Consider the following 116,223-nt stretch of genomic DNA (forward strand, 5'->3'; position numbering starts at 1 on the left):
TTCAAAGCAGTTCTTCTTTTGATTCCTGTATCAATACATTTCTATCAAAGAATCTTTGTCCTTCCAAGTTGTATAAATAACATCGGGAATACAAAAAAGATTACAGGGGCCCTGTCTTGATGGGATAACAATATGTTTTAGGCTACACTCAATACGCAGGCTAGGTTAAGCATGAATTGAAGTCAGCTGCCTGCTTTAGACAGAATCTCAAAGCTTCACTAACTTTGTTGACACCCACTCATATATCTACAAATTTTCTATGGGGCGCAATCTGTGTTTTCCTCTGACCACATCTCCTCCTGCTTTGCAATGGGAGCAGGCTAGTAGACGAGCTGCAGTAATGGACCACATACACGCTGACAAGTATACAACATCACTAAGTTACAGTAATCCAGTCATTTCTGATTACTTCTATATATCCTTAAACATCTGTTCTCAAAACCAGTTAAAATGAATTTTAAATACAGTTTGGCATCATTCTATCATGCTCAAAATGAGAAATTATTGTGTAAATGTCTGTCTTTGCCCCCTCCACCCCCACCTTCTTCTGCAACGTGCCGAAAACTGCACGATGCTCCACAAGTAAAGCCAATTCATGCCTTTTGACATGTGACCGCTAAACTAAGACTACTTCATACAACTGACAGCAAAGCTGTGCTAGCACAAATTTTACTGGATAATATGAAACTTTGGCTATGGAAAAAATTGAGCCAGGAAGTCTGGTGAAGAATAACTAGGATTCCCCCCCATAGCCTTTTTCACAATTGAGTCATATGAATGATTGCTGAAATTCTCCTTCTTTATAACTGTCTAAGGTATGAGCTATGTACCTTGTGGCTCTCGGTCACATAAAGATGTTTACCTGATGCCCAGACTCAGAAAAATGACCTACATGACCTCCCAAGTTAGCATTCTTCAGGTAGTTTAAAGTTGCACAGTAGGTAAAAAAAAATCACTCAAGAACCCAAACCGCATTTGAGGAATTTACATTCACCACAGAAGGTGTATGCTTCAAAAAATTTATCCAAGTGCTAAGCCAGTTCCTGATACAATTTAACACAATTTACAATTTAGCCTCAGATGTTGCGTACTCCTTTGTGATATCTAAGATATGTTTTCCTCACTGGTTGCTGTCATGTACCAATGCAGCAGTGAACAGTAATTAAAATCTTGCATTAAAACTCTGTTAACCCAGATTTATGAGCTTTCAATACTCTTTGTAAAATAGTGACTGTCAGACAACTGACAGGTAAAGTTTTCCTCCTCTCTACTTTCCCCTTTTCCTCACAGCCTGTAATTATCTGGCCATACAGAACAGAAATTAAGCCATTGGCTTCAAGTGGACTAAGTCTATATGTAGATTTCTGTATGTGCAAGATTATGAACTGTATCAACACAGTTACTTAGGCATAAGTCAGTGAAAAAGTCTAATTTCTGCAAAGATGTGCATTGTTACTGTAGAACTACCTTAATATTTCTTTTATGTGAAATTAACTGTGTGTCTATGTTCATAAACTACTTCTGTACTTCATGATAGACAGTACTTCAGATGGTCTGGTTTGTTTGCTGCTCAACAGTGGAAGTGTAAGAACACTTAAAATGTTTCAGATTTGCTAGGAATAGTAGTGGTAATTTAAATGCTTACTTCTCCCATTCCCTTTTTCCTCAAAAAAAAAAAAAACCCCACCAAAAAACACCCAAAACCAACCACCACAAACTCTAAACCCTCTAAAATTTAACTTGCAGTTCTAGAGCAAACAGATTACTATTGGCCTGTAGCTACACAGAGATGCACTAGCACAAACAGAACAAATGCTGATGCTTGCATGAAGATGAATCTATCAAAAATGCCTCAGCTTATATGAGTTTGACATGAACTGCATAGATTAAAAAAACAGTTTTAATTGCTTCCACACAGCGTTTTGCATGAGTTCAATTAGCCTAATGTAACACCCAACATTAAGGTGGAATGAGAATGCACATGTGTATAGGCTAGCCAACAGAACATACGTGTTTATGGACAGGTGAAAAAAACCCAACCGACACAGGCAGAAAACTGAGAATAAATGCTAGTGTCACATGCTGCCAAGAGGGAAGAGAAACCATTTCCTCCCAGACACTCAAGCTGACTTTGAAGCTCTCAGAAGCTTATTTCTCCGCAGACTAACTGAACAGTGCCAACCCCCCCCAAAACTCACCAAGCACCCCAAGTACATATGTTTAGCGCTTTAAACTAATAAGAACGGCATTAGCAGCCCCCACTCACCACAACCTCCTGGGCCACTGCTCCAGGTCCCCCGGGCGGCAGGTGGCTGCCCTCTCTCCGGGCGCTTGAGACAAGCATGACCTCTCCTTCCTGAGCTAGCTGCTTTTGCTAAAAACGGCCAGAGGGCTTTACCCGTCTCCTAGGCCTGGCGGAGCCGAGCCCCAGCAATCCCTAACACAGGGATGTGCCACACGCCCCCCTCCCCCGCCACCACAGGGGGAAACGACAGAACTCCCGGCGCTGGCGCTTTACAGAAGGGGGAAGCGCCGCCAGGGGAGCGCGGCGACGCGGGAGGAAGGCGGCGAGAAGGGCGAGGGGGCCGAGGGGGCCGAGGGGACTGAGGGGGCCGAGGGGGCCGAGGGGACTGAGGCGCGCGCGCGCGCGCCCTCCCGCCCAGCCCACGCTCCGCGCCTCGCGCCGCTCTGCCCGCGGGGGGGCGGGGGCGGGCTGTCGGCCGCCTTCAGGGAGCCCGCTCTTCCTCCCCACACACACCGTCACGTGCTCCGGGAGCCGCAAAGCAGCGACGCTTTTGCGACAGGGTGACAGCCAAATGGTGCGACATCCGCGGCGGCCGCAGGAGCAGCAGCCGCGGCGGCCGAGCGCTGCCAGGGCCTGAGCGCCGCGCCTGGGCGGGGGAGCGCACCGCGGCCCGGCGGGGACCGCACCGCACCGCACCGCGCCCCGGCGCCCGGCGCGACCCCCATGAGAGGAGGGGGGGCGGCGGTGGCCCCTCCCGCGTCCCCCTGCCTGCCTGAGCACGGAGCGCTCCCCCCGCCCCCGATGCGCCCTTAGTCCCGGCCCCGGACCCGCCTCCCTCGCTCCCCTCCCCGCCGGCGGCGGCGGCAGCAGCGTCCAGGTGCGGACTTCAAACCCCAGCGCAATGGCGTCCAACGCGGCCGAGAGGGAGATCCTCTTCACCGAGCTGCAGGTAAGCGGCGGCGGCGGCCCCCCGGGCGCCGCCCCAGCCCCGCTCCGCTCCCCTCCCTCGCGGGGAGGATGGAGCCGCCGCCGGCCCCGCCGCGCCCCGCCGCCCCCTGCCCGCCGCTCGGAGCGGCGCGGGGCGCCCACCCCACCCCGCGGCCGGGCCGGGGAGGCGGCGGAAGCCCGTGCCCACCCCAGGCCTCTTCCCGCTGCTCTCCCCCGGGAGCGGAGGCGCCGCCGCCCGGTCACGGCCCCACCCCGCTGCCGGCCGCGACCCGCTTTTGTCTGCTCTCGGCTCCCTCCTTCCCCCCGCCGAGCGGCCGCGTCCCTCCGGCAGGGCCTGCCCCGGGCCGCGCCCCCCGCTCGGGCCGCGGCCCCGCCAGCTGGGGAGCGCCCTCCGCCAGCGCGGAGGCTGCCCGCTCTCGCCGGCGCGGTGGAGCCGCTGCGGTGGCTGGTAGCGCTCGCCCCCGCCGCCCCGGGCAGGGCGCTCGTCAGGGCCCCGGGCGGAGGGGCTCCCGGCAGCCACCCCACCGCCTGCGTCAGGGTCGAGCGAAGAGCTTTTCCCCGGTGCATTGCACCGCGCAGGAGTGGGAGCAGCTTCCTCTATGTAGGCCTTGAACTCGGAGCCTGTGAAGAGGAGAAAATGGTCCGACCAGCGTTATTTGTCACACGGCAAGGGTTCTTGTCACGACAAAAAAAAAAACAAAACAACCCCCGACGCTGTAAAAGGTCTTGAAAACTCGAGGGTTGGTTGTTGCCGTCCCTGTAGTTTGACCAGTTTCGGTCGCCTGTGCAACTGTTACTTTTCTGCTTGTCAGCTCAGGGCTAGATGCAATTCGGGAGCTTCACTTTTGTTCTCTTAAGTGTCAGCTCAACCTGCTAGCTCTTCCGCTTCCTTGTCCGGAAGAAAGCTTGCCTTTTTTTTTTTTTTTAATATATATTTTTCTTTTTTAAATATACATCACTAAATCTATGCAAGTTGTTATGGTTAACCAGGCAAAGAATGTGTCTCTGAATTTATTAGTTGGACAATTAGCCAAAGAAAGAAGTCCATAAATGGAAAGCATTGAATTTAATGCTTGAATAGAAATTAGAAAGGCATGCTTTAAAAAGGAGAAATTTTATTTCCTGAATGTTGTTAAATTCTCCTGTAATTTTAAATGTTAGCGATCTGCTCACTTGAGTAACAAAGGAAGAGAAGGCACAACAGAGATGTAGCAGTCTACTTAATATTGTAGCACATGAGATGGCTGAAGGCTAAGAATCCATCTAAAATGCTGAACTTTAATCAGTGGCTCATAAGTGTCTAGGAAGAATCGCTATGTTAATACAAACTTGATACGATGGTATATAAGCTGGTAAACCTGTTTGAAGTGGTGAGCTGTGTGAATAAGTAACTATGGTAGTGTTACAGGTAAGCTAAATGGAAGCAAAATTTCTGTAGAAGTACTGAGGGTGGGGTTCAGATTAATTTAAACAGAAATAAGTGGGGTTTTTTGTTTGGGGGGACTTTTGTTGGGGAGGGTTGGTTTTATTTATTTATTTTTCTTGGAAAATGAGACTGACAGTGATAGTAATTTAAAAAAAAAAAAAAGAAGATGGATTAGATCCTTTGGTTGCACTGTCTCTTCCATTATATGTGGCAACTTCTGTATCGATAAATACAGTTCTTTGGGCAAGACAGGAAGGTTACGAAGTTAACGTGGAAATCCCAGTAGGGTTTAAGCTTTGTAAACTGCTAACTTTTGGGTATTTTTAAGAGGAACTTCCATATCAGGAAGAGCCGCTGTAAAGGTAGTGTCTTGTTTGCAGTGGCATATGTTAGCAGTGGAATGCAAAGACATCGGTATCATTTTTCTTGGGAATTCTTCAGAGCAAATTGCTCTTCATGTACCTATGTGTAAAAGCTAGTTTAGTGGCATGTTCCCAAAGTAAAGGGAACTACACTGAAGTGTGAGATACGCCATTTCATCATGTTTCTTCAGGAGGAAACTTCCTCAATCTAAAGAACTCTAACTTAAAAAGTGCTTATATGTAAAATGGGCTTTTACTTGCATATTGCAATCTTGTGCAGAAAGATGAGGAAGTTGTAGAATGCATGGCTACAGTAAAGGTTGAAAGTGTAACGTAATTGGGTTGATCTAGATCATGAATAATGTGTGGTTTAGATGTTTTGCTAATACTCGTGAAAACCTACTGAAAACGAGGTGAACCCAGTGTTAATCCCAAGCTTGATCCTGACATGGAATCTAAAGTGAGTATCAGTCGGTGATCAATATAACACATTGCTATTGATATCGTATGTTCTGCATGCACTTGGTTATGATAGCCCTGCATACTCCAGCGTGCTGTAAGTAGTTAACTGTTAGGCTTGGATGAAGTTAATAAAAGTGGATCAGTAGTCATGATCAGTTCAATCAATTGAACTCTCCTGGCAAACTTTCACAACTACTGACTAACAGGATGTGAAGTGGGTTCTGAGAAAATATGAAAAACAACAGGGCAAAATAACAAACTGCTAAGAAGAAAGTGGTAAAACATAGATGTGGTACATGTATTTGTCTCAAAGTGTACTGGCTTTAATTAAATGGTCCTTAAATAGGCCTTAGATCGCACCTCTCACAGTGACAGTTTTATATTTTAAAAAAGTGACGCTGTATCTGATAGAGCAGTTTCTTAAAAATCTCTGCTAGCAAATATCCACTAGATATTTCTGTCCTGCTTTTTCTACAGAATATTTTCTCCATTCTTGTATATCTTACTTTAAACATTTTACAGACAGTTAATAGGATGTGGAAAGTATATCTTAGCTTCTAAGCAAGTTTTCACATAAGTTTCTTCAAGGTGAAAAATGCAACACTTATTCTTCAGTAGTTAGCAAACACATAGTACGAAATAAACTTGGCAGTAAAGAAGTCCTCTTTTTAGTTTGTTCTGTTTAGTAGCTTCACCAGCAAAATTACCTGATTACCAAAGATTGGAAGATTACATAAAGCCAGCTTACCTTTTTACCTTCTTTTATCTCCAGTACAGGTTCTTTTGTAGGAAGGGGAAGGAGCTTGGGTAGGAACCAGTGTTGCTCATGTTGTCTTCCTTTCTAAAATTTTGCTGTCCTCCTCTGGGCTTGCATCCTTTTAGAACTTTGTCCAGCAGGTAAACTAGCCTCTCCAGTGCTTGCTTGCAGGATAATTGCACAGCCTTTAACTCTTTGCTTCCTGGTGGAAGTGGCAACTCTGTTTCCTCATAAAATTAAACTTTAACTTATGATGCTCTAGGCTGTTATGCTGTTATAGGGCATCCGTGAAATAAAATCTTCTACGTTTTATATGAAAAAAGGTCTTTTTTTTTTTTTAAATCATTATAAAAAAAAAAAGAAAAGTTTTTTTGAGGTAGTGTGTATTTCCAAAGATGTGTGCTTTCTTGGCCGTGATCATAGAGGTCAGCATAGTAAGTTGATATGGCTGGGGTAACAGAAATTATTACTTAGAGTATTTAAACGAAGCTACTGTGTATGCAAAGTGATTGCACTTTTGCACTTCTAAGTGTTCTCTACCACTTGTTTTCTAGACAGTAATGTAAATGTTTTAAACTCTAGACTTTTCTCGTTAATGTTACAGGATTTATTTTAAGAAAATTTTTGGTTCACTCTAAATTGTGTTTCCAAAACAATACCTGTTTAATGCTGGAAAAAAACAGTATATTACTTGGGTTTATTTGCTTAAATGAAATTGTTTGGTCAGGATGGAGAACTTGGGCTATGCCCTAAAGTAAATAAGCATGTAACAGACCCTCGTTTGCATCAAATGGAAGTGTTAAAGGCTCTACTTTTTCAAACTCGGCCATAATACATATTTCTAAAATTACAAAACATTGGCGAAAATGTCTTTATTTCTGCATTGGTCAGAATAAAGGGATTTTTTAATGGATATTTTGTTTTAATGGAAGCCCCAGTCATGTAATTTCCTAAGTTGCTGTACCTGGGGATCTTGAAGCATAAATGTCATGACAGCATTGTGTTTAAAGGCCATTGGTAACTTTTTTTTTTAAAGTAGTGATGAACAGTACCACAACTGAAATATATGTAAATTATGCTTACACGATGGCACATCCGGTATAGTTTTTAGTTTGTTTTATTCTTCCGTTTCATATCTGGGACAAGAATATTCATAAAATTAATATGATTGAAAAATGCTCAGTATTTTGTTAGTCTGCATGATATAAATTGGACAGTTGAGTCTTAGATTACACAACTATGTTATGTATGTAAAATTAGGCACTTGCACCTCGCTGTTGGGTTAAACTACTAGACGGGACTCTGAAGACCTGCGTTTCATTCCTGGCTGCTCTGCTCTCAGCTGGGTGACATTAGGCAGATGACTTTGCTTACTCATGTCTCAATTTCCTCATCTTTAGAATAGAGGTAATGATGCTTGTTTTTTTTAGAGATAGAAAGTACTGGGTATTTATTATTAGCTGTGGTCAAGTGCCTAAGGACACCTTAAAAAGGTACAAGTAACCTAATTAATCTGTTTTGAACAGACATTGTAATTAGGCTGAACACTCAGCAGTAAGACTGCCTTCATATACTGTTCAGCTAGGACAGATTAGCCTCTGTCAAGGCCAAAATTCAAATAATTTTGAATTACTCTTGTTTCTTCAGAAAAAGAAAATGTCACATTCAAGTGAAAATATCCTGAAACTAGTCTACTGCAGTTTAGACATGAAAATGTGTGTACAGCTGCTTGGGACTTCTCAGATCCCTACAAACGCTTCCAGAACTGGTGGATTTAGGGCAGAACTTCAGGTTTTTTCCATTTGTGGATATATATTGCTCTTTAAACAGTACTCTGTTCAAAACTTGTGTTAGTAAAATATACATCCTGTTCTCAGTGGAACATAAACAGTCCTTAAAATACCTTTAGGTAGGTGCATGGGTGGGGGTTTTGGTTTTGTTTTGGTTTGGGTTTTTTTCCATCTGAATTCTATTAGTCTGCCTGTTAACATAGAAACTTGTATATGATGTAGACTTGTATACATTCGACTGAATTTTCTTTATCAGAGCAGATGTCTTTCCAAGATCCAGATCTGTTATTTTAACTCAACATAAATTATTAGTGATGGCTAGTAGAAAAGCATATTTAGTTACAGTATGTGTAATAGCTCTGCAGAAACAGTTTTATACGTTGTGAATGGTCATTCACATTCATTAAAATGTAACCTAAAATCCATAGTAGAATAACTAGATAAACATGTCCTTTACATTGGGAAACGGTGGTTTAAGGGCTTAATGATGGGGTTAAGAATCTCTTCGTCAATGTCTCAGTGCTTTGCTGAATTAGAGACTAAGACATTAAATGGCCTCTACTTAGATTCGGAGTAACAAAGCCTTACGGTGTGTTACATGCAGCGCGAGGGTCTGTCTGCTTTTTGTTTTTGCTTTTTCTAGAAATCACTTGTACAACTGGTACAAATTGGTTGATGGTAGGCTTTTTGTTTGTTTGTTTTGTTTTCTCTACCTGGATCCAGTAGGTGAATGGGTTCAGGAACGGACTGAGCTGAAGCATCTCATGAGATACTGCTCTGTAGCGTGGGCAAGGCATTTGTATGGTACTTTGAAGCTTTAATTATTAATGCTTGGTCTGCAATTCCTGGCACAAGCAATAGCTTCCTCACTAGTGTTTCCTGGGGGGGTTGTTTTATTTTTAAAGAAATTAGATTTACGTTGTAAGATCTGAGGCATGACTTCTGTTACTTTGAAATACGTTTCGGAAGTACTACATTGAAACAGAAACTAATAGTGCCATTAGTTAACAAAATGCTTTGGGCCTGTCCTTACAGTAACATTATATCTGATTAGTTTGTTTATTTGAACTGCAGCAATGTAATTGTGTCACACTGACACAAGTCTATACCATCTTTGTTACTGCCATTTTACAGTTACTGATTACTTACTGTATGACAGCTCACAGTGAATTGAACTACTTGCATGGCAGTCTGGGCATGCATCCTACGGAGCAAAGTTCTGCTCTGTGGGTTTTCTCATGGTCCTTTGTTGGGTGCTTTCCCGAACCTTCAGGAATTCTGTGTGTCAAACTAACGCAGTTTTGTGGCATCCATCAGGTTTGCCGGTGCAACTTCTGGCAGCTGGTGAGGATATGGCTGAGTTCTGTGATGAGCAGACACTAGTGCAATTGCAGGCTTATGTTCAGCTATATGGACCAGCTCTGCTGGGAATTCTGCTGCTGTTGTACTGTGGGTAATAGAAGAGACTGAAATCAAGCTATTCAGGCTAATGTAATCCATTTAACTTCACAAATAGGGTAAGTTGAGAGAGTTCATGTGATCAGTTACTATGGCTCAGTTGTGGGACCACCAGCTATGGGAAGTGGTGATCTGATTGGTTTTTAAGAGTAGACCACACCTTTTATTTTTCTTGATATTAGCTATAGATGCAGTTTCCTATACTGTGTATCAACATTATGCCCACTTTGGCTGTAGTTCCTGTTTGCTGCTACAGTGGTGTACCGACCACTTCTAGAGTGGATGCACCGTGATGGCAAAACTGGGCTCTCATCAGTGTAGTTTGTCACTTCTGCTGGGCAACCGGGGAAAAACCAGGAATATTAGGATAAGTGTATTTTGCTAGGACAACTGCATCTATACTAAAGGCCTTTGTTATTTTATTATAGATATACAGGTAGCTATCAGGTACCAAATAAGAAATGATTGACTGGGAAGGGCTGGGCTGGGCTATGAAAGGTTAATATATGCAGATTTTTCCTGTTCATTTTTTGTGCCATAAAGAAAAGTTGATACGTGGCAGGAGCCAGGGAGGGTTTGCTCTGGCCCATTATGCAGATCAGGAAAACTGGGCTATGTTGGTAGAAACCTTAATGTGGACATGACTAAATTAGTTAGCTTTTTCTGCCTCCAATTCCTGTGGATTTCTTTAAGCCTTATTTTCGTCGCTGGAGATGTATTGGTTTTTAAATGACAGAGAATTTCTGCCTTTTCTCTAAAGAAGTACAGATCAGAGAGCTTGAATCAAAAGCCTATAATATCTGTTTCAAGTCTGTAGTGTTATGTATGGTAGTCTGCTGCTGAAGCAAACTGTTTTTTCTGTTGAGGTTTTTCAAACATTTGCTATACCACAACATGGTAGCAGGGCTGATAGATTTATTTAAGTTTCCATTAAACACAAGAACATGTTAACCTGAAAATGAAAGTAGCAGAACCAGTGCCATTTCTATTGAGAAGAACCAGGGGGACAGCTTTCCACTAACTTTCCACAGTTGTTATTAGAGTGTCACAAAATACAATAGGCGGCAGATCTACAGCCAGGAGAAGGTATAATTAAGTCTGCAATACCAAGGTGCTAATAGATTGTATCAAAGTTCTGAGATAAATCACAGGAATAATGTGAGGCTCTGTCTGTTAGTGTGATAGAAACACTTGCAAGCAGATCAGGTCAGAAAGGAGAACTTCTTACGTGGATTACTACAACAATAATAGTTTTCTGAATTAGTGCTGTGCTTAAACCCAGAGAATATTGCTCAACTCTTGGAATGTAAGGGCTGATATACCTTTTTTGTTAGCTCGTAAAAGTTAATACTCAAAGCACTTAAAGATCACTATCATGTACGATTTTTTAATGAAATTTAAAAATAAAATACATGTACGTGAACTTGATAAGTACATATGTAACATCCTTCTGGATACTCACATTTCTTAGGCTATTGAAATAAATAGGTTATTAAAAGGAGTAAGAGCTAATAGTAAGTGTAATTGTTAATTACCTGATTTAGAAATAGTACTTGCAAATAATTGTGGTGCATAGCTGTTCTGAAATTATTTTTCTATCTATCTGTAATCTGTAAGTATGTATATAAACTTTTTTCATATATAAACTTCATGTAACTTTTGAGGAGAAATTGAGAGTTGATGATTAAAAGAAGCAGAAAAAAGTTCTTTTTTTCTTAAAGTCCCAAACACAAACTGGCTAATTAAACAGGAAATAATATTAATTATATGCTTTAGTATATCACTGGCGCTATAGTTGGCTTATGAACTTAGGAACTTTAACATATGTATTTTTGAAAACTGTCAAAAGGTATATTCAGTTTGGTTTTTCTGTTGCAGATCACTAAGACGCAAGGCAGGTCTGTGATGTAAATTTAGGATGGAAAAGTTCTAGTTGGTTCATTGACCACGCCATGTGCCCGTACAGACTTGAGGCTGTTGTTCAAAGACAGTGTCAGACTTTGTGAGCTGGTACTGCTGCTGAAAACGAGTATGTGCCATATTGTGTTGCTTTACATTTGCACAAACAGCTATGTGGTGAACAGATTTCGTTGTTAGTTTTGTTTTGGAGGTTTTTCCCCCCCTCCAAATTAGTTTTCAGCCAGATCAGGTTCACAATCCAGTTTGCTGTGTGGCCATATAAAGGTTTGTATTGGCATATATCAGCAAATGGTCTGGGGCAGGAACAAACTGTTAGGGGAGGATAGGACTGCTGCTTCTTTAGGGTGCTTTTATTTGCCTACAATGCTGGTTTATGCAGTAAAATGTTTATCAGATTACAGGCTGAGAGTTACTCTCATGTATGTGGTTTTGAGCTAGGGATTGTGAAAACAGTCCAATTCTGCTGCAGATGAATATACAGATAACAAACAGTCCATGCACTATGGCAATTCTTTTCTAGCTTCGCGTTCTTCAAGCAGAAGGTCTCACAATATGCTGCTTATGGCAGTAAAAACCTGCTTGTCTGAAAAAGCATTGAAAATAGAATTGTTTTGGACATCATGCATGGATGGAAGATGTAGTTTCATTTAGTTTGATGTTGAAGGTTGAGAACAGTATTAAGGTTTTGTAGCAGTACGCTAGGCTGCTGAATGTGGGGATGTGACCACCACTTTATTTGCTAGCTTTCAGAAGTTGCTTTTAAACCTTTTACGCACTCAAGGCAAGAAGCAGTTTTGAAAAACCTTGAGTCTTTTTGTTATTTCTCTAACTTAAGTGCAAGAAAAAGTGAGTATACAATTGAAACATGGGAATGAATTTTGGAGAGAAGGCAACTAACCGTGCAAATAATACTATAAAATTACTGTCCATAAAGATCATGAAGAGTGTGAGGTATTACATTTTGGTATGAATACATTTGTCAGTTATTGAATAATGCAATAACTGTAAGCCATTTGAATATTTAGTAGGAAAAAACCCCAAACAATGACAAGTTGAATGTTTGCAATGACAGAATACCTCTTAATGGTCACATGAGCATCAATTAAAGCACCACTTAGAGGACTTTGAACTACTATGAACAAGATTGATGCTGTGCCTCAGAGGTCTGGCCAAATTTGGGAGAGAAAAAGCATGAAAGTATGGTGCAGAATTAACAAATTTGAGGTAACAAAGTGATTAAATGTTTTCAAAGTTCTCATGGTGTTGAATTCATTTTCAAAATTATCAATTCTTTCTCCTTCTCCTTGTACACATTGACAAACTCTGGGTGTGTTATCTTCGTAACTCAGCTATGCCATTAAAATCTGGGACTCTATTTTTTAATTTGTGCTATTGGAGTGAAGGCTTATCTTTAGAATAAACAAGAAGAGTGTTTTTGGTGATTCCAGATGTCCCAAAGCTCTCTACTAAAAACTGGCTTATTTGTGTAACGGGGCCAAGAAACTTTATGCCAGTCCTTAGATAAATGGAAAAAACTTGTTTAGTTCTATTCTGCCTACCTTTCTTATTTCTCTTGCGCAGGAAGAGGAACGATAACCCATTTTATGATAGATTTTAGGACTTACACTGTTTACATCACTTAGGTTATTAGACATGAGATTGAAATTGCTCTTTCATCATTGTGATGATATTATCTTATCACTCAGATTTTTAAGTAACAGAAGTCCAAAAGCCTCCAAAACTATTGTTGAGAATTTGGGAGGAATGCAAATTGACTGCGGGGCCTGTTGCTTTTTACAAGCATAACATATAAAACCATCCACTGCTTTTCTACTTCATGTATTTGTTTATACGGGAAGATTTTGCAAAACAATTAAGTGGAATGTGTTTTAAGAGGATGTTCCCTTTATAGACAGTTCTGCATATGACACGACAAGATTATTTCTTCCCTAATTCTCAAACTGTGTAGGCTAAAATTATAAGACAAATGATGACAAAGAAGTGTCAGCTTTTCTTAAAAATAAAAGACAAAAGTACATTATTAACCTCTGAAGTTGTAAGGATGTATGCTGCTGACAAGCTGTCCAGAGCACATGGGGAACTACATGGGCGTAATGGGGTGGGGAGACAGAATACAGTAAATTAGATTCTAGCAAAAGATTCTAGAAGGCAGAGTCAGACTGAAGGCAGGCTTTCACAGGCTTGTATTGAGAAGTACCAAAATAAGCATACTACAGATCTACAGAACATTTTAAAATCAGCAAGGCCTTTTTGTAGGACATGTTCTAAACTTAGTGGCAGCAGTAGAAAAGTAAAAGTACTGTAAATCGTACATGCCTGACTACTAGTGTAGCATTCTTGAACTGCTGCCCATTTAGGACTCGGCAATCTCCTTTAATGGAAGCATGTTTTCTTCAATATTTGAGTTTGTTTGTTGCTTATTTATAAGCTCATATGAAGCTGGTGTTTTAGGCTGAGATTGACTGGATGTTAAAAGTTATCATTTGCAAATTATAGTATCTGTATAATTAGAGATCCTCAGGAAGATTATTTAAATTTTGTTCTTGAAACTTAACCCATTATTTAATGATTTTTCTTCAAGTTGCTAGGATTTGTGTCTTCGGTCTCTCTTCTCCTGAAGAGATAGAAACATGACATTTTGAAATTTAAAACAGATAGTACTTTAACATTAGAACAAAATTATTTGTTTCGGGTGTGGGGGGGTGGGTTTAATTGTTGTTCTCTACTTCTTTATTCATACCAGTTAGTCTGAGTCAAATTAAGTATTTGTTTGTTGGGAGAAAAATGTAATCAGTTTTAACTATTCATCTTTTTCAAGTTGTTTCAAGTATGATTCCTCATCACATAAGCCACTTCACCAAATAATATCTAAATCTGACTTTTTTTTTTTCCTTTTCATTTTGTATGTGCACTTTTCAAATAAAATTCATATCTATGGCAAAGTACATGGCATTCAGCAGCAGCAGCTAGTTTTTGTTTTGGGGGGCAAACTCCTTCCTTGAATCTGCCTTTTGTTGTAACATACTGCAAAATGCAGAAACAATTTATGGTTGTTAACTTAAATGCTTTAGAAATTGGTGTTCACCTGTATTAGGATTCTGTACAAGAGAGTGAGTGAATGCATTCTCAAGCTTTAATTAAACCAATTCTAACATTTTATAAAAAAAAAAAAGATCCTTAGAAGTTTCTTGAGTGCAGGAAGAAAAAGAACATCAGTCTGCTGTAGAATAGTATTCAGTATCATCTTCTATTTTTCAGATTAGCAGCCAGCACTAATATTAAACTGTTCTTTTTTGAAGTGTTTCTTTTTGATGGGAGTAACTCAGTGACACAGTCAGGGCAGCAGCTGCTGTGCACGTGGGAATTGGTTTCTTTAACTCCAATTTGATTCTTGAACCAGATGACCTTGGGTGTGAGAGAAAGGCAAGGGAGATGCAACTTCTGCAAGTGCTCTCCCATTTTTGTAACTCTTTCTTTTCTATAATAGACAATGCTGTTTTATGGACTCAAAAGTAACATTTCATTTCTTTAACATTTGTCTGCCTTCCCACCTGCATTTACTTGAATTAATTTACTGTCAGTTTAAGGTTTATACAGGACTTCAACTAAACAGATTTGTAAAAGTTAACTACAGGCATCCATATTCAGAATTTATTCACATACATTCTCTAAACTATGCAGTTGAATTATTTTCTTCTTTATTTCCATCTAGCATGTAATATTTTCCGCAGATTTCCTCCACTAATTTTTGTCTTGCACTTTGCTAACCGTATATGTTGAAAATGTCAGATGTTTCTGATTATTTTTATGAATTTTTCCAATGTTAGAAAATAAGCTGTCTACTGTCCTGAAGTATTTAAGTGTTTCTTTATCGCGATGAATATATTTGAAGGTTAGTACATAGTCAAGTACATGTACTGGGAATTCCTGCAAATCTGAGTTACGGCAGCAATGAGCATTTTGGTGGCATATACTGGGAATGATCCGAGATGCCACTTCCTCCCTCAGGGTTAGCAAAAGGAGAAGGGAAGGGCTGGCTGTGATTCTGGCGTCTTCAGAAAATGGGGAGAACCTGTGTCTAGGCAGAAGCATTGGCTGTACCCCAGAATGTTTATGATAATGCCAGTTCATTGCGTCCTGGCTAGTTAAAACAGTGGGAAGGGTGTGAAAAAGAAACCAGTAATGCTCAGAGAGGTCAGAGAAGCGTACAGTTGAGAGGATGCTAGCCTGAGCTAAATATAGTATCTTATATTGGAAGATGGTGTAGACAGATTGAGACTGTGCTTTATTTTTGTGTAGTTTAATTTCTTTTTTTATTATAGAGACTGCTTTTTATTTTTCTCCTGTGACTCTTGACACCTTTAATAGAATGCTGGAGAGAGCCTCAAAACAGACACATGCACACACACAAACCGCTCCCCCGCCCCCTTAAAATGCAGCTGGGAAATAGCCATGACCTCCTAAAATTTAAGTTTCTGTCAGAATACGCTGGTCCCTTTGATCAAGCAGAAGTAGTCTTCCTGCTGGTATTTTTCAGTCAAAAGTTAGTTTGTGTATTTTTGTCTCTTAAAGATGACATGCTTTAGATTAGATAGCTCATTATAGAGGAATACATAGTAGATACCCTTGGGAATGCAACAGGTTAAACTTCAACCATAAATAGCTTCTGACTGCAGTAATTTCTTTCTTTAGCTTAAAGGACTTCTTCATGAAGGTTTTGCTGAATGTCATATCTAGAGTATTTTTTGTAGCTCTTGGTTACTAATAAAGCAGAATATTCTACTTCTGTTTGACATATTTTTCATGCTACAGTTTTGATTACTAACTAAAGGTTTTTCTCAGGCTGCTAACTAAAATGCTTCTGAACTGGAATGAAGTGGAAAACTTTTAGCCTTGAAGAAGAATGTCTTGAAAGTTATGAGCATATCAAAATCAGTTATACTGGAATATTGGCAATAAATATTCCTAGAACGTTTTTTAAAATTGTAAGTGTGTGTGAAAACTACTGTGTATATATGTACTGTAAAATAGGGTGAGGCTTTTAATATTAAAAAATGGATCAATTTAGGATAAACAGAGCCTAAATACCACGTTCAAGATTCCATTCACATGATTGGTGCTGGAAAACACATAGAATGCGTGTGTAATCTTACCCACTCTGAAAAAGGAAGGGCATTGAAATCACTAATAAGTATGCCTCATAGCGGGCTTTCTGAATACTCAGCAGTATAAAGAGCAACGTGTCATTCCCCTAGTTTAATGCAGTTGTAAAGTGAGACCTTTTTGCCATTATTATGTAAACTTGGGTTTATAGCATATCCTTTAATATTTACTTTTTTAGGCACATCTGTACATGATGCATTGAAAAGCTGTTGGTTTATGCCGCTTTGTTTCTGTTATGTTACAGGTCTCATTGGTGCATTGGTTATTTGGAAACTGATGCTTCCCATTTTCAATTTAGCTGATATTGAAATTGTACTGGTAACAAGAGCTAAATGGAAGAGTCCTACAAACAGGAAACAGCTTACTTGGGAGATGGTACTGAGACTGAACATAAAGAGTAAAACTTGTTAAATAAGCATTAAGAAATCCTTCAGCTAAAAGCCTAGACTTTTATTCAACACTTCTCACTGTCAACTTCACATAAATGTCAGAGGTTCATTTTGGGTCGTAAGAAGGTAGATTCGGATTACTGTACTGCAGGTCAGTGGGGGATCAGAGCTCCTAAAAACTAAGAAAATACAGAAAGTTTTTAAAACCAAAACTTTAAGCAGATTTGTGTTTTGAAATGTAAATGTATTAAGAATTTTTTGTTGTCCACATAATCAGTAGGTGAAATTACCTGCCTCTTTTTCATTGCTATTGCATAGAAAGCAGTTAAGTCGGGAAATTTTTCCTTTTGCTTGTGTTGTAGGTTAAGACAGGCTTCTGTTTCTTCATGACTTCTCTAATACCTGGGGAATTCTTAAATAGAAAATGGACATTAAGAGACAGTGAGAAATTTCCTGCCATATTTTAAGGGTCAGAGAAAGAAGGGTTGCAAAAACACTATTCAAATGTATCACAGCATACATCAGTGATGCTCTGTAAAAGTCTCAGACAAATGGGGATGTGAAGTAATGCTTCTATAAATAACTCTGTGTTCATCCATAAACTTTTACTGGAAAGGCATGGAATGAGATGCCTGCATCTCTGCAAGGGGAATTTTGGCTGTGGCAATACTTATCCCCAATAGTGAAAAGTGATTTTTTTTTTCTACTGACCACCTGTAAAGATGAGGAAAGGATTTAAGGAGGCTTTTCCATCCTTTTACTGCTGGAGATGAAAACAGGAGCAGCATTTCCAGCTGGTTGGAGTGTAGGATGTGAACTTAACTAACTTCAGATATAATAGCCAAAACTACTGTGAAAGAGTTCTCAATCCTGGAGTATAGAGACATAGGTCCTTTGTATAAATACAAACATACATCCCTTTCCTGTAATAAGATTCAGCTACCAAGCTGGGGAACCCATAAGCTGTGGTGAAGGCACTGTTGCGCAGTCCTAGAAAGCAAAAAAATCTGGTTCCTTCACCAAGATCTAGTATTTAGCCACTTGGCCTGTTGCCTCATAAAACAGATGTTAGTATTATCTCTGATATGTATTGCTGCATTTATAATGTACAAAATAGTTGGCTGCGAAAGATGATGGCTTAATTAGAGTGGAATGTAGACTCTCAGCTCTTCCATTAGTTTTGCAATGGCTAAAAATAGCTCCTGTAAAATATAGTAAAGTTAAATGGACTAACGTATTGGTTGTCTGTGCTGAAAGCTGGAATTGCCAGAAACAAAGAGATTTTTTTCTTTCAAATCATAATTATCCATCCCAGAAATGGAGATTCTCATACATGGATCACTTTGTTGTGCTTTTCACATTAAAGAAATTAGTGTGGTGTTCTTTAACAGTGTCCTGACACTTGTATGTGTTATTGAGAAATTCCTGTTTACTAGCTGAGGATTTCTTTTACGTTATTTCAATGATTTAAGATTTTTAACCTGCACTGAAAGAATAGAGAAGTCCCAAATTGTACTGACTTGTTTTTGTAGTAAGGCATTCTAGCATTCTTCTCCTGTAGTTTAGTTAGAATGTGTAACACTTTAAGTACCACCACTTACAGATGTGGCAATAGCTGGTACTGTAATTTGTGGATGAACAGAATGGTCAATCTGTTTATCTGAGATAGGTAATTAATACCTTTTAATTAGGTAATAGTAGCTATTATCTAATTCATTTTTATCATAGTAGAAGAAAACCACCTTACAAGTGGGAGTGGACTTGTTTGTCATTAAGTATTAATAACTGGGGTTTGGGTTCCTTGGGGTTTTATTTTGGTATTTCTGCGAAGTGATTAAAACTTCTTCACAAGCAGAAGTTAAACCATGCACGTTTATATTAATGTTAACATTACAGCCACTGAAAATGTATAGTTGCAATGTTAACTTTACATTAAGGTAGCTAGATTTTTTGGATGCATGCCCAACAAACTATCACCTTTGTACAGTGTGCGTTGTGTTTGAGGAGGAGTTATCAAAGTCATGAGGCACGACTGTGACTCATGTCTGTTGACTGACCTTTTTACTTTTGAAAATCTCTTCTCCAAATTAAATATCATATCCTGTAGCTTGGATAATGTAGTAGTAGTATTTTTTCCAACATCTTCAGCTATACGTGTAATATTATTCTGCTCTGAATGTTAGACAAAATTAGGTAAATACTTTATATAAAAAAAACAATAAAAGTATTTATATTGGGGTGACATAAAACAAAATTATACGAACTTCCTGTAGCAGCAGAAATGCTTTATTTTAGGTGTTTGCTTTAACACCCACTTCAACAGATACCTTACTAGTTATATTTTATTTGGGGAAGGGGGAGAGTGTTTCTCTCTTGCGGACAGATTACTAGTTTCTGTATTACCAGTACATAGAGGCAAATTCTCCACACAATGTCTGCATGACCTTAGCTTTGTCCTAAATAGTTCTGTTTCTTCAGTAAGTTATGCTGGACTTCAGGCATTTCAGAGTGGTAAAACAACTGCTTGCACCAAACTTGAGCTTAATGTAATTACAGAGAAATCAATCAAGTCAGATTGAGACAAGTCTAGTGATAAGAATTTCTCTCAAAAAAGCCCTCGTTTTAGTCTCTAGCAGTAATTCAAAATGAGTGTATTAATTTCTAAAAGAAATAGATACTATGCATACCTATATGTAGTATTTGGCAAGAATATTAAAATATACACTTTGTTTTAAAAGTACATACTGTATATATTCAAGAAATAATTCTAGGCCATTAGGATGAAGTTGTTTATATATTTACGTGGTACAGAAAATTATAGATGTTCCTATGAAGAAAACAATAACTCCATGTTTATTTGAAAGTGTTTAAAATAACAAACAAAGAAAACCACCCCAAAACCTGAATCCCTTTCAATGCTTATTTTTGCTATCAATTTTAAAATTTAAGGTTTTTTTTTTCAAAGCAGCCTCAAACTGTCAAACACACAAAAATAGTAATTTCTGTGCTATTTACCAGTCTTCAATTTTTATTTGTGTAATGGGATCTTAAGAATTTCCTCCCAAAGCATGTCTCAAAAGACGACTGTGTTTTTCAAATTTGATTTTCCAAAATCTCAAATTTTGGAAAATTTAAAACAAGTTTGTGCATGGAGTTCTTGTGTTGGCAGTAGGAGATATGACACACAGGCATGTCCATTTTCACTGCCCAGTCCAGTACGTGAAATGTACAGCTCCAGTTCAGAATCTGTGACTAAGAGACTTCTTTTCTTAAAATATATTGTGCTGCTTTGAACTAGCTTCTCTTTCAGTTATTGAACTGCTATTTAATCCACCTGGTTTTCCTCATCTTTTAAACGGGAGTGTATGTATTTATCACGTTATGAATACATGCTATGATAATGTTACTGGAATTAGATGAGAAATACCATTTCAGTGCTTCTACTGCATGCATCTAGGTGAGGCTGCATTTTAGGGGGAATTACTTCAGTCTTCTTGGCACAGTTCTATAATACATTGTTATTGGAGATACTTCCACATGCAGTATAGTATTAACAGTTCATAAAATCTTCTTCCCTGTATCTTGAAAGAGCTCGTTTATATTTTGTGCTACTCTGTGTGGTCTGCTTGAAACCATATTAATTATGTAAAATGCAGTTTTCTTCCAAGTATGTATTCTGCTTCTTTATCTTGTTACACTAACTCAGTTGCTGTAGCACCACTGATAATGATTGGTACTTCACATGCACTTAAAAATGAGAAGCTAAATTAAAACTAAGACAGCAAGGTCTCGTAAAGAATGGAGGAGTGGCATTGTTATAGGCATAATTTCATATGCTGATTTTGTTCCTGGACACATGTAATAAAAGTTGTGACAGCAGGCCCCATTCATCGTAACGGGAATTTGTGCTGTTTCTTTAGTACATCTGAAACTAGAGAGAGTAAGGTTTGTTTCCACTGTGCTGGGTTCCGTTGGAATTTTTTGGCTGGGAGTAGGAACTTGAAGTTGCAGATAGAAGTTCGGAAACTGCTGAAGTGTCTGTACCACGCCTGTTGCCAGAATATCTAGTCGTGCTTCTGGGATGCTGTAGCCATATGCTGATCTCAGATCAGGTGCTCATTGCTTCTGCGATGCCATAGCCCCTGTCGAGTCCTCGTGATCATGAGGTGATTGTGGGGATTTTCTTTCAATGTTATATTTCTTTGCAAGCCTCCTTGCAGGTCTTTCTCCTAGCGTAAAACCTTCAGGAGCTGCTACAACGAGAAGCAGCTGAAGGCAGCATTTCTTAAAATGTTTTCCTTCCTTTCCATGGTGAGGAAATCTCTCTCTTATGCCCCTTTCTATAATTGATGTTGGCGCAGCACTGCACGGACACAACTTCCAGTTCTGTAGGCAAGCCTGTGCTGCTGTTGGAGCACCTTTTGGGGAGTGTGTGCTTTGTTTTAGTAAACGCTGGCCTAATCAGGGATTGTTTGTGCCTGGAAGGCTTGATGTTAGCAAGGAATCCCCAGGGAATTTTAATACCTGTTTAGGTGCAATGTTCTGGCTGAGGCAGGCCACACAGCTTTTCATACCGGTGCTGTAGGACTGAGTGCTGCAGCCCAGCAGCTGTCGTGTGCTTAGAAGCAAACATTCCTTCTGAAGTGTTCATCAGGGCAACAGCTCAAACTGGGAGAGAGGGGCAGAGGGGACCAGCTGATTGAGGACTGTAGGTTGGACATGACTCTCTTAAGGAACAGGGTTTTTTTATCTATTTCACCTCTTACAGATGCAGCCAGGCACTCACTGTTTGCACACAGGAATTGAACCCCATTTAATCAGTGTCCTACTTGAATTCATCCACATATAATGCAGTGCACTATGGATATTTGTGCCTTAAACAGCCTCTTGTTACAAAGCAGAGAGCTGTGACTTAGATTAAATTTAAATCCTGATTTGCGACATGTTAGCAAACTAGTGCCAAAATCTATTAAGCCTCCAAGGTTTTTTTTTGTTCTTGACGCTGGGTGAGTGCTGAGATCTTGACCACAATCACATTTGCTTCTGGGCAGGAGGAAATAGTCCATGTAGTTCCAGTAATCCAGACAGGCCGTCACATCTGGTTTTATGAATGACTTCAGGGGGGAAGGGAAGTTTGCGATTGATTAACATTGTTCTTAAAATCAAAGGCTACTGTAGTTTCAGGAATTACTATAGAGAACTTCAGGAACCTTGGCAGTTAGCTCAGAAAAACAATTTTTTTTCTTTTTTTTTTTTCCGAAAATATTATTCAGAAAATTATACTAAGAGACCTAATAGTTCCAAATCTGTACTTCCAGCTCTTCAAAATGAAATTAAAAATTAATAAACATTTAGTCTTTCTGGATTATGGTAATTTTTTACATTATACATAAGATGAAAATCCTATTTTGGTATTTGAAATGAGTATGCTTATATTAAATAGTCAAGCATTTTTTACTATACTTGTCAAACAGGTTTTCTTATTGTTTCAATAGATGATAATAGACAATTAAATGATTTCTAAAATTCAAGAGCATATAAAAATGAATGCTAATAGTTTTAGGAAAAAATACACAGAGTTTTCCTGTGAGTTTTGATATGGTCTTTTTTTTTTCTTTCCTAAAGGCAGGTTGAGTGTCTGCTAGTAGCAAGTCAATGTGAAGTGTGTATGAGTACTCATCAGCTCTTAAGCATGCTGTAGTTATACCTTTCTATAACAAGACCTACCAGAAGTCAGCAATCTGAATTCTTGCCCCATTCAATATTCTCTGTAGTGAATACATGTTATATCACAGTGCAGCTGTACTGTGCTCTTAGGAGCAAGTCTGTGGGAGCTATTAATGCCCAGGATTTTAGTGTTATCTTTTTCTTGTAAGAGGTGGCGATTTGAGAATCTCATTTTGAATTGGAAGTCATTAAGTTTACGCAACTTAAGCAGATTCTCTGATATGTTCCGCTTCATGGTACTCTCTTCTGTTCAGCAGTACCATTTCCATCGTTCAGCAATTTAGACGTTTTATTCTTAAATGGGAGTTTGGGTGGTAAATGCAGTTTGGCAAGACACCTGCTTCATTGATCATTTGGTTCAGAATTGACTTGAGGAAAAAGTGTGGTGCCCCCATGGGTTTTCATAAACAACATTACTACTCTTTCACCACATCAGCCAGAATAGACCCTGTGTATTATTAAAAGACATGCTTAGACCACTACCCATTATTTTCAGCAACTATACTTAAAACGTTTCCCAGGAGTACAGAAATTGAAGGCTGGCATCTTGAATTCATCTGTGTAAATAAATAGTCTTTGAGCCAGCAATCAAAGTGAGGTTGAGTCATTAGGCCATTGCAGTAGGAAAACTGTATATGTGGGTTCCTTTTTTTCTCTCTTTTTTTTTTTGAAAAAAAACCAGTAATATCTAATTTGTGGTCCTTGATAGTTTATTGTAGTAAACATAGCTTCAGTTTCATTACATGCTGAAATGTTTTAGAAATCTCCAGTCTGGCTCATAAATATGTATTTTCCCATTGCAAAGAAGTGTGCACCACTGCGTCTAATTGCTTTCCGTATAGCCCAGAAGCAGGTTGTTACGAGGAGCACTGGGTGCCCTTTTCTGCTGCTGGGGCAAAGAACTAGGTCACCAGCAGTCTGCTGTGGCGCAAGGGAGAAGGATGCTATGCCAAGTGGTCCAGTCCTGGGACCACCCAACAAAGACTGGCTCCTCTCTTTTAACCAGCAGTCAAAGCACTACCAGAATTAAAAAAGAAACTGAGAATCAATAACTGGCTGCCCATCCTTTTGTCTTAGATTTTAAAGCAGTGAGACCTGTTCTCTGTTTTGCCAGCAGGAGTGGTTTAGTCATTATCTGCTTCAGAACATTTTCACTCTTAAGATATTTTATGTTAAATTGTTCTGGGAGGGAGAGTAAAGGAAATGGCTGTGCAAAATCCATTGATGGTTTCTTGGCATAGAGAACGTAAATGATTTCCCCTGTCTTTGCACCCTGCCTGCTTGAGCAGTGCAAGGGAAGGGACCTGGCCTCCGCCTCCAACCGTTGTTTCTTTTGACATACTTAATTTTCAGGTTGAGGGGACAGAACACCTATGTCCTAATGAATGTGAGGCTCAACCTGGGAGGGAGTTTATCCAAATGGGGAAAACAATTTTTTGAAAGAATGTTTAGCTCTAAGAAGAGACTTGTAGTAGGTTGGCATCAAGTAAAGCGGGAATATCCTGTGGTTTAAGTCACTCCTAGAGTTTGAGTTTGGTGTTTTGGGAAGTGCTTTTCTTAAAGAAAAAATCCTACCTCGCTTCTCTTACTCAACTATTAGACGTTCTGTCCAGTTGTATCCGTGTTGGCATTATCTCCATTTTAAAATGGAATGTTGCTGAGGCTGCTCATCTCTCTGGTATGAGGATCTGTCTCAAACCTTCGTTGCATCCCAGCAGCAAAATGTGTCAGCGCAGGAGCAGAGCAACTTCGCTTGCAGAACACGCTCTTGCTCTACATTCACAGCGACCTTCGGGATCGCTGAGTGCATGGTTGCCTCCTTGGAAGTCTGTTTATTTCACAGTGACCCTGTGCCAGGTGACATGACTAGGCAACTAGGTGACAGGATACTTTTAGTTCAAAAGTATAATTAACTCTGGATGACAAGAGGTACAGGAGGAGTATCATCTGTGGCTTTTGGGGGCATTTAAAGATGAATGCCTAAATGCATAGGCAATGTGACCAGCTCCCAGTGTTAGCATCCACACTATTAAACTCTTAGCTATCTCAGAAGCAGATTGAAGACGACGACTCTGTATCCTGAAACCCTTAAGTCCAGGGACAAAGATGCTGCTGAGACTGCTCAAGCTGAGGAGAACTTTTAACTTAATTACTGGAAATTTGGAATGCAAATTACTAATGAACATGGAGATTTAATTTAATTGAAGACTTGTTAGAGACTCTATATCGGGAACAAGGGCTCCAAAAACCTGTTTATGGAAGAACATAACATCCCTTTAACAGGTGGGATGTAGGGCTTGTAGAGGGATAAAAATCTCTCCTGTAATAAAATACATTATTGTTCAATAGATAAACAATTAACTGAAGTCTCTTTGGGAAACCCTACTCAAGAATTTTTCTGAATTATTTATATTCTAATTACATTGTTCTGTTTGAGAAGTGTACATTCTTGGCATAATTTTAGCATACTTCAGGTGCTATTGGAATACGGAATAAAGGTTTTCTTTTGGTTGGGAGGTTGCTTGTTGAGTTTGGGTTGTTGTTTTTTTTACATTTACCACTTGTCTTTCTCCTGTGAACTTTGAAAAGTGTAATATCATACTTTGAAGGAGGTAGATGATGAGTTTATTTCTAGGAAGCTTGCAGAACAAGGGCAAAGGATTATGGTTTAAAAATACACACTTTTTATTTACAAACACTGTTTTGATGTTTTTAAAGGCTAAATAATAGTAGTATAGTAGTATACTAATCTTGAAGTTCTTCTTTTACATCCTAAAATTTTATGTGTTAGACAAACAGGAAAATCAAAGATCTGAATCTAATTTGGATATACTTATTAATTAAACAAATAGTTTGCTATACAGTTGCTATATGAATTTATTTTCAGTTTCAGTTGTTTCTCAAAACAAAACTCTTAGCATGTGGTCGTTGGTTTCCTTCATTATAGATATGAACCTTTGTACTAGGTGCTCATCACTATTGATTATTCTTTAAAAAAAACAATTTTGATTCTTTTTATATGCCTATATATGGAAACAATGTAATGTATTTCCCAGTACAACTATTAATAGCCTCTCTACATATGCATAATAAATTATTTATTTTAGTCTGCACTAACAGAAATGTACTTACAGGAATCACAAGTGCACTTTAAGTATAAATTTGCATTATTTTTTCCCCTTTCATTTCTTTCTTAGTTTGTCATTTCTAAATTGCTTGTTTGTTGTCTTTTTCACTGATAAACAAATTCTGTGGCAAGATGGTGATTCTGACTACTTTTAATATTTAAGAATCTTTAAGTTGCTAACTTTTTGTACTAAAAGTAGCAGCTATAGGTAGAAATGTTTTAATAAGAGGTGTTTAGAGATGATTTAGTAAACTTGTAAAATTATAGTTGAGGACTAGTAGATTGGATCTTGCTTATGGAAGGCAGTATCACTGGAATGTGCACAGGTTAAGAGTTTGACCAGCATTATCTATTGACATGGATGGCCCAGGGACAACCTTCATGATCCTCATTTCCCCAGATTCCTTCACAAACAAACAAGTCACTGTGGACTAAATCTAGAGATCATGTGTTCTGGGACCTTCTTACAGTTCATTAGCCCAATGTTGTGCTTCTTGAACTCCTTCCTGAATGTTTTCTTCTACTGTTTCCTCTGCTGTATTGTTGGTATTTCCAACAGCAAATAGTGATGACAACTAATTTTACACCCAAAAAAACCTTTCGAATTTTTAATCGTCCCTTCAGATACCTTACTGTCCACCCAAATGTTTCAGCAGTCTAGGCAATTTCTTCAGTGTGTTTAAGAAAATTTACTGGAATTTTGGTCTTTTGGGTAGTTAACGTACAGATCAGGCCACACATTTACTAAATACATCCTGATTTATGACTGGATCAGATTCTAAGTTCAGGAAAGCCCTTCTTTGATCTTCACTCACTTAGCTGTAGCTAAGACTTCTTGGGTAGGACCTAGTGTCTACTTATTGTACAGGAAGTGTTATTACGTATGTAATTACTTGTATTTGTACTTTATTGATGTAGGTTCTATAACATGCTCTTTGTACTCTTACTTCTCAATGATATGTAAACATATACTAGGCACAAACATGACCTCATATGTATACTGGAGGTCCGAAGACTTTTTATCCCCTGCTCCCTTACTACACCAACTCGTATTCATCACTGCAACATTTCTGTGTTCAGTTCAGCCTAGCTTGCCTGCACAAGAAAGTAAGATTTCTTTTATTATTATTTTTTAAAGTAAAGGCTTTATTTGAGGGATTTTAAAAAAAAAAAAAAAAAAAGGCAAATTTATTTTCTGGTAACATCTTGACAAATCTTTACAAAGATGCCAGTATTTCTTTAAAAGTTTGCAAACATCACTTTTTTTAACTTTTTTTTTTTTACAACCTTTAAAAGGTATCGTTGTAATGAGTGTATAAAAAGTCATCATAGATAATAATTGTTAGAAGTTAGTCTTATTTTCTATATCCATTTGGTCTATTAAAATATACAATTAAATCTAGAAAATTACAAATGTGAGTCATTAGCTCTGAGGCATATAACTGCCAGGCAAGCAGCCATGACAAATCCAGAAGTACTTAAATCTCTTGGTGTTAAAAATAGGCATAGTAAAGATGTCACTAAATTTAAAATAAATCTGTTGTAAAATGTAACTCCAGTTAACATGTAATGTCTTGTGAGATTGTTGCTTTAGGGCAACATGAGTGTAGACCCATGGTTAGTAAATGGTCTTACAAAGTGAGTGTTTAATATACAGAGGCCTACAGCCTAGTCATTTTAAGTGTGCAGCATGCGTTGTCAAGAAACAGTGTTTCCTGGTAGTTATATTACTGTTTTTCTTTCTAGGGGGATGCCAAAAGTCTTCTAGCCTCTGAGAATGTGAGCACTGGCCAAAAGTTGGACTTTTCAGATACAATGGTACAGCAGAAGCTGGATGAAATAAAGGACCAAATCAAGCGGGAAATAAGGAAGGAACTTAAAATCAAGGAAGGAGCGGAGAACCTCAGGAAGGTCACGACGGATAAAAAGAACTTGGCATATGTGGACAACATTTTGAAAAAATCAAATAAGAAGTTAGAAGACTTGCATCATAAGTTACAGGAGTTAAATGCACACATTGTAGTAACGGATCCAGAAGATGTTGCAGGTACCGTACGTTATTGTGAAATCAGTTTTTCCTCTGAGCTTAGATAAACTGTATCCCATTTCACTTGGAAAAAATTGCTCTAGGAATGAGCAAATCTGTAGCTGGCGAGTTTGTTACTTATGTATGCCTATTTGTTTTGATTCACAAATAAGTGTCCAGTCCCTTTGAGTTTTAAATTTTCTGGGGAGCACTGTATTTCACAGACTATTTGATGATGCTCTAAAGACCATTAACTAACTTAACATTACCAGTTCTTCACTTTCAGTTTTTACTATATTAAAATATTTTCTCAATCACTGTAATATTTCCTAATAGCTTTTCACTGTATAAAAGCAAATTTCAGTAGCTCTTCCAGTGACTTTCTTTGATTTATGCTGTAGGCATCAGCATTAGTACACCTTTTTATTCTATGGGGAAAAAAATTATACATGTGTACTTAAAAGTTTTGTTGTGTTGTTTTTTTTTTCTAACTTAAGTCTAGCTTTTAAAAACTGTTTTTCTGTTGCCATTTATCTGACTAACTTATCAAACTTTTCTTACTGTGGCAACGATTTGTTAAATCTTCAGACTTTTCCACAATGAAGCTACCATTTTAAAGACAATTTGAAATTGTTTTCACAGAATCACAGAATGGTTGTAGTTAATGGTTTTAATTAGTACTTTCTATGGCACAGCAGTGAGTCAACACTAATTTTGAATGTATTTTTTAAATATACCAGGCTTGGTATTTTAAGATGGAACGTTGTGAAAGTAAACAGTCCTTTTTCAGCTTTTTCAGCTTTGTGGAATGACTTGGGAGATATTGCCAGCCTTGGTGATTTCACATTGCACAGACTCTTCCTGGGAAAAAGTTAATAAATGTGCACAAGCCGTTGAAGGTGTTTGTGAAGTGAATGCCAAGCCTTAAGAAGCTTGGGCAGTAGAATAAAAGACTGCATCATCCTTGTGAAGAAAGGTTGGTTACAGCGAGAATTTAGGAAAATACTGGCAGGTGATGTCAGCAATTCATACTATCTGGCCCTGTGACATGCTGCAAGTGTTGAAGTGTCCACCGTGGCCTGCACAGTATGCTCTGTGCACTCTGCATTTTTTGCTTTTGATCTTCATGAGATACAAGGGGCCGGGCAGGGCGACAGCTGGAACTAGGGAGGCAAAGCAGTTGCTCCAGCATGAAATGGGAAGAAATAGAATAATGTATGGTTCATAGATAGCCACTGGGTTTTTAGTAGGCATGAAGCATTTTATTCCATATCGGCTAAGGTTTATGAAAATCCGCTTCAGTGTTGACAGTGGTGGGCTTTTAAAGGAACAGGAAGAGTGGAACAGAAAGAAAATTGTATACAAACTGTGTATAGACCAAATATAAAAATCTATGTGGACATAAATTTGTGAAGTTCATCTAGTAGTAAAATTGAAAAGTGGTTGAGCACAGAATGGTATGGTTGGAATGCCCCCTTCCAGTGTAGTGTTTTAAAACTCTATCACAATGAGTTAATGAGCAATATGGTCCTTTTGCGTGACTCAGGAAATACAGTAGACCCTAAGAAAGCATTTACTAGTTCTAAAGAGATGGTTTGGGTACAAAGATCTAAATAATGTTGTTCAGGTCCTTAGTTCACTTCTGAAAAGGCCAGCAGTGCCTATTGTTTATGTGAATAACTGTTAGCAGCCAGGCTCATCTCACCTTGTGTTCAAATACCAGAGACTTCATGAAAGGCTCAGGGGATAAAAGATCAAAGTTGATAAACTTATGTACTTCTACCTGCTTTTGATGCATGCTAAACTTCTTGGTCCTATGTTTTTAACTTTCATTCCGTTCAAAGTGTTATTGGTAGGTAGCTTTTACAGTCTTACTTAATTATCGAAATATGCAAGAAAAAACTTACTAATTCTGTTGAGATCTTCATATTCTCTGTATAGTATCACAACAAATATTCCTATACAAGACCCATTTTAACAGAATATATTGCATAATCTTCTGAAAGAAAAAAGTAGTCTTTAATTCATTTAATATCTCTTTTTAGATCGAAGATCTACAAGCACCCCCCCTCCAAAATTGGAATGCTTGAGTTTTTTATACTGTTTGCCTTGTAATTTAATTGCCTGTCTCCTTCCTCATTCATGGTCACTAATTCACAGAGGGGGGAGCACTATCAGTAAACATCTGTCTGTCTTGAGACGAATGGGTGCAAGTCATCTAGGTGATACTCTGATTTTTTAATACTGAAGTGTTAGGTTTGCCTTAAGGTATTAATGAGCTTGGCCTTTGCAAAGTAATGTTGGTAGTATAAAACTTATGACACGCCAACTGTATGCTTGTGTGTAATATTCAGCAAATACATAGACACGTAGCCCTAAAGATTACTGCCATCTGACAGAAGATACCTCTGTGGACAGATCACAGATATCTCAGTTTGGGAATTCTTGCTTTTCCTCGGGATTGACAGTGAATTTAATAACCCTTTACTGATGAATATGGGAGCTCCCCGAATAAGTGCATTGTTTGCAGAGGTTAGCTTTATTCTAAGTTATAGCTTTTCACTTCAGCTTGTGTTTGACCTTTTTCTGGTCAGTTAGTGACAAAGGATTTAAAAGAGAGAAGGAAATATATGGAAAGTTTTTAGACTGTGCAGAGCATGAATGCTGAAAATAAGGTAAAGAGGGTTCAAGAGCTGTGGGAGTCAAGGTCTGTGTTCTCCTTATGTACTTTAATATTTTTTGGGAGTGGGCCTATGTTTTTCCCTGTCTTCTAGAGTATATTTTGTAGGTTTTTGCAGGTTCTAAGTAGCAAACTCAGGACTGAGATCCATTGAGAAATAACACTGAGAGAATCATTGCCTGTAAGATGATGATTGCTTTGACCTGTCAGGCCTGAACTCTGAAGATTTTTGGACTGTTTCTGTTGACTGCTTGAAAAGTAGTTGTGGTTACTTGGAGAAGTCATTTAATCTTTCCTTGTTCCTGTATCTGAAAAGTGGGTGTGAACATATATTTGTAAAGTGCTCCAGATTTAGAGCGGAAAAGTGCCATGCAAGCTGTTGTGACTCTTACTGTTGCTTATGGTATCAAGCAGTAACTTACTTTACTTTTTTAACAAACCGCTAATTTGTACCATAACTTCTTTGTAATCAGCACAGTGTAATCAACACATGTTAAAATCATTAAATGTAACGTTAATGAATCTACTGTAGAAAAATGTGTTTTAATAATATTTCATTTCAAGCAAGTTAAGGTGTTTTGATCGTAGTTTGCCTAGAGCTGAAAGCTTTCCGTGTCCTAATGCCATAGGAAATTATTTTCACAACTATTTGAAGAATTGGTATTAAACCTTAACCAAAAAGTCCAGTTTGCCAGAAAGCTATATTACTGATTGTGAGGGTAGATTTGGCAGCGGATGTATGATTCAGAAACAAATTTTGGCATAACATAGGTTTACTTTACTTTATGGGGTTGCTGGTGAATCTAGATTTGTTTTAGAAGTGGGACTTTGTACCGGGTCTGCCCTTATCGTGCAGTGTATTAGTCATACTAGGACGTGGAGTTTTAAAATTTGTAGGTCAGCACTTAAAAGTGAAGCAGAATGGAGCAATACAAAACGAGTAGGACAAGCCTAGTGACCATTACTGCTGAAAATCTGAGAGATTAATTTTAATGTGTACCATGGGAATGATTACTTCAGTCTTAGAGATGAAGAAATTTTGTATCTTGAAAACATACTTCTGCACAGTAGCATAGATTAAATTGATATTCTTTTCAGTGTTTAAAAAGTATCAGTAGAGATTGTGGGTTTTAATATGACTCAGTGAGGTGTAAGATTGAAACAGCTTACCTACAGCAAGTCACTGATTTATTTAGGCATATAGTTGGTATGTAGGATATGTATAAATTGAGAAATTAGTGTGTTCCATAGAGCTGAAGTAAAAGTGGATAGGGAGGTGAGATCATAGAAAAAACTTTGAGGGAATTGAGGAGACTGGATAAAACATGGAGAACATGAAATCAAAAAGACAAGTTCATGCCTCTTTTTCCATTCTCCTAACTTACTTCTAAGCTATCCCCTTTACATCAAATTTGGCTGTAGGGGTCATAAAGAAAATAAATTATTTTGTTTAAGAATAGGACTAGCTGACAGGGGAGTGAGAGCAACTGTTTTGGGGATTTCTTTGTCCCTACAAATGACTAGGTTAATCAGTCAGACACCAAAGTATCCATATAAGACAGTTACTGGAAACTGGTAGAGGTAGCAACCAAATTGGTAGATTTAGACAGCAGACTCCACCTACAAGGCTCATATCCATAGGAATTTCATGGTAACTTTTGGGAACCTTAATGTGGAATAACATTATTGAAGCAATTTGAAACAATCTCCTGTCACTTGTTTAGTAGTTAAAATTAGCCATTACTGAATTGAAATTCAGTTGAACTTCAGAAGTTTCCAGGAGGTCAGTGCTGGGTGTTCTCTGAGTGCAGAATGTCCACTGCTGCCTTGAACTTACTGATGGCTTAGTTCAAGTGCTGATGCAACCATCTGACTCCCTGAGAAAAGCCCGACGATGCCTCTTTCTTCCCCCCTCCAGCAATGCCTAAACATGCATCACAGGTATTTCTGTTGGGTATGACACTGATGAGGCTAACTGCAATTAAATATCCTCAAATAAGATTAAAATGAACTATTTACCAAAGGGCACTTGCTGCTAATTGAGCAGCTTAGCAACATGCTGCAGTACCATCTGGGAACCCAAATTTGGAAAGTTACATGGGATCCTGGATTTCACACTGAGCTTACTGGAGAAATAGCATACCTAGCATCTGGGGAACAGTCCCCAAAGGAATGAGCAGCAGTCTCAGAAGAGTAGAGTTGTGTCACTACTCTAATAAATATAATTTAGACGGGAGCGCTGGTAAAAGGCAATTTAAAAGCGAGAAGTTTTTGTTGGTGAGCACTATGCAAAGACTCAAACTTGAAAAGGTTTTCAGAAGAGCAAAGGTCACGGTTAAGATAAACATTTCAGACTGAAAACTGCCATTGTCCTGATGCAATCTAGATATTTAAAAAAAAAATCACTTAAACCATCACTATTAACTTATTTTAAGTCTTATGAGTATATTTTCATGAAAACAGGATAGTGCAGGTGCTGGGGAAGCAGTACTGCAGCTCTTCCAGCAGCCTGGATGTGTGCTAACAAGCCGCATGAAACTCATTAGTGTTAAGCAACAACATTGATAGTTGTTCAGAAAAAATAACATGCTAGTTGCTTGAAATGAAGTCAAGTTCACTTGAAATACATCTCTTACTTCACTTAATATTCGCTATCAAGAAGAAAATGCCTAGGGGCACTAATCCATACCCCAGCAAAGCTCTTGCTGTCCTATACAAAGTTGGACTTGAATGCATCCAAAATGGCAAGTCTTGTACTGTCCTTATTGACCAATAAACATGGCAAACTGGAGAATCTATTATTCAGTCCCTACTTACCTACTTGAGTGAAATATCAATTTCATATGAGTACTTAACTCTTGTTTAACTTTAAGCATATACATAAATCCCATTGATTGCAATTATCTGGATTAATTTATTACTTATTTGTATTATGAAGATGACTAAATGTTTCCAGATGAGATCTGAGCCCCTCTGTATAGTGCTTTACACAAATAGATCAGAGATAACTAGCCATACCGAAGTGATTACAACCTCAGTAGACATTACAGAGAGGGAAACAGCTAATACAGATGTAGCTTGTAGTGCTGCTGCTAAGATTGTCAACACTTTCCATAATAGGACCAGTTTGTCTGGCTGATTTAAAACTTTAATCTGAATTCTTCTATAAGAAGCTGCCTCAGGCTGCGTACTGAATTGTAATAGGGTCAGGGGGGAGAAGGAGTCACTTGGAAGCCATTTCTGAAAAGCTGTTGGTACGCTTTTTTTTTTCTTAAAAAAAAAAAAAAAATCTTTGTTAAGAAACCATATTGTTCCGTGTTTGGGAGTTTAGTGAGCAGCTATTATGCCTGAAGGCAAAAAATTATTTCTTCCTAGCAATTAGTGCATGCTGCAGAAAAGTTTCCTTTGCTGCTGGTTATTAACAAAGCATGTAGTAAATCCATTTAAACTAAATAGTAGAAGGTAGTTTAGGTCCACAAGTGCAGACCAACTCTTGAGGTGACCCAGGTGAGTGATGTGGTTACACCTTCACAGTGCAGACATGCAAAGGGAGATAATAACAGCTGCCTGGGCAACCTGAACTGTGGTATCTCTAATTAGTCCTTGACTTGCAACTTGAGTATTGTTTTAATGCAAAGGAAGACTGCTTGTGTACATCCTTAAAAGCTGTGAAAACAGACTTCAGGAGCCCCACAGTCTTCCCAGGGATCATCAGAGAGCTGGGATCTTTAAGTAGTAGAGGCCTGCATCATAAATCTAAAGTTGGTAAATATTCATTTATACGATTAATTTACTTTACAAGGAGACTTGACATTGTGACTTTCAAGTTTCACGTTTGTTCTAATTTTTAATAGATTATTAGGTGAGGATTCGTTGAATGTGAAGACATAAATGAGAGGAAAGCATGTTGTTAATCTTTGTTTTATTAATAACAGATTTAAGGTAAAGCTGTTCAAGTGCAGTTTCACAGAGAAACCAAGCCAAAACATTGAGGAGAGGATGAACGACAAAACAGATGAGGAATAACACAGATTTTTTTTTCCTTTTTTTGAAACATCTGGTATTTTCTGTACTACTTTTAAGTAGTGAGGATGCAGTAAGAGGCTTGAAGTGGTTTGAAGTGAAGAATGAATTAGCAGCAGCGGAAATTAAAACTTCTCCTTACATGAAATCTGTATGTAGCCTCAGCAAAAATTGCAATTTAGGAGGAAATTACACAGCAAACTTGAAAGTGAAATATATTAAATCTCCAAAATCAGTTATCAGAAGCTTCTACAGAAGAAATATGAAATGGCAGATAAGACATCTCCTCCCCATGACACCTCATAATGAATAATTTGTAAGTTACTAGTGCAATGCCAGTGTTTTCTAATAATTGAGGATTTCAGGAACTTGATCCATCATCTAGTTTTAATGCAAGGAAAATTAATTAAAATTAGAAAAAAAAGGCTGTACTGTTGGTATTGGGTAAATAATATCTTCCAGGAGACCAACCAATGTCATTTGCCCATAGAGAAGGTATTCTCTCAGTTGTTAAGGTAGAAGAAATCAACAACAAAAAAAACATTATTACAGTGGACATAATTTATCCTCTTTTACAAAAAGTTTGAAAGAGAAGCCATTGCGACTGTTAGGGAAGATAGTTAGCTAGAAGGACAGTTATGTTGGAAATAGGTAGGAGCTAGGAAATAGTCCAGTGGCCACTTATTTTCAGTTCGTTAACAGTTCATGTTGCAAAAGCTGAAATATTGAACCAGTGATTAATTGACTTTTCTGGAAGAGGATAGAAAAGTTAAGGAGTTTGACTATATAATTTGATTGATAAAATTAACTTGCATTTCTTTAAACTAATCCAGCGAGATGGAGATCTAAGCACAGTAACATTGTCAAACGAAAAAGCTTTATCCTTCCCACAGATCACAGTTGTTCAATAACTTGTCTGCCTATATATCCAATTATCCCAGGATTCTGTTATGATTCCAGAGCAAGAATCATTCAGCTTACGACTAAGGAAAAGGCTCATTTTATCTATTCTTAATTTTGATATAAACTGCATCTGCAGTGTTCGCACTAGAATCGATGAGGATCTACTTAATATCTGTATTTAGACCATGCTCATTAGTATTTAATATTACTGTCCAAGTTTGTTTTTAAAACGCTTAGATTTAAAATCAGGAGTGTAAGAAAGCTTAATGGAAAACTGCATTTTTAATTGACTCAAGACATTCCAGAAGAAATAAATCTCCTTTGAAACGAAAATAGACCTAGCTGCAAACCTGCCTATTTTGCCACTCCCGGAAGTGATTCATGTGAATTAGGACGTGTGTAGGAGTCACTAGGCTTTCGTGAGGCTTTTCGTGTTAAGGCGCATTTGCAGTGCTGTTGCAAAGTAGCTCTGGACAGGAGGGTCGGTCTTAATACTTAGGTATAATGTTCCTGCTTAACAGAATAGAAAAGTTTAGGGTGTTTTGTGGGGGAGGGGGTTCGTTTTTGTTTTTTGTGGAGTTTGTTTTTTTCTTCTTTTTTTTTTTTTCTGCACACATTACATCTTACCTTTAATTCACAGATTGTCCTAGGACTCCTGATACTCCAAATAGCGATCCTCGTTTTTCTACTAACAACAGATTGATGGCCTTAAAGAAGCAATTGGATATAGAACTGAAGGTAAAACAGGGAGCAGAAAATATGATACAGATGTACTCCAATGGTTCTTCAAAGGTAAGGCTTTGGAATGCTTAAAGAACATTAAATTATTCTGGTTTTTCATATTTCTGTGGTGTGAATGTACAAGGTATAAACAGTATGCAATTTCAGTGTTTTTAGTTTGGGGTATATTTTTGTTAAGTAGTTATGTCAAATCTGCTACAAATTTCTATACCATTTTTTGTTGTGGTTTGATACCCACTCAAGTGATTGTTTTATCAGTTTGTCCACATGCAGTTCAACCTGAATAACAAATCCGGCTTACTAAATTTAGTACGTCTAGTAATCTTTGATCATGTGTGATTCACTTAGCAGCAAAGCTTGGTATGGCACTGACTGGTATCTGATGCTTTTCCTAGCTCCACTTAAAAAAAAAAAATCCATTACTTTAAAGTTGTAATGTGCATGATAATTATGCAGAAGGCAGCATTGCCAAGTATGCTGCTGAAATGGTCATCTAGTTGTAGTTGGCAGTAAAAAGATTTGTACCAAATATTTGTTTTAATAAGATGTGTATAATCTGCATTAGTACACATGCACATAAAATACATATAAAAATACTTTTTTTTACAGAAGTGTGGTATTCTAGAGGTGGCATCTGATAGCATCAAACTGAAATTAAAAATAAAGGCACACTTATTTCTAGATCTGAATTTTAAACACATGCTCACTTGCGCTCACTCTCGCTTGATAGCACCAGAAGTCCTCCAAGGAGGCGGGGGCGGGGGGGAAGTGTTTGCTAACCCCTAACTGGGTTTGACTTATTACATAGTCCTAACTATGTAATATGACTTACTACATAGTCCTAACTATGTAATAAAATTCATCATGCTCTAAGAATCCCTTAACTTAACTGAAAGACAAGCCAAACCTTTTAAATGAAAAAAAAAAAAAAACCCCCACAAAAACCCAAAACAAAAACCACCAAACCCAAAAACCAACAAACGCCCCCTCCGCCCCTCCATTTTATGAATATAAGGGAGTCATAGTTCTCAAATGAGAAAAAAGGAAGGGGGAGGGGGGGGGGATCCTCTACTTACCTGCCCCTTCACCCTTCATTAGTTACTCATCACCTGTTCTTTCCATTTACTTTTACTAAATCATTGAGGAGATGAATTTCCAAACTAAGCGGGAACACAAGCATAGATATAACAAATAGTATGTAGTAGCTTGGTTAGATGTTTCTGTGTCCAGACAATAGTAAATAAAATTAAAATGTTTAAGTTCTTAATTGACTGATCCAACATCTAGCTAGGTCAGTGAACTTACTAAAAAGAAGTGTTTGTCTTGAAGAGTAGACATCTGTGAATTGCATTGCTACCCCTTATAATTGATACTAACCAGAAAGTGTTGGAAAGGAACTTCATGTTTCTGAGTGAATTTCTGCTAGGGACTGGTGGAGAGGCAGATTACTTTGTATCTGCCTACTGTATGACTTTCTTATTCCTCAAAAAAACTAGAGCGAATGCTGTTCACTCCCAGAAAAATGAGTTTAGACTAGATGGACTGTAGGTGCCATCAAGCTCATTCTGTCCCAGCAGCACTTCTCTTGAACCAGCTGGTACTTTGGTAGCCTTATCTGAAAGCGACCTGTAACCTACTAGCCTGGGGCAGATGGAAGAAATATCTGGAGTGCACCTTATGACTAAGGGCCTGGGAATGCTGTCCGTGCACCACAGTCCCTCAGCTCCTGGAAACCCTGGAGTCTACATCCTCTGGGGCCGTGTACTTAACATCAAGTACACTTAAAAATAATAATCAGCTGACCCAAATGGATCAAAAGACATACATGAATTATGTTCCTAATAAGCCCTCAGTAAGGAACCTTATAACAGCCTGAAAAAACTTAACTAAACGCTCAGGCTATAATATTAGACATTGTTAGCAGGCTTTGATCAGACTAGGTAGAAAGGATAAATTCTGGCTTGCTTTATGATTGAGGCATGTAATTAAAATTGATGATTGAATCTTGTATTTGCAATTGGTAAATGCTTAAATCAGCCTACCAGATTGGGTGTATATCGTAACTGGGCTGGGGAGAGCAAGCTGGAAGACACAAAAGCATTGCCAGCTGCTTCAAGAAACAGGATGGAAATGGTGCGTATTCATTCTCTCATGTTCTTAATACTCGGTAGTGAGTTAATTTGGCAGGTTTAAACTGTAGGCTTGAGCATGGTGATTACGTTTTAAAAAGCAGAGCTTAAAACAACTCGAGTGTGTGGATGAGGTAGGCAAAAGGGGCAGAAAATTACCAATTTGACTCCAACCCCGGTAACCCAGTAGTTCTTTAAATAGTAGTCGCAGGACCCTCTTTAAAACATATTAAACTCTTTTGTGACCTTTATTCAAGTGTACTATATGATCTAATTTCAAATTTTTTGTATTATTTTCAGACCTAAATTTAATGGAAGGAGGTCATCATTTGTTTCTTAAAAATGAAAAAGCAGTCTGTTAATAGTAATAAGTCCATCATCTCAGGGGAAGGTTTTCCCTTTGTACTTACTCTGCTTGCTTCAGTAACATTCAGCTCAACCTATTCGGACTTCTGAGATACTGATCATCTTTCCTTGGACTTGTGTGGATTCTCTGAGATCCCACAACAGCTTTGCAGATCAGTTTTACAGGCACTGTCAGTTCTTCTATACTCAGGAGATCCCTTGAAATACTTTGTATTCAGCCTCCAACACTAAAAGAGCTGCTGAGTATAACACATCCATTTTGATTCTGAAGATGGGTTTTTCTGTCTCTTGAAAACATAAGGATGTCTCTATAATCCTGAATTACCTCCATTCTACACATTGAAGGGCTGATGTTGCCCCTGAGCAAGCAAATCCATTGCAGTAAGAGGATATGAGGGACAATCAAGAGCAGCAAGATCAAAAATAAGATAAAAGTGAAGATACAGAGAAAGAAACACTTACAGCATATTTATACATCAGAATGATGCATGGATAAGGTTTAATACAGGATTCTAGAGTTGCTTGTAATCTGTTACTTAAATCCTATACGTTGCTGTAGACAGTGGTTATTTCAAAAGCTGACATTTGTATTTGAGAAGGCATTTATTTAGGAAATTCAGTGTAATCATTAAATAATTGGATAGTTAACATGGAATCGTAAGATATGAAAACTAGCAGTATCTCTCCGAAATGTTGATTAATACTAAAACTTAAAACCAAGAGTTCTGAGACTATGGTATGCAGAGGGGGGCACAATTTCTCCCCATGCAGCCAAAGCCTTTTTATGTGTATATCTTGGTGTATCTACCCTGCAGAACATAGGGCAGCGTTAAAATATCTGAGTAACACATCAGGCGCAAAGTCATAGAGGAGCTCTATGAATGTAAATTTCTCTCTTCTCAGCATACTGATTTTTCTCACACTATACTTCATGGTGCCAGTATTTCTAGCTCTGGGTATCTGTGCTACACTGCAGTTCTTTGTCTTGGTTGTGGTAAGGGGAAGAATTGAATTTCTTTAACTTTTTAAATAATTGATAACTTCATTATAAAATTAAAAATATAAGTATAAACCATGTCCATGGGAAAGTAACTTATTAATGAGGTTATAGAATGGCTACAAAATGAGTTAACCAAAATACCCTTTGGGCTATAACAAGTGTGATACTCATCTACACTGACTGCTATTAATTACTGTGATTGATTGGTACTGCACAGACAGGACAAGTAGACGGCTTTAAATTTTCTTATACTCCTTTTTTTGTTCTTACTGCAAGTCAGATCACCTTTAAGTTATCTGGTAATTCCCAGAACATATAGAGAGCAGCAGCCATAGAAGCACATGAGCAGTTCCACATCCAAGAACCATTTGATAATCTATTGTAAGTCCGATCTCCAGTAGCTGGAGGACAAAAAATTATATACCTGAGAAATGTGTGGATGGCTGTCTGCACTCCTGACAATGAAATAGTATTATCAATTAGTTTGAAAGTTGATCTTCAGAAATGTTCTCTTCTAAACTGCTTCTTGTGTTACTGCTTTTAAAACAAAAATTGGTTAGCTTAGTTTATTTAGATGAAAAGTACTGTACTTGAAGTTGCTGATGAAATAGCTAATGAAGTAACCCTCATATATTATGTATTTATTAATGCAAAAAAATCTTTATCTTTGATTTGTTCAGAAAAACATCCTGCAGACTTATTTGTAATGTGCTATGTAAGCTAACTTCATATTTCTAATTTCAAGATTGAAAATCAGCTCAAGTGAATTAGTACAATGATTTTTATATGGATTTAGTCTAGCAAATTTGTCTATTGGAAGAGTTCCCATCATACTCACAGTAAATTTGAGTCATTCTACATAGGGTGGAGGTATTTTGCACTTAATATCTTGTCCTTTCTTAAGTATCAGCTTACAAAACATTAATCTACACATGTAATGTTGCTAGATCATGTCTCCTTTATTCATCTTTAAACAGATACAGTTTCCACGGGAGTGGCTTATAGTCTTTAACCAACCAGAATACGCCTCTGTCATAACTTAATTTCCACTAATATCCTAATGTGGTTAGTTGAACTGGTCTGTTATACCGAATGAACTACATAGATTTAGTTCTTGTTCCTAAAGCATGTGGGTTTTGAAGCTTTCAATGTGTTTTGTTCCATGACAAGTTTACGATTTTAACTTGTTTGTTTGTTTGTTTTAATAGGATCGAAAACTTCTTGCCACAGCTCAGCAGATGCTCCAGGACAGCAAGACAAAAATAGAAGTTATAAGGATGCAGATTCTTCAGGCAGTCCAGACCAATGAATTGGCTTTTGATAATGGTGATGGAGTAGAAAGGAAATATGAATCATTAATGTCAGAATGCCGTGTAGATATGTACCTGTATGCACACAGAGTTATCATAAATTTCTAGTAGGAATGTTAGACAAAGCTTGCATGAACCAAAAATAATCGGAGGCTAGGCATACCATTGTGTGTGTTAGGATGCCAAATACATCTGACTTGAAGCAAAATACCTTAAGCTTGATGAAGAGAAATACAATCTCTCTTGATCATCCTTTTTATACCTTATGCAGTCCATTTTTGCTTTGTGGTCTTTGTTCTCCCTTCATGCGTGCTTTCTTTTGTCTTAACAATAACTAGTAATTTTCTTTAAAGCATATAATCTTTTCACTATCCTAAAAAAAAAAAAAATCTGACGCAGGTACAAAGCCTGCTTGTCATACTTAAATAGATTGACCTTATTATTACTAATGGGAGCACAGATGGAGGCGAATTTTTGCTGTCTTTATGGGTATTTAGGCTAGATTGAGTAGTAAACAACTATTTTCAAAACAACAACAAAAAAAATCAGTGTTTTTAAAACGATCCGACTTGAAATACTCATGCTGCATTTCAGAAGTAGTTTTAAACTTGCATTTCTTTGGATATCCTTAAATGAAAAAAAAAAAATTACCCCTGAGCTGTAATAACATGAGTGACTATAAAATTGTGGGCATATCGGTACATCTCTAAGTCTTAAACTGTATTCGTATGCATTTCTGAGTATTGAAGTTGTATGACGATGCTCGTAATGAGGGCCTGGATATATCCTAGATAATGAAAAACTTGTGTGTGTGTGTTGTTTTGTGGGGTGTGGCGGGGCTGGTTTTCTTCATTTGTTTTTACACTTACGACACTTCTGGCTTTTTTAACACCCCATCTTAGCACATGGATTATGTACATCATTTGTTCAAAAGAAAAAGAAAAGTATTCAAGCTAGAAAGGGCTTTCAAATGCCTTTTTGTGTTCTTACTACTCTTAGAGCTTTAAACCGAAAGGAATATATCCAGGAAACTTTCTAATTCTGTTTAGGAAATCTAAACTCTCTAAGAAGTGCACAATTAGAATGGTTAACCCAAACGATTTGGGGAAGGCAGTGTATAGCACCTCTTACATTTTCTGTGCTGGCAGAAGCCAGATTCCTTGGGATTTCATGTGAAACAGGAGAATTATCAGAAACCAATCAGGGATCTACTTAGCTACAGAGTAGTTTGAAAGATAAATCCTCAGAGTGTGGTTCAGAAATGTGGAGGTCTTAAAACCTCCTTCTTGCTAGCTGAATGATGTTTGGGAGATTTGGCTTTTGTCCCTTTACTCCCCTGAAGACATGTTCTTTTTCTCGCATCCTCTAGCAATTATAGCTCTTCAAGGAGTGGGACCTGTTTATTGGATTGAGGCCCCGATCAATTATTTCTTCCTTCGAATGCAGATGCTTAAAATTTCACTGTTGCTTTTATGACATACTTCAAGCTTTTCTTTGGACTACCGATTCGGCATCTCTCTCTTTTTTTTTTTTTTTCCCCCCCTCCCCTCCCCTTGTTTATATGGGGGAGAGGTTAATATTAAAGAAATTAAACATGGGCGTGGTCTTCAATGAAGATTGTTTGTTTATATCTCTTTGCAGCAAAACCTGTGATAAGCCCTCTTGAACTCCGAATGGAAGAATTACGGCACCATTTTAGGATAGAGTATGCTGTAGCAGAAGGTGCAAAAAATGTGATGAAATTACTTGGATCTGGGAAAGTTACCGACAGAAAGGCACTTTCAGAAGTAATTTACGTCATTACAATTTCCGATACTTTATTTTAAGTGTTCTTTCAAGAAAAGAAAATTGAAATATTTCAATTTTTTTTTTATTATTTTAAAAAGGCGCAAGCAAGATTTAATGAATCAAGCCAGAAGTTGGACCTCTTGAAGTATTCACTGGAACAGAGATTGAATGAACTTCCTAAAAACCATCCCAAAAGCAGTATTATTATAGAGGAGCTTTCATTGGTCTCTTCACCCACATTAAGTCCTCGTCAAAGTGTAATATCTACTCAAAACCAGTATAGTACACTGTCCAAACCAGCAGCTTTAACAGGTATGATTTATGGAGCTTTTTTAAAATTTTATTTTATTAAATGGTTTAAAACAAGTCTTTAATGCCAACTTTATTTCTTTGTGGACATATTTCATTTTCGTAGACAAAGGCATTTAGCATTTCCAAGTGTCTATGTGCCAAAAAAATGCAGATAAGTTTCTTTGATTTATTTGTTGACCTTTTTATAATCCTATTGAAAAAGTGAAGTTCTGGCCTTAAGTTAGGTCACTATGGAACAATATTACTAGCGTTTACCCTAACGCCTTTCATCTTTAGATTATCAAGCACTTTAAAAGGTGGGTAAGTATCATTATCCCCATTTTACAGATGGGGAAACTGAGGTGCAGAAGGGTTAAGTGACTTGCCCTGGTCATACAACAAGTCAGTGGCAGAGCTGGAGGTAGGCACCCAGCTTTTCTCCCAGTCCCTATTTTACCCACTGGACCACACTGGCTTCCTAGAAGGTGAGATTTATGCTACCAAAACATGCGTTATATTTCTAAACCAAAGAGGGAGATCCTAACAAACGTGCATGGAACTACTGAAGCCTCTATTTATTGGTGTGAATTGTTTTCCTTGCAATTAAACATGGAGATTTTTTTTTTCAGGAGGCTTAGCCTACTGTAAGGGTACAGTACATTTATATATAAATATAAGACTTAGGAACTTCTCATAGTTTGGGTTCATCTGTAATTGTTGTCCTTCATTGGAAGTAAACTGTTTCAAGCGATGAGCCGTACTTTAACAAAGCTCTTAAACATTTGCCTCCCAGTGTTCTTAAAGAAAAGCAAATACTTTTGACTGCTTGGGGGTATGTTGCTTTACTAAATTTATTTAATAAGTGGTCATGTAAGAATTACTAGTACAGGTAGGTTTGGGTTTTTGTTTTGTTTCCTAAAACAATTTAGATGTAACTATTAAACCAACTATTAACAGAGTAAGTTTATTACAAAAACAATCTGTAATTCAAATGTTACGCTAGTTATACATTATAACTGAAACTAGAATTTAGTTTTGAAGTACTGTGGGATTATGTTTTAAAACAAAAAGAGGAACTCTTCTGCTGAGCTGCATTAATAATAAAATGGAGCGAGTCTACTTCGTCTTCCATTTTGTTTCAGTAAGACACATAGCAAAGGGTAAAAAGCATCAGGGCCTCAGCCAAGAGCCCTTGTAAAGTTGCAGACTGGTGAGGGGAATTTTTTTCATCATATGGAATCTCAAATGATCAGTGACCATGGGCAGGAAGTATCGTTGCCTTGGTTTTAAAATAGTTTGGTTTTGTTGTTTTTTTTTTTAATTCATTTCCTGTAATTAATAATCATGGGTCAGATATATTATAGTGACAAATAATTCCTCTTTAAACGTGATTTACTAATACATATGAACAGTTTCTAATAGGAATGATTAAAACAGAGCTACATGCTTGTGAAGTTCTTAATAGTTTCACTTTCATACTGGCTACACAAAGAGCTTTTGTATTGAACTGGATTTAAATGAACGGTGTCTTTGTGTTTTGCCTCTAACGCTTTGTGAAAAATACATCAGTGCTACTGTAATATTTTTTAAAGTGCATCAACAGAACTTTCTGATACGCAACCAGTCCTTATACAAGATTATAGCCTTTCTGCTTATTAATTTCTTTTTTGTTGTCTAAACAGAGTTTGGGAATGAAGTATTCTTTTACCTTTTAACCTGCTTAGCAATCACGTACAGCTGTTAGTTCCCTACAGGATGGGATTTCTTCTCAGACTGGTTTCTTGGTGTCTGTTCTGTGGGCTATAATGTTGCCAGACCATTTTTAGGTCAAGTCTGACTTAAGTTTCTGTTACGAAGGAGTACTTTTAAGTTTCACAGTTAAGTACATTTGCTGTTAAAAGAATACTGCATTTAGGAGCTAGCTGACAGTATGATTATGAACTGGCTAATTTCACCACTTCTAATAGTTAATTTTGTTAGTGCCAGTGGTGTCACAGTTTTACAGATGCTATCTTGTACAGGATGAGGTAAGCCTACCGTTCTTGTAACCATCTGTGGTATTCAGATGTTTCTGTGCTGCTGGAGGAAACTCTCTTAAATTAGAACAGCAGCCTCTATACCTCATTTGGTTAAAGATGTAGAAGATTTTGAAGAATAGCTTCTTGTCTCACTTTTATAAATCCAAATTCAGTCAAGTTGGAACAATTCAAGGATTCTGAATTATGTACTAACTCAAATTTGACTTCAGCATGCAGCAGGCAAATGGGATTTCTGAATGTGTCTTAAACAAATTTGTAGTCTCAATAGTCAATGTATTGATTTTAATTACCGAAGCGATGTGTTATTTTGGTGAACTGTTGCTCCTTTTAGAAGGTCAAGTCCCACATATTTGACTCTTAATGCTTATTTTCAATATATTTGTCTGTCTTAGATCTGTCTTTCGATTTCATCTGATATTTCTGTTACACCCTGCGGGCATCAGAATGTGAGCTAATGCCATAAATCAATCATTAGTCATTCACTTTGTTTACTTAAGAAAAGAAATCTTTGATAAATCATTGTCTGTCTTGTTCTAGGTACCCTGGAAGTTAGGCTGATGGGCTGCCAAGATATTTTGGAAAACGTCCCCGGTCGATCAAAAGCCACATCGATTACGCTACCTGGTTGGAGTCCAAATGAAGCCAGATCATCTTTCATGAGCAGAACCAGTAAAAGTAAAAGTGGGAGTAGTAGAAACCTTCTGAAAACTGATGACTTGTCCAGTTCAGTATACTCTTACTTCTCTTATTTTTATGCATAGCTTTTATTTACATTTTAATGTAAATGTTCTGTAATTTAAAATACTAAAATGATTTGAAGCTTTGAACTTATCTGTTTTTTCATCTGTCAAGTTGTTTAAAAAAAAAAAAAAAACCACCAACACACAACCACACCATTATGCCCATAAGAACCAATTAAATATGAGATTACATTTTTCAGGGAAACTTACTGAAGATTTTTTTGTTTGTGGAAAATCCTCTTAAAGATTTAAGCTGAGTTTGTGTACTTTATTTACAGATGAAGTCTGTGCTGTACTGAAGCTGGATAACACTGTGGTTGGTCAAACTAGCTGGAAACCTATTTCCAATCAGTCATGGGATCAGAAATTTACACTGGAACTAGACAGGGTAAAAATGTGGTCTTACTTCATTGACAGCTATAGTCAATTGTTTAGATTAATTTCATGTTGCTTTATTTTTTTTTTTCCTGTTGCTGTGATTACGTTCAAATTTCATGTGTGGAAGTATTCCTATCCTTAACAGAATGAGGTCCCTGGGGTTAAGCTGTTATGCTGGGCTGGCATTCTAGAAATTTTACCTTTTCTGGCCTACAAACGGACATAATATTTTTATCCAAGATCTAATACTTAGCATCTTTTTAGCCTGTGACAGACGGTGCTTAAATTTTTATTAGGATCATTAACTTCTAATTATTTATTAGTAAATTCTAATATCAGATACAGTTTGGATATTTTGGTAAGCTATGTCATAGAATTTTTACAGTGCTTCTGTAAAAGTGTTTTCAGGTGAAGCTGATCAATTCTTCAGGAATAATAAATAAATTCACTAATAGTTTTTTCCTAGAACTTTAAATGTTACTTGGAGGACGCAAGTATAGAAACGATACTTGATGTTTCTTTCCTCACACCTTTGAAGAGAATTTGTGTTATATAGGTTGAATCAAGCATTTGTTTTTTAGATAGCTGATAGTCATAGTATTTTAAGGTACAAGGATTTTTTTTTCATCAGTGTTTAAAATAGACTGAAAATTAAACTATATTTTAAAAGCCTAAACGTTATCTCCAGTATATGTTTAAAACAAATGAGAGGGAAAAAAAAAAGCCACCTTCCTGTTTTTGCTCTCTCCCCGCCTCACCCCACCCCTTCGAGCCCCGAACCAGATTCCTTCCATCTAGGAAGGAAGCAGTTTTAGACCTGCAGGTAGAGAAATTCGGGTTCTGATTAGGAGTAGTGCAGAACAAAACTAGCAGCTGTGGAGTCCTGAAGCCTTGATTATTCTCAGATTAAGACTAGAACTAGTCAAAGTTTAGTAGCTAATCCTACCAGCCTAATATGTGTCATGTTCACTGTTTAAGAACTCAGTACTAGATGCTTTCTGGTGCCAGAAAAGGACCTTGCTTCTGCTGGGCATGACCAGACATCCTTCAGTATTTGAAACGCACATTCCAAACCCCATCTTTTTTTTTTATCTGTTGCTTCTTCTTAACTTTTGTTTCTTTTAAAACCTACGACTGTCATATAAAGACAGTAAATTGATGCATCATGACGGAATTAAACTATGCTAACTGAACTTAGTAACATACAGTGCTGCTGTTATATTGTATTGCAGGATTCTTCACATTTTGTAACAAGCTTTTGTAACAAGCATATAAGATACCCTAAGAATATATGAATCCCACCAGCAAGATAAGATATAGCAGTAGTTCTTGTTAGTTTAAAGTTTTTGGCCCTTTTCACTACTGTGTTACAAAAACTGTATGTATTTCCAGAGATACTGTATAAAGTCTTGCATCATGATTTTGCAGGTACTAAAATGTCACTATGCAGCTGTGAAATGCAATTGATAATTGTAAATAACATGGAAAACTAGTAAAGTTGAGGTTTCTAAACACAGGTAAAAATTTGTTGTCAGAGCTTGAACTAAAATATCTTGAACTAGCACTGTTGTTAGACTGACTCAAAAAGTCTGGTGACTCTTTGTGACTCTCTCCTTCTACTCTTGGGGGAATTTTACGCTTATACTTTTACTTGGACACTGGCCATCACATCTGAACTGAAGTGGAATGCTACAATCATCCTAGTGAGAGCTTGCTCAATATGGCTAGTTAGTCCTCGCGCTCTTTTAAAGTAACAGCTCTGCATCTTGATCCTTGAGTTGCCAGGTCTTATGATTGAACAGAGGTAACTCTTGCAGAACAATTACTAGTAAGTCATTTCCTGTGTATATGTTTCCTGTTGTAGTCACGTGAATTAGAAATCTCAGTTTATTGGCGTGACTGGAGATCTTTGTGTGCAGTAAAGTTTCTGAGGTTGGAAGATTTCCTGGATAACCAACGGCATGGCATGTGTCTCTATCTTGAACCCCAGGGCACTCTCTTTGCAGAGGTAAGAATGTTTCTTTGAAGCACTTGAGCATACTTGCAAGTATTATGTTGCAGAATAGTTAAAGAAGTTTTTCATAAACTTTTAAGAATGCATTTGTTCTGAAACTTGAATTGTAACACACATTATTTGAACTGCAGGTTACGTTTTTTAATCCAGTTATTGAAAGAAGACCAAAACTCCAGAGGCAGAAGAAAATTTTTTCAAAACAGCAAGGTGATTGTTCAATATAAACATGTAAAGCTTAAAAATTGTACAGATCTGTGATTTTTTTTTTTTTTTTTTTTTTTTTTAAATACAGAGACCTAATATTTGCCTGTGAATAAAGCTCTTGATAATGAAGGATTTGGCATTGCATTTAGAAATGTTTTGTTTTAGAATTCCTTATTACACATTAGCATTTAATAGTGAATAATTAGGAATTCCTTAGGACTATGACAAATTCTGTTTGTTCTTCATAAACTATAAACTGATTAATATGAATTTTTTTTAATTATAGCTTTTGGTAATAAGTAAGGAAATTACTTGCACTCTATTTTCTTTTTTCACAATATCCACAGGCAAAACATTTCTCAGAGCTCCTCAAATGAATATTAATATTGCCACTTGGGGAAGGCTGGTAAGAAGAGCTATTCCTACAGTAAATCACTCTGGCACCTTCAGCCCTCAAGCACCAGTGCCTGCTACCGGGCCAGTGGTTGATGCACACATTCCTGAACTAACACTGCCAGCCAGGTAGGTGATACCTACAATTTTTAAGTACTTTTAAGAGCAAGAATAACAGTGAGATGCTTATGCCCTAATATACGTAATGTATGTCAAATCTGTTTATTCTGCAAGACTGCAGACCTTCCAATATTTTAATTTTGGACATCCACTTTATAGACAGATCTACGCACGGAAGATTTGTTTTTTACATAACATGCAGTTTTAAGTTGGTTTTTATACTATTAAAAGTCTCCGCTATACACTGAGGAGTTATTTATTTTCTTGTCAGTGACTCTCCTGTAGCCAAATTGGACTTTGAACTTGAGCCTGAGCCTCCACCTGCTCCACCCCGTGCATCTTCCCTTGGAGAAATATGTGAATCTTCCTCTGAGATAAAGGCTCCTGATGTGCCATCTCAGGCAAGTAACTTTAAGAATTTCGGGCTATACAGTTTAACAAGGCTGTAATATTGGCACCTTTATGATGGATTTCTTCCCTTATATTTCAGCATATGCTCCCTTAACTTACACATACAGAATTGTCTCAACAGAATTCTGCGATTACTTTTGGTGGCAAGCTGTTTCCATGGTTGGTGTTTAACTCTCCATGTCATTGGTTCCACCACAGAAAAAACAAAAGCCCAAAATCATTAGAGTATTTAGGAAAAAATGGTTTTATTAACAAAGAGCAGAATGACTGGAGCAATAGGTTTCATCAGTCTGTTAAAAGCTTGCTTATCTGTATCATCTTAAAGTATATCATTTTAGCTTAGATAAATCTTGTGTTAAGAATTTCACACGCTTATAGTAAAAATTCTGCATTCATTTGCCTTCGCAATCAGTTTTAGATTTTCAGCCTTCTTTTTCTTCACAGAATGAAGTAACAACTTTTGATTTTGAAAATGGCAGAAATAGTATTGTCCCAAAACTCCAGCCTGAAATAATCTGTGAGCCAGATGCTCCCCATTCAGACATAAAATACACCAACACCCGAGAGCCTGAAGATAGAAGGTAAAAATGCAGTGGTTTTGCTGTTGATCCAAATAATATTTCTTAAAGTTAACAAACTAGAAAATTTTTGACTGTTTTTTTATTTTACATAGATCACAACAAAGATTTCAATTCAGTCTGAAGGATTTCAGATGTTGTGCTGTACTGGGCAGAGGACATTTTGGAAAGGTAAATGTCAAAAGGCTATATCAAATGTCAAGGCTATATCAAAAACTAGATATAGCTCTTAAATGGATCGCTTATCTTCTGTTCTAGGTGCTGTTGGCAGAGTACAAAAACACAAATGAGATGTTTGCTATTAAAGCCTTAAAGAAAGGAGATATTGTCGCTCGTGATGAAGTAGACAGGTCAGTTTCTGAAATACAATACATGGAGTCCATAAATCGTGTTTTCTTTCTGCATGCAACACAACTGTAAGCTCTACCAAACAGTAGTTAAATTTAGTGAAAGAGCAAAACAAGTTGTCATCTCCCTGCTTAGTTGGCTGCTGCAGACATGTAGTCTTTCTTCTGGGACAAGGAGGGAGCAGTGCAGCTCAGGAATCCTGATTCGTTTTAGTGCCCCTCTTGCCATGCCTGTACTACAGCTCTGACTTAAAGCTGATCCTGTTTTTCATTTAGGTTCTCTCTTGCAATTATTTATTCTAATTACTTGTTCTATAGAATTCTACCACATTTCAGGAGGACAGTGACTTTTTTCTTTACTGGCAGAAACACGTACGATGGTATTTCGCAACCTGTAACATACTGTCATACTTTGTCCAATATATTTTCCCTTAAGTCCTCTGTATACTCCACTGTTGTGGTTTTTTTAATCTTTTTGCCCCAAAACTCAGATTTTTTTTCTTTGCTTGGAAGTGAAGTGGCAGTTACAAAACTGTCTAGTTTTAGTGCAAGGAGGTACTTTTACAACTGTTTAATAGTGACTATATTCATTTGACTTGCAGGAAGAAAGATAACTGTATTAAGAATACAAATTAACCAATTGTCTTAAAGATAAATAATCTGGGATTACTGTAGATAGATGTCTATAATATTGTTACTGGTTTTCCACTTTTTATATATTGCATACAATTAAAATAAAAATGGATTGAAGCTAATGCCACATGATGTCGATGCATACTTAATGCAAGTCTGAGTATTTGGAAGGAAAATTGGCAGAGTACAATTTTCATGGACTGCTAGATTTCCTTTTTCATTCGTGAAAGCTAAATGTAACTTCATGGAAATTCTGGCATCAACTTAATGTGTGTGCAAGTATTAAAACCTCTCTCTTGAAACAAAAAACGTTCTTACCTTATCCTGAGGAATACAGGAAAAAACATAAGGTATAAACTACCAACAGCTTTTGAGAGTTGAAAAATTGTGGTTCAGGATTCAGCTTTAAATTTTTACTGATTTTCTGTTTGCAGCTTGATGTGTGAAAAGCGAATATTTGAAACTGTGAATAGTGTAAGACATCCCTTCTTGGTGAACCTTTTTGCTTGTTTCCAAACCAAAGATCACGTTTGCTTTGTAATGGAATATGCTGCTGGTGGGGATCTGATGATGCACATTCATACTGATGTCTTCTCTGAACCAAGAGCAGTGTGAGTATCCATCCCTTTTTTGTGGCATTAAGTGAAGGGCATTTTGTTCAGTGGATAAGAACTAAGATCTTTATCACCACATGCCTCTACATTATGTCATTTCAGTAAATACTGTTTAAGTTTTTAAAAGGGTCAGAGATTTTAGCTGATTTTGTTAGAAAAAGACATATGCAGGTTTAATGTGCCTGAATCTACATTGAATTCAAAAATTATATACAAATATTTAATGTTTATAATACTTTTTTTTTTTAAAGATTACATAAAAAAACTAAATGAAGAGTTAAAATAGCAGACAAGGCTAAAAAAGGAAAGAATAAGCCAAATTAGAATCCTTCAACGCCATGGCAGTGGACACTACAGAAAAGTAGTGTCACTACACTATAGAAAATCTATCTTCCAGGCCAAACGAACATACTACAGCTTGAAAGCTGCAAGTTTAAGCATTTTTGCCATCTGGCTTTAAAACTCTGACCTTGTATAAAACCAATCTGTACCTGAAAAAACATCAGAAGATGGTTAGTAAGAAAGATCAATAATAATGGACTTCACGTTCTGAAAAGCAAGACTAAAATCCATTGAAATTTTAACTTTTTTGACAGATTCTATGCTGCATGTGTGGTTCTTGGACTTCAGTATTTACATGAACACAAAATAGTATATAGGTAAGTAGTCATTGACCCATTTCCAACAGATGAATTTCAGCTATTCTAAATAGTACTGAAGAAACATCAGTGATGCAATTTTGTTCTCAAATGTTCATTAGAGATTTGAAGTTGGATAACTTATTGCTGGACACAGAAGGCTTTGTGAAAATTGCTGACTTTGGTCTTTGCAAAGAAGGTAATGGCCCTTAAATTTTCTTTCTAGGGGAATTCCGTAGTCTGTCTTACTCTTGACTGTTCCTTGAGACTTGTGGACTGCCAAATGTGTATAGTGTGTACTTAGCCTCATTAGTATCATTTGAAGGAAAAAATACATCTCTGATTGTACAGATGTGGAGGAAGTTCCTTAGGGAAATAGCAGCAGCATCTGAGCATAGCCCTGTTGTTTTGGTTTTTTTTTCAGTTGTGAGCATCACCTATTTGAATTCTTACTTCATCATATCTCTGCTTATTAATACGGCATACTGCTGCATTTTACAAGTTAGCAGAAAAAGCATTAAGTGTTTTTCCTCATTCTAAACACGCTGACACTGTACAATGAAATCAATACCATTATAATCCATACCTCACTCTTACTTGTTTACAAAGTCATTGTCTATTTTTTTAACTCTGAAATAGTCGCAACTCTAAGCATATACAAATGACATGCAAAGTATACTATAGTTAAAATAGAGAAATTTATCCCAAAAGGGAAGCCGATACGCTAGAAAGTTACTTTCAAGCATCCCACTACTGGCAACTACCTTTCCAATAAGACATAAAATAGAAGTAGCAACTGAAATTGCAGTGTCTTTCTCAAACACCATTGTTGGGGGGAAGATCTGGAAAGGTCCATTTCCTTCTCCAATTCATATAGCCTGTCCTCCGTATCTTTTCGTTTTAGATAGCTTAAGAGGGAATTTAGTAAATTCAGTAGTGGTCAAACATTACTGTTGTCTTTAATATCCTAGGGCAAGTCCTGTGACTTTAGCTACAAACAAGTTCCATAAATGACAAAAGGAGACGAGGACAAGTAAAGCTCTTTCGTTTACTGACTACAATAAATGGTTTTCTTAAGCTTTCTGCAGCACCTCCACTTGTAGTGTCACATCAGTCCTTGTGGCGCTGATGCCCCAAACTGTGTTCCTCTTGCAAATATACAGGGCTCATTTTGCTCCAAGTTGTTTTACTACACTCCATGTTTTACTTTACTATACGTAGTTTTGCCGCTACAGAAATATCCATAGTAGGCACGTTTGACTAAACTAGTGTACCACATTTTCTTCTAGCTAGTAGAAATATAGTATAAGATCGTTTGTATCTTTCCAAGCAAAGATAACTGGGTGACAAAGGTGTAACTGGAAGCTTAATTTGGCTCATTGCGTATAGTTAGGGATAGAAGAACTTACACTGAAGCACACATGGGACAAGGGTGTGGGAGGGAAGAACGGGGGAATGTTTTACCTCATTGGCCTGAGCCTTCAGGACAGGCCCTGGAACCACAGTATTAGCTGAAGTTGCTTTAGAGAGAGGTTTTACTTGCTGGAGGAATAGGTTGTAGAGTGGCAGAAAATACTGCTTGCTTTTCATTAACTGTAACTTTTCAGGAATGGGATTTGGAGACAGAACAAGCACATTCTGTGGCACACCAGAATTTCTTGCTCCAGAGGTGCTGACAGAAACTTCCTATACAAGAGCTGTAGACTGGTGGGGTCTTGGTGTACTTATCTATGAGATGCTAGTGGGTGAGGTAAGTTCTAGTAAGATACAATGGAGTCATGAAACTAACATACGTTAAAAAGGTTACAAAACTCAAGATACCAGCCTGTCAACATTTAATATGCCCTACCTACAACTGTCACAGTTGTATCAATACTTGTATATACAGTATGTATAGGCATACCTAGTTTTATAGTGAGCATCTTACTACTTTTTCTTGATGAAAGACATTATTAAATACTGAGCAGCTACTTACCTGATACTAGCTGCTGTAATGCTATAGAAGCTGATGAGTCATGTCATGAGCTTGAATGATCAGCAATTCTGGAAGTGAATGAGTTATAGCTGGTCCAAGACTTAACCTCTAGATTTTTGTGGTTTTTTGTTTTAATTACATCATTATGCCTTAAATCAAATTACAGTAATGGCACATTCGTATCAGTGTTTCTAAGCAAGAACATAGCACATCTGGTTTTGGGGAGCTTAGTTTCCAACACACATCTGTTACCATCAAATTTGGATGCGTACAGCTATAGTAGTCTGCTTTCAAATGCTTTTGGAGAGAAAATAAACTCCTTAACTCCTGTAGCTTGAATGGAAGTGAGCTTTCATGCATAAAACTGGATAGTAGTGAAAGGTTATGCCAAACGCAATGCTGTTGACTATTTGAATTACACATGCACTAAAATAGAGTGCCCCAGTTCCATGTAAATGAGCTGATACAAATAAATGAGTATTGAATAGTTATTTACCATTGCGTATATTGCTTTACCTTCTGGTCCATTTTGTTGTAGTATCTCCCAGGTAGCACAGTGATGGCTTACATGCTAAAAACCAGAGAAAAACTATAGCTTTGCTCATCACTTTGTTCTTTTTCAAAAAAAGATGATCATTCAACTTTCTTTCACTTACTTTCAGGTAAAAAAGGACAAAAAGCTTGTAGGGTGTCGTGTACATCTGTCAGGCCACTTCAACACAGTTTGAAAACCCTTTAGCTGTAACATGCTAAAGATATTACAAAAACAAATTAGTCTTGACCATGTTTTTTGTGAATGGCAGCTGTCCCAAAGAAGAGCTGATAGGTACTTTCCACATTCCCTGTATATCTTGTGTTAGAGTTCAAAGAAGATCCCAGTTTTAGGTGTTTCTACTTCTAAAAGTGCATTTTTAAAGCATAGTCCTTCAGTAAAAAATAAGGGATAATACCAACTTTTCTACTATTCCTTATGGAAAACTACCATATCTGTTTCTGGGAAAAGGAAGACTTCATTTCAGGGTGTCTAATTCCAAACTGTCAGCTGAATATATTTTGTTTTCAATTTCAAAGTGATTTTTAAGCCTTTTTAATAGTATTTTTTTTTTACTTTCATTATAGTCTCCCTTCCCTGGAGATGATGAAGAGGAGGTGTTTGACAGTATTGTAAATGATGAAGTAAGATATCCACGATTTCTGTCTACAGAAGCCATCTCTATAATGAGACGGGTAAGAACATAATAATAATAATATTACAGTATTCCCCTCTTATCCTGTTTCCTCTTCAACATTAAGGAAACGAATTATTTTTGTGAGGAAGAAAATACTTTAAGAATCTAGGCGTGGTATTTTTTTTTCTATAATTAAATTTCAGGCTTGCTTCATTTATGCTGTGCCATGCTGCCTGTCACCTTAAATGAAAATTGTCAGTGCCATTCCACTTTATTCAGGAGCAAGTTTTTCTTTTTAAGATGTAAAACACTAAAAGTGCTATTTTTCTCCCTGAACTAAGTTTCCTAGTCGTATCTAACTAGAGAAGTTCAGTTCTCTTTTCCTAGCAGAACACTGCTGCATTGACCTATTTGGTAGATTAACACTGTCACATGAATATTTTAATTCAAGGACTTCTAAATCTTTTTGGTTTCATTCCAACTGGGGCAGGGAACACCATACACATGACATCTGCAGTCCCTTCTTGGCAAAGAACAGCTGATTCTGTTTATGATTGTTATTAGTGCTATTCCTTAGTGTAATGCCTCTACTCATCTAAAGAAGATGCTTGAACCGGTCTAAGTTAGAAGCTTATCACAGTTGATAGAAAGGCATCTACTGGAGGTGATTCAAAGCCTTTGGAAGCAGCCTCTCCACTTACTCAGTGTCAGACATGTATCAGTCTAGCACCCAATTCAGCAACGTGCTGCAGCATGTAAGTTAAAGCATGTCTCAGTAACTACTGTGACATGAGTATTTAAGTATTAGCGTAAATATTCTATAGCTTAAAATGATTGCTTACTCCCAGAGAGAGCGCGTTTGTCTAGCAAAAGAAGGAAGAATACAGTTTTAAGGCAGTCCCTGGGGAGGGTATTTTTACTGTGAAAATTATCATGCCAATATCCACAGGGGACAGGGGACTGCTACACTGCACCCAGAACGTGCGTACCAGGAACCTTGTGCTTGCAGTTTACTAGTCGTACCTGTGTGTGCACTGTCCCCATCTGAGAAATTCCTACACAATACAGTACATTATCTTTTGATAGCTGCATCATGAGTGTATCAACCCACCCTGACAAGGGGCACTCTGCCAGGAACAGGGGTCTGCTCACAGCAGCATGATTCACAAGTGGGAGCATCTGGCTTTTGGTGTGAACTGGAAAACCCTTTTATTTGTCTGGGTGTGTAAAGCGGCATTCAACCCTCTCTTGGTAAATCAGCTGCTGTGAAATAGCTGGGCACACGGGACAGCAGAGTCGTCTCTCTTCTGAGCCAAGCAATACTCGCTTATGTAAATGCTGTATGCTTTCCAGCAAAAAGCACCCTTTTCAGTGTGTCTGTGCTGAACACTAGCCCCACAAATCACCTTGGGAACCAAGACAGATTAGTCTGCTCTCTGCATGTTCGTAGCTAGGCTGGTGGAATTGTGCTAACAGGTTCAGGCATCTCTAAAAGAGCACTGCTATCTCTAGCTATGTACATCTAAAGTTTTGTCTTTCCCTTTCTTTGAGGACCAAGAATTTTTATAGGTCAGGCAGTATGAATTTCACTGTCCATCCAATCTTGGTGTTGGCTCTTACACAGTAGCACTCATCCTCCCTAGTTCCTCCCCCTACCCCTGAATTTTGCACTGAAATCTCACGTTTTGTCAGCTGCTACGAAGAAATCCAGAGCGGCGTCTTGGAGCTGGAGAGAAAGATGCTGAGGATGTGAAAAAGCATCACTTCTTCAGGGTGAGTACAAACTAGTATTATCTCAAAGGACACTAAGGAGTAGAGACAGGACACTAAACATCAGTTGGTTTGTTTTACAGCTAATAGATTGGAATGCTTTACTGGCCAAGAAGGTGAAGCCTCCTTTTGTACCCACCATTAGAGGACGAGAAGATGTTAGTAATTTTGATGACGAATTTACCTCTGAAGCACCTATCCTCACTCCACCTCGGGAACCAAGGATACTTTCAGAAGAAGAGCAGGAAATGTTCAGAGATTTTGATTACATTGCTGATTGGTGTTAACTTCCAGACACTGTGAAACCCCAGCTGACTGGCTCACAAGAATGCCTCTCTCAGAAGAATACCGACCTTTCAATTGCTCTCTGTGCCACCTGTAGCTTCTGGGTTTTTTTTAAATCACATGAAGATCCTTTTAAGTACTGTTTTAACACTCTTGTGAAGAGTGGCCTCTTTGTATATTGTTTTTTATCTGAGCACTGGAAAGCAGGTCTATGGAGTTCTTAAGCTGAGTTGGTGAACCCAGGCTGTATTAAGCTTCCCACACATGGGCACACGTGGATCTGTACTGTTTCTCTCACTCTTCTACAGCAGATACTTTAAAAATTGATGTTATCTGCCTTAAGTGGGAAAAGCAGACTCGGAGCTAGGTAATCACTTATCTCTACTCAGCCACATTGAAATAGAAGTTTGGGATACTGATGACACTCACACAGAACATGGTTCTAGCTGGAGAAGGCAAATGATTTCAGTTAAATATTATATTGTGCAGTCTATAAAACTACACATTTCTATGTACACCTTCATTTTGTGTTCTTAAAATAACGGTATTGAGAACAGATTGCCTTGTTTTGTAAATTTTCTATGGTATTTATTAGGAAAAACGTTAAATGCCTTGCCTTTGAGATAACAACAGTGTAAGTGCTTCCATTACAAAGAAAAGCCCAGAAAAATCCAGAAAGTTTACCAAAGCCACTTGCCAAACAGCTTTGCCTTCAAGCTTTTTAAGCATGGCTTAAAACCCTGGTTGATATGAAGAATGTAACAAGGACGTTGCTCAGTCTAACCACAGAGAGCAAAGCATATGCATTGCCCAAGCCCATCCACTTCTGTACTCAAACTCACGCCTTTCCCCCTCACCGAGTGGACAGATAAGTTAACCAGTCTGTATCTAACCACCTAGATCATCCTATATCTGCTGTACAGTATCATATCACTTTTAGAAAACATAAGGATTTTCACTGTATACATGCTGTGAACATGTATATTTGGAAGTTGTAATGTATTCTTATGTCCAGGCAAGTAATTTAATGATACCACTTCATTAATTTTGCACAGTGGCCAAGTGAACAACATAGAACCGAGTGGAAAAAAATATTTGTATACATGTAGGCCACTGAACTCCAGAACTTAGATTGGCAGTTACTGAGGGTAAAAGCAATATGTTGTAACAGAATGTATAAATATTTTTGATAAAAACAGTGTATATTTTATAAACCCCTTAACACTAAAAGCTGTACCTCAAAAGTTGAAAAATAATTTCGACCAGACACTGTGCATACTTGTAAACAAGACCTGGTTTTGGCATCTGGTGTTCTGCAGGCAAACGTTAATTTTTGGAAAATAAATTTCCCATGTGGTCCTTAGCTCTAGCACCATTCAGAGCTGATTGCATATGTGCTCTCACAGGTTCATCCTATCCAGGAGTTTGCTGTTCATGGGCTAAGACAGTGAGAATCAGCACTCAAATGAATTCAAAACTTGTAATTTTATTCATTCAAAGAAGAAACATGAACCACTTGAGTGTGCAACGCTAAGGGGTTGTTTAAAATCATGATGCTGGACAGACCTGCAGTGGAGAGGCTTAGGGAGGAAAAAAAAAGTTTAACATAGGTCTAAATCAGGCACACAGCCCCCAGGAACAAGGCAGGCATCTCTACAAACCATGTTTGGCCAAGTGAGTCAACTTTTGGGTATTACTTGTTTCCAGATTCAATTAATAAGAAACAAATTATGTTCCTGTATCTAGCTGAAACGAATACTTTTGAGGTACAGTCAGCTCACCCTTTTTGGTTCCCAAATATATATATAAGCATCTAACAGGGTGCTTAACACTTATGAAAGTATCCTCAAAAATACTTTTTTGTAACTACATCTTGTACAGAAATCTTTTTTTAATCTAAGTAAATCACTAAAAAAAAAAAAAAAAAAATTAGAGGGCAGGGTATGTTCACCCAGTTAAGCTGAAAGAAAGCACTAATTTTATCTCTGTAGTTTTTTAAATATTTTTAGGCAGATTAAGATTTTAAACCCTAGATTGTAAATATATTTTGCTATACTTTATCTGTATGTGGCTGCTCAAGCACTTTGTAAGGAAATTAGGATATTTTAGAATGGTACACTATGCATTAAAATGAAATGTGCCTTTAACAAATGTCATTCTAAGTGTTTTGCAGTCATTAATATCACAAATTAAAGTTTTAAATAGAGTAATTTGTAAATCGTGTCCCAAATATGATTTTGCTGTTTCTTGAAGTGACTTGTCATGTTTTCTCCACAGGTAACTTCAGAAAAGAACTTGCAATCAGGAGGGGAACTTTGCAGAAACCCAATCTCTTAGTGGTAGCTCAGTGTACTTCCATTCATTTTTTTTTTTAAATCAAAATAAATAATTACCTCTGAGCATACCTTCTTTCTGAGGCTGAAGGGAAGTAGCCTCCTCTTGCTTGGGTGAGCAGGAGAAGACCATGTCTATTAAGGTCTGGCCAGCTTGAATCAGCATTCTCCCTTGGTAGGCTTCCTTTGAGGGCAGGGGCAGACAACGCTCACTCCCCTCCTAGGCATTTCTTCATTATAGTCCCTTCCCCCCCCATTGTATAGGAAAGCTCTGTAAACAAACAAAAACCTATACCCAACCCACAATGAGCTTGTTCTTTAAGCAGAGAATGACGCTTTCTTTTCTGAGTGCATTTAGAAAAGAGATCTTTACTCTTTAAAACAAACTGAGATTTCACATGAGACCATTGCCTAGAGACACTTAACTTCAGTACTTCACTAAGCAGTCATTCCAGAAAGGGCTGGCTCCAAATGAAGGTACAGACAGTTTCAAACACCTAGTCTAAATTGCAGTTGAAGTAGCATAGGAAGTGCCTGAAGATACTACGTCCTTGCCTTTGCTGTGTGGGGAATGCAATCCTTCAGCACTCCTGTCTTCTCCCAGGCTCGCTGCTGGACCACCTCCCAGCAATGACATACACGTACGAGCAGAGAACCCAAAACCTACAGCCGCTCTCCTTGCCTGCACTTGGGCTCTACTTGTCATACAGCCACCTTTGCTACCACTTAGCTTCAGTAACACAAGAAGGTGGTAATTAGCTAAAACAGGCTGCAGAGCTGCAACCACCTCCTCTCCAGCTCCCCACACCTACCCCTGCAACCCCGAGAACCGCTGGTGTACCATGCGCACAGCTGCACACAGACATCCCCCGCACTGCCGAGAAGTGCTCCAGCCAGGAATGAGGAGAGCTCATTTCTGAATGAGAAGCTTCCGTAAGAGAAGCCAAGTTCCTTAGCTTCATCAAAGCAGCTTACTAAAGGGGTTGTAACTGCCTAAAAATGAATTCAGAGTTATACTTTTTTTTTTCCTGGCATGCTTCACATTAACTATAGTCTACTGGGACCAGTAGTAACTGGTTTTCAGAATACACGGCCCCTTCAAGCATATTCCTAGTTCTGCCTCTTTGGGCCGCACAGTTACTACCATCTCCACACCAAGAGAGGAGGTACAGGAACTGCTTGCGGAATTGCAGGAAGAGGCTGGGTCAAGCCGGGATAGCATGTCCCTGCCTCCATCTGCTGCACCCCAGAGCTTTGCACAGTTGCATTTAAATTTCAGTCCAGACAGTTTCTGCTGTAGGTAACAATTTCAACTGCAAACACTCACCATTCGCATGTCAAGTGCTCATGCATAATGCCTGAAAGCATTTAGAATACAAGCATTATTATAAATACAAGTTTCAGACATTTTTATCCTGCATGTAGTAGATGTAACGTACTGATCTACGCTGGAAAGTACACTCACAGTAAAAGAGCCTTCACCTTTGCATTTCCGAACGGTAACAGTACATTAAAGGTCAGGCCCTGCCTATTCAAAGCATCACGCCTTCTCCCACAGAAGAGGTAGGCAGAGTAGCTCAGAGCAAGACAGGGAAAGTCCAGGTAAACACAAATTGTTGCAACAAAGTTTAAGGAAATAACATTAGACATTAGAATACAATCCCTCCACACTACCAAGAACACCACCTTTAACATCTGCACCAGAATTTTTCATAACTGCAACCAACAGCTTCAGTGCTGTAACAGAACTGTACAGCCTTTGTTACTTGTTTACAGAAAAAAATGTTGAGCTGCCACATTTCAATAGTCTCGACTGGCAGAAGAGGATTAAAACTAAAGCAGCAAGAAAACAGTGAGGGCTATTGACAATTAGTGCTATTAGCACTGGACACACAGCCTTCCCTCTGGATGGCTTGGGACCAGATGTGTAGCAAGCTGACCCCTCAGCTGTTCGTTTTGGTAATGAAAGTGAATTTGCACCTGTGATACAAAATTAACTCGGGAACCAGAAGACTCCCAGTTAAGTACATTTGTTGCTTTGCACACAGAGGGACACTGTCAGGAGGCAACTAGTTTTCAAAGCTGTCCGTTTGGGGAGGGCTGAATAACTTCTGCCTTCACTCCTCAGCACCTGGTGCATCGTTTCAAACAAGCAAGTGCTCACTTAGAACGTAACAGTGCCAAAAGCTTAACCACTGGCCAGCCAGACAGCAGGGTGCACTGACAGGTCAGAACATTTAACAGAAACTTTTACTAGAAATATTTTTCACCTTCCTTTATACAGTACCAAGCATCACAAAGTTGTCAGGAATCCAATTAAAGTAAGAGTCCTTATGTTTCCCTATAGCTGCTTTGTCATTATGTCAAGTTCACAGAAGCAAAGCAGAGAGACATCAGTGAAAATTAGGGGGACTGTGCCAAGGCTGTGACTAATCCTTTCACAACAAATTTGGAAATCTTCAGCAGCTGTTGTGCAAATATTCAAACCACTTTTCAGCAACTGCTTGCATTCTGGGTTACGTCACCCACACTCTACTGCACAGCTAACTACAAATACTAAAGCCACACTAGAGATTAAAAATTATCAAGAAAGCGAGATTTTAAGCAGCCTTGTGGCCAAGTCCATAAGTATGAAGCTAACTCTACCATTCTATGGACTGCATTCCAGTTCTCAGCATATGGAACAGTATGTGCGTGTCAAGTTGCAGTCATATTCACAAGATGGTAAGTGTTTTTGGAAAACAGTTTATTTGGGAATTACATAATATTTTAAATTTTCCAAAATACATCTTACTAGATCCCTACAAAAGAAATCTAAATAATTACAACAATATGAAATTAAGTTTGTTGCAACAGTCATTAAATATTTACTTCCACTAATATATACATACAAAATGCCACACAATGAGCTTGTTTACCCTTGGAATGTGTGCTGCGTTCCAGCAATTACGCTCCATCTCCATATCCTCCAGTTCCACAACATGAAGACTCAATATTAACACTTTGTACATCCTTTATTATAGGCAAAAATCAGAAGTTTGTTGTTGTTGGGGTTTTTTTTAATAGAAATTAAAAGTAACCCTCTGCAATTTCACAGCTGTGGTAGTTTGTCTACTGGGGTATCAAACTTGAAGTCTGCTGGGAAGAGATCTGGAGCTCGAGGATAGATCAGCCTGTACGATTGTCTAATCGTAACATCAGCCACACCAGCAATATCACCAATTTCTAAGATAAAAAGCAGATAAGTGATTAGTTTTCACTTTTGCCATTGGTACTGAAGAAACCAGCAAGCATAATTTATGAAGAAGTGCTATACACTTAGCCTAATTCGTAACTCTCCCAAAAGCCTGGTAAAAATGGTTTTAACCACAGTGACTAATATTTTGCATACATAAGTGTCTTCTCACGTGCCATAATTCAACTTATGCTATCAGTCTTGCAATAGTATGTTTCAAATCGGCACAGGGCCAAGAATGCAAAAGTCATTAGAAACATCTAATGCAAAGTCTACATGTGCTCAGCAATATTCTAATAAATCGTCATCAACATCAGGATCTTCATTTTTGCACTTTAATTAAATATAAGCAAAAACAGCAAAAAACTTAGGCATAGACAAAAAGCGATACCTTCAGCTAAACATGAAATACAGTTACCTTAAGATGCACAGATAAATAAGTCAGAGGCACAGAGCGCTGTTTAACGAGCAAAGGAAACACTTTTTTGAGATGCACAGAAACTTAAATTTATTCAAGATTTAACCAAGTTTGGAATTTAAACCTTGAAATGCATGAAAGCCTTCAGCATTGTCTGAGAACACCAAAGGAGTATGGAGTCATGTCTGTATCCATGGCAGGCAGCTGTATTTTGTTTTAACGATCACTCTTAAGAGACATAATCCAATAGCTCAAGGCGAGCAAGGATGAAGGCACCGTACTGCTTGGGCTCCAGATCACTCACATGCCCAGGAAACTGCCAACATGATAAAAGCTCCAGGGACAGAATAAGCAGTGATTAATGCAGAACAAAGCACCACAACCTGACAGATAAAGGCTATTCTTTCCCTAAAAGCAGCTCTCCACTAAGAAATTGCTAGATTTTTAACATTTCTGATCTGAACTGGACTAGACATCAATGGAGCTTCCACAGCCAGCTACCAGCAATTTGATCCATTTGTCACACCAAATTCTAACGGCCGCAGCCTTAGCTCCCTTCCTTCTCCATGTGCTGCCCCCACATAGGCCTATTCCCTTGAGCCCGGAGGCTGATCCATGCTGCTCTGGAGCTCAAGAACAGCCCCAAGCTCTTTACTGGCTTCCTAAGAGCTACCCTACCAGAAGAGAATAACGCCAAAGGTGATCTACGGCCCAGCCTTCTGTCCCACCACTCTCAATCTTCATCACAGGCTCGCAAGAAGTCAAGGAACATGTACGAATTTAGGTGACCCCCTGGCTGCTAGAATGATTAAAGACTCAATGTAATCTAAAGCCATAATGCTACCTGTGACTGCCCGCAGGTTTGCATTTGGAGTATTTTAGAGCAGCAGAATGTACACATGCAAATATTAGCATGCGTAAAGTTAAAATTATGCTCATTTGAATGCGCTGGTCTACTGCACTCAGGAATCCAACTCCGAGTGCCAGAAGAAAGTGAACTCAGTTTACATTGAGCACAGCCAATTACTCAGTTTTCATTTGGGGGAGTGGGAGATCCTGGTTTGGTCCTTGCTGTATGCAGTCAGAATGGCAGCTTATCACTACTTGCACAGACCTCATCGAAGTTTTACAATAACACTGAATTCTCTTCCAAGCAGCAAGACACGGGGAAGGGGAAAAAAAAAAAAGAAAAAAAAAAGTTAAGTTTTACCTTTTTGTGTCCTTTTCTCTGCAGAAGCTTGTGATGCCATGTAAATAGCTGCAGCTGCTACAGAGATAGGGCTTCTCCCAGGAACCAAATCTAATTCCACAGCTTTACGGGCAATATGTGTTGCTGCCATCTGTACTTGTTTGGGAAGACCCAGATTGGAACAGAATCTTGACATGAAGTCTCCAGTTGTAATGAGATCAACACTGGTTTCGAGGGCTTTCAAAATAAGTTTAAAACAGCGGCCTATTTCCTTCTTCGAAATCCTGGACACTGCACATATTTCTAAACAGAGTAAAAATTAAACTTTAGGCTTGACAGCATTTACTCCCCCAAAATAATCAAATTTGATTCTCAATATATTAAGACCCACAAAGAAGGCAAATGTCATGAAGACCACTATCAGTAAATAAGCTTTGCGCATGTGTGAAACTTCCAAATCACTTCAGTCACTGCACATTTTTTGTAAGGAGCTAATTAATACATCTGCTTAGTAAAGGAAATTTGGTACTCTGCCAAAAAAAGTTGTATCCCTGTCAGGGAAAAGTTGCACATATTTACTGCAGAACTGTTGGTTCAAACTCAGTTACAACAGTCCCCATCATCCTCCGATCAAAGCAATACCTTTTAAGTTTCACCAACACTCAGAATGTCTTTCAAACGCTGTATTTTTTTAATGCATTATGACCAAAAATCCCATGCCTGAGAGCCTACTCCCTTCACGAATGGAACAACTTTCCAGACCCCCTCCTACCCTCCCCCACAAAGGTGAGCTGTAGCTGAGAACAACCAATTCAGCAAAGTCCAGGAATGAGAAAACCAACCTCGTACAGTGACACTAACTAGACCTTTACTTCATAGCAAAATTGAATGTGTATCACTGAAAACTTACCTTTAAATGTTCTTGGAACACCCTCTTGCCTACAGGCTATGTACAGACAAGCAGAAGCAATAGCATCATTACTCCTTCCCTTCAGGCTCTTTTGCTCATACACTTGCTTGAATAAATTATTTGTTCGATCCTTCAAAGAAAGAAGACTAAATTTAATTAACTCTAGGCCATTTAATTAGCAGCAATATCAAAAATTCATGTGCTCATTATATTATGCTAACTAAGTCAATGCCAGAACAATTTAGGAAAGGGAGACATGAACTTACAACTATATTTCTAGGGAGGTTGATTCTGTCTGCCATGTTCGTAATTTCTTTAAAAGCATTCATCATTGCACGATCAGAGCTGCTCATAGTTCTGCGATTTTGGTACTTTGAATTCCCAAATTCATCAAAACTTGCTGCTCCTGTGCCCTGAAAAGAAAAATGTTTATTGTCTATAAAACACAAGCAACTTCCTCCTCATTTCAAGAGCAAACATCTTCCAGCTTTATACATCTTAATTCAAGGCGTTCAGTTCGAACAGTTGTGCAAATAAACATCACTGAAGTAAATCATACAATCGAGCATTGTTCCAAACATCAGGTTCCACACTTTGCACAAGTCTCAAATCGTGAATTGATTTTCAAGGACCACAGATTATGCAGGGATTTTTCTTTCCTAATGTAACAATAGTTTAAAGAATAAAATGGATAATATGTAGCCAATGTGTATGTCTCAATACTCCCACCAATGCTGAGGTCCAAGATTAGATTTTATGCAACCTGAATGTCATTTGGGCTGCATCTGCACTGTGGCAGACTGGCAAGTCAGAAAAACAAAATTTTATGGCCAACTGGAGACCAGTTGTTACAATGATAACTCAAGTAGGAAAATGAAAGCAAGGACAAAGAGAACATCCAAACCAATGACCTACTCAAAACCAAGTTGATACTGTGCCTGCTAGCAGTTGCAAGCCTTAATCGTGGCAAAATGTAAAAATCCATATATTCTGCCTTTACAGGAAAACCACGGACCTCTTAAAAGAAGAGCTTGAGGTCTTAGGAGAAGTAAGAGCCACCAACTCAACCTGGCAACTTCAAAACAAGCTTCCAACATGCTTTTTTTTGTACCTTACAACTGATAGTACAAATTGCATACTTCTATTAAATATGCAATCAATTTTGCCTAAGTTAGGGAGTCTAAAATGTTTAAGGTCTTCAATTAGCCATCAGCCTGAAACATGTGTTTAACAATTAAATAATGCCATGTCAGATTAGTAATAGCTGATGATGACAACATGGCCTGTGAGTTCAGAAAAGCAATGTCTGTAACTTATATTGTCTACTTATGTGTTTGCTGTCACAGTGTATGGGGCCACGAGTTCTCTCAAGCGGAAAATGCTTCTTCACAACAATTCCGCATCATGAGTAGAAACCTGGAGTCCCTGAATCAGCAAGCATTTATTCCTTGCTGGCACCTTCAAACAATTTAGCTGGGCAGGGGCATCCAGCTTTCATTGCAGATCCAACTTTCACTGCAGACAGATTTGCTCATTAAAACAAGCTGATATGGTGGCCGTTGCAGACTACTACACTGTTCTGTTTTGCCAAAACCAGTAAGCATAAAGCAGATCTTGGTCTATGACTGACTGCCAGCCTGGCTATTCACATGCAGCACTTGCACACAGAGTCCTCAGGCTGAAGACTCAGCGATGTATCAGGATGCCCAGATGGCACAAAACGTGGCCAGGACACAGTCAACAAAGGGCAGACCACTCCCTGGCACCACCTTGTTCCTCTGAGCTGCCCAGATGGAGTCAGAGCTTGTTTCTTCTTTCCTGATCCATGTTCTTGGGAATTGCCCTCCTATTTTAAAATAGCCTCTAATTCTATAATCTCTCCCTGGTGCACATCTGCATTTAATACATGTTCTTTGGCTGACGCTAATAACGCTCACTCTTGACCGTTCGCTTACACCGTTCCACTTCCCTACACCCAAGGACTCCAGTTACACCCCATTTCTGATGAGCTCAGTGGATACCTCTACTGTTGAGACCCATATCTGTAGTGCACACACACTTTGATACTCTGGCACAGAACCCTCCCTCACAAGTTTCCCTAGCCCCTTGAATAGGCCCTCTATGACAGATGCTAGATTCCAAGATCATTCTTGGATTTTTTCTACTTTTTCTACCATCCTTTCAGATGAAAGAACCAGATTAAATGATCCTGGCACCAACACAGCAGAGGGCTGCTCCAAAGGCAATCCTACTTCCTTAACTGGATGAACACCTCCAACTCTCCAAAGGTTCCCAGTAAGGTTTAAAGGTAAACAAAGAGCAAGAATCAAGCACAACAAACTTCAGGCCACAAAGAGCATTACAAACATCTGCAACGCTAGACCTTCCTTTCAGAAATTATGCCAGAACAACTTCCCTTGGCCCAAAACATACACAAGTCTCAGGTCAAAAGGCTCCTTCCTGGCCATCACTCATACCCCCATTCCCTGCAATGCACTACAACATTCGTGTGCATCATGGCCTCCTAGACTGGCGCTATGCACAAATGCTTACAGGAACTGCATGTGCTCAAAATCTTGTAGATGCCAGAAGAGTGACCACAGATAAAGGCCTATCAACCCTCACAGCAAGTCCCCAGTCCTTGTCTATTCGGGCTTCATGCCAGACAGTCCTTTACCAGGTAACACTGCTCTGTCCTGGGGCCATCAAGTATTCCCCTTCACCACAGGGATTGTTCCCTGGTCCACTATGCAGCACCTAAGAGATTATTTTTTTTTTTGTGTAGTGGTTCTCCTTAAACTCTCATTTTTTACTTTCTTGCTGGTACTTATGGCTACCTTTTCCTTTGAACATTTGCTTATGTGTATTGAAACTACCAATGCAGCTATAGGCAAGTACTGTTAGCCAAAGGATTTTACCCTGTCGGTATGAGCACTCCCCAAGAGCCATACCCAATATACAGCTCACAACTATAAAAGGGTTGGAAAATACTCTTCCATCTCAACCGCTTAAATAAACCACAGCAATTCTCCCTGCATTTGCTATTTAAATGCAACATCTACTTTCCTTCTGGAGCTTTCAATTGAGGGACAATGCTTTGTTGGCTTCAGCCCCTGACAACCATGTTAGGAGTCCTTTTCCCTTCATGGAAAAACCAGAAGCCATACAGTTTAAACTGACATCAAACAGACTTTAAGAATGCGTGTTTTACTGTTGTGGCCTTTATGAGACATCTACTCATCTCTTTCCCATCTCAGCTGGAAAGGTAACTATCAAAGTTCCACCTGTTTGGCTTTCAAGCAGAGCAGGAACCTCATGGATACAATCCTGGAAACAGCCTCAAAGATAGCTACAGTCCAGTACACAGTAGTAATCTCTGAAGGGGCTCAATGGAGGTTAGGCTTACAGTGCTGGCAGCCAACAGCTTTGTACCCCAGTATATCCCCTTTAGCAGCAGAAAGTAGAAGCATCACCAACATCATCCACATCATTGACCTGAGGTTATCCACAGCACCAAGGAATGCCCCCAGATCTGGCAGTCTTCTTGCCCAGTACAACCAGCTTATTATACAGTTTGATGGATCCTTTCTTCTTTTTCAATCATCACAGTCCTTGGTATCTTGCCACTGCTTATCAATATAGCACTTCTAGATCCAGGCCATGCAGTCTGACAACAGCCATCTTCCTTTCAGAGGCATCTGACCACAGGATAGGAATTCTATACCAAGAGATTGCATTAGTTTCTTGTTCAACCAACCTAAATTCTCTTGTAGTTGCAGTCATTAAACAAGGAATAGATTAATTACAAAGGCTGACAAAAAACAACTTCTTCCACAAGATAGGTAGCAAAACTTCAAGTTTTCTTTTAGATTCAGAGAAAAGAGTTCTTTATATCAAGGCAGATCTAGAAGCTATTTGTTCAGTTATTTTTCTTGAATTTTATATGAGGATTTTAGAAATAACATTCTGGCAATCAAGTCACAACTAATGCCAGACTTGACCACGTCCCCAATTGATCTGCATTGTCATCAGATCAACTGCACTACACAGTATCTGCTTTCAGAGAGATACAGTTCTGTGCCAATATCCTAAAGATCTGCCTGAAGAAAGCAAACCACTTCCACCACAGCCAACTATGCTATTCATCCTCCTCTTCACAGACAAATTAATCTTTCTTCCAACGCAGGCCGTTGCTGCCTCAAACAGATGGGTCCCTTAAGTACTAAAACCAATTAGGAACTAATCCCTCTGCACAGGCAAAGCAGCCTCTCTTTTGCTGCTAGCAGATACAGACCACATACCCCCAGCAGAAAGAAAGAAGTTCCAAACCAGCACCTCCAGGTTTCAAAGAGGAAGGAGTGACAAACCATTCTGTGAAGCAGAACTGGCCCCCTTCCTTTACTGTTTCAAAGCAACAGCCAGTCACCAGAACTTTACCGTTGTAACTGCCAAGTGGTTCGGAGTCCACTTCCACCTACATTCCCAGGAGTTTACAATAGATCTCTAATATGACGTGCCATGAGAATTATTAGTGTCCTTCTCTTCTGAATTTTCCACAACACAGGTTGTGTTTTGGGGTGCTTTTTTTGGGAGGGGGAGTGTTTTTTTGTTTTAAAGGTTGTATTATCTGCAGCTCTACCTCAAGCAGAAAGGAATACCTCTGTTCCCTGCTCCACGCGAAAGGCTAAAGCAATCTCTGGCACACAAATCGGGGGTCCACTCCAGGCCATTCTAAGAACTGTTGTTAACTGAGAGAATACAATCTTACCCTGCTTCATTCTCTGGAATTCACGAAGGCTGTTCTGTACTCTGTCGGCTACTACTTATCTTCCTCATGATTACACCAATTTCACTCTTGTTCAACCACTGTGCATATCTAGGTCAATCCTCATTCCAGCCTACTGCTGGCAGGGACTTCAGAAGACTGCTTGAGAAACGTACTACTTCCTTGGTTTAGTTATTTTTGCTGCAAAATTCATCCCCTTTCTGCACTGATAGGAAATTTCTCCAACATCTTCTGATATAAGCCATTCTCCTCCTTCCAAATGACTGAGGAAAAATGCAGCTCCTGATACGGAGTTCACATCAATGAGCTGACATCCCAGAGCCCCTGCTCACTGGCAAGATAAACACAGCAACTCTTGTACAGAACTCATCCTGGTTTGTCAAAGAGATTCCCAATTTCCTGTAGAAAATAACGTGTCTCTTCTGTGATTTCTCCCCATGCAAATAAAACATCCACAGCAGGACAGACCACACCCTCTACATTCTCCAACATGATTCTGGCAGTTCCAGTACTTGGACATTTTCACTCACACTTCATTTCATTTCACTCACAGTTCAGTTCACTTCACAGTACTTTTTTTATGACAGGTTAAATGATAGGTCATGCCACACTGACATTCCCGCACCTTGTCTTCACTGAATGGCACTCTTTTCTACAGCAGGTTTTCTACAGCAAGCCTATTCTGGGATGTTCTGGTTAACAGCAAAACTGGTTCATTAGATGAACGTCCATCTCTGAAAATTTTTAGTTTTCATTGAAAAACAAACTTTTCACAGACGTTTCTTTATGTCTTTAATTCTCTCACTGAGGCTGCTATCCCTCTTATTCTAAATGAGGACCCGAACCTCCAGAGAGAAGAGGGTTAACAGCACTGTTCACCCAGATACAAATTCTATCTTTAGCTGAAATACCTTTTGTCTTTTCTAACATGGAGTTTCTAGAAGAGCTCAGAAGGTCATCCTACCTACTGAATCAAACTGAGCTCCAGAAACAAACCCTGTACTTACGCAGTCCCGAAACGAGACCACAGTGTGAACCTGGAACAAACAGTCCATTTCTCCATCAGTCTATAAAGGTGTATTTCTGATGTTTACCATAGCTGACCAAATCAGTAATAGAAATCCAAGCCCTGAGAACTACAGTATTTCTGGACCTATACAGGTGACATTAAAACTCCAGTGAGTTCTATAGCATTGCTTCACAGAGCTACTTAGTGATACCAACTTTTTTAATGGAGCAGTGCAGAAATTTTTTTGCCTGAACAGATTCCAAAAGCCACCATAAGGCATCCTAAAATCTGGTGGGCAGCAATGCTTGGAGTTGTCCAAAACACAAACATCTACTTGGACAATCCTTTGAACTGAAGTCTTTTTTTTTTCCACCAATGGTGAAAGATTAGCTGTCCATATCAGTATTGACTAGTCGACTTCATCTCTTTGAAGAATTCTTGATTGAGAAGTATGGTGCACACTCCTCTATACATATCCCTACATATTCAGGTATGTCTACATCTTCATCCTAGCAACATCACTGGAACAAAAACTTCTGAGAAATCCTGGTGCGCATGGAACAACAACACACAAAGCAGCAATACATTTTTTAATAGTTATTTATCAGCAACTGGACCACCTTTCTTGAATGAAACATTCAAGATTCACAAAAATCAATTTGGATCTTGCAATACAACAATGAAAACTTACCTGGGTCACTACTTCATATTAAAGAGAGTGGATTTGCGCTATTATCTTGCTTGCTCTCTCATGGGAAACAGCAGGATATGGCCGTACCACTAAATTTCAACTCAAATATACATTGAATACTTTCTTCTGGAGCGCTCACACCATGAAAGAATTCTACATTCAGTGCTTTAACATTAACTGGAAGAACATGTATAACATGCACGTAGATCTCCAGGTCTCCAATATGAATCTGATACAGATTTTATCACAAAAAATGATAGTTCAAGTTGGGCAGTACTAGCTATTGAGACCTCAAAACTATGTATCTGTTATTTCAGAATCATCTCAAATACACGTTCTAAGCCAAAGTGTTTCTTTATAGATTGCAATATCAGCTTTTTTATTTATAACAGCATACCAAAGAGTGGCAAGTCACCCCACAGCACTGCAAACTCTTCTTTTGTTGAAGAGGTCAGCCCTTTCCTGCCACATTTTACATACCATTGAAATGTAAGAGTTCAGTTTAGACAAAATCTCTTTGTAAATACATTCTCTGAATAGTTTCCCTATAGACATACAAACATGTACTCGACATAAAAATGCTCAAACTTTGTAATATTTAGTATTTTAAGCGTTACCTTGCCAATCATTGTACTCAAGTCGCCATCGCTCAACAAAGGATTCTGGGTATCCCCAACTCGAGATGGATCTTTTGTTGCTTTGTCATTGCTGAAAGTTCTCCACTCTGACCCTACGTCTATGACCCGGTCACCTGAGTTCACAGAAAGCAATAGTCTGCGTTAATGTAACATTTTGAAAAATTTCATGAAACATTAAGTTACACATCTGAGCTCTCCATCATAAGAAGGCAGTCTGTCGGCATTCCCAAACAGAACAGTAACTTGCAGGACAATGTACCAAAATGTTTGGGATTTACAAGTTAAGTTGAAGTCAGGGGGTGTGGGGTGCAGGGGGGAAGCAATTAGAGCTGCACAGAAAACATAAATAACTACATAACTAGAGAAATGCATCCAGAACACAAACAGTTACAGTTATCAAGAGTTACAGTTATCCTTAAAGAGTATCATGGGATCTTCAATACACAAAAGGAATGAAGACCTTGATTTTAAGGTGGAGGTCATGGCTGCCTACGGATATTCTCGGTGCTTAGACAAATGAGTAAGTTACTGTAACTTAACAAGTTCTCTCACATTTGCCATGTGTTCAAAGTGCACATGTGAATTATCTATCATGCACAATCTCATTAAGCTGTAGTAAATCACTCCTGTGCACGAGCTCCAGGTCCTTGGTTACTCTGAAATATACCACCTTCTAACCCACCATAACAGCATTTGGCAGCTCAGTTCTTGTTCTTCAAGGGAGGTCTGACCCTGCCCAGCTCCACTTCATTTATGATGCTTGACAGTATCAACACACAATTATACACACACACAACTATTTCTTCTTAAACTTAATCTACCCTGTTATACCTGGAAAAGTTTAAATACAGATTCAGAGTAAGCAGAAGAAGCACTAAACCCACATTCTCTGAATGAAAAAATTTTCCTTGCAGTCCTCTATTCATCTCACATTCATCTAAACCTTTCCTACAGCAACATTTCAGATTGAGAAATAACTCTAACATTCTGATGCAGGCAAAAGCCCTACAGTAATCACAATGATACAATCTTTAAAAAAAAACAACCACAAACAAAAACCAAACAAACAAAACAAATACAAAAAACACCCAACCAAAAAAAAACCACCCAACCAAAAAAACCCCAACCAAACAAAAAAAAAACCCACCACCAAAAAACACCCCACACCTCCCACTGTTTGCAGTACAGTTCATTCTATTCACAAGTCTGGTAAAAGCTGCATCTCAAAGGTGTTGCCTCCAGAGCAATACTACAGGATTTTTAAAAATACATGTACAGAAAAGCACAAAAAGAACACTTTTCTTAGTGTTTTGCAGTAAAGCAGATTACAGCTCTGTGTAGGGTATCAGAAGAACCATCAATGTAATTGTCACCCTGCTTTGCTAAACCTGAGGAAAAAAATCACTACATTTGTCATGTTTAAGTGTGTTGTGAAAGAAATGTCTGCAAAAAATAAGTAGCATTGACTGCAAGAAAAATTTCCGGTCTGGAAGTGTTAGTATGAAACCACAGCGGCTGATCTAACATGGTGAAAACATAAGCAGACAGACAAAAGCACTCTGCAAACAATAGTAATACAAGATATGAAGCTGGAGAAAATACAGGAGCAATGGACAGAGTGGTGCAACTGCTCAATTACTTGGGATGAGGGGATCTATTCTGAATGAGGAACTTCATTCTTAACTTAAAATTATGCAAGGAATGTGCTTGAAATTGAAAGCTGTGAATGAACCATAAGAAATCACCAGAACCAAAAAGAATAAATTTAGGTTAGAGGTGTTCTCATCAATATTTGCCAGACATGCTCACAGCTACGTTCCACCTTTATTTACTGCTCTAATGAAAACAAAGAGGGGGAGAAAAAAAATCATCAAAAACTAGAAGGTTAAGAGTACAGCAGAGTAAAAGAAGCACAGATCCATTTTTTCTGCTATAAAGGTCTCCCCCGGCTTTCAAGCTTAAATTAGCAGACAGCGTGCTCCTCTAGCTCCTGAACTCTCTGTAAATATTTGATTCAGTAATGCTCCTTCTATGGCCTAGCAGTAACATAACTTTAAGACAATCCCCCAATACTGTTTACAGCATCTAAAAAAAGCAAAATGTACTTAAAATTCTGGCATGGTATAAATAGAACACTGAGTACAGGGCAATGATGTAATATTTTTTCCACACAAGTGGGAATGACCTAAATGACTCACTCGGGGATCTGCCTCTTGTGAGTTATGAACCATTCCTGCTCTAACAAGAAAGTGTTATATCACTGTCTGCTTTGGCAAACATATTACAGAGGATTGAGACTACTATTTCAGAGTGAGAAAAGATTAAGTAGAACAAATCACTGAATATAAAGCATTTGTGTAACTAAGATGCAGTATGCAAATATCTTTACTTTGCCAAGAAATCTGGTATTGCAGAAAAGAAGTTTCTCTGTATACTCTCAGTGTCTTACTTAAAATATACAGAGGTCCTAGAAGTGCATTCCACCTTTCAAAGGGCTTCTATAAAAGTGTGATACAAGCTAGAAATATGATCAAAAATGGAACAAATAGGCCAAAAGGTTTCCATAGATGGAAAATATACTCAGCTACAAGCAGCTAATTATTACACACACAAAAAAAAAAACCATAAAACACACTTTGGAACTGTGATATTAGTACAGATGCAATTAAGCCCCATGCTAAGTGATCGAAACAAAACCTTAAAATACTAAAGTCAGTCTTACAAAAAGCAGTGTAAGGAATCAGCCTTGAAGACTAGTCCAGAGTTAACAGTTCAAGTCCTAAACTGAATTTGCGGGGTCATATGCTACTGATTGGCTTTGCTGAAGCACCTGGAAAATGGATCTGACAGTCAGACATCAGAGTAAAAAAAACTCCCAATAAATACCTTATAAAATCGTCTCTGCTTTCTCACATCATTATTACATTGGTCTTGGCAACGGTACCGAGCTGCGATAAGTACAGGAGTGGCTGCATATTCCTTTCACTACTTCATTTTGAACAAAAATAAGCTTCACTAGATATGGTTACATTAGACACTCCTTTATTTAATTTTCATCAGATGAGTTCATCTCCTCAGCTTCCTCCTCTGAAGTACATGCAAAAAACGCAGTTTACAGGACCAAATCTTTGTGGAACCCATCTCCAGACTGATATCCTGAAGCATCTTTCTGAACATATGAGTTTTTCTCCACTGCCCCATTTCATTTCATAAACCATTCTGCCAGTATTCAGTTACTCCTTAAAATACGGTCTAATAGACAAACACACAGGCTCTAGTGGAAATACACACTGCAAACTTCAGGTTACCCACCATCTGAAAAGCTCATTTAGTAAAATGCAGAACTGTTATTCAGAACGGAAAACCTCAGACCAAGGTTACTTTTCTTCACAACTGCCAAATGCAAAGAGCATGCGCTACAGAAATGCAAGAGTAAACTCAGGTCAGTATCAAAAACTAAAATATCATTTTGAAGAGTTTTTAAAAATTAGCTTAAAACATCTACACATCACAAAATATGTGTTTACTGCCCCCCTAAAAATAGAAAGTGATTTCTCAAAGGAAAATACTTTCATTCAACAAGCTCTGAATTTGCAATTACATATTCATAGAGAAATAATACCAGCTATTTTAATGTTGCACTCCACTTGCAGTAACTCATAATACACACGTATTTTATCCTCTTTTTGCATTTTGTATTACCTGTTATATGAAGACAATATAGCTGCAAATTGAAGATGTTCAATCAAAACAAGAAATAGGATGAAATTCAAGCCTCAAGTAATGTTATCTTCCATATCCAGTCTTGAAACAGTTCTGAGAAGGTATGTTCTTAAGTCTTTTTCAGAGCAGCTCTAATGTTAGCTCTACATTGCATCAAGTTCTATGTATTATTAACTAATATTTTAATCTTAACATGAATATGGTATTAAAGTTTATTTGCACTTTAAAGTACCAAAATACCTATTGTTTCTACAGAATGTTTCACTCTTATGGTTAGTTAAGGAATCTGCTGCCATCTAGTGAGCACATATATTATACTTTTAATTAAAAGCATTTTACAACACCAAATTAAAAAAAAAAAAAAACACACACGTAGAATTACAATTAATTTCAGTCAACTCCTTATTAACCAGAGTAATGAGGTGCTGAGACAAACTACAATGAAAAACCTAGGTAGCAGGCTACAAGCTGAGGAAAATTGTGAAGACATGTAACTGCACAGAGTCAAGCTGAACTGAGCTTTCTCTTTTCTAGGCTAACAGTCTCAGCTATCAGCCTCTCCTTGTACGGAAGATGCTCCAGTCCCTAAATCACTTTTGCAACCTTCTGCTGGACTTGCTCCAGCAAGTCTCTATCTTTCTGGTACTGAGAAGCCCAGAGTTAGACACAGTATTCCAGATATCTACTCCTCCACATTCTATTTATTAGCTTACGCACTGCTCCATATAGTAGTACTCAACTTTATAGCTTCTAAAATATAAACTCAACTTTTTTTTTTCCAGCTTTAGAACTTCTATTCAAGACCAGATGTATTAAATGTTACCAAAGAATAAACTTTTGGGAAAAAAAACCCACAATTTTACAGACACAGCTTTTTCTACAAAATTTCCAGCCTTTTGTAACAGTAATGTTCTTTGCAAAAAGTTATCTTGTTTTCAATAAATTGCCAACTCCACAAATGCATCATCACCAACAGCAACACCAGCCTATTCACACAACTCAGCTGAAATAACAAACAGAACCAGAACAGGCTTTGAGATGTTAAACAAACAAACAAAAAAAAACACCAACAAAAAAAAAATCCAAAGACAACTTCGACTAGTTTCCAGATATCAACAGCATCATACCAGTACCTATAGGCAACTATAGACTGAAAGAGACAGTGTAGCACTGCAGGCAAATGACTGTTACAAGAACAAAGGCTCAAGCAGCTCCTGCATTTCAAAATGATGACAAATTTAAAAGGACTTCCAGGCTTATTAAGCCATCAACTTGTAATAATTTTGGAGGAAGCAAATTAGAGTAGAAATGTTAAACAATCTGGTGGACAAGTCTGGTCAGTTGAAGTTACACCTCTCCCGGACTTGTGGCCTTTAAAAGACAAACAGCTCAAGCACTAACTAGAAAATTTCCTCCACCCTCCAGGAAATTTCATGCTAAGAGCAGTGTTTATTATAAAGCCTGACAAAAGATGCCAACTTTTGACATCTAAAGTCTAAGTTTCCACTGTTATAAGCATTATTGCTGAAACAGCTAGAACCATCACCCTTGTCTTTAAAGCCAAATTGGGTGAGACTTAAAACACAGACTATTTGAAATGCTGACTGAAAAAGGCTAGCAAATGGCTTTCTTCATATTACAAATTCCCTATGTAAATCAAGCATCCATGAACGCTCATGCAAAAATCAACTATTTAGAATTTCTTTAAGTATTAGCATCCTTTACAACTAGCTTTCCTGTGGATGCAAAGAGTTTTATCTGCAAGGACTAACTTTTATCAGACACTTTTTAGTGCTCTGGACACCAAGTGCAGAAGCAGTAATCAGATAAAGGGTGCTAATACACATCCATATCTAAAGATTTTTGCCTATTTATTTAAATAATACTTTAAATTGAGGCTTCACATTTTAGTTTTAAATGTTGATAATACTCACAGAAAGAAATAACCATGAACATACACCCAAATATGAAAAGATTTTTCACCATTTGGAGGCATAAAGATAACTGCATAACTGCCCTCTACTGGATCCAAGTCAGAAGTACGTAAGCACCTTCACTTACAGGATACTACCAACAGCTGAAAAAAAGGTTTCTTTGGTTTTCAGAAAACAAGCATCTATGTATAGACACAATCAATCTTATCCCTAATGACAGATATCCTGAGTAATGGACTGGCCAGCAGACAGGCAATTGTGAAATCCCTTCCTACTTGTTTATCATATTGTAGAGAAAAAAAAAAATCTGTGATATAGTTAAATCTTATCTATTCTTCATAGACCATACCTGAACCTAAGATGCACCCTTTAGATCCCAAACTTTGCAGAAGCATTAGCCAACCGACAATTCTGGCAGAATTTTATAATAGCCTTACTGCTGAACACAAGTTATTGAACATTTTTCCCCAAAATTCTTTAATTGAACACTCAGGTATACACAGAACACGGAATAAACATTTGAATATAGGTCATAATCTGATTCAAAGTTTTAACAAGATGATATGTGTCCAAGGATTCTCATCAGCTGAAGAGAGACTTCTGCTTTTTTATTTAAGAAGGCTATCCAAAAAGACTCCATACAAGAGCACTGTTCTTCCCTAAGCCATACCTGCCTACTGAAGCAGGCAGAGCTAACCAGTTGGAGAAAATCACTTACTAAATGCTGAAAATAAACTCCTTACTGCTCCAACTCCTGCACGCTAACACAACATTTAATGAAACTATACAGAAGTTTAAGGAGTCTTACATCAGAAAGGTACTCCTACCTAGCAGAGATGCTACACGGCTGTACATGCCACTAGACTCATTCTTACACCCCTCTGAAATTCAGCTGACCACCTTGCTACATCAAGAAAATTCAGTGCTTTGTATTCCACTTCAATTCTGCTTTCTTTAGCCCCTTCTGGCACATCAGCTGACTTCCAGTCTTTTTTACTGCCTAAAAGGTAGTAAGCAAAATATTTACCTGTCAAGAAAGAGGATTTACTAGCCTTGTGTTCTTGAACAAAATGTTTCTCCCCCCACCAAGTCTGTCTGAAGAATGAGATATGGTCAATGTTTTAAATGAACACAGAACTAACTATTTCTCTAAACCCTAAGAACTCTGTTCGTGAATTCTCAAGCCAGCACATGAACACTTACCGTACCACACATCCTAGAATGATTTGAGAAAAGTATGTATAGTAAAATACAAAATAATTACGACAGCAGATAAACTATGACATAGACTTGTAAAGTTTCAGATGCATGTCAATCCAGATTAATATCAAAATTCCATGGTTAATTGCAATTTAGGTCTCTGACTGATTTTCATGCAAAAGGCAATTAGCAGGAGGAAAAGTTAACAAGTTGGAAACAGTTACCATGAAAAGATAGAACACAACTTATCCCAGGAAAGGTAACAGTGAGAAGTCAGATGAGAGTTTTTAGTAGACTGAAGCTATATTTTGAAGCAATAACAAAACAGCCACCAGCTTCAGTCGTACTGACATAACAAGATTTAATTGTTTTAATACTGCACAGTAAAACAGCACAGTTTATTTGGAACAAGTGAAAAATGTTGTGCACAGAAAAAGCAGCATACTGGATTTAACTTAAAATTTCAATCTTATTGAGACACTACGAACACCACCTATGAGTACAAAACAACTTTGATTAAAAAAAAAAATCTTTCTCAAAAATCACTTTACAAAGCAGTATTTCCAATATACAGCTCTGCCTAAGAAATGGAATTCAACTGCTAAAGAGATCAGCTCCTCCTTCTTCTAGCCTCCTGCTCCCCCAAACTTTTCCATTCCTTCACTCTTTCAGCTACAGACCTGATAAATACCAACCTCAGTCATAATACTACTAATACTGTTTTCATCTCATATTCCCAGAAGATTGATTACAAAACCTGAAAGTATCTATGCACCAGCTATTTTATCCTATGACACTCTTCTACATTTATCAAACTCACACTTTTTCCACAAATGTGAAACTTCAATACTTTGCCATAGCAAGCAAGAAAAATATCAAGTGGAAATACACTTAGTTTAGTCAAAGACTCTATGCTCTGATTTTAGCCAAACTGCACTAAAGAAAAAAATAAGTTAAAAAAAAAATTTCAGCAAAGTCACATCACTATGTACTTTACAACAATAAAATAAATGCACAAATTCAGCATTTACCATTCTGCCCCACATATACCAGCAGTGCTCTGCAGACACCAAAATCACAATATTTTTAAATAAACCTGTAATACTTCTTTGGCTACAGAGTCTTTTGGGGTTTTTTTAACTGTTCTAATTGATTCCCTTCAGCAGTAAAGATCTCACTAACTTTCAGCCCACCTTGAAATATATTCTGAGTGGGCCCTATTCACATCAGCTACACATCGTGACCTATGTAAGTCTTAAAACACAAATCCACGACTTTTCTATATAAGAACAGGAAATGAAATCACTACTCTCTTAAGGGGAACATGTATCACGGAATCTGCAACAAATACATAAGTTTTCTCATTTGAAAAGAAAATTGTGTCTTTGACCCTTTAAAACATCCCTACTTCACACACATCTCCAGAAAACAGGCATCAAGAATTGGATCTGTTTTTCTCCTCCTCTAAATCTCCTTACAGATCAGAAGAGAAAATGTTGAATGTTCACGCTTCTGTTTGGTCATGCGCTCTTTAATTATTTATCTTCATCTGATTTAACTGGTTTGCCAAACTAGCTGCTAGATACCCTAAGCAACGAATTGGACATATGCAGGTAAACTAAATCGCTGAAGGAAGGCAAGATAGAATGAGAACAATCAGCACAACGAAAGTAAAATATGAAAGCCTTTTAGTGATAAATCCATAAAAAGGCCTACTTATAAAACACGGCATGCTTAAAGAAAAAACACTTTAAACCCTACCAGTAATGTTGGCTGGAAAGAGGACTAAAACCATTTTAAACATTGAACTCCAGAGAAGTTTGTATTAATATTGTAATGATTCTGCTCATCAAAAATGCTGACAACTTGAACTAAAGAAATCTTCGACACTATTGATTCAGAAGAGACCAGAGAGTAAATCTCTAAAGCAAGAATACTTTGTGACTGGGTAACAGAAGGTACATGAAGTGAGATGTCTGATAAACTCCCAAGTTCCTAAAAATGAAACCTATCAAGCAAAACCCTTCCACCTCCTTCTAAAGCCAACATTATCTTAAAAGTTATGAATTGATCAAGATGAACCAAAGTTTAGAAAAGCCCAACTTCTATGGGAGCCACGCAAAGAGCTGAACATGGACCAAACTATTATTAAGCAATAGCTTAGAAGCCTACTACCATATTTCAATAGGAAATATTGCTGTGGACATTTGAATTTTTAACCAGCAAATTTATTATGATTCATTTATCTTTATCAGAATTTATGCAATTTAAACCAGCCTTTCTTTTAACAAAGAAAGTAACAATCCTCCCCCTAGCCTTTTAAATGGTTTCATAATTTTAAAGGAAACTAGTACTCAAGTTTAAATATTTTAACATTTACTTAAAAAGCTATATGGAAGTTTGCTTTTTGCATGAACAAAAGACACATATTTTAGTCACCTGGCTAAATTAGTACTACTTTTGCTGCAACTTATTAAACCTTTAGCATTACAAAATGCAGTACAAAAATTTTTAATTCAGTGCAAAGTAAGAGCCAAAACAAAATCACCACAGTCTAGGAGAGAGGGATATAAAACCATCTGAAATATTTAGCACCACTGTATGAATCACCTCGACATGCACCCTCAAAACAGAAGATCTTCTTTTGGTCATCCATGTCTAAAAAAATTTAATAAAAATAAATGAGGTTTAAAGAAAGATCGTAACACGAGCATGAAAAGTTCCCCATGCAAAAGAAATAAAGACAGCAAGATGCACAATAAGATACTCATCCTAGAAAAGATCCATGAAAATGAACATGCAGCATGTTCCAGGACAACATGATTCTCTCTCTCTCATTCAAACAAAGACAATGCCTAAAAGGCCTTTCATTTTAAATATTCCATTATACTTAGAAATACACTTTAGCCTGTGGAAGTTGCTGCCACATAAACTGAGTAGAAGAGCTCAGCAAAATTCCAGAGGAAAAAATGGATATTTACTTTGGATAGTATTAAAAAACGTTAGGAGAAGTAATTAACAAAGCCAGGTGCTAGCAAGGATATAAAGAGAAATCCTTCAGGGCAGAAGATAACCTCTAACTAATGGGAAACTGAGGTGTTTTTTTTTTTTTTAATTTTTTTTTTGTAAGCAAGTTCTTTGACAAAGAGCTTTTATTACACTTCTTATACTTTCCTGACTGAAACAACAGTCATGATTAAAGACAGAATAGTGGACTAGACAGCACAATATTCTAATGCAATATTACAATATATTTTAAATTACAACATATTTTAAATTTTCAATCTAAAGAGAGTTTGATTCTTTTCATAATGCAAGAAGTTACCAGAAGACAGACTATTAAAAACAGTAAGGTTTTAGCCAACAGAATGTCACAAAAGAAAACATTTAGGCATCAAGAAAAAGCCTTTTAATACTCGCATTATCATATACCAGTTTTGTGGGAAACAAATCTACATGCACAACTTAAGTTATATGGCAATTCATAAAAATATGAATAGCTACTTACCTACTACTAGCCCACACTCAGAACAAATCATATCACCAGCTCTGTAATCCTCTACTAAAATGGAATCTGGATGATTTGGGCATGTCACTCTCGGAAGTACATCCAAACTAAGAAAAAAAATTAGAAGTGTTAATTACTTTTAATCAAGCAGGCTGCATATCCAAAAGTACAAGAGTTCCTTGCTGAAAAGAACAATTTAATAATACAAAACTTACAGTGATTGGAATGACAGAATATAAACCCAAACACTTGAACTTCACCTTTTATTTAAATGCTGTAACATTACATTTGACAATCAAAACTCCAGGTCACCTTAAATTCCAAATTTTTTGTGATGTATCTTGTATCAAAACCACTTCAAATTAAAACACCAAAAATCTAAACAACGGACTTGATTAAGTGTAGTCTAACTTACAGTCCACCACTAAATGAAGTTCCCCAAGAAGTTAGTGATGATTGCTTCATTCCAAATGAGCATTCTCACTCATTCTAATCAATATTACTTACCAGGTCCCTAATTCAGGCAGTAGTGCACACACAACATATATTTTTAAAAAATAGCTGATTCTATCACTGTTTTATTATTTTCAAGTATTTGAAGAAAAGTCCCATTTTAAATTAAACAAATCATTAATTGTGAGGTCTTAACAAAAAACAATCGGCTCATGAAGAGGATTACGTGACAACTGCTTCTGATAACAGGGATCTGTCTCTTTCACACTCATGCATCTTCAAGAGCTACAGCAGATATAGAAAACTTCCTATAAAGCATTAGCACTATTTAACACAACAGCTTTAGTTAGTGACTAGAGTAATAACCAATTGCTTCTTACCAAATGTTTTAAAAGTAAATACCTCATTAAAGCTACTAGTGGCTGTTCAGCAATTCTGTTAAAACCAATCATTTCAAAATTGGAATAATAAATATTTACAATTGGGGTCCGTATAGTCAACAAAGCCATTTGGCTCGAGCTAAAAAGCAGAGGGTATGGAGGTTGATCACAAGAAATTTGTCACGAGTACCCACCAATCTCAATCTGATTGTGCCAAAAAATAACTATTAATCCTTTCAATTGTAGAAAATATTCTATTAAGAGTTAAATTAATCTGAGTTCCCCCCTTTCCCACTAGTCCATTATTTCAGCCTAATCTGTACATTTCATCTTAATTTTTACTTTTTAGATATTTCTGATGAGTCAAAAGCGCAAAACAAACCCAAACATTTTAACCCAGTGACTGTCAGAAAAATATCTAAGACTTGAAACCCGAATTGAAAATCAACATCACTATTAATATTAAAACCTCCAGAAAGAACATGTACAGACAAGATCTTCAGATGTAAATTATGTTCAAAATACTACATAAAAGCTCTTTAAACTACTTTCCTTCTCACTATTCCCAGCCAGTACCTTCATACGACAAGACAAAACTGTTGACAAAGCATGTGCAATCATCTGACATTTGGCATTACACAAAAGGCTAGTGACACACTAAGCAAAAGGAAAAAAAAAAATCGGAGGCCTGAAAGAATAATAACAGTGTTTTGTTTCAGACTTTACCTTCACAAAACGTTGTAAAAATTAGTCTTCCTATCCCATTTTTAACTCATTTACCTAGACATATATACTGTACCCCTTGTAACATACAGGTTCAATATATTAAGTCAACTACACTGAAAGAAAATGCACGGCACATGTGTAAAGGTCCATCTCAGCAAATAGCTCCCGAGTTGTTATAAGACTACTAGGAAGCACTCCCTAGATCCTAGGACAGGTTTAGCAAGAGTAATAGTCACTCCACAGTCCGCTCCATAGGCCTTCCTTCATTCCTGGCTTGAAATAAAAAAACCTCGATACATCTCCAGGGAAAAAGACTAATTCAGAGCCCGAGACCCGTTTGGCCACGGACTAGTGCCGGTACGGATTTAGGGTGGGAGCCTAAAAGCTGTCTTCAGGACCCGATAACCTGGAGCCAAGCCAGGGAGTAGCCACCTCGGCTCAGAGGCGGTGCTGAGCGTCAGCGGCGGCCGGCCGCACGCTGCCCGGCCCCGGGCCGAGCGGCACCAGGGGCTCCGCGCCCCGGCGCTGCCCGTCCACGGGACACGGAGGAAGGCGCTCGATACCCGCCCGACGGCCTTACGGCGCGCAACACCCCGGACCGAGAGCAACCCTGCCTCCGCTAGAGCCGCGCTCAGCGGCACGAAGATACGGCACAGCCGAGGTACGAGTTTGGCCCTACAGGAAAAAGGGCTCGACCACAAGCGCCGATAATACCGAGATCACAGTAACGAGGGGCCCCGGAACCAAGGCACAAATCGCCACGAAATCCCCCAAAACGCTCACTTCCTCTCGGAGCGCTACCGATTAATAACGACACGAAGAAGCATAGGCGGCGAGCTGCAGCCAGCGCAGCCCCCTCAGCGCTCCCGACCTCCGGCCGCGGGCGGCCCCTCAGAGGCCGCTCGCCCGGGGGCCGCCCGTCCCGGCCCACACGGAGAAGCCCAGGGAGACCCGGCCCCCACAGCCCTCCTTGGCCTCTTGCCACCGCGGGAGCCGCGCACAGGGCGGCCCTGAGACACGGGAAACCGGAGAGGGGGCAGGGGCGCCGCGAACCGAGAGCCGCGCCGAGCCGGGGACACCGGGGCCCGGCAAGCACGGCGATGGCCACCAGTTCCTCTCCGGGCGGCAGCAAGGGGCAACGCGGCCATCTTCTCTCCTGTGCCGCGGACACGGAGAGATGGCGGAGCCCCTCCCGCCTCCTCCCTCACGGCCCTCCTCCGCACGGGCCCCTCCGAGCGCCCAGGCCGGCCTCCCGTACCGGCTCGTGGACGCCATCTTGCTCCCCTCCTGCCGCAGCGCCTGTGTGAAGTCAGGGGGCTGTGCAACATTCCCCCTTATATACCGACAGCGCTGGGCGGGGCCCACCGAGCTCTCGCTACGACTCGCGCGAAGGGACAAACGGACGCGAAGCCGCAGGCGGGTGCGGGCAGGCCCCGCCCTTCCCTTACGGCCTGCGTGTGAGCGGGGCAGTTTGTTTATCGCGTCCCGGCGTTTGTAGCGCGGGCGGGGCCGAGCCCCGCGCGCAGCTGAAGGCCCGGGCCGCCCCGGCCTGCCTACGGGAGGGCCTGGCCGCCCAAGGGGATGCCAGCCTGTGGCCTGGGCCCCCTGGCACCCAGGGCGGCTTGGGGACCGAAGTGTTGTTCTAATAAATGAAACGATGCGGGGTACCTGGGGGCTGTGGGCTCAGCAAGCCCTTGTCACTTAAAATGCCCGCGCTGGGGGAGGCTGAGCTGGAAGCTCGCAGGCAGGAGCAGGAGGAGCACAGCCGTGCCGCCGGCAGACCTCCCTACAGACGCCCCCCGGCCCGCCGGCTCCGCGCCGCGCTGCCGCTGCTGCGCCCACGCAGAGCTGCCCGCGGGTGGGACGTGCCTCCGGTTCAGCTGTTTCTATGCAAACTCCAGCAGTTCGGTGAAATACCGCAGAAAACGAGTTTAAGCAAAACTGTCGGAGTTTGCACAGAAATGTCTGGTGCACAACATGTTCTTGGCTCTGGAACTGAGACCAAGCAGAGACCAATTCCCAGAAAGGGGAAGAAAAGACAAGAGAAGTTTAGTTCCCCCTTGCTGGCATCACCTGCTACAGCTGCTCTGGTTTGCCACTCAGCCGATTCAACCATGAAAAAAACCTGGCCCTTCTGCAGGCCCCGCAGGTGCCGGGCAGCCTGGCTGTGACTCATGGAAGCCCTTGGCAAACAGGCCATGCACAGATGCTCGGCCTGATTCAAGCAGACACACACATGCACACACACAGCTGCTGGTTTGTGTGGGTTTCCCATGTTACCCTACACACCCCTGCATGACCTGATCAGCTCCCCTTCTGTCTCTCCCCCTCGCACCCACCTTGGCAGCAAACGTCAGGCTAAGGAGAAGGAGAAACCCACAAGACCTGCTGCAAAACTAAAGCCCTCCAGCACCAGACTCCAGTCCAGACTCTTAATTCCCCAAGAGATTATCCATATGCAAAATTAGTCTGTATATTGAGCAGCAACAACAGGTTTTCAAGCTCAATCTGTAAAACAGTGGAAAAAAACTTACTCCTTTGGTATGAGGCTCTCCTCACTGCTGAAGAGATGGATGAATAGGACAGGAGGGTCTACAGATTTTGGAAAATGCCATTGCTTCAATGCTTTCAAGTGATCAGTATTGAAGACTCTGAACAGTTGTAAATTGGCTATCTATTAATCAGAAACAAAGGACTGTTCACACCATTTAAGTCCACGTCTCCACTATATAACAAGAATATTTTTCAATTTGCTAGCTCAAAGAAGGAAATTCAGCGGGGTTGAAAAAGTTCTCTTAATACTTGCTGATATTGAGTCAAATCCATTATCACACAACTTCTAAACACCTTTCTGCTGTCTGAAATGCTGTGTGCTAGTTGAAAATGAGCTAGTTTGAACTTGCCAACACATTCCTTAGGTTTAAAAAAAAAAAAACAAAATACCTTTTGGAATAAAAAGAAGCTGAACCATTAGAAGATACAGATGCTAAAATATAAATTTAAAACTTCTCTTCTTCCATTTGCAATGACCTTTTTCACAAATGCTCAATAAACCCAAAAGATGAAATAGCAATGAAAAAAAAACCCAAATCACTGTAACTGTCAATGTGAATACAGTATGCGATATTGAGTTTCCCCATAACCTCTGAAATGTGTATGTGGCAGTGTCTGCAACAGATGTGCCCCATCAGCACTGTCAGTCCCATCAAGCTTTCCAGGTTCGTCCTGGCTTCTCATATAATCCATTCTACAAAAAAAAATCTTCTGCCGGCAATCACTGTCAACAGCAGGTCCCTCCTGACCGTATTCTCATTAACTAGAATTGAAAGAGTTTAATTTCCCTCACAGAAAGACAATCATTTTCAGAAATGTTGCAAAAAATATATAGATCATATCAGCATTTCTTTATTCCCCGTCTGCAGCCATTTTTCAAGCGCTTTGTCTACAAGCAACAGAAAAAAAGCGGTGGATGTGGCAGATGGGAATACCACTATTAACAGTCTCTGCCAACAACAGATCATTTTAATAACTTATGGAAAGTTCACCTTGCTGTCCCCAGCTGCATCTGTTCTTTCCCATCACTGTAGTTACAACAATGCTGTTTTAAAACTTACTTAATTGGTCATTCTGGAGTTTCTTAAAATTTTACCCAAACTATCTCACACTAACTACTGTCAGTAATAAAAATGTATAGTTAAATTGCAACTCTTACATTGCTAATATTAGCAGCATCATTTCAACAATAATGCAATGGGATATTCAGATGCCTTTGCAAACACAATGAACAGTACATTAATGAAAACAAGTCACTGGTTCTTACTTGTATATCTAAAGGTCCTTTGTAATGGTTTGTTGATTTAGCCAATGGTCATTTTGTTAAAATAGCAGATGTCAGTCAAATGCTTCAAAGGAGCAAATGAAGGAAACAATAAATAGCCAGAGCAGCTGAATTATGCTTGATATATTAATTCATCTTTGTGCTGCATCTTATGTGTTCAGACATTTGATGAAACAAAAAGATTACCACATTACAGCACCTGGACAAAATAGGAAAAAAGAAGATTAAACTACTCAATTCTAATACAATGGGTCCTATAACATGAGGGTTGTGCTTTAACCCCAGCTGCCAATGCAGCACCACAGAGCCGCTCACTCACTTGCCCCCCCCGTGGGAGGTGGGAAGAATTGGACGGGTAAAAGTGAGAAACTCACTTGCGGGTTGAGATAAAAACAGTTTAATAATTAAAAAGAAATAATAACAGTAATAAAAATTTGTAAGGAAAAGAGAAAAAAAAATCAAAGAGAGGAAAATAAAACCCAAGAAAGGCAAGTGATGCAAATGAAAACAATTGCTCGCCACCAACTGACCGATGCCCAGCCAGTCCCCGAGCAGTGACCCCCCCGTCAACCTCCCCCCGCGTTTTATTGCTGAGCATGACGTCCTGTGGTATGGAACATCCCTTTGCTCAGTTGGGGTCCGCTGTCCCAACTGTGTCCCCTCCCAGCTTCTTGTGCACCTCCAACATACTCGCTGCCAGGCAGTCTGAGGGGCAGAAAAGGCCTTGACGCTGTGTAAGCACTGCTCAGCAGTCACTAAAACGTGTATGCTGTCAACACTGTTTTCAGCACAAATCCAAAACACAGCCTCATACTAGCTACTATGAAGAAAATTAATTCTACCCCAGCCAAAACCAGCCCACGAGTAAGGCTCCACGCCTATACACAATGCAGAGCTATCTTTAAACATTGGCACCTGTGTGTCCCAACTCAAATTTGGTGCTTTAGCAGGTGAGTTATTAGCATACTAATGAGATATTTGAAACAGTCAAACATAACAATGGGAAAATTATTTTGCTATAGATTTCTTAATTTCCTCTTCAGCCCTGCATATAATTTTTCTTTCATGCATATTCTAGACTGATTTTACACAGGGTGTCCCATTTGCCAATGAGAGTAATATAAGTGTGTTCCATCAAATCTTTTGGCAGCACTGAGGTGCTTTTTTTTTTTTTTAACAGAGCATGAAAACATTGTAAAGAGAGGCAAATGGAAGAACCCTTAATACCTTACTACTGTTGTGAGGCCACATAACCCAATTATGTATGTGCTCATGTGCTAACAACCCAGCTATCTCAGGGAAATCTTAGATTAGAGAAGTAGGGTTTTAAAAAATACTTAGAGAATCGTGCTCTGTAGCTATTCTCTTCAAGAGAAGTATGATGCAATGATCTTTAAAACTTTTTATATATAACAATGATCAAAATAATATTACTTGTGTAAGGTTTAATTGCATTGAGAAGCACCTGTTTCAAGAACAAGAAACAAAAATTCAAATATTTTATTATTTTGTATCATTTCAGAGGCTTAAGAAATTAGAACATTTTGATTCACATAATCATACAAACATTTCATAGAAGCCTATGTTTTTACCATGTATTTATGCTAGAAAAAATTGCTTAATTTTACAAAAATTTATTTTTCAATTAAAGCAGCAGACTATTTTACATTTTCCTTTCCTAAATTACCATGCAGCTCAATAGACTGTTGCACTGCCCTCTTAGTTCCTGCAACAGCACAGCTCGCCAGTGCAACTTACATAAACAGATTTTAAACTCCTTGTAAAACAGAGTGTAGATTTCACAGAAATTTAGTATCTTAAAAAAATAGTTCCTCCTGGAATTTAATGTAGGAATTTCCACATGAAATTCCTACTGAAATTCCAGTTAAGTCATTTTAATTACTAAGTTGATTTTTCTACATAAAGACTACACACCACGTTAAAAATACCAACCAACCATCTTCTGGTGAGATTCGGGGAATGCAGTGCAAGACAGCTACAAAGACTACAGAAGTCCCAGCTACTGGACTCCCAAAAGCCCAAGACCAAGAAGTACTAATGAAAAAGCCTAGCAGCGGTTCTCACAGTCCAGTTTCTATACGTTTTTTTAGGTCCTGGCCACGGTCACAGCCTTATGGAATTTAGTTAAGATTCCAGCTGTGTGATCACAGAATGAGTAAAGTATTTGCAAAATTACTACTACTGAATTTGTTCAGGCTTTCCACCATAAGACCTGTAGGAAGAATATAGAAACAACATGGAGAACATAACACATAGCCTTAAAAGGTTACCTTCCTGGATTGCTTCTGCTGGTAGGAAACATACACAGATTAAAAGATCGCAGAGAGAACTGAAATAGGAGGCAACTAGAAAGGAATTCTCCATATTGATCTCTTTTGAAACAGTCTTAGCAGCTGAGCTTGAAACAAAGTTAGTTGAGCTCCATAGCACAGTATTAGGCCCATCTCCATGCTCCCCCTTAAAGAGTTTGCAATAAGTTTGGTGTGAAGTTACTAATCTTGTGAACATGGTACGAAAAAGGATGTCAGAATTAATTATGTCACTGTACATCTGACTGTTAAGGAGCCTCTAAAGCAAAGTCTTCTATTTTGCTTTGTAGATTCATCCATGTAATAAAAAAATAAATAGGTAGACATGAGTAAATAGAATTCCTATTCTAGATGCCACTTTTATAATTTTATTGAGGACTAAATACTTTCAGAACAGCACACGTGACTATTGTGGGAAAATAAAATAGTAATTATGCAACTTAGCACTTTTCGATCTTGCCTATAGTATAAACACTGTATTGATTTAACTCAATCACTGTATTTAAACTGATGCAATTTGTGCATGGACAGGGTAGGTAAATATGTATGTAGAAAGTCACTGCAATTACCTAATATGAGGCATATCTTAATTTTCCTCCACTGCAGGCTATTGGGTTTCACAAACCATGTTGTTTAAGTCTCACCCCTAGTTCCTATACTATCTCACACTAAAAACACCTCCCACTTTTTTCTTTTAAGTTTTAAAATACCCATATCATCTCTTTATTTTACACAGAGTCCTACAAATTTTTGTCTTTCAGTAAAATAAGTGAATCCCATATATTTTTTTTTAGGAAAAAAGTAAATGATTTTGAAAAGACTGATAATAACCTCTGAGTTGCATTACAGATATTTCAGTAAATCATTGTTTTAACTCCTCAGCAGGTGGCAGCACAAAGTTATTTACAATGTCATATTCATTCTGTATTGTATTAACTAATTTATTCTTAAATTTGCAATAAAAAACCCTACTATTCGATAATTGTACCAGGTGGAAGAGTTAATAAGAAAAATCAGGCTGTCTGTTTATTCCAGTTCTTCAGGATCACTTCAGCTGCATCTAGTGTGCCGTCTTTCTGCAAGAGAAGGAATATCACTATTACTGCAAGTATGGAGTTCTTGAAAAGAGAGTAGCAGTCATGATTATAACATCCCAAATCAGTATTTGGCAGTTTCACTTGCATCCTGTAAGTATCTGTCAGTCAGTTTTTCATTAACAGTTATAGCTACAAATCTAGACTACACAAAGAATTCAGTGCTGATTCCTTGCAAATATTTATTAGGTATATTTAAAAGATAACATTTTCTCAGCATTCATACTATCAAATTTAATGAAAGCAATACTTCTTATATAAATGCCTGGCATTTATGTCGTGATATACTTGGCAGCTCTATATTGGAGACAAGCTAGCATAGGTTCCTAATCTTTATGTGTACAGTGGGATTTTTAAATCTCCATGCAACCAAGTTATGCTGTGAACTACTTAAACATAATGCCTCTAAATATGGATAATCTATCCACTGGTCAGTTGTGTGGCTTGGCTACAACCTGGTGAGTCATACAAGTACCTTTAACTTGACATGATTAGTGCTGTTCATCCTGGGCAAGCCACATTTACAACCAGCAAGTTTCATCCTGGTTGTTACTGGCTCAGTTTATATCACAGTCTTTATACCTCATCAAACGAGCTAAGTAACACAAGCAGAAACTCCCTTTCATTATTGGTTCAAGCAAAGGCTCCGATCTTTATACTAGAACAGTTAAGGAGTTGCACATGTTCCGTTATGCTGACTCTGTTACAGAACAATCAGGAAACATCTTAGGGCTGCAGGCTTACCAAAGCCTATGTACCTGTCCCCAAAGTCCTTCAGTCTTTTCAAGAACAGATTCAACAGGAGGAAGAACATGTGAAAAGGAGGTACTCACAAAATGGCAAAAGTCAGCTGATTCACAAAAATCATGTAAGGTAACTTCCTGTGTCTTTGTTTTCTTTTGTAATTTGGAGCTCCTGTGAATTTTCTATGTATTTTCAGGCAAGTGAGCTAAACTTGAATGTGACCTCTTCACTGTTTTTGTTGTTGGAAACTGAATGGGCATGGGGTATACCACTCTGCTATACAATTATTCTCTGCTCTGGATTACAGAATTCACCTTAATTGATAGCGTACCTGTGTCATTCATTTTCACTGTCACCATTGGTCAAGAATGTTTTTAAAAATCAATAGAGTAAGCTAAGAAAGTTAGCCAGTTGCCCTTCTTAGCCATGCCACCCACATTATGGTTTGAAGTCCCTCAGCAAAAAGACAGTTGAAGCTACTTTGTGCTGAATTTTACACGAAGCTAACTTTCTATTCCTAAAACCATCCAACTCAGGAGATCCTGGGCAAAATGTAACAATCAGTCTCTTGCAGATTTCTGTACTGCACTGATTTTTAGGAGTCTACAGTCTTCCTAGGACACAAATTTACCTTAATGAAGCAAAAACGTATATATTTTTCAAACTGCCTTTTTGTCTCAGGACCACAGAATGCTGAAAGAGGAATCGCTGACAGCTTCTGAAACATAAAACAGAAATAATATTTGCTTATTTTATGTATGTATAAAAAAATCTGTTTTAAGCATGATGATTTTACTATTCCATTTCTAGAACTCTCGCTCGCAAGATGCAAGGGAAAGACAAGGTTTGGTTTTGTATGCACTAGCTAGGCTTAACTAAACTGAAATTACTTTTCTTAGGGCAAACATTTCAAAGGTACTTTTGTACAACTAGCATTTAAGCATGCTGAAAGAAAAGTGCTGGGATGTAACACAAACCTACAGGGTACATTTTCAGCATATTTAGCAGTATTTTAGCCACATCATTATCAGCAGTTACTATAAACACCAAGTAATATTTTGAATGGAATATCTCTACTGCATTATTTAATAAGTACAGTTGCACTGCTCTTGCTTTCAGTAGACAAGCATTTCCAAAACTAGAGTATGACTCAGACATCTTACCTTAGATGTTATCATCCATTTGACAAATTTATAATCATAAGGTTGTTTCTCATCTACATCAGAGAGATCCACATCTAAAAAAATTAAATTTAAAAAAAACATGTTGTAAGATTTCCTAGACTCCATTGGAAAGGCATTCATTAACAGCACTTTATTATAGTTAATACATAAGAATAAAGATGTATGCTTTTATTTTAAAATATAATTTAAAAAATCATACTATAACAATTAAAACGGGCCAACAGACTGAACCTTTCCCTTCTGACCTGAGCACTTGCTTTCCATTCAAAGCAAATTCAGACATGTAGCTTGGAAGAAAGCCATGCAGTACTCCAAGAAGTCCTCAAGTCTGGGTTATTCAGGGATCAGGACTGTGGAGGGTACTGAAGAGTGTATTTATTGCATGGACAGCAATAATCACTGCAACTGCAGTTTTCTCATCTGTGAAACTGGGGTATCTAAAACTTTCTGACACATGGTAGCACTGCGAGGTCCAGCTGTGTTTAAACATTTCTGTGTGAATGACAAGTGCCGTTAGGACCAGTTATTGAGAAATGTGGAACTAGAAAATGTTCCTGTGTGGGAATTCTTCCTTCAAACTTACCATAATCTGAATTTCCAAAAGGTTTTGTAAATTTTGGTAGCATTTTACAGAATTTAGGAATCAGAATGCCTTAAAGAGCCTTCAGGGTATGACTTCAGATTAAGAAAAACAAACAAACAAAACAAACAAAAACAGAAAGGGGAAAGTACAAATGGTATGAACTCAGGATATTAAGCCAGGTGTTTGGCTCTCAAACTTTTTCATAATCATAGACCTTTTGAAAATAGAAATTTTTATCCATCTCCTTTATCCTCCCTAAAATCTTGCCAAAGCTTTGCAAAACACAGACAGTAGTTAGGATCACAAACAAAGGCTTTGCTGAAGCTTATAAAATTTACCTCCCAGGCTAAGGTCAAATGGAAAATTTCAGTCCCAGCTAGCACTTCTGACAACGTTATGCAAACATGAAATGAGAATATAGTTCAAAATGAAAGTTGCATTTTCAAATTAACTATAATATTTGCTTTCCACACCCTTTTTAATAAACTTTATACTAACTTAATGTAGAAACATCAACAATCATAAAGTATCCTCCATCTGGAATGACAGGCTTTAGTCCAGCTTCTTGAAGTAGCTGAGCCATCCGATCACGCTTGCTTTCCAGCTCTCGAGACAGTGAGTAAAAATAGCAGTCTGGGTCATCCATGCGTTCATAGTCTATCCAAAACGCTTGTGCCAAAGCTTCCTGGAAATATAATCAACGTTCAAAGTACTCATGGACACTCAGTAAACTCACAGACACTCACACGCTTCCTACTGAAATCACATGGATTTTTCTTCAATTCAGGCCTTTATTAAGCAAATCAGCATATACAAATAACACAGGCAACTCCAAGTGTGTAATTTGTTTGTTACTTTGTGCTGTGGCAACACCCAAAGCATCCAATCATTTGCTAGGCACTAATCATATACAGAAGTCGCAGTCCTTGACACAAGGGTTTACAATCTGAATTGTGGCAAAGTTTAAATTATTGATAATAATGTATCATAGAATACTAGAAACTAGTAGACAGAGATAATGTTTAGTAAAACAAGACCTTACTGCAACAACTTTTATTTGTGTTTGCTAGGACACTGCTAAGATTGTCATGTTTTATGCAAGAAGAAGCAGTTTGTAGGTGAAAGAAGAAGAAATCTGCAAGACTGATTTTTTTTTTTTTTTTAAATGTCTGGTGAGCTGATCAAATTTGTCTCCTCTTCTTGCACCCCAGAATATATACTTTGACAACTAAAAATTCATTGTTGGGATTATTGCTTTATTACAGTTGCTTTATTATTGCTTTATTACAGTGAGGCCTACAGTTTTGCTACACTAGAAAATAACCTCCTCTGCCCCATCTGTACCTACCTGTAATGGAGTGGGACAAGTATACAGTGTATTTTGGTGAACAACTTGCAAATGCTTAATCAGGTTCTGGGGGCCAATAGACCAACCAAGCTAAGGGAAGAAAGCATGCATATGTTATACTTACAGCATTGGTGTTACTAAAAATTAACAAAGAATTAAAATTAGCCAATGTCTCAAGTTTTTCTATTTTAAGAATTGGTAGTGAATTTGTTTTGATAAAGAATTAAGAAAAGAGCTTGTTTACACAAAGTTTGTTGAATGATACCATTAAAAAAATTCTAGATTTGAGACAACAGTTATAATTTCACTTATCCCTATCTCTCACAGGGTACTGAGCAAACTTTTAACTCTTCATAGGACAAGGCTTAGAAATCAAACTGAGTATTTATTAGGAATGTTATTCCTAATTGTTTTAGAATCTTTCCTTCTCATAAGCTCCTGTGTCAAAGGTGGTTTGAGCATAAAACAAAAGCTCACTACTGAATCATATATGTCATGGTTCAGTTTGAACACAGGTGATGAAGAAGAAAGAATTTAGTTGCCAAATGGTTAAATATTTTTGTTTACTTTCTGATATTTATTTTAAAGTCAAGCAAAATATTATCATTAAATATTTTACAGAAATATAAGCCATTCCAAAACATACCATTATCACAATCTGAAAATATCACCACAAAACTGGAAAGTTAAAATATGATAATATCCAATGTTTTCACCAAGAATCTTGATTGGTTTTGAACAAATCATGCTGTGTTTATTTTTTTAGTATTGTTTTCTCACAAAAACTTATTAATCAAGAGACAAGAAGTGAATTAAAACATGGGTGTTCAAGATAGGTAATTGCTCCAACTGAATGCTATCTTCATGTTTTGGAGACACAGATTTGCCAGAAGCTTTCAAAAGACAGGTCATAAAAACGGAGACTTTTTTAGTGTAATAAATGAATTCTGTTATTTATATAACTGAACTCTTTTATATTGATTTTTCTTACCTTCCAGCCAGTTACACTATATGTTTTTCCAGCACTTCCTATAGTTATTGTTCTTTCCCACATACCTGGCAATGTAGCTGTATATAAAATAAAATAAATTAGGTACAGGTGCACTCACATATTCCATGTAGTTAGAAAAACTGTAATGCCCCTAGCTCAGAGCTATATGTTGATATATCATTGCAGCATATTAAGCAAGCAATGAGAATATTCTAAAATTACAGCAATTGTAACAAATGAGAAAGGATATATGGGCCAATGCTTTTTGGCATGAAAATAAGTAAGGATTAATGAACGGAGAAAGAAGAGGCAGAAAATGAGAGGCACGTTTGTGAAAACTACCTGTTAGTTATCCTCAGCTGAAATGCATAATTATTCATAAGAAAGATATGATCTAAGAAGTGGCTACCCATTCATCTCAAGACAGCATTATTTCTGATGCCTGATAATAGCACCATATACAACATTAAGTCAGGCACTGCAAGCCATTTTAATAGAATTGTCCAGGTCAGTGTCAGTGGCTGTCTCAGACATCAGAAAAAGAAAACAATTACTAAGACTTCTAACCCAGAATCAAACACCATAAGAATCAGAAAACTAGCAGAGCAAGTAACTAAATTATGTTTTGTTATATGATTTGAACAGACCTGGGACTGACTGACAATAGCAGCTAGCTAAGGATGTCTGCAAAGATTAAGGGACGCAGGGAGGCCTATCTCTCTCTCTGTATTTGTATCTGGTAGGAGACCAAAATTCTTTGTCTCCTTTCCAAGAAGATGACAGAGCAAAGGTCTCTTCCTGTAGTTTGCAAATTTTTTTCTGTACACTGCTTCAGGGGAGCTCTATTTGGACTCTTTAACTTAATTCATTTTCAACAGAAACAAATAAATCAAGACACACTTAAGTCTGAGACACAAAGTTAGGCAAGGTCATACCGCTACTACAGTTGCAGTGGTCAATAACATCCGGCTCCACCTCATTTGTACACTAGAACCACTACCAATGAATCTGTCAATTGTTAAATCCCCTCTCTAGGGAGACCAACAAACAAAGATTTTCCAAATAAAACCACTGAATTTCATAAGGAAGTTTTTGCAGCAGTTATCAGCATTAGACATGGTATAAGTCTTTGCAGTTATTTGAAAACATGTATTGTATTTTCTTGAGCACACTTGCCAAGAAGAGAAACAAAACAGCAGGAAAGAAACTCATACTCCTATTAGCCCACCCATATTCACTCAACTGCTCTGTGACCTTGAAAAAAAAACGCAGTTTGAACAGATGCATCTTCTAGCTAGCTAGGTCAAGACTATAGATCACTTCCTAAAGGCAACCAAACTAGCTTTCACAGACTGCAAAAAGAATTGAATTTCAAAGCTAATGCCCTCTAGTGAGACTGTTTTGCCACACAGTCGTAAGAATTCAACCTTGGAGATGGAATGTAACAGCATTTCAAACAATAGCAGCAGCAAAAGGGCACAGGGAAAGAAGCAGCTCCATTGCTTTTACAAGCAGCAAGTTTTAAATAGAGAGGGAAATTCCTCTGCACCATATGGCAACATTATTATATGACACCATAACCAGGTCTGACTACTATTTAAAAACTAATGAAGTGCAAACTGACACATATAATAAGTAATTTTAACACTAAAGCTAAAGATGATATCATGGGATCTGTTAGAGTATGTACCTAAACCTAACTGACTAACTGTCCAGGCTTTAACTTGCATTATCATTAGACAGTATTTTTACATTTTATGCTAAACTACAGAATGCCTTTTGTTCAACTGGAAATGTTTTGGTTTGAAGCATTAAAATGACAATACTGATACTAATGAACGATAAAGTTACTGTGTCCTAAGAATTCACCACCTGTCCACTAAGACAAAGCATAACTGACAACATGAGTGTTCGGACCTGCTGCCATTGCAAAGGAAAAACAGATTACCTTACACCACCCACGGAGATTTTTGGTCCTGAGGACGGCTATTTGCATGAACGACTGCTAAGCCCATGAAGAAAGCTTTAATTTAACTCATTTTACTTTGCAGTTGGGACATGATAAGCCACACATGATCAGTTACTATGGTAACGTGTTAGATGCACTGACTCAGATTACTATCACATGAATGTACCCAAAATGTTCCCCTTCTTCCATGTCTGAAGGTCTTCGAGAAGGTATCACTACCAAGGCACCACAACAGCCATGAAATTAGGCCACTTTCAAAACAGACTCATAGCCTATGCATGGCCAATACAATCAATGTACTGCAGCTGCATGATCAGCAACTGTGTAGCTGAGCTAACAAGTATTGCAAGGTCATTTAGATATAATTTCCTTTCTATTATTTAGAAGATTCAGTTTTTACAATGATGTAGCCCCCACTAATGGAACGTTTCTTTTATTGCCACTCTACATATGTGGAATTGAAGCATAGAAGCAAAGTTATTCAGCATTCAACCGCTGGTAAAGCCAGGAAAAAAGCTATGCGTTTCATGTCTAAGTTATATTTATGTCTCTTGATTTCATTGTTTAATCTCAACTAGATGTCTATTGCACACGACTGAAATGTGCCTTCATGACAATATGTACATCATAACAAAATGACAATAAGTACATCATAACAGATAGTTCATGCAAGATGCTACCATCAGAAACAAAACGTCTGTACATATAAGAAGTAAGTTTTGGACTTTAGCCAGCTCAAATACATCAGCAGATCAAACCGAGACCACCACACTAGAAACTTTACATAAATGCTTAGCTGTAGCATTATAGGATTGAGGAAGGAGTTCAGTAACCTGCACTAGATTCACTTTTTCCGAGACAGTGGGAGTGATTCCACTAACTTCAGTGAAACTTGGATCAAGTAAAACTAGAGGGACAGGGACATAACATCACATTTGGTCTTCTGGTTTGTTCTTGCAATGGTGCTTTACCCCTGTAGCAATACTGCCTGGACACTTTAGCATGCTTTCACACTGCCCACGCAGCGACTTACTTCATTGAATTCAATGTCCATTATTTAACACTGTCCCCGCACTTTGTTCATGTGTTCCTGCACAGCGTTCCTGCACTATCTCTGCACTAACCTTTATACTTTTTTTTCTTTTTATAAGTAGTGGGGCAAAAATAATTGTGTTCCTCATTATGCATTTCCCTCATTGATTATCTCTACAATGCTTTGAGAAGGAAGTTTTAATCCCTGTTCCTTCTATTAGTTCTTCAGCAAAGCACAGTCCAATATACATATGTGAACAGCAGTTACACCTGTCATGGCCAACAAAGTAACTGAATAAGGATGGGATATTCAGATGATCATAACTGATTATGAGCATCAGTCCCACTGGTTTCTGCTCCAAAGTCACTTAAGAGCTTTTGGAAATTCTATTTGGAAATTATTCTTTAAAATATTTTTCAGAAAGGGGAGGGGCTCTCCTCCTTAGAGTCTAAACATTGTAAAATAGTCAAAGCTTGAAGTTTGAGCTCCTTCCAGCAACCATTATCTGCGAGAGGCACATTTACAACATGATTCCTCAACCACTTCTAAGATGCCACAAAAAATCAGTACCTATTTTAATGTGTTTGTTTCCTTTATACACCAGCCATTCATACACCTCATCGCTGATGCACAGGGTATCATGTTTAATACAGAGATCAGCTATTACTTGGAGCTCTTCTCTGGTAAACACCTGGGATACAAGAAAGTAAGGGACAATGCATTGATCACAGTATTTAAGGCATACTCTGAAATTACAGTAGTGTTAAAGCAGGACTCTTACCTTGCCTATAGGGTTGTGCGGGGTATTCAGAATAATTGCTTTTGTTTTGGAATTAAATTTCTTTGCAAGTTCAGCAGGATCTAAGACCCAATCAGCACTAGATGCAGAGTTTCCATCATTTTTCTAAAAAAAACCCCAATAAATTTATGCATTACTTGAATACAACATGTTACAGTCTAAACAGAGATGCCCAACTTATCACCCTCAGACACTTTCATAACCATACTTGACAACCTATCCAATCTGTCCTGCTCTCCTGGGAGAAAGCACTTCTAGGAACAGGCAGGGAGGCTAAAAGCAAGGTAAATTCTTATGACAGTGGCTGTCCTCGCCTGGTCACGGTCTGTCTTAAAGCCTCCCCAGGAACGGGTTTCCAGGATCTGGTTACACACATGCTGATTATAACAGTGTGTAATGCAGGAAGACAAGTCACATGACAGGAGAGTTTATGGCCTTCCCAGACACTAAAACAAGTGTGTGCATGCTTGCCTGGAAAGATTGATCACCGCTGGACAGATTCAAGGTCTTTTCCTCCTCCTTGTCCATATGAAAATGGCCAAACAGTTAAAAATCTGCACCACTGAGGCTCTGGAGTTGCTGTGGTGTTACACAAGGACAACAGAAGTTTGGGCCAGTTGCTACAGAGAACAAAAAGCACAGCCACACTAACTTTCTGACACCTACACATTACTGGGAGAGGGCCAGACCAAAAATAAGGGTGTGAAACAGAAAATACTTGGAGCAACCCTGTCATTCAAAACGTCCCTAGAAGGAAGGCACCCAGAGGAACAGTCTCACCTAGTCCCACTGCAGTCCTGAAGGTTTTGTCACTCTGTGTTGTTCTGATTTCATGGTGTTCATGCAACAGTCCTGCCTAAAGAGCCCCTCAGCCTTCCCCATGCGAGGCTGCCAGTCACCGAAGGTAATGGTAACAGGATCAACACTTTGCATCCAGAACAATTCTTGCAAGCTGCCAGCATAATGCCAGCAGTACCAATTTGAAAATTAACCCATACCAAAATTATTCCTTTTTACCAATAAAGGAAACAGTAATTCTCATATGTATAGCAAATATGTCTACTGCATGATCGCTCCTTATTTAGTAAGCAGATTTTGGAAAAGAAATTATATTCTGTCACTGTAGGAGTTCCTGAAGGGATCAGAAACCAAATCTTTTGAAAACCAGCAGATACAGAAATTGCAGTGATATGTGATCCTCCTTCCCTTAATTGCACTGAAAACATTCTCTGATGACATCCAAAAAAGGAATTTTGATCAGCTTTCAGAATGCACAAATTAAAGTAAATGAGAAACATTGTCCCACCTTCTCTAACACTAATAAAATATTCTATCTGCTTTGGATTATCATTGTCTCAGACTTACACTATAGCAATCTATCTCATTTTTATATAATTGGATACTATGAAAAACTATACAGAAAAGCATCGCCTAGAAGGTGTTCATCAAACTGTATTGAGTATGGATGAAAAACTTTATATGATAAGTAATTTTTAAAAAGCTACTCACATATCTCAGTGGGATAAAAACAGGCTTTGCACCCGCCATCTTTACCATAGGTTCATAACAGTCATAAAATGGCTCTATTATTATTACCTGAAATTACAATCATCAGTATCAGAAACAGAGAATTTACCGTGCATGATACCATCATATTTCCAGATTTACTTCGGTGGTATAACTTGATAATGTTTCTGGCACTCCATCCTGATCTAACATTACAGAATGTTCCTCCTTTTAGAACATCATATAACAATGTCCTCAGTCTATGATAAGCACTACTCATTTTTGACAACACACAGAGGCTGTTCTTCTATTGTTACACATTACAACTATTAAGATATAATATTAGGAATGTTTGGGTCCTGCACACAGATTTGAAGGTGCAAGGCAAAGATGCAAAGATGGGAGATAGCAATAGCAAATTGTTGAACCACAGCACAGCTGCCCTAATTCTGTCCATGAAATTCCAGGATTTCCAAGTATCTAGAAATCTCAGAAGAATGGCTTAAGTCCTCAAATTTTATCAGAAGAAAATTTTCAGGTAGAAAAAGAGGACAAATTCAAGGAAAATTGTGTAGAGGCTAGACAACAGGAAAAAAAAAAAAACAAACAAAGGCTAATAACAGAGAACTGTTACAAAAAAAGAGAAATGAGTATCACCGCAACAGAAAAGGAAGAAAAGATACAGATGAGAATACATTATACAAGCGACACCAACAAAACACTGAAAGCAAAATGCATGACAACACAAAAAGTTCTTGTCCACTACAGGTACAAACAAATATTCCCCCAAAATTACTTTTAATATAATTGTAAAAAAGGCAGACATCAGTAGTGAAAGGATGAATCATCACAGCTAGTACCGTAAATGACCAATCCTTTCTTTAAAGGACTTTCATGCTTTTCTGCTACCATGCAATGGTCCAAAACAGAACTTGATACACAATGGTTATTCAAACACGAACAATACTTTGTGTCACCCTTATCTTCTGTTGCAGACAACAGCCCACAAGTTTTCTCAAATAATAAATCAGTGTGTAATGTCAGTACAGTAATATTGTCACCTAACAGTAATAATGATAAAGAAACTGCTACAGGTACTATAAGTATGAAAGAAAGGAGTTTGTAAGTTGGTGAATGATAGGAAGACATCCGAAGAATGGTCTCCTGATCACAGCTTCTGAAACTGTAAGTCAGATGTGCAACTGTAACAAATCAAATTAATGGACATCAGAAAGAAGCCCCAACATTAACTTATATTTAAAAGTGGATGAATAAAAAACAGGGAAATTCTCATTTCAGTGAGTATACGTGAATATTTCAAATAAAAACTTACTTCGTCTCCCTCTTGAATTAATGCCTGTATTGTACTAAAGAGAGATCCATAAGCTCCCACGGTCACCAGGATATCTGTGAGAGGATCAATCCTTCTTCCACAAACTCTCTCGTACACTTGAGACAAGGCTTTCACCAGCGACGGATGTCCCTGTTTAAAGCAAACAAATGCAACTGGTTCATGTGTTCCTGACAATGTACAAAGCCTATGTTTGGGGGTTTTTTCGACATATATCAAAATAATACATTTTAGAAATAGAAAAATACGAGATGAGCCCTCAGTACTAATGGCTGTTAACAGGTAGCATGGTTTAAAGTTTTTGCCCATTAGGGGAAGAAAAGTGGTTTCAATTTATTCGTATCTACTAGGAAATTCTTTTTGTGTATCTGATGCTTTTTAACTTCTATCTTATTATCACATCTCAGGATAGCTCCAGGTAGCCTATAGGAGCACTAGGACAAGAGACGGGAGGAGAGAAGGGAATACTCTGACAACAATTCATCCTCATCCCCTTTAAAGTCTCTTTCCCACCTGCCCATATTTCCATCTGAAGCTCCTTCTATTTCTTTCCTTATCTTTCAAATAAAAATTATTTGGTGCAATCTTTTTATTCTGTTTGTATACTGCTGGTAAACAACACTTGTGATCAGAATGATATAATCATATCCAAATCTCAGAGCACCATTCACCATTTGTGTTCCCTACGGGGACAGGCGGTTAACGCGCTCTTCTCAAAATGTGCAAAGAACAATAAAACAAGCATGCAACAAAGGTCATACACAATACGGAAATAAGAAGGTACAATTCTGTTCACTTAGGAAGACTACAGGTTTCCTGCTGTGAAAATCTTTTTTATTTTTGGATACCTGGTAGAAATAGAAAGCAGCGTGTGAGAAAATGCAACTATGTAACAAAAATCCTTCTCTAAAATACTGAACATTGTACCTCTACACACAAGGCATAAAATCATTAACCCTTCTGTAAACAAGAACATTACCATAAATTAAGGCTTACAAGTCATTATTGAGTCAAATGACAGCCATTTCTTGCCATGAGTGTGTCAGCTACACAGGAATGCTGCACCACCCAAGCCACGTTAGGTCACTCTACAGGCCATAGCCCTACAGTCAATGAGAGGTCCAAGCGCTGCAGAGAGCTGAGACAATGTCTCAATTATCCGATGGATGTGCATCATTCATACTCATCCTTCCTACATTTGCTACCACAAGTATTTGTGCTCAAAAACCTTAGAACTGCAGAAGTTTGTAGAGGAAATGCAAAGGCTGAAAATGGGAATATTGATAAAAATTCCTCTTTAATTACTACCTACAGTATAATATATCTACAAACATTCATAGTTATCATGGGAATTATCAAACTATTTGGAAATAAAGAACAAAGTGAAAGAAGTAAATATTGAATAATTGCTTGCATTGGGAAAATTATATTTATGCTTGATTTGCAAATTATTTTAGAGAATCAGTCTGTGAATATTTGCCGGAGGGTAGACTGTAGCCCATTCTCTCTGTAGCCTTTCCCCCTGTGCCAAGGCTCCTCCAAAACCTTGTCTGCCTGGTGAGCAATGACTTTTCAGGTATCTCATTGTGGCTGATGAACATACTAATGCTTATCCCAGAAGTTCACTAAATCCCACCCATCTTTTGTGTGTGTCTGCCACTAAACAATTGCTTTATACTTTCAAGTATACATATATATAACTCTCTCTATTCTTGCAGAGACTCTGCACACAACTAAAGGTAATTAAACAAAGTGACCCAAAGAAGGATGGTAATGAGGCTACATTCACTGGGGATTTTTTTTTTTCTTTTTTCAGTTCTTGCCGGGGCCCTGAGTGCCCTAATAGGCCTTAATGGCCCTGACCAGCTTCACCTGGGGCCTCTACCCAGAGCTGTGCCCCTGGTCCAGGGGCTCCATTTAAGCGCTATGCAGTAGGGTTGCTGGTCTGCAATTCAGCCATGCCTGTACCTGGCCATAGACCCTGTTGATCCCGGCCCATACCTGTAGACTGATTCTGTGGCTTGACCTTAGACCAGCCTCGTCACCATGGACCTGCCCAGTGATCACTGGGTACGTCTAACCGTGGTTACCATTGCCGGGCCTGACCTGTAGTTGACTTCCTGGCTTGACCTCGGGCCCACCTCACCACCACAGGCTTGCCTGGTGATCTGGGCTGACCTCAGCCACCATCTCTGGGCCCGCCTTGCTCAGGTACCGTGAGACTGGGCCCTGGCTGATGAGGTCTCCAGCCTGCTCACTCTGATAGCTTCTCCTTTAGGGAGCTGCTGGCCACTGCTGCTCCCCATCAGTTCTAATGCATGCAGATTCTCAGAGAATAGGCAAAAAGTTATGTTGGAATATATACACAATGATGCCACAGCTACCAAAGCAATTGCTGGCCTACCAGTCTACACAATGTTTTTCCATCACTGTTGCATGACATGGTCATCTAGAAAAATACTAGAGAGACTCCTTAGGGTCTTGTAGCAATCCTGACACATGATTCTCAGTTGGGCAATATAGTTTATCTTTACCACAAAACATAAGAAAGATAAACCAAACAAGGAAGTGGTCATACTAAACCAGTAATAGTCCACGTGAGTATCCTGCCTTGGACAATGATAAATGCCACACACTCACACCCAGCTCAAGACATAAATTCTACAAGCCAACTTACAGAATGGATAGTGACTATCTTCTAGGGGCAAAAACCTACCGTTTTCATCACTTCCTAATCTCTGAAATCTACTAAATGTTATGGGTGAATCTTTTCTTGATCCTAGAGGCGCTGTCTCAACTGGTATCAAGTATTTCTTTCTCATTCTACCATTATCCTATCTGATTCATGTTTACACTGACCAAATCGGAGGTAAATGTATAATTTACATGCTTTAAACTGTGAATTGACTCTTCAAAAACCATCTATCCCACATGTGCTCTACCATCTTGCTCTTGCTGAAGGATTCTCTGTGAAGAAGCTACACAGAGGATGTTCATTAGTAACAGTACTAGATCAACTTAATTTGGGACATAACAGTATGACCTACAGATTTAAAGTCAGGTTTTTTCCCTGTGGCATGTTCTCCACTGAACTTGGATCCTCAAGTTCCACAGTACTTACAAAGCCTCGTGTGTACTGGTTCAATCTGTCAACTGCCGCTGCCTTTGCCAGCTCTTCTTTAACATAGCTGGGAGGGGATATATCAGGAAGGCCTTGACCAAGATTAACAATTGAGGGATCTGCTGCCACCTTTGTAAATTCAACCCTAAAGGGAAGAAACATCTTAAAGTTAACATACCAGATGAAATTATCTTTTCCTTCATCAGCATTAAAAGGTAAAAAAAGTATTTCATTTTGCCAAATCCACAGCAGTGGAAACAGGTTTAAGTAGAGTGCTCACATGGAGAGGTGGGGGCTGAGAGAATAGTAAGTAACCACAGGAGTCAGAAGGAACCCAATAAAAGGCTGACTTTCTACATCCACAGAATAACTTTTCTGCCAGCAGAACTGTGCTCAGATGTGCACACACACAAACACACAGTAACTCTGGATATGGGCAGAAATGAAACACTACCATCTTTGCAAAATGAAGTAGACCTAATTAGAACAGGCACATTAAATGATTTAAAGGCTAGATTCTTCAAGTGAAGGTGTCATTTAAACTATCCAGTCACCTCAGAGTGCTATAAATTTTTTTTTGTGATTTTAGGTAACAGACTGTTTCAGGCTGTTCATTAACTGTTCCTAGTTGCCTGTCAGACACAAACGTTAGGATTCTTGAACAATTTTTTTTTCCTCCCTTCACAGGTAAGCTTTGCATTTTACCCTTTCCTCACTACCCAAATGTTAACAAGATTTAAAAAAAAAAAAAAAAAAAAAAAAAAAACCAAAAACACAAAACACCAAACAAAACCAAAACCACCCCACATAACATCACAGTTCTGTCAAAAATTAATACAAATTTCTAAAAATGAGTTTGAGGCTGGATAACCAAAACACCTTGTGTACATATATACATACAACTAATGTAAGCCCAAAATCGCTAACATCATCCTGTATTTACCAGTGATGGCAATATTGCTTTGAGACCAATTTAATACCTAGAAAAAAGGTATTAAAAATAATGAGCTAAATTATAAAGACAAGTATAATGGCTTTAAAAAGAAATCGGACTCATTTGGTAAACACAAATCAAGTGTAATTGAAATACATTACTCAACAAAATTAACATTTAAATTTGAAAGTCAGCCATACTACCATGCCCAAGAGTTATACTTGTCTTATGTGATTTACTAGATGAAGAGAAGCCCAAGTGTAATATTTAAAGCTCAAAATAAGAATTAATTCACACCTTTAACAGAATTTGGTTCATTGCTTCTAAGTAGGTGCCAAATATATTTCAGCAGAGATAGCAAGTGCTATGTACCTTCTGATTGGCAATAATTATCAATTTGGAAAGAAAATATACCGGCCAAAGATATTTTCTGAAATTTGCAGATATTTTCCTTTTACTTACCACACATTGCTATCAAGGCCTTCAATTCGTCTTGTGTTTTCGTGTCTGAAGGCCATTGTCTGCAAGATCCAAATATACAGACAGAAGGGTTTTGTTAAGAAAGACAAAGTACCATATTGTTGGATTCTGCATGACAAACCCTCCTGCATGCTTTCTCAAATATACCATTGCCAGCTGAATTCAGTAGTTACACAAAATTGTAGGCATGTTCTTTCATTAAAGCTTCTATAATAGCTTGAATTCAGACTAACAAGAAAATACACAAAAATGTCCTAAATTCTCATTCATCATTACCTAAAACCCCTGATCTTTCAGCAAAGATGGAGCAGGGGCATAATTTAGCTCAACAGCTTTAAAAGATCACCTAAAAAGAAAAGAAAATTTCTTTTTATTGCCTATGATATACTAACAACTTAAAGACTGTGTTATTTCTAACCCAATTTCTGCTCAATCCACTTTGGAAAGCATGCATTTTCTATGTAATTTTATTTGTTAAATTGATGGGTAAGAGGAAAATAGCACAGACATTTCCTATTTTCATTCAGACTTTTAAAACTTTAAAGTATTTACTTACAACACAGCAAAACCACATTAGAACATCTTTTTGCTGTATATGCAGACCTTCAGTTAAGGTTTTGGAAAACTGCTTTAGAATAGACTTTCAATGAGTACTCTCTATAAAGGCAGAGAAAAACTTACTGATAGCCGTGGTATTTTTAAGCTAAAAAGAGAAAAGAAAGTTAGGGGAAAAAAGCAGATTTATTTCTATGTGCAAACAGAAAAAGTGCAAGCCCATTTCTATTTTTGTAAACCAGCTTGATACTGGAAAAAAAATACATAGGAATTACATAGTCCCTCAGTACTCCAGAGACTCCTGTTTCTTTGAGTCAGATCTCTGATTTTAGTGACTTTTACCACTTCTGGTTATTGTTATTGTCTGAAAGATTCAAAAACCATACTCTAGCTACCATACTCTGAGAAGAAAATGTCTGCATTACCATTACACTCCAAGATTCAAATTTGAATCAATGGGAATGACTCATAGTAGAAATATTATGCAGGCACATGTTTGCACTCAACCTGTTTACAGTAATGAAGCTACCATATACATAATGATTTGAAGAATGGGAAGCTATCAAATTAAACAGATACTTCTCTGCTCATATGTCTTCTCTACAGATATGATTCTGACCTCATCTATGAGACACAAACATCTGAGAAATCAAGCACAGGACACCTTTTATTTGTCCTCAGGAAGAAAACCATTAAGATAACTAGACGGGTGAAGTTGTACTTCTTGACACAGAACATACACCATAGTTAAGAAGGAGTTCTGACTAGGTAATCTGTACTGCATCTATTTAAAAACACACATATGGTTTAGAAGATGAATCCAATTTTACAGTGTATGTCTTAGTAAATATGATTAATATTTGACTGTACTATATAAATACAAATAACACAGGTACTACTTAGACTGAGCCCTACACACACATCTTTTTTTCACATGCTAGACTACTTCTTGTACTACAAGGAATAAGACGTCTCACCTTGAATCTTTCCAGTTAATAATGAGAATTCTGTATGCTGCCGTGGGCAAATTTGTTCCATTGACCAGCTCTTCTTGAAATTGTTTCAATTTGCTAAAAGCTAAAGGCTTATCAACTGTAGAACTTTATAATTAGCTATAATGTAAATCTTAACTGCATTAAGTAACCTTCCCTAGCTAAAAATGTATTGACAAGTAAAATAAGCCTTCACCTTACAGCTCCCATACTATTTTAAGTTTAAATATTTAATGATTCAAGTCTTCCTATTTATTTTGTCTTGTGCCTTGAAACTAGTTTTAAAACAGAATAGCTGGACCTGCATTAGTTTTCAGGTTTTCACAGATTCAGCTTACAGTGGGGTTCAGGTCCATCTTACTACTTTGAGAAAACCAACCAATTAACTGACATTTTTAAATGATACTTTAAGTAGCATTCTTTCTTCCAGAAGGCCATGAGAATTCTTAAGACTCTTTTTTGTTTTAGCCCAATTATGTCATCACTTGATAATCTTCAAGCCATTTCTAAGTGCAGGGCTAGGATTTCCAAGAGCTTAAGACTGGTGTTAAGCAGGAGAGGTATGTCCTCATCCGGCCCTAAGCTTGTGTTTATCTTTCTTCCTAATACAAAGAAACTTGTGATTAAATTGAATGGCAATATGTTTAATAATGATAGAATCAAAAACTTTTACATGATGCAAAATTAAATTGTGGAATTCAATGTCAAAAGCTACAACTGAAGCCAAGATCTTAAGAAAATTCAAAAAAAAAAAAAAGGATTAAATTTCAGCATGTTTAGTGAGAACATCCAGCTCCATTAAATAGAATACAAATACTTACAGCATATGAAAAACTGACACAGGCAAAAGCTGACCTTCAAAGTGGCTTGCACGCTAGAAGAAACTTTTCATATGGGCAAAATATGCTACAACTGTCCAGTATAATGGTTTGAACATCTGTTTTGAAGGATCTGACATGTGCCTTGGTTGTCCCAAGTTGCTGACTAGATGAACTACTGTTCTGACCTGGGGACACAATTTACATTCCAGTGTTCTATATGCAATGCAGAGTGTGACCTCCAACCACCTACCATGTCGCAAAGCTCTGTTTTCTCTGAACAAAACTGGAAGACTTGAAATAAAGTTACACAATCTTATAAGCAGTTAACCTGGGAAATTGAGAAGATTCCGTATAAAATTAAGTTTGAGTTAAAATGCCCCTTGTTATTGCAGTATCAAGAAGCACCACTACTCTCATTTCATTAAAAGAAAACTGAGATACAAAGAAATTAACTGACTTACCAAAAGTCTGTGATAAAGCTGGGATTGAACCTGCCTCCTGTATTCAAGCTCTAGTGCCCTAACAACTAGGCAATCCTCCTGGTCTGATATGTGCTAGATGTGACTTTAAAGACTGAAAAGGATACACAAAGCAATAATCGCCAAATTCTGTTATGCTAGTGTGGTTAAATATCTGACTGATTAAAATATCTTGTTTTGTTCTTGATATCAAATGTTTGGATCAATGTAACAAGAAATAAAGAAAACACAGCTAATGCATATATATTGGCAACATTGCAAAATTAGTGCATCTCTAAATATTGCATGAAATAGTTTTATTTATGAAGTTGAAAGAATACTTACTGCAGAGGCTGAAAGTTTGATGGGTCTGGAAAGCAAATCTGTTCGTAGTTGGTATGTTCTAATGCCAAGGCAACGGAAGTTTCGTGAAGCAAAAAGCATGCCTGCATAATAAATAAGTGACCTGAAAAAAACTTACAGATTCCAGGAATGAGTTTCTACACATCACTAGGCAATTTAGAAAGATAAGATCCCCTTCTCTTCCCTTCAGTGATTTTGTTTCATTGAAATAAGTTCTAATAAATTATTACCTTATCACATTTGTAAGCATAGAGGATGAAACTTTTTAACTGACAGGGCTGCAAAATGTTTCTGAATGTCATCTAGAAGGAAGGTTTCCAGTATTTGACAGCACTGATCTTGTTTTTCTTGAATGACAATTAAGACCAAATGCAATTCAAGGTTCAAGGTCTCTGTTAGAATTGTTGTGAAAATGTGTTTGTGTAATAAAAATTGCTATTACAATTGCTAATTTAGACAGAATAGAAAAAGAGCGAAATTTTTACAAAGTCACACATCTTTAAAACTGGTCTTCATTTTCAAGTGTTTCAAATCAGGTATTCTGAAACAGATAATTAAGATCACCAGTCACACTGGAGAGGCAGGCCTACACACTTCACATAACTATACTAAGTTTTGCCACAGTGACTTGGCAAATATCAAATATCTACCACAGCAGAAAATACACAGCTAGAAAAAACGTTCTGTGTGGAGTAACAGATCATTCACTGATTAGAGAAAATGTGCCCTATTAATCAATATCTAAAAAAAAAAATACTAAGACCTGGTACTTCAGGCAACTACTTCCAGAATGTATTTTTAAATATATATATTGGATGACATTGTCAAAATGACTGGTATGTATAAGAGAAAAACATTTAACACTCAGACCTATGTCAGAAACACAGTAGTCACAGCAGTACAATTATTGTTTTCCACAGTTTACTCATTAAAGAATAGATAACCCTTGCTTCCCCCCAGACTTTGCTACCTGAAAAGGGGAAGAAAACAAAAAAGAATGAAAAAACTATACTTTGTATTAGAAACAAAGGAATGCCATTGCCTATTAAAACAATACCATGCAAGTCTTGCAGATAGAAGTAGAGAAGGTAATTCAATATCAAAGTAAAATATGATTTTTTCATTAAGAAGAATGGATTTAGTCCCACAAGAAAGTGTTCTTTACACTTACAATGTAAACTAATAGAAAAGGTCAACCAATGCTCTCTTTTAAGGATGCCTCATCGAATGAGTTAAGTTTTAAAAGTATGTTGATTTTGCCTTTCTCTTATTCCAGTGCTACAAACTCAGTCTCAATTAGGGTCTTTCTCACACAGTACTGAGTTGTAGCTAACTCAATCAGACCCTCAACAATACCCATTTGGGAATACGCATTACCCTCAGTAATCTCATTGCATTTAGCAATCTGCAAGTATACACTTCATTGACGCTTCCTTTACAAGAAGAAACACTGGCAATTTCCTCAGATCTACTGGCCTGAGGACTAGCAAAAATAAACAGCAATTAAATCTTTGACACTACTCAGCAGATACTCTGAAAGACACAAAAGAAATATATCTGTTTAAAAAGACCTGTAAATACGTTTTAAGTTACTTGCACTTAGTAAGTTACTTAAAATAGTAACTTAAGTTACTATGCACTTAGCATATTTGACATAATCTTTTGTAATAACTATGTGAAATCAAAAAGACTGTGAAGGCCTCTATTTCTCTCCTTGTGTATGTTTACAAAAACTACTTATGATACTACCTTAAAATGTGATTATAACAATAGCACTATCCTCCTAGGGTCAGATCAGAGACAGGATTACTTTTGCAACACACTGCGAACACTTGCAGTAGGTAGCACAGAGGGACAAACATGCGTATCCTTGCCTGTTTCATTTTGTATTGAGGAGTAGCAAAATTAAATAAAAAACTTGCAAACCTTACATCCAAAACTAACTTGCAACTTTGGTAAGAAAAATTACTAACAGCTGTAAATATTTCTAGCATTAGTGACATGCTGCACTGAAAGACAGTGTGGTATTTAACAAGCCATTATTTGACACAAGGCAATCATACAAAACCACAACATAGCATGAGGAGCAGTAGACCTGTATCACTGTGGCACGTCAATCTCTGCAAGAACCTGAAATACCTGAAGTAAAAGATGATATCCACCTTTAACACCACAGAAATGTAGAAATTGTGAAAACTTTGTAAGGAACATAATGGAAACAATACTTTGCTGAACAGCCTCAGTAAGGAAAGTCAAGGCACTAGCACGTAGTATTTGTCCCACTACATTTCAATCTTTGTGACACTTTTCCAGTGAATGCTGAACAGCATTTGTTCAGACTCAAGAGCATTCAGAGACAAGACTACGGGCCACTAAATGGGAAAGCCGCCTATAAAATACTTTATGATTTTTTTTCTTTCTAAAAATACCTCTTCTCTCTTCTGCCACATCGAATACTTCCATTTAAGCTACTCTAGGAAATAAAGGCAAAGGCCTCCTTAATATCACCAGATACTCTCCCACACTGATCTCAAAAAAAAGCAAGACCTACTCCTTTTTTTTTCCCCCCAAACACACACATTCCCACTATATTGTATATGACACGTTAATACATATCACAGGCTCAAGAGAATTATTTACCGTTACTTTTAGGATGAGTGCACGCTTAATTATCACCTCTGTATGTGTTTTGGCAATGACCAAGTATGTATAACACATCAATGAGATGGTTTATAATGTCCTAACGTAAGTTTTTCTCATCAAGATAGAAAGTTTCTTCCAGCTCAGGAAAGTTAGACAGCCCTAGGCAGCTACAGAGGTATTGCAAACTCTGTTTCAACTCTCTTAAAAATTTGTAAGGTTCTTCAAACAAAGAAAATGCACTAGTCTTTGGGGGAGGGAATGAAAAGATATTAATTTTTTGTTTCTTAGTCTTAATAATGTCTCTTTTTTCAATCTTGGAGCCAGGCACTGGCTTTTTGGTGAAGAGCTGTGTCTGTTAAGCTCAGAAATTAACAGTTAGGAATACTTTTCATCCCATTCTAATTTTCAGTGCTCTGAAGCATTCATGCTTTTACTCAGTCAGTCCTCCTGGAATTCAGGCTTGCATACTCATAGAGAAAACAGGAAAAAGAACATGTTAGGGACAAAAGGATAACGAATGACTACTCCTGCAGCTTCCTATTTTTTTAGGGGAGTGAGAAGCAAGGAAGGCTACCAGAAAGGTCAACACAGTCAATGCTTTTTAGTGGAGCTGGGAAGAAGACACATTCTGGTTGCTAATCAGGTTTAAACTCAGATTTGGTGATGTAAACTAGACTGGAAGATATAGTTAGACTTTGTCATGGGAACTCTATGAATACATCTGTGTACTACCAATCATTTAACTCATGCTGTGCTCTGTAATCGCTCCAGCACAGATACTACCTCTGAGTTGCAGGCTCTTCTGCTCCCTTCACAAAGCTGCCCAGCCTCCTGGTCACACAGTACCCTGACCTCAGATGCTGCTGTACCATGGGGGCATTTTATGAAAAATAACGTGTTTGTAATGAATTGATTTTTTTCCATTTGAAACTAAATGCCAAATGCTGCTGCCCCTTCATTTTTGAGCTTCAGTTATATCACTTCTATAAAAACAATGCCTTTGAGCTTGAAAGACTTATGCTCGGACCCCTTAAGCTGCTGCGTTTTTTCCATTTAACAAGTAGTCTCATTTTACTGTGCAGTCTCAACAACAAACATGTTACTAGAAACACTGCAAGCCCATCAACCACCACGATAATGTAAATATAATCCCTGTTATATTTGTGTTGTGTTTAATATTTGTTAGATATGCAAACCTGGAAAACGTTACATCTCAGCCCAACTTTGTGAAGCTTTTGAAAGACTGTCTCTTCGTATGTGCCTAGAGGATGAAAGCTTTAAAGAAAGGGCGCCATCTTACTGAGGCCACTCCAAAACTTTTTTTCTACCATCTAAAAATAATAAATGACATGTCAAGCCAAGAGAACTGTTGCTAAAATTGCTGGACTCAGGGAAGTTATTAAGGGCACTGAACTTAGAAATTGCTGTATGTCAAGGATTTGTTGTAGTAGTCAACATATTGTCATTTCTTCTTCCATAATCTACATGCAACGGAAAAAACTGAGCATGGAGAAGAAAACTGTATGACATGGAATGAGGAGAGGGATGAGGTTGTGGGGTTTTTTCCTTACTTTTTTCCCCTCATATAGCAGCTTGGCCATTTCACCACTTTATATTGCACTTATGCTTTCACTGACGCTCTCTACCCACGCATATTTTCAACGTGAAGCACTCCGCGCTTGGAGCACAAAGTTTGGAAGGCCAGAAGCTGCCGGGCACTTACAAACCCCCCGCCCTCACCGACAGGCCCCACGTTCAGCAGAAGGGGGGGGGGGGGGGGGGGCGGGGGGAGGGAGGCGGCCGGCCATGGGCCGCCCCCGCCCTTTGCCACTCTGCATTCCCCGGGCCCGCGGCACTAGTTCCCGGCCGCTCCGAGGGCCGAGAAACGCAGCCCCCGCCACCCCCGGCTCAGGCTGGGCGCTGGCGAGGCCCAGCCCGCCTTGGGGCCGCTTGCCCTGCAGGCCCTCGGCGGAGACTGGCCTTGAAGGCGCGGCCTCCACCCCCGCCCGGGCCACCAGAACTCACCGCCCCAGCGCCGCCTCCACCGGCCGCCGCGCTCCCGCCCGCGAAGGGAGGCGCGGAGCCGCCAGGGCGGAGCTAGGCGCCCGCCTGCCCCGCCACCGCCCTGAAGGGGCGGGGGGGCGCCCGTCTCTCCGCCGCCCGCGGGCGCTCCCTCGCGGCGCCTCAGGGGAAGGGGCGGGAGAGCCCTGAGGGAAATGGCGGCTCCGGGGGCGGTTAGGGCCGTTTCCCCATTGCCCGCCCGGGGCAGGGCACCGACTGAACCGCGAGCGGCCGAAGAGAGTGTAAAGCTGCGTGGCTCAAGATAGGTGAAGTCCGGCCCCGCATCCGGAGCGGGAGGGCGGGCGGGAGCGGGCTCTCCATGGCGGGTTTCCCGCGGGCCCCTCCTCGCAGGTGCCCCAGAGCTGCCGGGGGAGTGAGGAGCGGGACGCAGGCGATGGCAGCGGTGGGCACGGCCTGGAAAATGCGGCGGGAAGGCAGCGCGCCCTGCCACGGGCTGTCGGGCCTCATTCCTGAGGGGGAGGTGATTCGCCGAGGCGCAACGTTAGCCATTGTGCCGAGGCGGGCGGCTGAG

At 38.4% G+C, this 116,223-nt stretch overlaps 3 protein-coding genes and 1 long non-coding RNA gene across 14 annotated transcripts; 1 reads left to right on the plus strand and 3 right to left on the minus strand.

The window, feature by feature from the left end:
- Positions 1-2,886: 2,886 nt before the first annotated feature.
- PKN2 (protein kinase N2) lies at positions 2,887-59,730 on the plus strand. 4 transcript variants are annotated; one of them, XM_075156216.1, is made up of 23 exons: positions 2,887-3,194; positions 27,542-27,842; positions 36,068-36,219; positions 38,206-38,301; positions 40,872-40,989; positions 42,615-42,760; positions 42,860-43,073; positions 45,629-45,814; positions 46,110-46,219; positions 48,074-48,217; positions 48,355-48,430; positions 48,775-48,949; positions 49,212-49,341; positions 49,796-49,932; positions 50,025-50,100; positions 50,188-50,279; positions 51,344-51,520; positions 52,120-52,182; positions 52,284-52,360; positions 53,769-53,911; positions 55,256-55,363; positions 56,998-57,078; positions 57,159-59,578. In XM_075156216.1, exons 1-23 carry the CDS (start codon positions 3,147-3,149, stop codon positions 57,360-57,362), a joined length of 3,054 nt encoding a protein of 1,017 aa, XP_075012317.1. In that variant the 5' UTR covers positions 2,887-3,146; the 3' UTR covers positions 57,363-59,578. The 4 variants fall into 4 exon arrangements, 3 of the variants coding, with proteins under 3 accessions (XP_075012317.1, XP_075012318.1, XP_075012319.1); XR_012674492.1 differs by lacking the exon at positions 2,887-3,194 and adding an exon at positions 59,638-59,730 and having other exon boundaries at positions 57,159-57,727; XM_075156218.1 differs by lacking the exon at positions 2,887-3,194 and adding an exon at positions 28,612-28,797 and having other exon boundaries at positions 27,751-27,842.
- Positions 49,580-55,260, minus strand: LOC142084938 (uncharacterized). Its single transcript, XR_012674495.1, has 2 exons — positions 54,137-55,260; positions 49,580-53,069 (listed from the first exon to the last, which is right to left on the minus strand). It is a non-coding gene; the product is annotated as an uncharacterized LOC142084938 (long non-coding RNA).
- Positions 59,731-62,422: 2,692 nt separating the features above from the next.
- On the minus strand, positions 62,423-85,915 carry GTF2B (general transcription factor IIB). The gene is made up of 7 exons (XM_075156227.1): positions 85,752-85,915; positions 82,935-83,041; positions 72,549-72,682; positions 65,712-65,858; positions 65,446-65,575; positions 64,557-64,838; positions 62,423-62,918 (listed from the first exon to the last, which is right to left on the minus strand). The coding sequence occupies exons 1-7, from the start codon at positions 85,766-85,768 to the stop codon at positions 62,785-62,787; spliced, it is 951 nt and encodes a 316-aa protein (XP_075012328.1). The 5' UTR covers positions 85,769-85,915; the 3' UTR covers positions 62,423-62,784.
- A 3,893-nt stretch (positions 85,916-89,808) lies between these two features.
- On the minus strand, positions 89,809-115,721 carry KYAT3 (kynurenine aminotransferase 3). 8 transcript variants are annotated; one of them, XM_075156220.1, is made up of 14 exons: positions 115,656-115,721; positions 110,970-111,070; positions 107,781-107,839; positions 106,385-106,529; positions 103,246-103,395; positions 101,916-102,002; positions 100,389-100,511; positions 100,178-100,298; positions 96,606-96,682; positions 95,615-95,704; positions 94,765-94,951; positions 93,663-93,736; positions 93,131-93,217; positions 89,809-91,737 (listed from the first exon to the last, which is right to left on the minus strand). In XM_075156220.1, exons 2-14 carry the CDS (start codon positions 111,066-111,068, stop codon positions 91,675-91,677), a joined length of 1,362 nt encoding a protein of 453 aa, XP_075012321.1. In that variant the 5' UTR covers positions 111,069-111,070; positions 115,656-115,721; the 3' UTR covers positions 89,809-91,674. The 8 variants fall into 8 exon arrangements, 7 of the variants coding, with proteins under 7 accessions (XP_075012321.1, XP_075012322.1, XP_075012323.1 ...); XM_075156221.1 differs by having other exon boundaries at positions 110,970-111,090; positions 115,656-115,701; XM_075156222.1 differs by having other exon boundaries at positions 110,970-111,100; positions 115,656-115,699.
- Positions 115,722-116,223: the final 502 nt, after the last annotated feature.

This window comes from Calonectris borealis, chromosome 8 (genome assembly GCF_964195595.1).
Source record: "Calonectris borealis chromosome 8, bCalBor7.hap1.2, whole genome shotgun sequence".
In the NCBI taxonomy this organism is placed as follows: Eukaryota; Metazoa; Chordata; class Aves; order Procellariiformes; family Procellariidae; genus Calonectris; species Calonectris borealis.

Excerpts from the sequence above, each read along its gene's own strand:
- GTF2B (XM_075156227.1), bottom strand. Across the intron at positions 72,683-82,934 it reads TGAGTGTGGGCTAGTAGTAG|GTGACCGGGTCATAGACGTA; the intron begins GTAAGTAGCTAT and ends CTGTGAACTCAG. Across the intron at positions 65,576-65,711 it reads ACCTCCCTAGAAATATAGTT|GATCGAACAAATAATTTATT; the intron begins GTAAGTTCATGT and ends CTTTCTTTGAAG.
- PKN2 (XM_075156216.1), top strand. The coding sequence starts at position 3,147 with ATGGCGTCCAACGCGGCCGAGAGGGAGATCCTCTTCACCGAGCTGCAG. Across the intron at positions 40,990-42,614 it reads TGAATTGGCTTTTGATAATG|CAAAACCTGTGATAAGCCCT; the intron begins GTGATGGAGTAG and ends ATCTCTTTGCAG. Across the intron at positions 49,933-50,024 it reads CGAGAGCCTGAAGATAGAAG|ATCACAACAAAGATTTCAAT; the intron begins GTAAAAATGCAG and ends TATTTTACATAG.
- KYAT3 (XM_075156220.1), bottom strand. The coding sequence starts at position 111,068 with ATGCTTTTTGCTTCACGAAACTTCCGTTGCCTTGGCATTAGAACATAC. Across the intron at positions 106,530-107,780 it reads GGCCTTGATAGCAATGTGTG|GGTTGAATTTACAAAGGTGG; the intron begins GTAAGTAAAAGG and ends TCTTCCCTTTAG. Across the intron at positions 100,299-100,388 it reads CGCACAACCCTATAGGCAAG|GTGTTTACCAGAGAAGAGCT; the intron begins GTAAGAGTCCTG and ends CTTGTATCCCAG.